This window comes from Gossypium arboreum, chromosome 2, assembly GCF_025698485.1.
Source record: "Gossypium arboreum isolate Shixiya-1 chromosome 2, ASM2569848v2, whole genome shotgun sequence".
NCBI lineage: Eukaryota > Viridiplantae > Streptophyta > Magnoliopsida > Malvales > Malvaceae > Gossypium > Gossypium arboreum.
The window spans coordinates 5298674-5442852 of NC_069071.1; the positions used below are offsets into that span (position 1 = coordinate 5298674).

Sequence of the window (144179 nt, forward strand, 5' to 3'; positions counted from 1 at the left end):
AACTTTTGCCAAAACCGTGAAGTAAATCTCGAATCTCTATCCGAAATGATTGACAAAGGTATTCCATGAAGTCGAACAATGTCACGGATATACAATTCAACCAACTTATTAAGAGAATAATCCATACGTACTGGAATAAAATGAGCCGATTTAGTCAGTCTGTCAACTATTACCCAGATGACATTTTTCTTCCCTGGAGTTAATGGCAACCCTGATATAAAATCCATAGTAATCCGATCCCATTTCCATTCAGGAACCATGATAGGCTGGAGTAATCCCGAAGGTACTTGGTGTTCAGCTTTCACTTGTTGACAAACTAAGCACTTTGATACAAACTTGGAAATATCTCTTTTCATTCCACTCCACTAGTACATTTTCTTCAAGTCATTATACATTTTCGTACTGCCCGGATGAACCGCCAAACAACCATTATGTGCTTCATGCAAAATCTTTTGAATCAACTCATCATTTTTCGGTACACAAATCTGATTTTTAAACATCAAGCAACCATCAGAACCGATTCTGAAATCTGATCCCGTATCAGCTTCACATTGCTTTCTCTTGTCTTGCAAATCTTGATCATTTTTCTGAGCTTCAGAAATCTCTTGTAAAAACATCGGTCTTGCTCTTAACTCTGCTAGAATTGAACCATCATTTGATATCTTTAACCTAGTGTTCATAGTTCTCAAAGCAAATAGCAATTTTCTGTTTAAAGCATCGGCAACCACATTCACTTTTCCCGGATGGTAATCAATAACAAGCTCATAATCTTTCAATAACTCCAACCATCTTCGCTGTCTCAAATTCAAGTCTTTTTGTGACATCAAGTACTTAAGACTTTTGTGGTCGGTATATACTTGGCACTTTTCACCATACAAATAATGTCGCCAAATCTTCAAGGCAAACACTATAGCAGCCAATTCCAAATCATGAGTCGGATAATTTCTTTCATGAGATTTTAACTGCCTCGAAGCATAAGCCACCACTTTTGCTTCTTGCATAAGTACACATCCTAAGCCATTTCAAGAAGCATCACTATACACCACAAATTCTTTACCTGATTCAGGTTGTACCAACACTGATGCTTCAGTTAATAACTTTTTCAATTCTTCAAAACTCTGTTGACATTCTTCCGTCCATTCAAATTTAACATTCTTTCGGAGTAGTCTAGTCATAGGAGCATCAATTATAGAAAATCCATTTACAAACCGCCGATAATACCCAGCTAGCCCCAAGAAACTTCTAACCTCAGTTACATTTTTCGGTGGTTTCCAATCAACAATGGCTGAAATGTTACTAGGATCAACCCGTATACCATCACCTGAAACAATATAACCCAAAAATCCAACTTCCCGGAGCCAAAATTCACTTTTACTAAACTTAGCATACAGCTGCTTATCTTTCAAAGTTTGAAAAACTATCATCAAATGCTCAGCATGCTCTGTCTCATCTTTTGAATAAATTAAAATATCATCTATAAACACCACAACAAATTTGTCCAAGTATGGCCGAAATATGCGATTCATTAAATCCATAAACACAGCAGGAGCATTTGTCAACCCGAATGGCATAACTAAAAATTCATAATGACCGTACCTTGTTCTAAAAGCAGTTATAGGCACATCCGACTCTTTTACTCGCAGCTGGTAATATCCAGATCTCAAGTCAATCTTTGAAAACCATGTCGCTCCTTTTAGCTGATCAAACAAATCATCAATCCTTGGCAACGGATACTTGTTTTTGATTGTCACCTTGTTTAACTGCCGGTAGTCAACACACAATCTCATAGAACCATCCTTCTTTTTCACAAATAACAGGGAGCACCCCAAGGTGAAAACTCGGTCTCACAAAGCCTTTATCACCAACTCTTGTAATCTGCGACTTTAATTCTTTCAACTCTCTGGTGCCATTCTATATGGAGCAATCGATATCGAGCTGTTCCGTTATCAAATCAATGCCAAATTCTACTTCCCTGACTGGAGGCAAACCCGACAATTCTTCTGGAAATACGTCCACAAATTCACACACAACCGGCACTGATTCAACTTTCTTTTTAATTTCTTTTGTATTAATTACATAAGCCAAATAAGCTTCATAACCCTTTCTCAAATATCTCTGAGCCGACATCGAAGAAATCATACTAGATAATGCCTCTGATTTGTCTGGTTCAACCCGCAGAATTTCACCACTTTCACACTTCCTTTTCTTTGCAATTTATTATAGCATCATGTAATGTCAACCAATCCATACCCAAAATAACATCAAATTCATCAAACGAAAACAACATCAAGTCGGCCGGAAAATAATGACCCCGAATCATTAAAGGGCATTTCTTACATACTTTATCAACTATCACACATTTGCCTAACGGATTCGACACTCTAATCATAAATTCTGTGTTCTCAATAGGCATATTCATACTAGACACCAGTTTCATGCATACATATGAATGAGTAGAACCGGGATCAATCAAAGCAATAACATTAACATCATAAAGAGAAAATATACCAGTAATCACATCGGGTGATGAAACATCTTCACGTGCCTTTATAGCATAAGTTATAGCTGGAGCCCTTGCTTCAGATTTAGCTGTTGAATCTCTGACTACATTTTTGTTGCTTGCTTCATTTCCATCTTTTCTCGAATATCTTCCCCTCGAGTCTGCACCACTAGCTTTTACATTCTGAAATTTTTCTTTCTCAGCTCTCTCTGGGTAGTCTCTAATAAAATGATCCGGAAAACCACACCGAAAACATTCATTAGCTCTACATGGGCCAAAATGATTTCTGCCACACCGCTGGCACTCGGGCTTAACAAATCTCGTATTTCCCACACTAGCCGCAGAAGTAGTCTGAGATTTAGGACCCACATTTTGCTTCTTAAAATTTCCATATGATTGTCCAGCCAAAACCTGTAAACGAGGATTCATATTTCTAGATTTTCTGGATTGCTGTGAGAATGAACTGCTCGTCGGTCTTTTCTTCCAATTTCTAGTCTCAGCCTCTACCTTTTTCTTCTCTTTAAGTAGTTCTTCAGCCTTGCAAGCTCGATCAACCAGTACTACCATTTCTTTTAATTCAAGAATCCCAACAATACTTTGATGTCTTCATTGAGTCCGTTTTCAAATCGTCTGCACATTTTAGCTTCTGTAGGAATATATTCTCTAGCATACTTACTCAACCTGACAAACTCCCTTTCATATTCAGTAACTGTCATGTTCCCCTGCTTTAATTCAAGAAACTCTTTACGCTTCGATCAATAAATCTTTCATCGATATATTTCTTCCGAAATTTTCTTGAAAGAACTCCCAAGTTACTTTCTCTTCGGTACTCATCAAGTCAATGTCTTCCACCAATGATAAGTGAATCCTCAACAATGATATAGCACATTTCAAGCATTCCTTAGGCGTACAAGACAATTCATCAAATACTCGAATAGAATTCTCGAGCCAAAACTCGCTTTCTCGGCATAATCATCAATATTTGCCTCAATTCTTCACCCCTTGTTTACGGATTACATCAACCTGGAGTTCGTGAAATTTCATCGATCTACACCTTGAGGCATCGGGGTGCAGGTTGAGGAATCGGGGAGGTAGAGGAGGTTGTGCATTCGGGTTCGTCTGAACGAACTCAAGATACTGTGCTCTCATCATCCGGAGAAAGGCTTCCGAGCCCTTCTCCTCCTCCTTGACCAACAATGGGAGGTGGATTTTCATTAGCACCGCCCTTCAAATGGAGCGGTGCATTACTCTCTACATCATCATTCGCAATGGATCGAGATCCATTTACTATAAAAAATCATTTAAAAGGTCAAGTCGTCACACTATTACAATATATATATATATATATATATGGCATGTATAGCAAAACCAGTACATACAACACATTAGTCCGAGAACTGACTAAACCTGCTCTGATACCACCAAATGTAACACCCCGTACTCGAGACCATCGCCGGAGTCAAACACGAGGTGTTAACAGACTTAATTCATTACTTAAACAGCTCAAACAATTTATTTTTAAAATTTCCAGTCAAGCTAGCAATCAGTGTCAAAGTCGCTTAAAAATTTATATCTCGAGTTTCGAAACTTGAAATCTAATTCTGTAAATTTTCCCTAAAACTAGACTCATATATATATTTACTAATTTTTTATAGAATTTTTGGTCAAGCCAATTAGTACAGTTTATTAGTTAAAGTCTCCCTGCTTCGTGGTTCGACTACTCGACCTCAGATATTACTTAATCGATATCTCTCAGATAGAATTTCAATGACTATGAAATTTGTTTCTATTAAAACTAGACTAAATAAGGAATCTGTACATATAAAGAAAGAGGGTTTAAAAGGCAAATAGACCCAAGGTCTATTTGGGCTGGACGGCAAGAGCATGAAATCACCAAGAAAATAAGGGTAAAATTGGAAAATTGCAAAATTTACTTAATAAAGCTAGGACTAAAGTGGAATTATCTAGATTTCTCTTTATTTTTCTGCATTCTCATCAGCAAAAACACCATGGAAGAGTTCCCTTAAGATGGGTTTTCATATATTTACTGCAAGTAAGTTCAATTCTTGATTATTTCTTGAAATTTTTGTGTTTTTGTGACTTTTACAACTAGGTCCATTTGTTGAATTCATTAGTTCTTGATTCTATGATAGAAATTGAAAGTTTCTATGAATATGTGCTGGAAGTATATGATGATTTGATATAGAATTAGAGCTTTAAATTGTTTATATGTTGATTTTATTGAAAGAATTGAATAGAAAGTGAATGTTTGGGACCTAAATTGTAAAAGAGTTTGAAGTTAGAGTTTTATGTGGAAATTCTGAATTTCAATAGTTATGAAATAACTTATAGTGTCTAGGAAAAGTATTAATTGAGAAAATTAGTTTAATTGAGGGGTTAATTAAGTAAGGACTGAATTGTATGAACTATGAAATTTGGGGCAAAATGAAAATCAACATTTTGCACTAAAACAATTTTGGACAGCAGCAATAGTCTAATTTTGAAAAATCTCCAAAAATTTTATAAATATAATTATAGGATGAATAAAATATGAAATTAAAGCTTATTGAGTCTAGTTTCTTATAGAAGAAACGGTGTAAGCAATGGAATTATAAATCATGAGATATAATAAGTTTTGTGAGACAATGTCAGAATGATTTCGGGTTCCCCTGTTCTGACTTTGGAAAATCATAAAAAATTGGAGAAAAATAATTAAGGGATTAAATTTATATTTTTAAAATCCTTAAAGAGTCTATTTTCAATATAAATAAGCGGGAACATCATTCGAATCTCGTATGATGAGATAATTAATTCTTAGTGAAGAAGGGTTGGAACTGTCAGACAGCAGAACAGGGGAAACTTTAAAGAATAAACTGTACTTGTTGGCTAAACCAAAAATTCTGAAAATTTCATGGTAATAAGATAAGTAAGTATAGTTTCAGGGAAAATTAGCGGATCTTAATTTCGAGTTCTGTAGCTTAATATATAAATAATTTAGTGACTATGATGCAAATGGATAGTTTTGAATATACATAAGTAAGTAGTGAAATTATTGATAATGTTACTTGTTGCATGTTATATAAATTAAGGATGTGGAATGGAGAGGAGGAGGAGGAAAATATGTATGAATATTCAGCTAGCATAGCTAATTTGTATGTTTTAGGCTCATAGACTAAATTGAATAAAAGTAAAATTTATGGGCAATTTGTAAAAAAATGTTAGAAATGACCAATTTAAATGAAATGGATTATTTTATTATTTAAATTACAAAATTGAATGAAATTATTAATTTAGCTCAAGATCAGGAAAAACATGTTTTAAGGATTAAATTGAAAAGTGTTGAAATTATGGAAAATTCTGACATTTTATAGAATTCATAGGTTGTTATCAATTTGTGTGAGAATAACGGTTGGAAATAAGGATTAAATTGCAATTATTTTATTTTATTTTAACCTAAGGATGAAATCGTCATTAATTAAAAGTTTAGGGGTAAAATGATAATTTTTTTAGAGCATTAGTTGAATGTATTATAACATGAAATAAATGAAAACGACGATCAAATTTCTTTATAAAGATCCGGATGACTTGAATACTAGACTTGAACGTGGAAAAGAAAAGATATCGGATTAATAAAATATCTGATACATGAATCGGTAACTCCGTAATGCTCCGTAACTCTATTCCGGTGACGGATTCGGGTTAGGGGCATTACATAGTGAGGGTGCTAATCCTTCCTCATATGTAACTGACTCCCGAACCCGTAGGCAAAAATTGGTTTAAATAGAATAAAATACATTATTAGGTGATCTAATCACACCTAAACAAAAAGGATTGGTGGCGACTCCATGTTTTGTTTTCAATAAGTCGATCCCCATTTTTATTCAAATAAAAAAATGGTTTCGACACGGTTATATAGATATAAGGCTCATTTCCTATTTTATCTTGTGAAATTTTTGGTGATTTTTCAAAGTCACTGATAAATCTATTTTATAAGAATTCTGCTGCCAGAATTTTATGTCCTCTCAACACTAAAAAAATCATAACTTTTAAAATACAAATCAAAATCAATCTCTGTTTATTCTAAACAAAACTAGACTGTCTTACGGTTACAACGATGGATAGATCACTTCTTAATGACTTTTACAAAATTTATGGAGAACTTTCAAACTTACTATTCATGTAATAATTTGTTTCTAACAGATTTCACAACTAAGTTTTTAGCTTCATTTTAAATCATCCAAACATGATTTCCACCCAAAGACATATAACATGCATGCATTATCACACAAGCATCATATATATTACTTATCAAGAAGCATAGGAAAGTTAGAGGGTACCACATTGATAGAAGAGCACCACCAAAGTTTCTTGCCTAGCTCTTCACCACTTTGCCTTTACCCTTAACTTTAGAAGATTCACCACTCTCTTAAACTAATAATCATGTAACACACAAGATTTCCCACAAAAAAAAAAAAAGAGAGTAGATAGAATGCAAAAATACATGTTTTAAATAAATAAATAAAATATGACAAGATCGGTAGAGACTTCCTCAAACTCAAACCCTCCCAAACACCCAATAACCTCCACCTTCATCTTTGAAGAACATAGATTTTTTTTTCCATAGAACTTTAAAAAAAAGCTTGATCAAGACCCTTACATTCTTTGAGATTTGAAAGATGAAAAATGATGAGAACCCACTCAAATCTCTCTCCCTGTACACTACTTGCTAAGGAAAATAGATGGAGAAAAAAAGAAAAAAATAAAGAAATGTAGAAAGAAAAAAATAGGGTGATTATAGTATAGGAAAAAAAATAGGGACAAATCTTTATTCCATACCTCAATCTGCCAAACCATCTTTTCCCATTAATTGGGAGATGACTTCTATTCAAAAATGGTAAAATCACCATTTAGCGATCCATATTCTCCCTACTTCACACAAGTTTCCTAGCATCCTTAATTTCTTATAAAATGGTCTAAAATTCACCCAAATTAATTCCAACAAAACACAACCCCAAAATAAATTTATCCATTGTCAACCTAGGTCAACGCTTGAACGTTGACTTGAGATATTACAAGGATGTATTTAGACAGAAGGAACAAATTTCAACAGCCTATGTATCGAAAAGTCGGATCAGTCTTTATACTGATGGGGTGGTTCAGATTATTTCTAAAAATGCTATAGTGGGAGGAGTCATATGAAATGGAAATTAAGAGTTAATTATGGGATATAACAGATATTTAAGCGAATGCTCAGTTGTTGATGTTGAATTGTAAGGTATTCTTGATGGATTGGCTCTTATCTAAAACAGGAAATATGATGGTGTGATGATTCAATCAATAGCTTGGAGGTGGTTAAGGCCATTCAAGATTCCTCTCTGACAAGTTCGAACTCTGCCCTCATTAGATGTATTCATCATCTACTGTTAAACGTAAGATTTTGTGTCATTCAACATTTTCCTTGGGACCGTAATAAAACAACTGATTGCTTGTCCAAAATGGCTTTTGATACAAACCAAGGATGGAAGATTTTTTAGGAGATTCCAAAGGAAGTGCTAGCTCTTTCTCCTATTGCTCAAGCAAATATTAGTCTTGTTCAGAGCATTATTGTGTAGTTAATTTTATTTTGTCTATTTTATTTTACCAAAAAAGATAATAGGAAACTTTAAAGCTTCACCCAAGTTAAGCCGGATCACCAATCTTGCCTTTCTAAGGTTTACTACCATCGAGATTAAAAATGAGTTTCAATCTTATTTTATATGTTGCCGCGTCCTTTGTAATCATTTTTTTTATCTCATTATAAGAGTATGATCTTGATAGATAAGAGCACAACTAATCAGGAGGGGACCATGCATTCTAATGCAAGATGATATAGTTCACAAATAACTTAAGGTCCGAAGGCCAACATCAATTATAAAGGAAACGTTTTGGGGACTCATTCTTTACTATTTGATCATTTCCCTATTTCTTTTAAATCTTCCATTTCCTCTTTTATCCTTATTGATTTAAGTGACGTTCCAAAAAGGTGTAAACAAATATCATGGGTTAATTATATTAGATGTTTTTAAATTATGGTCCAAATTTTAAACTAGCGCTTAAGCTATCAGTTAGGTTTTTCTATTAGTTTAGTCGTCAACTTAGGTGTTAAATGTTAATTTGAATTCGACATGGAATAAATTTAAAATGCATGAATCAAATTTTAAATACATTTGTATTTATCACTCATTACTTGGATCTGACGTGTTACAGAAAAGTAGTTTTAATGTTAATGAAACTCTATTTTTTAGTGTGTCGGGTCCAAATTGTCTATGTAATAAGTATACAAGTGTTGAAAGTTTGATCCACATGTTTTGAATATACCCCACGTTAAATCCAGGCTGAAATTTAATGCTCAAGTTGATGTTAGGCTATAATAGAAAGACCTAATTGACACTTTGGTACCCAAGTTAATGCTTAAAGCTGGTATTAATATTTTGCAGGTTTAATTAAAATGTTATAAAAATTAGAGACAATTAAAAACTTAAATCATAGCTTGACAACGTTTGGTGCAATTAACCCTAATATAATATTATAATAGTACTTTTAACCTTTTTATATAAGTCCTAAACTATTTATACCCCTCCTAAATCCATTAAACGGACAATATTATGCGCTTATTGTTGTATTTGATGCACTAAGCGTAGTATTTTTGTCAATATACACTTGTAATTTTTCAAAAAGATTGGTTGATAAAACAAATTTATTGATTACATTAATATACTTTATATAATTGTCCTCACATGGTTTTTGCACGCAAAGCAAAATAGGAAGTAAATGTTGCTTATTGATTGTCTAGTGTTTAACTACAACTAAACGGTATTACCTGGTCAGATCGTAGTACAAAAAGACAACTTGTATTAGTAAACAAACCTAAACATGTCCTTAGTCTAATCGAAAATGAGTAAACCGATTAAAACTAATATGTCATCTATTAAGTCCAATTGGGGAGATGTCTTGTCTTGGGCATCGAAGCGGATGACTCCTAAAAGATAGAGACATGGATGTGACTAATTGGACAGAAAATACATCGTTGATAAACTGTAATTTATACAAATTTTTATCCCATGCTTGGCATAATTATGAATGATTTTTCCTTGGTTTTAGTGAATTTGATGCTCCTAATCTTTTAATTTCATGTTTTATACTTAGGAGAGCTTAGGATAGCAAAAAGAGCGAGAAACGGGCCAAAAACGGACAAATTAGGGCTTAAAACAGTGTTTCACACGGCCTAGGCACTTCTACACGGGTGATCCACATGCCCGTGTGTGACACACGGGTAGACCACACGCCCGTGTGTTATGGCCATGTCGACTAAGAACCAACTCAGTATTGCACACGGCCTAAACACCTGCACACGGGCGTAGCACACAGCCGTGTCCCTACCGAGCCCAAGCCTAGTTCTATTCAGAAAAGGGCACTTTTGAGGGTTTTGAAGCATTCTAAAGCCTATATAAACACCCTAGAAGAGGATTAGAGACACATATAGAGTTGGAGGCAGAAAATACTCGCGACTAGCCATCGGAATCACCTCGGAGTCAGGATCTACATCAAGACTGAAGATTTCCATCCAATTTCCTAGAAGTTCTTGGGTTTCTTTATGTTTTGTTGTTTTCTAAACTTTGAGATGTTTTCCATTATTATTATGAACTAAATTCCCTAAATACCTAAGGGAGATGAACCCTATGATGAATCTTATTATGCTTTGATTTATATGATTAATAATTGTTCTTATTCTTAATTATGAGTTTTAATTCTTGCTTTAATATTCCAAGATATTAATCCAGGTTTTTGATGTGCTTATTCAGTGGAGTAAAAGTTCTTGTTTAAGAGTAGATCATTCATAATTAAGCGAAGTTGAATGCAATCCTAGAGATAGGACGACATAAATCTGCCGGATTAGAGTCAAATCTAATAAGGGAATCCATAGATCGAGTTAATGCGACAATAGGGGTTTTAATTAGAAAGAGATTTCAATTAATCAACCTAAAGTCAGTTGTTCTTAGTCTCGAGAGAGATATTAACATAAATTAGGGATTTCTACGGAATAAGTCAAGTGAATAAATCGTCTAAGTCAAAGAAAATAAGTGAAATCTAGGGGATTCTTTCTTGGGTATTGTCTTCTCAATTGGTTTTCCTAAAGTATTTTCTAACTTTCGCCTCTGTCGTGATCTTAGATAAATTAGAAAATTAGTTTAGTTTAAAAACACCCTTAAATTCTTAGGCTAGATAATAAAAAGAGAGTAACTAGTAACTATTAGTTAGTTTCACGACCATCAATCATACATGACCCAAGCAGAATAGATCCTGAATCATTTATGGATTTATTCACTTTTAATGTTCATAATGTGGCACACCTAAATCTTATATGGATGGCAGACTATGTATGCATGACTTATACACTTTGATGTAAGTAAAAGCCTGAGTTCAAACAGATAAGGAATCAAAAGCTGGTGCATTAGATGTACAACTTCTGTAGTATGTAGCATCATTCACAATAGTAGAATTCATAGCCCAAAACGTGGGTAAATGATATCCTTTCATTGACATTACATGGTTGATAAAAATTAAACGTAGCCAAGGGTCATTTGTCTTTGTGATGGATGATGACTTGATCACTATTTGATAGTGTTTGACTTTTCATGAAAGAAGATGTAACGGTTGGCATGAGATAAAATATGATCATTTTGGGAGAGTGGATATTATCTCAAAGAGATCAAAGATATCTTATGAGGCTAACACACTTATGACAAGGTCATTGGATGAGTGCTAAATTGTTACTTTCGTAATGGTATATTGTTGGGAAAGCTCAGTCACGATACTATAGTGGAATGAATTCGTGATTAAATAAGCTTATAATTAATAGGTGAAAAGCCGAAACTTAATTATAAATTATTTGAGCCTCAACTACATATGTCCAATTGATCGCTCTGCTAGCTCGTTGAAACCATAAATGAATTGCATGTTTGAATAGAAATGAACGAAATGAATAAAAAATAAGAAATGAGAAACATTCAAGAATGATTATGATTTTCTCCGAAGTGGAGAAATGAAATCATTTGCAAATAAATGTAGGTTTCTAGAAATGGGAATGGAAATGAAAATGAAAATGAAAATGAAAATGAAAATGGAAATGAAAATTTGCAATCTTATATAGGATTATTTAAAAAATGTTGGATGAATGAGCTCATATTTTTGGACTGTTTTGAAGCTCGAAAGTGAAAATAAACCATTCGGTCATAGTGAACATGTTGAGTTGTGACATATTGAACGAATTTTCTCGAAATTTTATTAGGGGTAAAATTGAGATGAGAGAGTTATTTAATATGTAAATATTAAAGTTTATTTTGGGTAAAAAAAAGGCCTAGGAAGTGCTCATAATTGGACCCAATGTGAGAAAGGCCCAAAACCCCTTATATAACATGAAAGGGGGCGACAACCTTAGTAGAAATACAAGGGTGAGTCATTCACCCCTCTCCTACTTTAAGTAGGATGTTGTTTTTCTATTTAAATAAAACATTTACAACTCTATAAGGGTTCTACATTTTCTTCTTATAAATAGATGACACTGGTAAAGCTATTAACATAACTTTTGAGAGTTTGGTATTTTGCCAAAAAATAGAGAGAGTTTATTCTCAATTTTAAATATATTTTTCCAGAATAATAATTTTACTGGTTTCTATTAAAGAAGAGAGTTCCATTTTCACTCTAAAACGAAAACTTTTTCTAATTCTGTGTTTTCGTTCAATTGGTTCGAGCCCAACTCGAAGCAATTCGTGGTACGAGAATAGCGAAAATGATTGTTTGGTTGAAAGCAAAAAAAAATCAAGGATCTGCTTATTCGAAAACACAAGTACATATTCAGTTAAGTTTTATGCTATAAATATCATAAATTGAGTTAGATTTTAAAAATTTTAATACTGTACAAGAAAACCTTTTCAAATCGAAAATTTTCCAACACTTATACACATTCAAACCCACAATTTTCAAGTTGCTACAATAACAACAACTATGAATTTTGCTAATACTTTGTTGGTCAATACTTTTACCACTTAAATCCTAGTGGATTCAAGAGATAAATAATTATTAATATAAAAGAACTTTCATAAAAAACATTTGACCTAAAGGCATGTACAGTATATACCTTTCGCTTACCTCATTAGTTACGTCAAGCAAAGGAGCAAATAATAATCTCTAACATATGTATAATAAGTACGCAAAGTTAACACTTGGATTGGAGAGTCGATCAAATTATAAATTTTCAGCAATCAGTTTGCATGCATTTCATGTTGAATTCCCTTACATTCACAGATCCTTGGTCAATATTTTCTTTGTTCAGAATTGTCCAGTAGCCAATTAAGTACGTCGAATACGTTGGTCAAAACGTACAATATCACGAGAATGTTACCTCGTTTTATGAATTGTAATAATATTAATATACTCTTGAAATTTATCCCTTTTTTCTTTTCCTCCTTCGAGATAGAAACCTCAACTTGATTATAGTGTTACTAATTGTCGTCTATAAATACAAGGTTTCCTGGTCATTGTATCTAAAACATTTTTTGCTACATATAAAATACTTCCACTTAAATATCATGTCAGTCTCAATTGAAGCTTTAGCAATGGCGGGGGTTGATTATATGGAATGGGGTATGGATGTTGAAGAGTGGGAACACGACGACGAGCTCCCTCCGCCACATTTACTGGCAGACGGCGACAATGAAGAAGAAAAAGAAGAATTCATGGAAAGGCAACTTGAACAAAACATAGGTTGTAATAATAAACCAGAAGATGATAGTGGCAGTGGAAGAGTTGATGATGATGGTGAAGTTGGATAACCAGAAATGATGCAATGAAGAAGAAGAAGAATTGGCAGTGTTTTTTTCCCTTTTTCTTTTGTGCAATTCGTTCATTTGTTTATTCTTTTCTATATTCATTTAATTGTTTTAGATTTGGAAATTTGATGAATATTGATGTATTTATACTAAAATTGAATGTAAATTAACACTTTATTTCTTTTACTAGCTCTTTTCTAATTGAGTTTCTAATATTTTTTCTTCATGTATAGATCGAGAGAGTGCCATCTAATGAGTTATAATTTATTAATATTTTCAAATAAATCCCTAATTTCTTATTTCTTTAGAAAACATTGACTAAAAAATTTCGTGCAAATACATATCTACGTACTTGATAACAAATGGCATGTTAAATTGTTATAAAAATATGAAGAACCTCTCTATGGGTCGAGAGGTCGGTTCAAACTAGGCCAAATTTCATTGAGAGGTTATTGTTGATCTGGTTAGTTCGATTAGGCCCGAGTTGAACTTAATTAATAAATGAATATTTATTTTAAATTTGTTTCCGTTTCAATCTTTAGGACTCAATTTCATTTTGATTTACATAATCAACATGTTTCCCTCTATCCCAATTCATATGTATATATATATTTGGTTCAATAGTATCATATATCACCATATTCATATTATTTATTAAACTTACAATTTGCAATCTTTATTAATTTGACTTGAACTTGAATAGATATACAGATCATCCAACCAATACATCAAGTTAACATCAAAATATATCATTGGATAAACTGAAGTAGAGTAACTTATCACACCCAAAATTTTGAGCCCTTAATTTTGGGAGATATAAAACTTAAACCAATTGGTTAAAATGAGTATTTGTAGGTTGTTTTTTTTTTTTTAAAAAGAATTGAATTAACATTGCAAATAATTTTATTATTGTATAGACTTTGGTAAAATGTGAACTAATTTTTTTTAGAGGCATGTAATGGGCCGGTCAACCAACTTGGTTGAAATCCAACCATTTTTCATGATTCTCCTTGCATGGTTTCTAAATTTTTGCACATGAATGGATTAGTTACATATGAATGGATAGTTGCATGTTAAGTAAATTGTAATAATATGAATAAATAAACAAATAAAAGGTAATGATGAGAGTTATTGGGTATTGGGTTTTGCATGTCTTGGGGTTGGGGGAACCGGCGGCCTAGGGGAGGAGGTTTGTGGAAAAAAATAAATAAAAACAATAGTAATACAGAAAAAAAAATGGGGGCAGCTTCATCTTTCTCCATATTCACGTTAGTTTGAAAGAAAAAGGGAAGAGTAACTCCACAACATTTCCTTTCTTTTTTTTTTTTCTTCCATTGCAATGACTATCGTATCCAGAATTAGGGAGCTGATCGACTGCATGTTCTGCTACCGTAGGAGTGTTCTAAGTGAAGCTATTCTCTTCTTCTTTCACATATGCGGTAATCCTCCTTAAACTCTCTAAGCGAAAGGTTTTATGGTAGGGAGGAGAGTGGTTCTAGCTGACTTTTTAGTACATGCATGCTTATTTTTGGGTAGAAAAGATGAATTAATAGTGTTCCATCTTGTTATTATGCTGATATGTTAGCTAAAGGAGAGGGAGAAGAACTCGGTGGCAAGGGTAAAGGAAAGGCTTGAAGAGGTAGGAATCGTTTTGGGAAGTTTGGTAAGCTCTCTTGAACTTTTTTTTTTTTAACTTGTTAAATGAACAAATTTGACAACGAAGATTCAACAACTTTGACAAGGAAGATTCAGCATATTTAAAATGTGTTCATTTACGCTCTATTAAAAAGCTTAATGTGCTGCTGTAAAGGGCTGATTTGTAGTCTTTAAAATGTGTTCATTTGCGTTCGATTTAAATGCTTAATGTGCTGCTGTAAAGGGATCATATTTTGATGTCATGAAGAAATGCGATTATATTGTTTTGTGAATTGTTAAATTTAATGATTTATTTTTTGGGAAATGTATTTCTTAATTAAAGATTATTGAGGTACACGAATGAAGTTTCTTTTATGCTGATTGAAGTAGGTCAATGGATTGATTAAAGTTGCATGTGTTAGTAAATGAAGGTTGAAGAATAATTTGGGTGTCCGAATGCACTATTAATGTGTTTGTAGTTTTATCTTAACAATGCATTAGAGTCATTGATGTACTGTTCGATGCTTGAATAATTTGGGTGTCCGGAGGTTAAGATGCTTGAGGCTGTATTATGGTAATGCCTATTTTTTGTAATTACGCATCTCTGACATGAAATAGATGTTGAACCTTTGCTTGATAAATTAAACAAAGTCAGGATTTTAATATCATCTTTTGGACTAAACCACCCCATTTAGTTACATGTGATGTCGATTTAAATTTGTTTAACCTACCCGAATTGGCAGACGAATGAAGTCCCACTTGCATTCTTTAATTATTGGGTGTTTTCCCTTTTCATACTCGGGTTGCCAGTCGTTGAGTTTACTTCGAGGTTGTTACATAACCGGCACATAACATGCATACTGGCGTACAAAATGCATCTTGTTGCACGAAGTGCATCTTGGCGCATTAGCATATAATCTTGTACATAAACTAATATTATGACATGTCAATTATATTCGACACAGCCCGAACAGCTAATAGGATACCATATTCAACTCTTTTACAATTTAGTACAATTACCATTCATCAAACATATTCACTATCACAATCCATTCTATTAACATATCACATATACTCCATGTCATTCAATACATTTTCATTCAATCTCATAGCAAATATCATATTTTGAAAATTTCATGCTATTTTACATTTTCTCCATTTTAGTCCTCTATTTTGGCAATCACAATCAATTAATATGACCCTAAATCATAAATGCACAAATTATGGTCTTGTGTTACTCGTCGACAACTTTCGCTTTTCCTTTCCCTCTCGAAGGTTCCACGTCGACTTTAATTACAAATGGTCACAAAACATAAAACATTATCAATTTCTAACCCATTCATAATCAAATATAAATTTACATATATTTCAAATTTATTCAATTTAGTCTCTAAAATTGGGACATTCGTAACTTTCAATTTAAGGCTTCAGATTAAAATATGATTTCACCAAAATTCATTAGGGACTTTCGATTTTCTATTCTTATCAACATTTCATAATATTTTTGCATTTTATTAATTTTGGTCTCTATTGTACAAAACTAACAATTAAACTTTACAATTTAATCCTTTTATAAACTAAGATTAATTTCTAACAATTTCACACTAATTTCATCTAATTCTCAACAATGAAGACTTCTTAAAACTTTAACAGTTAATGAACTAGCTAAATCAAACTTCTTCAAGACTTCAAATTTATAAAAATTATAAGAAAAAGACTAAATTTTCATACCTAATTTGTCGAATGCTTGCAAAACCTTAACCCTTCTTCTCTTTTTTTTTTTTCTCTCTCTTCTTTGGTTACTATAATTTTGGGTAAGAAGATGTCAACATTTCATCTCCCTTCCCATTTCGTTTTCTATTTATACTATGATTTAATTGTAATTAAACTAGTTTAATTAATTTAACCTTAATTACTTAAGCTTTAATTACCAATTAACTTAATTAAAAGACACCATTCATCACCGTCCACTAACATCAATCTAGAATTGGTTTATTTTTCATTTTAACTCTTTGGATAGCTGCTATTTAAGTCCCTAAGTTTTTTCCTAATTAAAATCTATAGTGATTAAATATTTATAATTTAGTCCCTGGGCTTTAATTAACCATAATTTTGACTAAATTACTTAACCAAATTTTAGTTCATCAATATAATAACTCCGTAAATATCTCTAATTACTATTTACAGACTCGACTTACGAAAATGGATCCTGAAACTATATTTTTTGACACCACTAAAAATTAGATTGTTACAATATGAATAATAAGAAGGTTGTTGTTCAAAATGAAGGAGATAACTGTGGTAGAGATAAAGATGATGAACAAAGTGTTAATGGAATTTTAACTTGTACTTATATGGTTGATCATTTCTTTCTTATTAGATTCAACAAATATGGAAATTTTTTTAATAATAAGAAACTAAATATTATAAAGTCTGTTATATGTGGAATTTCTTGTTTCCTTTTGTATGAGATAATGTAGAGAGCATCAATTGGTGGAGCTATCAAGCTTGCATTTATGGCTTCCCTCAATGAAGCTGACTTTTCCATGTGTATCAGTTGAGGGGAAGCAAGATCTGGGTCAACGTTTCCATGATCAAAATATTGTATGGTAAGATTATTTGCAATAAATATCTTCATTAAACCCCATTTTCCACTTGATGTTGGTTTATGATTATACCAAAATATCATCAAAAGATCACGTCATCATTAGACTTTAATCAGTTCACTGGAGGCGAATAAATGCATCAGCTAAAAGCTTGCGTCATGGCTATAAATCACGAGACTATTGCTTTTTTTTTTTAAATTATCTGGTAATTGCATTTATTTTGTATGAAATCCGTGAATTTTTTTTGACAAGACTGAATCAAAATATAATAAATTGTGGAAAATAAACATGAATATTCATATTATAAATAAGCTTTTATCTGGTTCTTGTTGCAAAGAGCAAATATTGAAACAGCAGGAAAAAAAACACAACATATCTTGATTAAAAAAAAAAAAGTGATGTCCGTTTCAATAGAAGCATTGGCAATGGCAGGAACTGATTATCTAGAATGGGAAGAGGAGGAATTGGAGTTTCCTCCACCTCATTTACTTGCTGATCATGAAGAAGAAGGATCAGAGGAGAAGAAGATCATGATAAAAAGCATTGATTGTGGCTCTTCTTCTTCAACCTCCCACTATGATCATCTGCAAAGCCAGATAAAGGTGTTGATGATCATATTACTGGGGTTGAACTTTTCTGACAAGAGAATTATGGACAAGAAACTATGCCCTAATAATGCTTTTAATTTATGATGTCTGTGACTCTGTGGAGGTTTTCTTTTTACTTTTGTTTCTGAATCAAATTCTTGTCGAATTTCCTGTAATAATTTCAATCTCTATTACTATGAGAGTATGGAAATATTATAGAGTTCAACAGCTGTTCTTCCATTTTTTTTTACTAATTTAGTGGTTAACTTAATTTTCCTTCTTCTCCCTGTGGTTTCAACTCAGAGCTAAGATAAGAATATTAAAACAGAGACAAGGTACTGTTATATTATATTTAGTTTTAATTACTATAGAGACAACTGTCTAATATAAATATGTATTATATTCTTTTACTTAATTGGTATTGTTGTTGCTTGTAACAATGAGGAAGGTATAAATTCAAACACACGAATATGGGTACAAATATTTACATTTATATTTTGACATACTTATATGAAATTTGTAAATATTTTTTAACGAAGTGGTTGGGGGTATGAGTACAACTTTATACATTTATATTTTCGCCTACTAATATGAAATTGCTAAATACTTTTTAACGAAAGTAATTATTTGTTTTCAAAACAAGTGGTAAGTATAGGGTAAATTTTTATTTTTATGTTTTGAAAAAAGATAGTTACTCAAATGAAGAAGAAGTGGGTCGCTTTTAAATCTCTAACGAGTTGAAAAAGTGAAAGTGAACTTCTTTTCTAAATATTTGAATTAAGTTCAAATTTTGGAATCATTATTATTGGACGATTTTACTTGAATATTATCGTAAGCATGAATAAGATTAGACTCGAACTGTAAAATAATGGGTACACTTATAGTTATATTAAAAAAAAATGCAAAAGAAAAAAGAAAGAAATCTATCTAATTCATCGCCCCGAAATCCTCACACCCTCCCTTCCTGCCATTGGAGCCACTTCTACCTAATAGGTACTGTTCTCCACTTTTAAACCATCTTTTTTTAGCTACTGTATTATCTGATTTGTGAACATGCATGATCCTACAATTTTGAAATGTTTGATTAGAATTTTTCCCATTTTCAATGTAGCCACTGATTAATGATCTATCACCTTCTTCTATGTTAGGCTTTTATTGTTATTATTATAGAGATAGAATCCCCTTCAAATTTGATCTAATGAAATCCCAATTAAAATGCAAATCATAAAGCCTGATTGCATGCCAATGCCTCCACTGCAAAAGCATTAGGCATGTCTTTATTGTTTTGAACACATGCTGCCATAATTAGTCCCTCATGGTTTCTTATAATGACTTCTGCAATTACTTGGTTCGATGTTTGCAAAATTTCCGCATCGAGATTGACTTTTACGTAAGGGGCAATAGGTAAGATTAATCATTAATGAAGCGGTCATAGAAATCAAATTCAGCTCCTAGAGAAAGGAGACAATAAAGATACGAGTCTCTTGAGCATTTTTTTTGTACACCTTCATGAATAAATATGTTTCTAGAATACCAAATAACCCAAATTGCCACAATTATTTTGGTACGTTAGCCACTATCAAAATTTGCAAATATGTGCTCTAATTATTCTACCATGTTACTTTCTGTGTGAGTTGGAGACCAAGTCAGCCCCATTTTGTCCCAAACTACCTTTGCAAAACTACAGTCACAAGCAACATGCACCGCAAACTTAGTGTGGAGGAAACATCTCACACATGTCATAGAATTACAATTCTCTTAGAACATAGGTTCTGTAGGGTACACAGTTGTGAAAGAATTTCCAAAATGTAATTTTGATTTTGTTTGGCACTTTCAATGACGTGACTTCTTGTAAAAGTTTCTTGTAATAGGGGCTAGATTAGGATAAGTAGCGCAATTAACATCAGAAGTGCCTGAAATATGCATTTTGTAGCCATTTGGACTAAGTATGCCGAAGTTCTCACCCTTCAAAACCAAGGTAGCTTCCAATGATGATGTGAGTGCGAGATACACAAGATCCTTTGGGCCTCCTCCAGGGAGAATAAGGAGTGAATTAGCCCCTCTTTCCACATTTGATTATTACCATTAATAAGTTCAGCCACTATGTCAATTGTCATAAACATTTAGGGACTATATTTTGCAGGAGTTCTCTGGCAGCCACCATTGTTCCATACTGAAATATTGAGCTCAGTGCTAACTTTCCAGTGCACACAGATTCTAGTAAACCTTTCGCACTTCAAATACTCCTCCAAACGAGGGATGGGTTTGTCCCTAAACCTGATCTTATAAACTCTACATTTTGATAATATTTAAACTTTAAGACTCGAGCTATCAAAGAAGTAGGGTCGGACAGAAGCCTTCGTCCTTGCTTTGCTAGTAAGGTAATATTGAATTTGGCCATATCCTAAAATCCAAGCCCACCACTAGCTTTAGATTCGCATAAAACAAACCATTTAAAGTAATGAATTCCATGTTTAGACTATGATTTTTGCGACCAATAACTACTAATTATCGAATCAAACTCACAACATAAAGAATTTGGTAAAAGAAAACATGACATAGTATAAAGTAGGGATGCTTTGCATTATTGTTTGAATAAAACCACTCTTTGGAAAGGAGCCGCCAACTCCAACTAGCAACTGGATCACGCAATTTATCCTTTAAATTCCTAAAGCAGCCCTTTTGTTTCTTCACACCATATTAGGTAAACTGATATACTTTTCTTGTTCAATAGTGCTTCTAACACCAAGTACTCAAGTAACCTCATCTCTATTAGCTGCAGAAGTGTTTGTGTTAAAGAACACTAAAGAGTTTTCAAAATTGCCGCATTGACCTAAGCAAGCTGTATATTCTTTGATAATATATTTAATAATAGTTGCCTTTCTCATAGTAGCTCCTCTGAAGATCACACTGCTTTCGGCAATGAATAAATGCGTAATGGTACAGAAACCCTCAAACAAATAATGGTTCAAAGGGTCATCCTGTCTGTCAGGAACACTAGAACCACTATAATGCCCATTTAAAACCACTGGATAAGAGACCGATCTAACACAAAGCATTATAAGGTTCACCCACCATGCATCAAAGCCTAGTTGAATCATCATTTGTCAATAAAATGCCACTTCACATAATTGTATGATTTACTCTTTTAAAGCAAATGACCTCTTCTCACACCTATTCTTTAAAGAATGCATAATTTCATAAGCAACCCAAAAACACTCTGTATTTCATCAATACAATACCCAAGTACACCGTTGAATATGTTTACTAAAACTTTGGCAGTTATATTGAAAATTATATTACATAGACTGATAAGTCTAAAATGTGACATATTCATAAGGTTAGGAACTTTTGGAATAAGCGTAATATTATTATGATTAATATGATGTAGAGAAATATTCTCGTTTAAAACCGCAGTACACTATTATGCAACTTCTTTGCCAATTATGTGTCAATTTTTTTATCATTACCAAAAGCTTTTGTAAGGTGCACATCTTTTACAGCTTCCACAATTTCCTCTTCTCAAAAATACGAAAAGAGTTCTAGATTCATTTCATGTGTGATGCAGTTAGGATCCCTTGATAGTAAATTTTACGAATCTCCCTATCCTTGCGACATAAATAGATTAGGAATGTAACCACATGCTACTTGCTCAATACCCTTTGCGTGTTCCATTCATTGCCATTCGAGCCTTCAATCTTATTAACTATGCTCAGGTAGAGTAAATATAGAGAAAATATTTGTTAAATCATTGTATTGCTGAAAAACTTATTCTTTACAATAACCGTAAGTGAGAATATATAATATTATAAGAATGTCCTTTGTAACAGAATGGAGAACAGAGACAAAAGATGGTGCAATAGATTTGCGATATATCATACAGCTAATAGGCTTGCAACGTGGTTGTGTTATACAGCTAACATTCGCCATGTTTTCTGTCTTTTTCTTTGTTAAGCAGCGTGGTAGCATCATCGTATGAGATGACACACAACTTCTCTCGTGATTCTTGAAATGCCTTGGTCAGGATAGGTTTAGTGAAAACATCAGCAGCTTGATGTTTTGTTGGAACATAACCAACGTGAATTTGATTGTTGAGCACCTTTTCGCGAACAAAGTGGAGATCCAAATCAACATGCTTTTCTTTCGAATGAATAACAGGGTTGGCAGCCATGACAACAGTGCTTGAGTTGTCACACCAAATCTTGGGTGGTTCAGTTAAATTGATTTGGAAATCTAATAACAGGGACTGTAACCATATGATTTCTGAGGTCGTATCAGCAAGGCTTCTGTATTCTGCTTCCGCACGGTTGAGAGACAAACCTTTGTTTCTTGGAACTCTATGAAATGATGTTGGGTCCTAGAAAAATGCACTGACTGGATGTTGATCTTCGATCATCAGCATCGCTTCCCCAGTTCACATCGGTGTATGCTATGAGGTTTACCATTGTACCAAAGGTGAACATCAATCCATAATCTAGAGTACCTCTCAAGTAGCGAAGAATTCGCTTGACAGCAACCCAGTGAGAATCTCTAGGATTTTGCATATGCTGAGCCACCTTGTTGACACTATACGATATGTCTGGCCTTGTGTGGCAGAGATACTGCAGTGACCCTACTATGCTTCTATAGTGTTGAGGATTGCTAAGAGCATTACCATCATCTTTAGTTAGTTTCTTGCCAACTTCCATTGGTGTTGTTGTGGGTTGATAATTCATTATGTCAGTTTGAGCAAGCAAGTCCAAGGTGTATTTCTTTTGATTGATGAAGAAACCATTATCAATATATTGAACTCCAATCCCCAGAAAATACTTAGGACTACCTAGATCCTTAAAAGAAATTTGTTTGTGAAGTTGATCAACTGTATTTCGATTGTCTCTTGTGAGCTTCCGGTTACCAATATATCATCAACATACACAATCATGTAGGTAATATTTCCCCCATCTTTAAGAATAAATACTGAGGGGTCTGCTTTAGAAGGAGTGAAACCAATAGTAAGCAGAAATTATTGTAGCTTGTAAAACTTATTTATTGGTGCTTGACGCAAGCCATATAAGACTTTATGAAGTTTGCAAACCAAAGCCTTGCCGTCATCACAATATTGCTCAAAACCAGGGGGTTGATTCATATAGATATCCTCGAATAAATCTCCCTTTAGGATTGCGTTGTTGATATCAATGTGTCTCAAATTCCAGCAACTATATGTTGTCAAAGCAAGAAACATGTTAACAATAGCAAATTTAACTACTGGACTATAGGTTTCACGAAAATCATGCATGTGACTTGAGAGAAGCCTTTACAAGTCTTGACTTATACCGTGCTACTGTACCATCCAATTTTTTCTTCAACTTGAAAAGCCATTTGCACCCTCTAGGTTTGTGATCAAGTGGCAATTCAACTAAAGACCATTTGTTGTTTGCAATGAGAGCGTTGTATTCTGTCATGACTGCTTCTCTCCATTTTAAATCTATCAAAGCTTTTTTGATGTTCACTGGTTCATGGTTCTCAAGAATGGCAGAATAAAGCTTGGGTTTGTAGATATTGTTTTTGCTGCGTGTAATCATGGGGTGCACATTGGTGGTGGGACAATTATTAGTGGTGTTAGTATCTTCAAGAGTATCATCATGTGTGAGGGGTGAATCAAAGGGTGCCTCATATGGAGAAGATGGACTTTGAATGTTAGCATCAGAAGAGTCTTCTCGAGCATTGGAGTGACTCATAGCTGTAGAAGGGGAAGCAGGCATCATTGGCAAGGGAGATGGTGGTAAGAACCCAAATTGTATAGTAAAAGAGCTTGACTGAGGGGAGGAAACCACAAAAAGAGAAGGGGATTCAAACTCGGTATGAGCATTGGGCACCAAGGATGATTGGCTAGCTGCAAATGGGAAAACATGTTCATTAAATAGTACATGTCTAGAGATGTAAACCTTACCAGAGTCTTTGCCAAAACACTTATATCCATGATGCATTGGACTATATCCTAGAAAAACGCAGGCTTTGGAACGAAAATTCAACTTGTGCGGCATAAATGGACAAATGTGAGGGAAGCATTGAGATCTAAGGACGCGTAAGAACTCATAATTTGGTGGTCGTCCATAAAGTTTCTCATGCAGTGAGATTCCACCAAGAATATTGGTTGGAAGCCTATTTATGAGATAGATAGCACTAAGAAATGCATCTGTCCAAAATCGGAATGGTAGATTTGCTTGAGCTAATAAAGTAATACCCGTCTCAATGATGTGCCTATGTTTCCGCTTGACAACCCTATTCTGTTGAGATGTATGAGGGCAAGTAACACGATGATGGATACCAAAGTTAGCCAAATATAAAGTAAAATTTTGAAATTCACCTCCCCAATCAGTTTGAACGGCCGTAATAATAGTAGAAAATTGATTATAGACGAGTTTCTTAAAAAGACCAAAGGAAAAGATGGCTTAATCTTTTGATTTAAGTAAATATAACCAACAGATCCTTAAAAGGCATCAATACAGGACAAGTAGTAACAATAACCCGATGAAGGTTCATGAGCTGGTCCCTATAAGTCAAGCTCGACTAAATCAAAAGGCTCGGTGTAAGTGGTGATTGAGTTGACAAAAGGTATGTAGAGCCCAAATTTTGCCCGGGCCCAACAAGCAGAGCCCAGAACACCAACCATCCAATTAACACACCACTAAACCGACCACTAACTCCATCACCCCACTAACTCCATCACCTTATTTGCCACTAACTCCATCACCCCACTAAATCACCCCACTAACCCCATTACCCCACTTGCCTAGGAAAAGAGAAAGAGGCAATCAGTTGTAAAATTTGGCTATAAAAACCATTCAAAACTATTGTAAAGAGGGAGAGTTTTTGGAGAAAAGGAGAGGAGATGCTGAATACGAACACAAAAAACAACGATTGAATAACGGTTTTTATTTCGAAGGATTTGCGCATCGTTTCAATTTGCTCCTCATTTAAATACTGCCTTTTGTGAGTTGGAATATTTGTATTTCAAATCCCTATTCATTTGGGCACATTTCATTCTAGTCCTTATCTACGCTTTAGGAATTCTCTTTGTTTGCAAATTTTCCCCTTAATTTTGTTTTTATTTCCATTGAGTTCTTTTAAAATTCATGTTTTATATTCTTTATAATTTATTTTGTTAATTGATTCCACCTTATTTTAATTTTTTCTTGTTGTATTTTCTTTTGTATATTTTCATTCATTTTATTATATTTTATTTTTTTCTCTTTTATGAACATTTTTTAAATATTATATTATTATTTTTATATATATTATTTATATTAAGCTATTTGTATTTTGTGTATATTATTTATTCGTATATATATATATATATATATATATATATATATATTATTTTGTATATCATTTATCTTGTTTACATTACAAAATTATTTCTTACACTTGTATATATGTAAATGTTTCCTATATCATCACTTTGAATTGTTGTACATTATTTTTTCTTTTATTTATATTGTTGATTTTATATTATTTTATGTATTTTCTTTTAAATCTATTTGTGATTATACATTTCCTTTTAAATATATATATATATATATATATATATAATTTATGCCTTTTAAAGTTATTTTATGATGTATTTTTGTTTATTTCAAATGTTTTATATTATTATTTACGTACATATATTTATAACAAGTTTTTCATTATATGTATATTATTAATTTAGATAGATCAATATTTTGTATTTTATGCATTAATTATTTTTATTTATTTTATAATTAATTTTCAAGTTTTGCATGTATTGTTTGTCTGTATACATATAGTTTATTTTATGTATTGTTCGTTATTTACATATCGCACATTTGTAATATCGTTGATAAATGGTGTAATATATTAACTATGTACATTTTCCATATTAGTTACTTTGCTTTTGGATTTACGTATATTGATTTATGATCGAGCTTACTTACTTTGTCATCTTAAATTGTTCAATTCATTTTTTTATATAAACTGAATAAATGTACTTCACCGCTTTTATAATCACCGTCATTAAAAAAAATCTCTTAAAACGAGGCAATATTTCGTGTTTGGAAGTTTGAGAGATCGTGCCCAATCATGCTGGGTCTCGATTTTTCATTCGACTAAAATACAGAATATACTTTTAAAATTCCATCTATGTTTTCTTAAATTAAAATGAGGCAATATTTCGTATTTGGAAATTCGATAAATCGTGCCCAATCATGCTGGGTTTCGGTTTACCGTTTGGGCCGAATAGTCAAATATCCTTTTTAAAAGTTTTAAGTGCATATGTCTCGGAAATCCTGAGATAATCTTGTGTCGATGGTTCGAAATATTGTATCCAATCGTGCTGGACATAATATTTTATTCCTTCTAAGCAAGAGAATCTCAATATCCAATTCAAGTTATCCAAACGTTTTAAAGGAATTGTATTTTAAAATCTTTTTCAAAGCTTCAACATTAGGACGTAAATTGATCAATACGGTACCAATTTTGGGCGTTGCGAGGGTACTAATCCTTCCTCGCGCGTAACTAACTCCCGAATCCATTTTCTAGTTTTTCGTAGACCAAAAACGTTGTTTTAATAAACCGAAATACTTTATTAAAATGATCGATCACAAGGTGACCCGATCACACCTAAACAAAAAGGATTGGTGGCGATTCCATTTTCGTTTTAAAGTCGATCCCCGTTTTCCAAAATAAAAATGGTTTCGACAGCTTGGCGACTCCACTGGGGACAACAAGAGAGTCAAGCCGTAAAATTGATCATTTTCTGTCCTTTTGTTGAAAATTTAAAATTTGGTTTTTTAACATACGATCCTTTTATTGCATCTCGTGGGTTTTATGGTTTTCATCATGTTATTCATATTTTTTGAGTTCTAAGTTTTTATGTCCCCTCGCATTGCATATCGCATGACCGTTGTGGTCACACCTTTTAAGTGGGAGTGAGAAGCTATGCCTTCGTGAGGTTTTCACCTCCGCATGGGCTAGTGGACTGCTTTCGAGATACATCCGTACCTATGTCTTCGTGAGGTTTTCACCTCCGCATGGCCATAGGGAAATGTATTCCCCTGAACTGAACTCGATCCGTATGAGCCTATAATGGGTGAGGATTGAGGAATCTGCTGGTTTGGGTACCCTTTCTCTAGAACTGAGCCACATATAGTGAACCTTGAGGGTCCACTTAGGTAGAACCGTGCCCAAATTTAGTGGTCACCCAAATAGGTACTTTCTCTGTTATTTATTTCTTCTGTACTGACAAGTTTTGTTTTTTTTTTGTCTATGACTGCATTGCATTACCTCATCATAAAAAGGAGGTGTTAATTCATATTTGATTTCTAAATAGAACAGTTTGTCATAAGAAAACGAATTTCTTGATAAAGTGGATTAAAATACGGTTGTCTGAATATGGTCCAAGTAAACACAACCGAAGAAGGCTGATAGTTCGCAGAGGAAAACAAGACTTTACCTGAGGATTCAAGTCAATAAAGATTATCGAAAAGACGTCACGTCTCAACTTTCTTAAAGGATCTAACGAACATTGCGAGGATAGGTAAGTATTAAGTCGTGGCCTGAATCAAGTAAAAGGAGCTAGTAGGGGCATCTATTGGAAGCTTGCGAGATTTGGCTTTTACAAAGAAAAGAAATCGGTGTCCTCGCCTGGAACATGAGGGCAAAGCCGCATATGTAATCCGTTTTATGTAAAGGAATTTTCTTTCTAGAAAAGTTGTTCTAATAGAATTGAATTCAGAATCAACGCCTTACTTTCTTTTGCATTCATTTCATGCATTTGCATTGCATTGCATCATGTGCATTAAACTTCACAAGAGAACCCTAATTAATTAGAAATCGTATGTAGTTACCCTGGAACATTATTACTACACGCGGAGAAAAGCCAAGTTATGGATCAAAGGTTGGAAAAACTAGAGCAAATGCAAAAGGAAATGCAGGATCGGCTGCAAGAACAGGGAGTAACTAACCAAGATTCAGCAGGATATGAAGGATCAGATACTAGAATCGCAAAAGAACATAATGAATCAGTTAACCCAGTTACTGCTTGGAGGGCAAGGAAAAGGAAAGAGCCCTATGATCAATCTCGGGGATGAAAGTGAGGATCTTGTCTATCTGTGACAACACGAATTAGGGCCTAATCGGAATAGTGGTTTCGTGACCACAAATCTGAGATAGAAATAATTGTTTTATAATTATTTTTGTGTTTATGATATGATTTCATGATTTTGTGAAAATTTCGTGATGAAATTCTATGCATTGAGCGCTTAAGTTGAGATTAGGGACTAAACCGAATAAATTATAAAACTCATGTTTTAGAAGTTTTTAGTATGAAATTGCTTTGGGATATTAACTAGGAGGTCTTAAATAGCAATTTGACCAATTCCTAAGTTATGGACAAAAGTTAGACATGGAGGGAATTTTTGGCAAGTTTAGTAGTAAGGGCATTTTGGTCATTTGTATATTAAATGAAATAAAATGGGAAAAATAACACAAAATTGGTCATCATCTTCACTAGTTGCTGCCGAAATTTGCTCTCCTCCATAGCTAGGGTTTCTTCAACTTTCAAGCTTCATAGTAAGTGATTTCAAGCCCCGTTTTTAATGTTCTTCACATTTTTGAAATCCTCGTAGCTCGGTTTACCTATTTCTACCATTATTTCGAGTTAGAGTTTATGTTTAAAAATTTACCCATGAATGATAGGCATGTATTTTGTTGTTTGATGGTAGAATATGAATGTTTGAAGTTAGGAGAACGATCTTTTCTAAGCGATTTTTAGCGAAAACGAGCAAAATGGCATAATCGATAAAAATACCTATTGTTCATAACTATGTGTTAGAGTGAGAATTTGATGTTGCCATAGAAGAGAAAAATGATCAGTAGGTCATTAAACATAAGAATAAGGGCTGAAATTAAATTTCCGAGCCTTGGGGAAAAATCGTAATTTTGTAAAAGTTAGGGGGCAAAAATGTAATTTTTGTATAATGTGATTTTTGGATTAAAATAAATAGTTCGAGTGTTAAATGAGCTAAATATGTTGTTATAAATCAAGAAAGGCGTGGAATCGACCTCGAACGGGGGAAGGAGAAAGTTTTGGACTAAATTGCAAAATTCTCATATTTTGCACCGAGGTAAGTTTGTATGTAAATAACACATTAATTTCATTTACATTCTTATATTTCAGCCTATTATATATATATATATATATATATATATATATATACTAGCAGATGTTGAAGTATAAATCGACTATTGGAAGAATAGAAATAAGAAATAGAGAGAGAGATCCCGATTGAACATTCGGAAAGATCGAATAAAATAAAGGGAGCGTAGCTAGGTCACATGTATGGTGCTGAGTGCACATCATGTGTACAAGAAAGCTACGAGATAATATGTAGTAGCTAGGTCACATGTGTGATACGGGATGTATCCCATGTAGACAAGAGAGCTACAGGAGAGATAAATGTAGCTAGGTAACATGCGTGATTCCAAGTGAAGAACACCATGTAGACAAGAGAGCTACGAAACAAATTGGCTAGGTCGCATAAGTGGTACTAAGTGTTCACCATGTGTACAAGAGAGCCGAATTAAATGAAATATGATGGTGGGGCTGTGTGCTGAGACCATCAAGTATCGAGGATTAATCTGAATTGTTCAACGGGATGGCTTTGTGGTGACATTGTAATAATGGGCCTATACTCGCGATGTGTGAAATATGGTGTGAATGATTTGTGATATATATATAAGTTAAAATGAGGTTAGTACAAAGAATGTGTGAAAGAGTGAAATTAGCACTAAAACTGTTTTAGACAGTAGCAGTGATGTGAATTTGAAAAATCACCAAAAATAGAGGGAATTTAATTAGAGGTTGAATGAGATGTGAAATTAAATCTTAATGAGTCTATTTTCATATAAAAGAAACAGAGCAAGAAAAGGAATTCTATATTTTGAGATATTTACAATTGTGTGTGACTTGTTTAGGATGACTATGTGATCTCCTGTTCCAACTTTGAAAAATCATTAAAAATTGTACAAAACACAATAAGAAATATAGTTTATATTCCTAAATTCCTTATTTAGTATAGTTTTAAATGAAATAGGTTTCATGGTTATTTGAATTGTGTAATGAGAGAAATTCAATTCGTAGTGAACAGAGGTCAGATCAGTTGAGCTGTGTAACAGGGGAAACTTAAACTAATAAAATGTACTAATTGGCTGAACAAAAAATTCTAAAAAAAATTTAGTAAGAATATTTATGAGTCTATATTCAGGAAAATTTTACGAATTTGAATTTCGAGTTTCGTAACTCGAGTTATGATTTATTTAGTGATCATGATGCAGGAGGGATAGCTTGATCAAACCGGAGTAAATAGTAAAATTAAAAATATGATATAATTGAGTTATGTTGTAAACATATTAGATTCCTTATTTGTTATTTATATACTTACTTACTAAGCTATAAGCTTACTTTCTTTTCTCTCCTTTGTCTTATAGTGTCATCCAGCTAGCACAGGAGTTAGAGATCGTTGAAAATCCGCCCGCACTATCAATACTCTTGGTATTTGAACTCAACATTTTGAAATATGGCATGTATAGCAGACTTAGTTATTTTGTTACGTGTCATAATTGTCTAGGTTTAAAATACTAATTATAGTATCAAACTAATCATTTTGTACGAAGCCTTTGAAATTGGTTTGTATTGTTAATGGCATATGTTATAATGATTCATGATCAAATTGCACGCCATATTTTTCTCTGGGTTCTATTTAATAGTATATACTATAATTTGTTAACACCTCGTACCCTGTTCCGGCGACGAATACAGGTAAGGGGTGTTACATTTAGTGGTATCAGAGCTATGATTTAGTCGGTTCTCGAACTAATAAAGTGTGTGTAAAAGTCTAGCTATACATGCCATAAAAATATTGTGATAGTGTGGTGACTCCTGATTATTCTAAACTGTGTTTTGTTTTAATATAGTAATGGATCCTGAAGGAACTGCGGCTGATGATGCTGCTAGTAATGCGCCGGCTCCCGCACAAGGGACCGCGCCTGTGGAAAGTAGACTTGAGACATTGAGATAGGGAGATGAGGCTCAGGATGCCTTTCTTCAAATAATGAACAATTGGCATACTGAGTTTATTCGAGCAAATCCAAATGCTCAACCTCTTCCACCCCCTCCCATACCTCAGACGATTCGTGTAGCTACTCAAGGCATAGATTTGGTAAGAATGAACAAGCCTCCGATTGACAAGATTCGAAAACAAGGGGCCGAAGAGTTTAGAGCAAAGATCGATGATGATCCCGAGAAAGCGGAGTTCTGGCTTGAAAATTCTACCCGTGTATTTGATGAGCTCTTATGTACACCCGAGGAGTGCTTAAAGTGTGCTGTATCACTTTTGAGAGATTCGGCCTACCACTGGTGGAAGACTTTGGTAGCAATGGTGCCAAAAGAAAGAGTTACTTGGGATTTCTTCCAGGAAGAATTCAGAAAGAAATACATAAGTCAGCGATTTATTGATCAAAAACGGAAGGTGTTCCTTGAATTGAAGCAGAGCAAGATGTCTGTGGTAGAGTATGAACGTGAATTTGTAAGACTCAACAAGTATGCCCAGGAATGTGTGTCCACCGAGGCCATTATGTGCAAAAGGTTTGAGGATGGGCTAAATGAGGACATTAAAGTGCTTGTGGGAATTTTGGAGTTGAAAGAATTTGTAGTATTGGTTGACCGAGCTCTTAAAGCCGAAGAATTGAACAAAGAAAGAAGAAAAGCTGCTATTGAGGCTCGAGATGCCAGAAAAAGGCCGATAAGAAAGTCATTTCAATCTCAATCAAAGAGGTCCAAAGAGACAAACCCTCGAATGACAGTTTCAACTGGGGATTCACACAGAGATCGTGGTAGAGCATATTCGGGGTCTAAAGCTCAAGCTACTTCGGTGGCAAGTGTGGGTAATGTGCGACCTAGAAAGCCCGAGTGTCAGCTGTAACACCCCAAACCCGTGACCGTCACCGGATTTGACCACGAGGTGTTACCGGGCTTACTTTACTTATTCCTCTCTTGGAAAATTTTTTTGTTTTCCTTTTTCATTCCAGCGAGGCTAGTTAACGTGTCACTGCCACCTTAAAATCATATCTCGAGTTCCAGAACTCGAAAACCAAATCCGTAAATTTTCCCCAAATTTAGACTCATATATCCATCCATGGATTTATTTCTAGAATTTTTGGTCAGGCCAATTGGTACATTTTATTAGTTAAAGTCACCCCTGTTTCAGGGTTTGACTACACTGACCTTTGCACATTATGACCTGGATATCATCTCGTACAGAGCTCTAATGCTCATGCCGTTTGTTTCTAATGAAACTAGACTCAAAGGGGAATCTATGAATATAAGGCATGACTTCTAATTGTTTCTGGATAATTTATGGTAAATTTTCAAAGTCGAAATAGAGGATCCAGAAACTGTTCTGGCCCTGTCTCACGAAATCTTGAATATCTCTCAAAATACAGCTCATATGGTCGTTTCGTTTCATCCATATGAAAATATACCCATCAAGATTCAAGTAAATGATTTTCTTAGAAATTAATTCCACTTCTACTATTTTTGGTGATTTTTTGATCTCATATCACTGCTGCTGTCCGCAACAGTTACTGCAGTAGACTATGCCAATTTCATGAATCCTTCCTTGGCCTTACTAATCATTCATCATACATGGCACAGCTATGGCAACTTATCAAAATTAAGGTTTCTAAGACCCGTGGCTATAGGTTCTAGCATCCCACTCAAACGACCACATAGGCCATTTTCACATGGCTTAAAGTTTACAACCCAAAATTCAACAAAACAAAATAGCCCATACATGCCAAATGTTCTCCTAGGTTGACTAAGAAGACAATACCAAAATTGCTCGCCGGTGTGATGACTTCGTTGACGGCTCCGAGCACACAAAATAGACGATTCCAAGAGACCTAAAATGGGTGACAAGAAAAACACCAAGTGAGTTTATAACTCAGTAAGTCATAAGCATTCGACAACCATCCATTAATAAAATTATCACAACATGAAACAATAAACGAGGTTAGGTACTCCATCCATGTCGAAACTATACCATAATTCCTCGGACCTTTCGGTTCAATCTCATACCAAGTCATACATCCACATTTCATATTCTATTCAATAAGATATTTGAGGCATTTTTACACACCAACTCATTTTCACCACAATCATACAATTGCAATCATCACATAGATTTAAAGCTTACCAAGCTCATCCCCGAACATGAACATAGTGCCTATTCGCCATGAGCTCAAGGTACTTACCCAATCTGCTGTCCGTGATCAACTCGATAATATCGCACACTCAGTGCCAATAGTGATGCAAAAGCATATAGTGAGTCCGCACACTTAGTGCTATATAATCAGCTCGCACACATAGTGCTATATAATCAAATTCGCACACTTAGTGCTGTACAAATTTTAAACCCGTACACTTAGTGCCAATCTTGTCACCGTGTCCATTTATACCCGCACACTTAGTGCCAATCTTGTCACCGTGTCCATTTATACCCGCACACTTAGTGCCGAGACCAATACTTTATGCATTTTACTACCTTTATACATTCAACGATGGCATCATTCCATACACATACATTTCCATTTACACATCAATTCATTAAACACAATTGCATATATATTATGATCATTTAAATTAATACCAAATATATGCTTAATGACTTACCTTGTGTTGGGCAAGGAATTTCCAAGTCGGCTACTCGATGACCTTCGTCTTTCCTTGCTTGATTCTCCTTCTTTAACTCCTTGAGCTTGATTTAACAAATAAATTGATTCAATCATTTGAGTATCGAAAAGAGGAACTCAAGGCACTTAGCCCACATATGTTCACTAGACATTAAAGTCACATAAGTACGAATTCATGAATCAACTCAACACACAAAGCCTTCAACATGCTTACTCATGGCGAACAACACAACCCCTTAGGTACTCATTCATGGGCCGATTATGCATGTTGATGTTGAGGCCAATTACATGTTTAATACCACACATGAATGGCACACATTTTACTAGCTAATGCTTTACATATTGTAGCTCAATACACATCTATCATTTAGTTCATAACCAAAACATAATCACAAGAAAATACATACTTTGAGATAGTATATATGTCATACCAATACATCATGTGCAAACATATGTACACATATAGGTGCAAGGCCGAACTCAAGGTGCTCATAACCATCCAAAACACAAATTTTTACCAATCATATAACAAGCATAAATCATGCTCATGAATGCACCATGGCCGAATACATCACAACCATACCCCTTTCAACTTCGGTCATGGCTAAACAAAGAATTCAATGTCTTACTCAAGAATGCTAAAAGAAATTTCAAGAGTAGTCAATCCATCATTGCATGCATCATCAACAAGCTTCACATTTAGCATGCAATGGCTTTAACACAATATCAACCTTGGCCAAATACCATTTCCATGGCATAACAAGGATTTGAACCATGGGCTAACATGAACATCAAGTTAGCAACTAAAACATGCATGAATCTCATGACACAACCTCATACATACCTTAATCTTGGTACAAGTATGGCCAAATCTCCTTCTAGTTCTCTTCTAAACCAAAAATAGAGCAAAAATCCTTTCTTCCTCCTTATGATTTTCGGCCAAAAGATGAGAAAGGATGAACACAACAATTTTTTTTTCTTCCTTCTTTCTCAACTCACGGCAAGGGGGGGAATACCACACTCACACACATTTTTTTTCATTCTTTTATCACCCATACACCTTTGTTTATTATTTCACCCTAATGCACCAACAAAACATGTTTCATGACATGTTTAGCCCATACTCCCTTGTCATGGCCGGCCACTTCATGTAAGGGGGGGAATTTGACATGCAAATCCCTTATTTTTGCATGCATTATCAACTAGTCATCACACATTTCCCCATCATACTTTCAAAGTTTACTACTAGGTCCTTTCTAGTGAAATTCACATTTATAACTCTAAATCGAAACATCAAAAATGTCACACATGAATTAACACATATTATAGGCATCAAAATAAATTATAAATTATTTTTATGCCTCGGTTTTGTGGTCCCGAAACCACATCCCGACTAGGGTCAATTTTGGGCTATCACATCAGCAATGTGGCAGGCAACATTATGGTGAGTGTTGGGGAAACGAGCGAGCTTGTTTCAGGTGCGGTTCTCGCGAGCATTTTATTAGAGACTGTCCGGAGAAAGTTAAAGAAGAAAGATTTCAGAGTGCTAGACAGAATACCACCTCTAGCAGAGGTAGACCACCGAGAAATACTAGAGGTGGGACTAGCAGTAAAACTGCGATGAAAGATTCAGCGGCGAGATCAGAAGCTAGAGCGTCTGCTAGAGCTTATGCCATACGTACCCGAGAGGATGCATCATCTCCCGACGTCATTACTGGTACATTTTCTCTCTATGATACTATTGTTATTGCATTGATTGATCTCGGGTCCACTGATTCCTATATTTGCATGAATTTAGTATCTAATAAAAAGTTGCCTGTTGAGTTTACTGAGTTTACGATTAAAGTGTCGAACCCCTTAGGCCAATATGTGCTAGTTGACAAGGTTTGCAAGAATTGCCCATTAATGATTCAAGGTCACTGTTTTTCGGCTAATCTGATGCTGTTACCATTTGATGAGTTCGACGTTATTTTGGGAATGGACTGGTTGACATTGTATGATGCCAAGGTAGATTGTAAACAAAAAACACTAGAGTTGAAATGTGAAAATGGAGAAATTCTGTGGGTTGAAACAGATGAATCAAATAAATTGCCTATGGTGATTTCGCACATGTTTGCACAGAAATACATGAGGAAAGGGTGTGAAGCTTATCTGGCTTATGTAATGAATGTGACATCCCTAATTAGACCCTAGTCGGAATGTGGTTTCGGGACCACAAAACCGAGTCACAAAAATTCATTTTAATTTTTGTTGCATATATTTATGTGTGATAGTGTACGTAGGAAAAATTAAAAGTTTCAATTTAGTCTTAGGAATGTAAATTTTTCTTGAAAGGACTTAGTTGAAAAATTTAGAAAAGATGGTAGGTAATTTGTAAGGATCCAAAAACAATGAAGTGAGAAAGCTTGGGTTTGCATGTCAATTTACCCTTAAAGCATGTAGTGGCTGGCCATGAAATGATGCTATTCCACTAAGTCAAATTAAAAAACAATTTTAATTGGCAAATGATGTAATAAATTTATAAGAAAAAGATGAATAAAATAAGAAATAAAGGTAAGAGTGTGTTCATCTTCCTTACCTTCTTGCAAAGCCGAAACAAAAGAGAAAGAGGAAGAAATTTGTCTAGGGCATTCGGCTATCTTGGAGGTTAAATAAGGTAGGAGTTCATGTTATTTCTATTGATTTTTATGAGAATCTAGTTAGTAGTCAAGCTCTTATTGTAACCCATATGTTGATTTTTCTTTAGTTTTGGTGACAAATTGTGCATACGGTATTATTGGATAAATGCTAAAAGGATAGTGTTTTGATGTTTTCGATAGAAATATTAGAAAGGGGAAAATATGAGCTACCTAAATAGATATATGTGAATTTAAAAGATGGTATGAACAAATGTGGAGTTTTGCTAGTTTAGGATTATTTGGCCAAGTGTTTATGTGGTGGAAATTAAGTGTTAAATGAAATGAAAATGATATTATATGGGGGTATGTATACTCGGCCATATGAGTAAATATATAGATGATGTTAAATTTGATTATGTATAATGGGCCATATAGGGTACACATTGTGATATTAACTTTAATTCTCTATAATTGATCAAGTGGGTGATATTGGTTTATATGGTTAAATTTGATTTATGAATATGTACCTTGAAATAAAATATATCATAAACTATGTTACTTTGGAAGTAAGAATGCATTCGGCCTTGAGACAATCTATAAGTTTTAGTTAAGGTTCTAATGTTTTGAACAAGAATGGTTGTAAGATGAAACGAAAATTATTAAAATATATATGAGTAATTAACAAGGGTGGTTGCCGTGTATATAATATTTATGTGTGTTTTATTGAAATATTTATTGGGTTAATTATAGTAATTGGATCTTAGGTGATCAATAGCAGAATGGCTTAAAGTTAGTAAAAGCATAAGGTGAATAAAAATCAAATGTTGCCGTATGATTCTTTTGATATGAAACTATTAATGTTATGGGATATAAATAACTAGCAAGGTAATTAAACTAGTTAATTTATTTATTTAAGCTCAAGAACCCAAAGGAGGAGAATCAAGCAAGGGCAAAACAAAGTGTATTGAGTAGCCGTTTGGAACCGTTTCATCCGACTTAAGGTAAGCCTTTGAGTAATGGAACTTAGCTTAAGATTTGATAAACGATAATATATATTTATATGAACATAATAAATAAAATGTGACCTAATGGTTCTACTTGAATTACATATTGAAATAAATAAGTTTCTAGCATATAAGTTTAGTTATAATGAAGAATGATATGGAATACGGGTAAAGATGGGACTATGAATTGGTGTAATTACCTATAGCAAAATGATAAGGAATAAGTTACTTCTATGAGCCTTAGCCGATTGGTTATTAGAAAAGTGATATTTAAATTATGATTTGTATGTGATAATAAGAAGTACTTATATATGATGATATGTTTTAAACTCAAATGGTAAGTTCTTAAGTGTTTGGACTTGGAAATTTAAGAGCAGATTGTAATAATCTGCTTAGGACAGCAGCAGTAGCGTGATTTTTGAAAATCACCATAAATTTTTGCAGTGGAATTAGAGACTAAATAAAATCTGTAATCAAAGATCAATGAGTCTAGTTTCTTATAAAATAAACAGTGCAAGCAAAGGAATTTCCTATAGAGATATTTAAAGTTGTGTGTAACAGTTGTCGAATGAATCAAAATCCCTGTTATGTTTTTAGAAAATCATTATAAATAGTACAAAAATTTTATAAGATAAAATTTATATTTTTAGACTCCTTAACAAGTCTAGTTTCAAATGAAATAAACAAGAACATATTTTGAAATCTGTACAATGAGAAAATTGATTCGTAGTGAAGAGTGGTCAGTATAGTCAAACAGTGAAATAGGGGAAACTTTAAGAAAATTCTGGTTTTTATTGGCCAAACCAAAAATCCTAAAAATTTTATGGATAGAAGATATATGAGTCTATTTTCGGGGAAAATTTACGGCACTTCATTTGGAGTTTCGTAGCTCCAGTTACAAATAATTTAATGATTGTTGCTCAAGAAAACAGCTTGTAGTGAATCTATGATTTTGTTGTAAACATTGATGAAACTAATTGAGTTGCTTATAAGCTATTGCTGAATTGATGTACAAGATAAATATATAGGTGGTGAGGCCAAAATGGCTAAAATTTAAATGTGTGCAAGTTATCCGAATGGCTATTTTATAAACGTAAGCAATGTATATGTAATATGTGTTGATAGTTTTATAAATTGAAGGTGTGGTGACTTATATGTTGTTTAGCCGAATGGTTGTCATGAGAAGAATGTGAGTCATGTGTGTATTTTCTTATTTAGTTGGAAGTTTATTGAAAGGGATATATATATATATATATATAAATATGTGTTAAAGTCGAATGATATTATGACATGAAGATAAGGTACATGCTATATGCTTATATTCGAATGAGATTAATGAATTACAATGATTATAGTTTGTGTGAAATGTGGTAACATGTGATTAAATATACATGGAATTTGGAAAGTATCTGGGTCAAGACTCGCTGACTACGTGATGTGGCCTAATGGCTCTTGTGAAATGAGACTAGCTATATTGAGATACGAATAAGTTCGAATGAAGTGATACCTTATTAATGTGTTTCCGTGTTGGAAAAATCGAAGGTATGTGAATCGATGTGTATACAACTTTGTGAATTAACTCGATGATATATCCGGCTTAAAGTCCCGAGCTTAATCTTGTAACTGGATTCGGATTTTTTAAAACCTAGCGAGGCTATGGCTAAGTGCCTTGAATTATTTCAAACCAAGACCATTTGTATATCTTTAAGATAAGGATTTAATTAGTTTCATAAAATTTACTAATTTGAGTTGTATTCGCAGGATGTGCAAATACAAGGTATGGATTATGTTTGGTCATTTATGTATATGTGATAAGGAATATGTTTGGTCCTTTATATACGTATCTGAAACTTTAATACTTGTCATGATTTGATTATTTGAAATATTAATGTGAATATGAACTAAAGAACTAAGCTCCTAAATACATATATACAATTATGTATGTGCACCAAATGAGTGCATATGATTAAGTGGTTAGAGGTATTGAAAGATTGAATTGGTAATTGGTAACTATGGAAACGGTAAGTGTACAAAGGTTAAGTATATGGTAAGTGATACTTACTTGCTATGTGAACTCGATTTCGTTTGTATTACAAATGTACTTGGGGAATCACTTATGAGATGGTTATAAGTTATATTCAACGAGTATTGACTCTATCAAATTGTTTATGTAAGATGAAAACATGAATATGTGCTTCCAAATATGGAAACCGAATGTGATTATAGTGTTATGTTTTAGTTCGACTAATTAAACTAAAAGTAGCATGGATGTTTTTAAATGCGAAGGGGTATATACTCTTAAATTTGGATGAAATAGATGAATTACATGTGCATACATAGGGTTTAATCTATTTGACCGAATGGTGATATATCTTGACATTTCAAAACGTGATTTGTGTAAGGCCTAATCTTAAGCGACTTAGTAATAAATCAACAATTACGGATGATCAGCACATTAAGTTGGCCAGGTATGTATTATGTACTTGTGTAGGCTTATTAAGCCCATCGAGACTTCACTTGGATTTTGTGTAAGTTATAAATGAATTTAATCCAGCAAAGTTAATTGTTTTACTTAAGACTTACTAAGCCTTGAAAGCTTACTCTTTTGTTACGTTTCTCTGTTTTATAGATTATCAAATTTGGCCTTTGCTTGGGGATCGTCAACAACTCGTCTCACTATCACTATCCACTGTTTGGTACTGCTATATTTTGGATTATTTTATGGCATGTATAGAATAAACTAGTAGCAGAATAATATTCTGGTTAATGTATATAAGCCATGCAAAAATGGCATCTTTTGAATGTGTACTTATAGAAGTTAAATTTTATCCCTGGCTGTATTTAGAATTTATCTAGATGAATGATCTTTATTTCAAGAAAAAGTTAAAAATTTTACTGTTCCGACATGAGTTACAAGTCTGGTACTACCCCTTTCCTATTCCGACAACGGTTACGGGATAGGGGTGTTACAATGAATACTGAGTTGCCTCAACTGAAGTTTGAATCAGTACCGCTAGTCTGTACGTTTCCAGATGTATTTCCAGAGGAATTGTCTGGGTTGCCTCCGAATAGAGAGATAGAGTTTGCCATTGATTTGATGCCGGGTACTGCACCGATCTCGATTGCTCCATATAGAATGGCTCCAACTGAATTAAAAGAATTGAAGGCTCAGTTGCAAGAGTTAACAGATAAGGGATTTGTGAGACCGAGTTTCTCTCCCTGGGGTGCTCCTGTATTGTTCGTAAAGAAGAAGGATCGTTCAATGAGACTTTGATTGATTACCGTCAGCTTAATAAGGTGACTATAAAGAATAAGTACCCATTGCCGAGGATTGATGATTTATTCGATCAGTTAAAGGGGGTCACAGTGTTTTCAAAGATCGATTTGAGGTTTGGTTACTACCAGTTGAGAGTTAAGGAGTCGGATGTGCCGAAAACTGCCTTTAGGACAGGTATGGACATTATGAGTTTCTTGTGATGCCTTTTGGGTTAACAAATGCTCCAGTTATATTTATGGACTTGATGAACCAGATCTTTCGGCCATATTTGGATAAGTTTGTAGTAGTGTTTATAGATGACATTCTAATTTATTCTCGGGATGAGTCTGAACATGCCGAACACTTAAGAACCATATTGTAGATCTTGAGAGAAAAGAAACTATTTGCTAAGTTTAGTAAAAGTGAGTTCTGGCTTCGTGAAGTCGGATTTTTGGGACATATAGTCTCAGGTGATGGTATTCAAGTGGATCCAAGCAAGATTTCTGCGATCGTTGATTGGAAACCGCCAAAGAATGTATCCGAGGTTAGAAGCTTTTTAGGCTTGGTCGGGTATTATAGACGTTTTGTTGAGGGATTTTCGATGATTGCCCCTCCTATGACTAAGTTGTTGCAAAAGAATGTTAAGTTTGAATGGACTGATAAATGTCAGCAGAGTTTTGAAAAGTTGAAAGCACGATTGACTGAAGCACCAATTTTAGTACAGCCCGAGCCAAGGAAGGAGTTCGTAATTTATAGTGATGCATCATTGACAGGCCTTGGATGTATGTTGATGCAAGAGGGTAAAGTGGTAGCTTATGCTTTGAGACAGTTAAAACCGCATGAGAAGAACTATCCTACACATGATTTGGAATTGGCCGCTATTGTCTTTGCCTTGAAGATTTGGCAACATTATTTGTATGGTGAAAAATGCCGAATTTTTACTGATCACAAAAGTTTGAAGTATTTGATGAATCAAAAGGATTTGAATCTGCGACAGCGGAGATGGCTTGAATTATTAAAGGATTATGAGCTAGTGATTGATTATCATCCGGGAAAAGCAAATGGAGTTGCTGATGCCTTGAGCAGGAAATTTCTTTTTACTTTGAGAGCCATGAATACGGGGTTAGCATTGTCTGATGATGGGTCAATCTTAGCAGAGATGAGGGCTAAACGATTATTTCTCCAGTTGATTTGTGATGCTCAAAAGAACGATAGTGAGTTGCGAACCAAGAGAACTCAATGCGAATCAGGTTACGACTCAGATTTTTGAGTTGGACCAGACGACTGTTTGATGTTTGAGACATGATATGTGTACCAAAAAGCGATGAATTGATTCGAAAAATATTACATGAGGCGCATGGTGGTCATTTATCGATTCACCCCGGTAGCACAAAAATGTATAATGATTTAAAGAAGTTGTATTGGTGGCGGTATGAAAAGGACATTTCGAATTTGTAACCAAGTGTTTGATCTATCAACAAGTAAAAGTGAACATCAAGTGCCTTCAGGACTCCTTCAACCGGTAATGGTGCCTGAATGGAAATGGGACAAGATTACCATGGATTTTATAACCGGTTTGCCTTTGACTCCTAAAAAGAAGGATGCTATCTGGGTAGTGGTTGATAGGTTAACAAAGTCAGCCCACTTTATACCAGTACGTACCGATTACTCACTTGATAAATTAGTGAATTATATATTCTTTGAAATTGTGAGGTTGCACGAGTACCTATGTCTATAATATCGATAGAGATCCGAGGTTTACCTCGAGATTTTGGAAAAAGTTACAAGAAGCTTTGGGTACAAAATTGAACTTTAGTACCACGTTTCATCCACAAACAGATGGTCAGTCGGAAAGAGTAATCCAGGTACTTGAGGATATGCTTAGATGCTGTGTCTTAGAATTTGGAGGTAGTTGGGAGAAATATCTATCTTTGATTGAATTTGCCTACAATAACAGTTATCAGTCAAGTATACAAATGGCACCGTATGAAGCCTTGTATGGTCGCAAGTGTCGGACTCCTTTATATTGGACCGAACTTAGTGAGAAACAGATTCACGGAGTTGATCTAGGTAAAGAAACCGAAGAGAAAGTAAAAGTAATTTGAGATTGCTTGAAAGCTGCTTTAGACGACAAAAGTCATATGCAGATTTAAAAAGAAAAGAAATTGAATTTCAGGTGGGTGATAAAGTGTTCTTGAAGGTATCACCATGGAAAAAGATTCTGAAATTTAACCGAAAAGGCAAGTTGAGTTCGCGTTTTATTGGGCCGTACGAGATTACTAAAAGGATTGGACCAGTGGCATATCGGTTGCCTTACCGGCAGAGTTAGAAAGAATTCATAACGTGTTTCATGTATCAATGTTACGACGTTATCGTTCTGATCCTTCACATGTGATTTCTCCAACAGAAATTGAAATTTGACCGGATATGACCTATGAGGAGGAACCAATAAAGATTTTGGCTCGGGAAATTAAACAATTAAGAAATAAAAGTATAGCCTTAGTGAAAATATTGTGGCACAGACATGGGATAGAAGAGGCTACATGGGAACTTGAGGAAGCTATGAGGAAACAGTACCCGAACCTCTTTACCGGTAAGATTTTCGGGGACGAAAATCTCTAAAGGGGGGAGAATTGTGACAACCCGAATTAAGGCCTAATCGGAATAGTGGTTTTGTGACCACAAATCCGAGATAGAAATAATTATTTTATAATTATTTTGCGGTTTATGATATGATTTCATGATTTCGTGAAAATTTCATGATGAAATTCTATGCATTGAGCGCTTAAGTTGAGATTAGGGACTAAACTGAATAAATTGTAAAACTCGTGTTTTAGAAGTTTTTAGTATGAAATTGCTTTGGGATATTAACTAGGAGGTCTTAAATAGAAATTTGACCAATTCCTAAGTTATGGACAAAAGTTGGACATGGAGGGAATTTTTGGAAAGTTTAGTAGTAACGCATTTTTTTCATTTGTATATTAAATGAAATAAAATGGAAAAAATAACACAAAATTGGTCATCATCTTCACTAGTTGCTGCCGAAATTTTCTCTCCTCCATAGCTAGGGTTTCTTCAACTTTCAAGCTTCATAGTAAGTGATTTCAAGCCCGTTTTAATGTTCTTCACATTTTGAAATCCTCGTAGCTTCGGTTTACCTATTTCTACCATTATTTTGAGTTAGGGTTTATGTTTAAAAATTTACCCATGAATGATAGGCATGTATTTTGTTGTTTGATGGTAGAATATGAATGTTTGAAGTTAGGAGAACGATCTTTTCTAAGTGATTTTTAGCGAAAACGAGCAAAACAAAGATAATCGATAAAAATACCTATTGTTCATAACTATGTGTTAGAGTGAGAATTTGATGTTGCCATAAAAGAGAAAAATGATCAGTAGGTCATTAAACATAAGAATAAGGGCTGAAATTAAATTTCCGAGCCTTGGGGAAAAATCGTAATTTTGTAAAAGTTAGGGGGCAAAAATGTAATTTTTGTATAATGTGATTTTGGATTAAAATAAATAGTTCGAGTGTTAAATGAGCTAAATATGTTGTTATAAATCAAGAAAGGCGTGGAATCGACCTCGAACGGGGGAAGGAGAAAGTTTTGGACTAAATTGCAAAATTCTCATATTTTGCACCGAGGTAAGTTTGTATGTAAATAACACATTAATTTCATTTACATTCTTATATTTCAGCCTATTATATATATATACTAGCTGATGTTGAAGTATAAATCGACTATTGGAAGAATGGAAATAAGAAATAGAGAGAGAGATCCCGGTTGAACATTCGGAAAGATCGAATAAAATAGAGGGAGCGTAGCTAGGTCACATGTATGGTGCTGAGTGCACATCATGTGTACAAGAAAGCTACGAGATACTATGTAGTAGCTAGGTCACATGTGTGATACGGGATGTATCCCATGTAGACAAGAGAGCTACGGGAGAGATAAATGTAGCTAGGTCGCATGCGTGATTCCAAGTGAAGAACACCATGTAGACAAGAGAGCTACGGGACAAATTGGCTAGGTCACATGAGTGGTACTAAGTGTTCACCAAGTGTACAAGAGAGCCGAATTAAATGAAATATGATGGTGGGGCTGTGTGCTGAAACCATCAAGTATCGAGGATTAATCCGAATTGTTCAACGGGATGGCTTTGTGGTGAAATTGTAATCATGGGCCTATACTCGCGATGTGTGAAATGTGGTAAAAATGATTTGTAATATATATATAAGTTAAAATGAGGTTAGTACAAAGAATGTGTGAAAGAGTGAAATTAGCACTAAAACTGTTTTGGATAGTAGCAATGATGTGAATTTGAAAAATCACCAAAAATAGAAGGAATTTAATTAGAGGTTGAATGAGATGTGAAATTAAATCATAATGAGTCTATTTTCATATAAAAGAAACATAGCAAGCAAAGGAATTCTATATTTTTAGATATTTACAATTGTGTGTGACTTGTTCAGGATGACTATGTGATCCCCTGTTCCAACTTTAAAAAATCATTAAAAATTGTACAAAACACAATAAGAAATATAGTTTATATGTATAAATTCCTTATTGAGTCTAGTTTTAAATGAAAGAAGTTTCATGGTTATTTGAATTGTGTACTGAGATAAATTCAATTCATAGTGAACAGAGGTCAGATCAGTTGAGCTGTGTAACAGGGGAAACTTAAACTAATAAACTGTACTAATTGGCTGAACAAAAAATTCTAAAAAAACTTTAGTAAGAATATTTATGAGTCTAGATTCAGGGAAATTTTACGAATTTGAATTTTGAGTTTCGTAACTCGAGTTATGATTTATTTAGTGATCATGACACAGGAGAGACAGCTTGATCAAACCGGAGTAAATAGTAAAATTAAAAATATGATATAATTGAGTTATGTTGTAAACATATTAGATTCCTTATTTGTTATTTATATACTTACTTACTAAGCTATAAGCTTACTTTCTTTTCTCTCCTTTGTCTTATAGTGTCATCCATTAGCACGGAGTTAGAGATCGTTGAAGATCCGCCCGCACTATCAATACTCTTGGTATTTGAACTCAACATTTTGAAATATGGCATGTATAGCAGACTTAGTTATTTTGTTACGTGTCATAATTGTCTAGGTTTAAAATACTAATTATAGTATCAAACTAATCATTTTGTACGAAGCCTTTGAAATCGGTTTGTATTGTTAATGGCATATGTTATAATGATTCATGATCAAATTGCACGCCATATTTTTCTTTGGGTTCTATTTAATCGTATATACTATAATTTGTTAATACCTCGTACCCTGTTCCGGCGACGGATACGGGTAAGGGGTGTTACACAATCTACCAGGTTTTGCCCCAACAAATACCCCTGCACAACCTAATGCATATCCACCCTGGGTGTCCGTCAACATTGGTCCTCAGCATCAAGCTGAAGTTTCAACATTAACACACTTCCGACAGGCTCAGGCTCCGGAGACAATCCAGTGAATCCCGGTGTCCCTGATCTGGATAACATGACAGAGGTAGAAATGACAAAAGGAGAGCTCCCAAAGCAGCTGGAAGACCGATATAAATGGTTGGAAGAGAAGTTCAAAGCACTGGAAAGCGCTGATTATCAGTGTGGAATAGATGCAAAGGAGTTCAGCTTGGTTCCGGATTTAGTGCTCCCTCGAAAGTTCAAAATGCCGGAGTTTGAAAAATACAATGGAACTAGCTGCCCTGAAGCTCACATCACGATGTTTTATCGAAGGATGACTGGTCATGTTAATAATGATCAGTTGTTAATTCACTTTTTTGTGACGGTTTGATGAAATTGCTGACCAAATGGTACAATCAGCTGAATCGCACCCAAGTCAAATCATGGAGGGATTTAGCACAGACTTTCATGAAGTAGTATGGCCATGTGACGGACATAGCACCTGATAGGATCACGTTACAGAATCTGGAGAAAAAGTTGAGTGAAAGTTTCAGGCAATATGCTCAGAGGTAGAGGGAAATTGCTACACAAGTCCAACCACCACTGCTAGAAAAAGAAACAACCATGCTCTTCATTAATACCTTGAAAGCCCCCTTCACTAATCACATGCTGGGCAGCGCAACTAAGAGTTTCGTGGACATAGTGATGTCCGGTGAAATGATAGAGAATGCAATAAGATGCGGAAAGATAGAGGCTGGGGAAAGCACCAGGAAGTCAGCCCCGAAGAAAAGAGAAAATGAGGTCAGCAATGTGAGTATAGGCTATGTAAAACCGATTACGGTTAATCAACCGAGAGCGATGGCCACGGGCCAGCAAGCTTCGCCAAGACAGGAGCCCAGTACAAAACAAAGCACGGAGAAGCTCCGGTTCACTCCAATTCTCATAACATACCGGGAGTTGTACAAAATTCTATTCAATGCGCACGTTGTATCCCCGTTCTACTTAAAACCGTTGCTACCCCCTACCCCAAGTGGCATGATGCAAGTGTCTAATGTGAATATCATGCAGGCATTGCAGGACACTCGATAGAGAACTGCACCTCATTCAAAAGAGTAGTCAAAAGGCTCATCAACATGGGAATTGTGAAGTTCGATGACTCCTCAATCGCTCTGACAATGGAGTAAATGTAATATTTGAAAGAGGGAGCAAAAAGGTTGCGATGCCTTAAACAAGTTAAAAGAGGAAGGAATATTGGGGAATCTGAATGACATATCTAAAGAGAGAATCGGGAAATAAAGGTTTCCATATCCTTGTATACTTGGGAATGTTTTGAACAATGAGACTGTGGAAGAGATCACTATATTTTTAGAGCTAATCTAGAGTAATATTCAAAACACGTTTGTTGCTTTAAGCCTAGAAGCAATAAGAATCCTTTTGTGACATAGGCTTGTGTCCAAAATTTTTTATTTCAATAAAATGCATCTTGTCGAGCAAATATTCTTTCATTTTTTCCATTTCATAATATATATTCTTTTGTTCTTTGGACTATCTTCTAAATATTTTTTTTTTATTCTTCATCCATGATCATATCATATAAATAATCATCCTTAAAATCATTTATTCTTTGGAAATATGCCTTTGTACTTACAATAGGTCCCCAGATATCAAGGATAGGAGCAACGCTGTAACTGACTCCCTTTTAGTGTGAGATATGTGTTTAAGCGGATCTCAAAACTTTGAAGATGCCAGAGATTGTAGCTTATCTCCTGATTTGTTAAGTATTGTAGAACAATATGAAAAACAGATCCTACTCTAGAAAGGGTCAGTGGACATTATAAGCAAGAGGTAAAGATTGGTACCTGCATTACCACGAAGACAAAACGAATTGTCATTGAGTTATTCCAAGAAATCAAAGAGGTTTTTACGTGATCATGTTAAGATATACCCGAGATATTAAGACTTGTAGATGATAAAAATATCTATACGGTGTTAGACGGACATATGTTAATAGCTTCACGGTAGCCACGCTAATTATGAGGTTTGGATACTGTTGATCCACTATGGAAAGGGATTGCATTAGCTATTTAGTGAGACAAAATTCATGTGCCTCATTCATTTTTTCACAGACTTTCTCTATGTGGGGCATGGATGTTATCAGGTCATTCTCAACTAATATACATTGATTCATCTTGGCAGTTGTCAATTACTTTAAGAGGAGGGTGAAGGTCACTTCATATGCCAATATTACAAAGTCATCAAACCCAAAAAAAAAAAAACAAAGATCATAGTGAAAGGCGATCGAGACTTCTAAAGATTGACATAAAGAAGTTACAACTTACCCTCTATGCTTATCGAACGTCGACCATGACTCGTTGGGGTAACACATTGCTCGTTGGTTTATGGGATAAAAACGATATTAAAATCGAGATTCCTTCTCTCCAAGCTTCGATTGAGTCAAGAATTGGATGAAACAGAATGATTCAATGAACTTAATTGAAGAAAAGAGGTTGAAAGTTACCCGTCATGGTCAAAACATACCAAAAATGAAGGATGCGAGTTTACGATAGAAAGGTTCGTCCTAGAGAATTCCACAAGGAGGACCTGGCATTGAAGATTTCTATATAAAAAGGACTTTAGAGGAAAGTGGATCCCAAATTGGGAAGGACCTTATGTAGTAAAGAAAGCATTCCTAGAGGAGCATTGATATTGACCGAGACAGATGGCAAGAACCTGCCCAATCTGGTGAATTCAGATTTAATCACAGTTAGCATTTTCAAAAAAAGGGAAAAACACAAAAAAAAAGAAAAGAAAAAGAAATAGGAGAGGCCAAGGAGAAAACCCGCAAAGGGCGCCTTGAGACCAAAAGGGATTTAAGTTGAAAACCTTAAAAGGGCAGCTTAAATTTAGATCAAAGTAGGGTATACAGTAGTCTTGCTATGCCTAAATTAACAATGAAGAAGTATTCTACGTCTGGGGGCATCGAAAAAGTGCTCCAGATCCCCTAAATACAGATTGAGCTCAAAGTGGTCCTCAAGAAGTTGGTACAAAGAAGCTCTAGCTGCGATATCTGGGGCACCTAGTTTTCTATTTTACCTATTTTGGATTTGATATCTTTAATTATCTTATTATTTTCAAGATACATCCCAATAAATTTCCTTCTTAACTGCATTTGCTATCATTGGTTAACTTACTTTCTTCGAGCTATGTTTCTGGTCCGTTGTTATGATCTTTTTCAAGTATTTTGCATTGAATTAATGATTAGTGGACTAATAATACTTTCATAAAAGAAGTTTCGCATATTACTCTGGAAGCTTCTAAATAATACAAGAACCTGAAACGGGACTATTGTTTAAAATTTATCAAGTTTAAGGGTTTGAAATATTTAAGCCAAATTGAAATTATCTCATTGGGTTTTCTGTCAAAGATATTGGTTGAGCAAAAAAAAAATTACGTTGGTGTTATAATCCCGGCAAAGAACGAGCAATAAGATTATTCTCGAGAAAAGAAAAATGGTATGCTGTATTCAGGCAGATATCAGGCATATACATCTGTTCATTACACCCGAAGAATGGTGTAATAGCCCGAATTGATGAAAGAATCAGGTCTTATACTCCTGAGTTGCAGGGAAGAATTTGAAGATGATACAAACCTTGGGTCCCAAAAGTACAGTGAAATGGACCCTGAAATTACAATGGGATAAACCAGTTGAGCAAAATAGGTTGTTTCTACAAGTTTTGGTTGGAAATGCTAGCCGAGCAGGAAGGCAGCATAATACGATAGTGATAAAACTCTGATGAATAACGAGTGGTGACACTTTAAGCTTTTAAAAAAAAGGGAATCATTCTCATGACATTTTTACATTCATATCATTCATAACGCATCTAGTTAGGAGCATTTTGGTTCATTTTGATCATAGCATCCTAATTGTTTGACATAAGGATCGCATCTAGTTAGGAGCGTTTGATTCATTTCGATCATAGCATCCTAACTATTCGGCATAAGCATACATACATGAAATCGATTTTACAGAATATGTTCCTCAGAGAACTGTGCAGTGTATCATTAAAGATACAGGTTTTATCTTCCTGAAGTGGCAGGAAGCAGACTGAAAATTACAGATCTTATCTCCATGTATCGGCTATGGAGCAGATCAAAAATTGCGAGTTTTATCTCTATGTATCGGCTATGGAGCAGATTTTAGCCACCAGTTTTATCTTCCTAAAGTTGTAAGAAGCAGACTAAAAATTACAGATCTTATTTCCATGTATCGACTATGGAGCAGATCAGAAATGGTGAGTCTTATCTCCATGTATTGGCTATGGAGCAGATTTTAGCCACCAGCCTTATCTTCCTGAAGTTGCAAGAAGCAGACTGAAAATTATATATCTTATCTCCATGTATTGGCTATGGAGCATATCAGAAATGGCGAGTCTTATCTCCATGTATCGGCTATAGAGCAGATTTTAGCCACCACTCTTATCTTCCTGAAGTTGCTGTGGAGCAGACTAAAGATACAGGTCTTATCTTCCTGAAGTTACAGGAACAGACTGAAAATTACAGATATTATCTCCATGTATCGGCTATGGAGCAGATCAGAAATGGGAAGTCTTATCTCCATGTATCGACTATGGAGCAGATTTTAGCCACCAGCCTTATCTTCCTGAAGTTGCAGGAAGCAGACTGAAAATTACAGATCTTATCTCCATGTATCGGCTATGGAGTAGATCAGAAATGGCGAGTCTTATCTCCATGTATCGGCTATGGAGTTGATTTTAGCCACCAGCCTTATCTTCCTGAAGTTACAGGAAGCAGACTGAAAATTACAGATCTTATCTCCATGTATCGGCTCTAGAGTAGATCAGAAATGGCGAGTCTTATCTCCATGTATCGGCTATGGAGTAGATTTTAGCCACCAGTCTTATCTCCCTGAAGTTGCAGCGGAACAAACTGAAGATACAGGTCTTATCTTCCTGAAGTTGTAGGAAACAGACTGAAAATTACAGATCTTATCTCCATGTATCGGCTATGGAGTAGATCAAAAATGGCGAGTCTTATCTTCATGTATCTACTATGGAGCAGATTTTAGCCACCAGCCTTATCTTCCTGAAGTTGCAGGAAGCAGACTGAAAATTACAGATCTTATCTTCATGTATCGGCTATGGAGCAGATCAGAAATGGCGAGTCTTATCTCCATGTATCGGCTATGGAGCAGATCAAAGATGGCGAGTCTTATCTCCATGTATCAGCTATGGAGCAGATTTTAGCCACCAGTCTTATCTCCCTGAAGTTACAAATCAGAAATAGCGAGTCTTATCTCCATGTATCGGCTATGGAGCAGATTTTAACCACCAGTCTTATCTCCCTGAAGTTGCAGTGGAGCAGACTGAAGATACAGGTCTTATCTTCTGAAGTTGCAAAAAACAGACTGAAAATTACAGATCTTATCTCCATGTATCGACTATGGAGCAGATCAGAAATGGCGAGTCTTATCTCCATGTATCGGCTATCTCCATGTATCGGCTATGGAGCAAATCAAAGATGGCGAGTCTTATCTCCATGTATTGGCTATGGAGAAGATTTTAGCCACCAGCCTTATCTCTCTGAAGTTGCAGTGGGGCAAGTTGAAGTTACAAGCATTATCTTCTTAAAGATATAGTAGGACTACTTAAAGAAGAGGAGCATCAAAGAAGTCGAGGATTTGGCAAGACCGGGCAAAATTGGCTCTATTTGAAGTCTTTGCTCTATTCTCGTTACAAGACAACGAGCAAAGAGGGGCAGCTGTAGAGCCCAAACCCGAGCCCTACAAGCAGAGCCCAAAACACCAACCATCCAATTAACACACCACTAAACCGACCACTAACTCCATCACCCCACTAACTCCATCACCCTACTTGCCACTAACTCCATCACCCCACTAAATCACCCTACTAAACTTGCCACTAACTCCATCATCCCACTAAATCACCCCACTAACCCCATTACCCCACTTGCCTAGGAAAAGAGAAAGAGGCAATCAGTTGTAAAATTTGGCTATAAAAGCCATTCAAAACTATTGTAAAGAGGGGGAGTTTTTGGAGAAAAGGATAGGAGATGCTGAATACGAACACAAAAAACAACGATTGAATAACGGTTTTTATTTCGAAGGATTTGCGCATCGTTTCAATTTGCTCCTCATTTAAATACTGCCTTTTGTGAGTTGGAATATTTGCATTTCAAATCCCTATTCATTTGGGCACATTTCATTCTAGTCCTTGTCTACGCTTTAGGAATTCTCTTTGTTTGCAAATTATCCCCTTAATTTTGTTTTTATTTCCATTGAGTTCTTTTAAAATTCATGTTTTTATATTCTTTATAATTCATTCATTCTTTTCCCCTTTTCATCTTATCTTAACATTTTGTTAATTGATTCCACCTTATTTTAATTTTTTCTTGTTGTATTTTCTTTTGTATATTTTTATTCATTTTATTATATTTTATTTTTTTCTCTTTTATGAACATTTTTTAATATTATATTATTATTTTTATATATCTTATTTATATTAAGCTATTTGTATTTTGTGTATATTATTTATTTGTATATATATTGTTTTGTATATCATTTATCTTGTTTAGTTACAAAATTATTTCTTACACTTGTATATATGTAAATGTTTCCTATATCATCACTTTGAATTGTTGTACATTATTTTTTCTTTTATATATATTGTTGATTTTATATTATTTTATGTATTTTATTTTAAATCTATTTGTGATTATACATTTCCTTTTAAATCTATATATATATATATATATAATTTATGCCTTTTAAAGTTATTTTATGATGTATTTTTGTTTATTTCAAATGTTTTATATTATTATTTCTATACATATATTTATAATAAGTTTTTCATTATATGTATATTATTAATTTAGATAGATCAATATTTTGTATTTTATGCATTAATTATTTTTATTTATTTTATAATTAATTTTAAAGTTTTGAATGTATTGTTTGTTTGTATACATATAGTTTATTTTATGTATTGTTCGTTTGTTTATTGTTTGTTTTTGTGTGTTTTAATTTGCATATCTGCACCTTTGTAATATCGTTGATAAATGGTGTAATATATTAACTATGTAAATGTTCCATATTAGTTACTTTGCTTTTGGATTTCTGTGTATTGATTTATGATCGAGCTTGCTTACTTTGTCATCTTAAATTGTTCAATTCATTTTTTTATATAAACCAAATAAATGTACTTCACCGCTTTTATAATTACCGTCATTAAAAAAAAATCCTCTTAAAACGAGGCAATATTTCGTGTTTGGAAGTTTGAGAGATCGTGCCCAATCGTGTTGGGTTTCGATTTTTCATTCGACTAAAATACAGAATATCCTTTTAAAATTCCATCCATATTTTCTTAAATTAAAATGAGGCAATGTTTCGTATTTATAAATTCGATAAATCGTGCCCAATCGTGCTGGGTTTCGGTTTACCGTTTGGGCCGAATAGTCAAATATCCTTTTTAAAAGTTTTAAGTGCATGTGTTTTGGAAATCCTGAGATGATCTTGTGTCGATGGTTCAAAATATTGTATCCAATCGTGCTGGACGTAATATTTTATTCCTTCTAAGCAATAGAATCTCAATATCCAATTCAAGTTATCCAAACGTTTTAAAGGAATTGTATTTTAAAATCTTTTTCAAAGCTTCAACATTAGGACGTAAATTGATCAATACGGTACCAATTTTGGGCGTTGCGAGGGTGCTAATCCTTCCTCGCGCGTAACTGACTCCCGAATCCATTTTCTAGTTTTTCGTAGACCAAAAACGTTGTTTTAATAAACCGAAATACTTTATTAAAATGATCAATCACAAGGTGACCCGATCACACCTAAATAAAAAGGATTGGTGGCGACTCCATTTTCGTTTTAAAGCCGATCCCCGTTTTCCAAAATAAAAATGGTTTCAACAAGGTAGATGATGGCTCTTCCCCATGCAGCAAGCCTCACTCCAGGGAATTTGTTGTCATACAAACCAAGATTTTTTTCATTTCTTCATGACTATATTCAGCACCTCAACTGAGGGATGGCCAAGATGTCTGTGCCATAACCAAAATTCAACAGGCAAGGAAGGTAAAGCAGAATGAGCAACATCCATTACAGTAGTTTGCATTAATTGAGGATGAGTTGGTGTAGTGAGATCTTGGGTGGTTTAATTAAAGGACGATGCAATAGACTTGCGATGTGGCTGTATAATACAGCTAATAGGCTTGCAACATGGTTGTGTTATACAGCTAATAAATCCCAACTATGCGATTAATTTTTCATCAATGTGATGTAAAATTATGAAAATAAGTAGGGTTTTGTCACATCACAAAAACCTGGTTAGTAGAAATTGGGTTAATGAAACTAAGAGTGGTTTCGTCTTGTTTTTTAGTTAAGATTGTGGAAATTATGTCAAGTGAATTAATCTGATTCAATGGTTAAGTGTTGTGTTTGTGTGCGAGAGGTTCTGGGTTTGAATCTTTTCCCTTGAAATTTTGTTATTTTTGCCAACCCCTATCCTTGAATGTTTGGTTTATAAATTATCTTCGCTCAATTGGTGACAAGAATGAGCTTGTTGGTTTAGTAGTTAGGCTTCAACTTACTAGAGGTCTGGTGTTTGAATCTTGTGTGTGTAAAGTGAAAATTATTTTGTTTTAAACTCTAGGGAAAATATGGTGAGGACTACTAATCAAATTTAGTGCGGATATCACTCTTTTTTTAAAAAAAAAAACTATTATCAATTTTTCCTAAAATTCCTTTTTCATAATTGCCCATATTTTTTCCACTCTCTCTCACGTCCCCATTTTTCTTTTTCCCATTTATGTTCTTCTTCTTCTTCTTCTTCTTCTTCTTCTTTTTCTTCTTCTTCTTCTTCTTCTTCTTCTTCTTCTTCTTCTTCTTCTTCTTCTTTTTCTTTCTTTCTATTTTGTTTTTCTTTCATTTCTTTTCATTTGTTGCCATATTCTTCTGTTGTCGTCTCTTGTTACTGTTTCTTCATTGCTGACCTATCTTTTGTTGTACCGCCATTTAGACTGTACATGTGTTATTAAAATCTTCAAGTAAGTATAATTCGTTAGTTTCATTTTAGGGTGGTTGTTTTGATATCTTTGGAAGGTCTTTTTGTTTCATTAGTTGTGATTCTGCTAGGGTGGTTCGTGAGGCGTTTACTCTTCTGGCGGTTGAGGATTTCAGTAATTTCTTTTCTCTTCAAGGGTAAGTTTTCACAACGTCTGGAAGGGGCTGGTTTGCGATAATTCATTTTTCAAGGATCAAATGTTTTATGATTTTGGGTCGAATGTTTTGGGAAGCCAGAGTTATTTTTTGTTTTGTTTGTTAATTCGTTAAATTGAATGTCATTTTTAGGTATTGGATTTATGACTGTGGTGAGGGCATGGGAAAATGATCAAGTGTGTAATGAAAAACTCGAAAAACAGCGAACAACGCGAAGTCTAAAAGTGGTAACACCATACGACCATATGCTAGGCTGTGTGCAAGACCGTGTGGACCATATGGGCATGTGTTAGGCCATGTGGGTCACATGGTCGTGTGGGCCCATTTTCTGTAAATATCACTTAGGGTCATATTTTTATGTGATGCATATTTAGCCACTCTGTAAGGTCCATATTGTACAAATTAGACTTGAAAACATGATATCTGATAAAATGATACTGTAAGTAATGTGGAAAAGGTATGTGAAATATATTTGTATGATCTATTTTCTGATAGTTTTGATGGCATGTTTCTGATTTGTTATGTCTGTATATGAGTGTATAATGTCTGATTATGTTAATTTGTATATTTCTGAATCTGCTATATGACCATGCATGTGACTTTATGGCAAAATTGATTTGCTTTTGTTGAGTTTGTGACACATCTGTATGGAAAACGTGGAATTTCATGCCTTCTGATTTTTGTTATTGTACAACTGCATGTCTTACTTGCTTTTCATTCAGATTCTATATTTGCATGCCATGTCGCATTACATGGGGTTGGGATAAAATGGTAAGGAGGAAGTTCTGGCAGTTCAATGATCTGTACTATATGGTGATTTAACCACGTTTCTGTTCTCGTAGCTTGACTGCAAATATAGTAGCTTGACCACATATATCTGATCTGGCAGTTTTAACTGCATCTCTGTTGGCATTGTCCACAATTATCTATTGGTGTGCTTTTGGATGGATGAGTTCTAGGGAACTCTTTTTGGTGTGTAGCGGAGTTGGGTAAGAAGTCTTTTGAAAATATGCATTATGTTTTCCGAAAATATTGCATTGTCATAACCATTCATGCACAATTTTTCCATTTGAATTTGATAAATTTCTGTGTGATGTTTTGGCCCGTTTAATATGTTACTTGTGTTTCTGTTTGAATTTAGTTACACACTAAACTTTATAACTCACCTTCCTGTATGTGACTATTTCAGATAATCAGCAAATTTAGGATAGAACGGCGTGCGAGAGCTCGGATCGTTTTCTCGATTAGTTTGATATTATGGTTTGAATTATTTTATTTAAGTTTTCTGGACTTTTAATTTTTTGACTAAATTTAGGATTTGGTTATGGTTTTGGGTTTTTGTTTTTTTGGCTTAAGTCTTCTGCATAGATTTCTGTTAAGTTAAAGGATGGCTTGAATTTTAAAATTAATTAAATATGGGTTTTCTATTGCAAAGTCGAAATAAGTTTTACGTAAATTAACAACATTCGTTTTAGAATATGCACAATCGATAAACATACATTTTCTCCGATCTAAATTCTGGTTTCTGAATCAACTACTTTGAAATTTCTACTACAAATCTAATTATCAAATTAAGCGTTTTTCCGTGTAATAAATAAACTCTGCGCTTGATTTCATAAATAACTTGTAAGTGTTTTGTCGAAAATAATATTTTCAGAACTCATGATTTCTAAAGTTGAATTTAGATTTCTAGATTTTTAAACAAACAAATATAATTCCTCCAGATTCGACCATAACATCTAGGTCAAATTTGGGGTATTATAGTTTCAATCCCTACCCTTGCCCTTTGCTCCCAACATAGCTTGTTTTTGTGAGTTAATCATTATTTCAAATCCAATTTTTAATTAGAAGATAGCACACCTATTCCTTAATTTTGGTAATATAATCTTCTTCTCTGCTTCTCTGCTACTTAATTAAGGTTAGAGGTGAAATCTAACAAGTGGAAAGCCATCATATATATACATGCAATAGCCATCAAGTTTGCGTCATTGCTTAAATCAACAATAAAGTTGGTCACGAGACTACTGCCACCCTATGGTTCATTTCTTAGGAATAAACCCACTATTTCCCAATATAGACTACTGCAACAATGGTATCGTCCCTGGGATTGAGCCAATGTTCATCAGTAATTAAACATTTTTCCAAATATAATAACTGCTCTTCCCCAACTTCACACTTCTCACACGCATGCACCTTTATGGTTCCAAGCATGTGATGTGATGCCCCTCTATTCCAAGTAAATACTTTAATTTCGATGGTTAAATTTTCATATATAATTTCATCATTTTTAGTTTCTTTTTATTAATGAAAATAATTATTGCATAATTAATTTTATTAATCTACAGGAGCAGCAGGTACCGTTGGTTTGATGAACTATCGGTGAAATACATTTTCCAAAAATGCTTACAATCAGCTACCAACAGTTTTCCGTTTTGTATAATATATATTCTTGTATTTGCATAAGAGTTAACCAAATTGTAAAGTGAACAACACAAATACAATGGGCATTATGCAAAACAAATATTAGTATTAGCTGCCACCATCGTAAAACTATGGTCCAGTTTATGATTCACGGATTAAATGGCACGCATTCACGGATAAAATTGCCATACACTTGCATGCAATCGCTATCAACAACTACAACAAAAAAGTGAAAGTGCTTCTCCTATATAAACTAATGCTTCAATACACTGCAAGTTACCTTGAACAGTACTTAACAGTGTAGATACAGTTCAGAACATATACTGTACATCTCGAGCAAACACTAGTTAAATTGTGAGAGAAACATGATGTCGATTGAAGCATTGGCAATGGCTGGGGTGGATTACACAGTTTGCGGTATCGAATTCGAAGTTTGGGAGCGTCAAGAATTGGAGCAACTGCCGCCTTATTTATTAGCAGAGCCGAACACTGGTCGTGAAGTCATGAAAAAGACGAGTAGCAGCGGAAGCAGCAAGTTTTGGGTTGATGAACTATCGGTGAAAGCTAAAATGGCAACGAACCAGATGACTTCCAAAGGGAGTAATGTACTTGGTTAACAAAGTCCGTAACCAAGATGATTGCATACATGCACAAATCAGGATAATGCACAAACCGGGATATTTCCGGGTTGTGCTTTGATTACATATATATATAGAGATTTTATATATGTGAAATGTGAATATATATGACCAGCCTCATTTATGAGCATGTTATAAGGTTAATTGATGTATTTAATAAATTGTTTGTTGACAAATTGGATGAGACTTACTAAAGTACCTTCATTATTCTTGTTGTTACACGTTATAAATAACGGTAAATTTCAAAATAGTCACTTTTGTTTGTTTCAGGTTACATTTTAGTTACTTATGTTTAAAATGTTATGTTTTAGCCACATATGTTATTGTGTTGTAATATTTTAGTCACTAAGCCGTTAACGATATAACGGTAAGCTAATGTGGCACATTAAATCATCATTTCAAACAAAAATTTTAGGTTAAATTCTACACTTGGTCCTTATATTTTTTCATCTTAAGCAATTTATTTTTTTTCTTTTATGTTCTTTTAACTTTTCTTTTCTTTTCTTTTTTTCTTTTTTATTTCATTCTCTTATGCTTCTCCCTCTGTTTTCCTCCATTCTTCATTTCTTTTAACGTAATTTTTCTATATTTTCTATTTGTTAATACTAGTCCACAAGTTTACCTCACTCGAAAAAATTAAATTGTTCAAAAAAAATAAAAGTATAGGACTAGTTTTAACAAATAAAAACATAGAAAAATATGTTAAAAGAAATGAAGAAGGGGGGAAAACAGAGGGAGAAGTAGAAGAGAATGGAAAAAAAAAGGAAAAGTTAAAAGAACATAAAAAAAATTAAATTGCTCAAAATAAAAAAAATATGGAGACTGATCGATTGTATAAATTAGCCTAAAATTTTTGTTTGAAATGATAATTTAACATGCTACGTCAGCTTACCGTTACACTGTTAACGGCTTAGTGACTAAAATGTTACAACGCGATAATGTAAGTGATTAAAACGTAACATTTCAAACATAAGTGACTAAAATATAACATAAGGTAAACAAAAGTGACTATTTTGATAGCTTACCCTATAAATAATAAATAATAAAAGATATTTTGTCAATTTAATTTTTTTAATCTTGTGCTTATATTTATTATAGATAAAATTATATATGATAGTTGATCTATACATTGTCATTTATAAGGATACTTATTATCTATAATATATATATATATATATAAAAGCACGAGTTGGAAAAACTTTTGAACTGACGAGAATACCATTTATTTTCTACCTTATTACTAATTACTTCACATTTAAAAATAATTATAATATTTAATTAAGAAATATTAGTTAAAAAGTTGAAATAAAATAAAAGTTGTGATAATTACACATTTAAAAATAACTATAATTTAAGTCGATTGAGTCTTAATTTGATTGACATAGGCATTGTTGTCAATGCAGAAGGATGTGAGTTCGAGTGCGCTGAAGCACATTATCCTCCTATTTATGGGTTGAGGACGGGCTATAAGAGTTCCAGAGATTATAACAAAAAAAGGACAAATATGACTAGAACCTGTAATGAAATTGTTCAAAAAAATAACTATTATTTTTTTAGAAATTGTTTACATTACTTGGAGATCTACATTGCTTATCTAAAAAAAGTTGGTTGATGATTGAATTTAACTTATGTGGGGTGTGCATCGCATTTATCAAACACGTTGCATGTACCTTAGATGAGAATCGACGAGCAATCGAAAAAGGGCCAAAACAGGCCTGACGTTGGACGAGGAGTGTCGGCTCGTCGGGACTACATTGTGACGATGCGGATGGGGACGTTGGTCACGACGTATTCTCCTATTCAACAATCACATTTTAGACTTCAAGCAGGACTTTTTCTCCTAATTAGACTTTGATTATTCTAAGGATATTTTAGTATGATTAGAACTCTAATCCTAGCCTATTTAAAGGGGCCTTGCATACATGTTTTGATATACCGATCACGGAAGGGCTTTTCTCTGGGGGTGACAAGATGTAGTCGCATGTGAGTTTGGTGAGAGTTTCGTGGTAATTATGAAAAGTATTTGATACCCCTTTTGTGAGTGGCGCCCTATGAGATTTAAGGTTTTGATTACCAGTTTACTCTTTGAGATTTTGAGCTTTGTATTTAGGATTTTGGGTAATGTACAAGTTGTACATTTAGGTTATTTTATCCATATTGTACACTCGTTTATTTACTCATTTAGTGAAAAACTGAAACATCAATTACCCGTGGTTTTTCTTCTCTAATTTTTTTTCTCTTCAGATGAATTTTTCACATAAAATATTTGTGCCCAATTTTCTTTATTTTACTTATCTATTGTTTATACCAATCAATCTCCAAACAACTTAAATCACTTTTTAGTGTTAATATATAATAAATTAATGTGTATAAGAAAGATTTCCTAAAAATTTTGACATTTATGTCACAATTGAGAAGCAACAGAAACACTTTCACACTCCTATTCTTGTATGCTTAGGTGACATCACAGCGTTTAGTTCCTGAGCTAATACATGAATACGTCAGCTACGAAAATAGCAGATTGGCTCTACGATCACGAGATTGTCATTCTTTAATCTTGGCTAACCTCGAAACACAACATTAATGCCTTAGCTTCTCACCAACCTACCTCATTTTCACCTCATCAATTTGTTATATTGTCAGTGAGAAGATAATATGGAAATGGCCAACAAAACCCTAATTTATTCAACCAATCATTAATGATGTGAAAAAGGAAGTGATTTTTTTCATTTATTTTTATCATTTTACCCTCATTATTATTTTTAATCTCACCACATATTTAAATACAACTCTTAATTTTAATATGAATGTTTTGAAGAAATAATACGTTCTCTTATTCTTAATTCATATATTATGTCAATAATTTTTTGGCCCAATAACAAAAGTATTATATTATAGGTGCGAAAATTTAAATTCAATTTTAAATAATTTTATTCCTCTCCTCAATTATAAAAATACACATAATTTTTATATTCATTTATGCAAAATAAAGATAAAATATATATGCCAAGATATATTGGTAAAGTGAAGTATATTTAACTGTCAAGCACAATAATAACTATCAAGTAAGATGTCGCATTCATCGACAGATATATATATCTAGGGGCGGATCTAGGGGGCTAGCAGGGATTTTGGTCCTCCTAAAATAGAAATTTTTATTTAAATACTATATAATTTATAAAATTTTGATTTAATCTTCTAAAAATTATAAAGATATATGCTATTAAAATGACGAAATTATATTTTACTATCATAAAATTATATAATTTAATTCGACTCCAAAAAAAAATTTGATTTCACCCTTGCTTCCGTAAGTCATATTTTAAATCTACCACTATTAATTTATCCTAAAAACTCCAAAATATTCATATTCATTTCATCTTCTTTGAACACTTTATTTTATTTTATATAATATTAGATTTTGTCGATGTAGATGAAAGAAAAAAAAGTTTTGTTAGTAAACTCTCTTTAAGCTTAAGTTTTTTTTTTTTCTAAAAGTTCAAATATGAGACATATTATTTAAATATTCATATAAAATGGTATAAAAATGATAAAAGATCATCATTTTATTAATACTCAATGAATTTTTAAATAAATTTCCTAATTGAATTAATGGCTTACTAATTTATTATATCAACTTAATAAGCTTATTAGTGTTAATAAAATATGTTTGTTATCTTTATTTCTAAGTATGTAGTTGCTACACATCAGAGATTTAGTAGTTGTAGATCATGGGTTTATTTAGTTTAAAATTTTCCTTAATTATTAAAAGTTATATTGTGAGCCTTATTCTGTTAGTGCCTAATTTTTTTATTTTTTCATTATGTAATTGCCTATATAATAGGTTCTTGAGGTTATGAATAAATTATTTAATCATCTTATTTTTCTTTTCTTTTATTGTTTTCATTCTATTGTTATCTCTCTTAGGGTGAGTTTTGATGAAGAATGCATTTAATTACAATTAGAGTAAAAACAGCGATGACATTAAGATTAGATAATATAACGAGAGACAAAAAATAAGTTAAACGGGACAAATCACACAGCATATCCAAACCAATTAGTATCCTCGTATTTGCAAAAAGGTAAAACTGAAGTACCAAAAATGCAAAAGTGTAGAACACAAATACAATGGGCAGTAGGCTGAACAATTAATTGTATTAGCTTCCACCATCATAAAACCATACTCCAATTTATGATTCACGGATTAAAGGGCAACCATTCACGGATAAAACTGTGATATTCATATACATACATGCAATCGCTATCACAAAAAAAAAAAAGTGAAACTGCTTCTCCTATAGAAATCAATGCTTCGATATCTTCAACATTTCTTATTTATCCTATTTTATGGAGATTGGAACGGATGCCTTGAAAAATATCTATAAATTTAATGATGTAAATAATTACATTTGGATTTGAATTTTTAAATTGAAAAAAAAAGACTAAATTTCTAAAAATAAAAATACTAATACTAAGTGTCAATTATACAAGAGACTTGAATTATATTTTAATATCCAAATATTTATTCTATAATTCAACCCAAAAATAAGTAATAATTTTATTTTTTTTGAAAAATAAACGGGACTCGTTTAACCTACATAAATTGGCCTGTTTCGTAGAACCTATAAAGGAGTTTATCTACTTGAAACCTTGGCGGCATAGTAAAACACTCCAGTGAAACTAGAGTTATCAGGTAAATAGTGTAAATCCTAAATGGGTAAGATTGTATAGAGTTTATATTCCTTAAGACTCTCAATTGTAGATAGGCTCTAATCTCGACTGTCAATATAACTCGATCTCTACTGTTGGTTTTGGAGAAGCTCAACTATAAATAGAGGTATTTACCCTCATTTGCAATCATTTCATTGATAGTTAAAGAATATATTGAGAGCATTTACTCAAACATTTGGTGTCTATTGCTTTCTTATAACTTTTCAACTCTTCTGTTGTTCTTTTCGTTTCAAGTTGCTTCTGCTATATTTTTTGATGTCTTAAAGAATTTTTGAAAGAATTTTCACTTTTTGAGAGTTAGGCTGACTTAAACAAATTTGAAGAAAAGAAATTATCTAAAGCCGCATGGTTTGCCAGACTAAAATTCTAGCACCATGACATTAGCACAAAGATCTGTTGTTTCTAATTCTTCCTATTTATATGAATTATTGTTACTATCATATTTTGTTTAGCATATAGGATTTCGCTTATATCCATGAATGCATGTTTTCTTGTTTCATTGGTATATAACAACATTTTTAATTGTCAATTCGAGTTGAGTGTTTCTTTAGGTCACATTTGCATTAGTTTCATGCTTGAGGACAAGCATAGTTTAAGTGTGGGGAATTTGGTAAGTGCTTAATGTCTCAATTATTTGTGATATTTTTCTCCTTGAATTATGCTATTTATATTCTTAATTATATTATTTATACTTATATTTAATTTACTATGTATTTAGGGAATAATTGGAGAAAAGTAAGCTTAAAATTTATTTTTGAAAAGTTTTTGCGGTTTGGACTTTCAACACAGCATAGCTTCAGTATTTTGACCCTAACTTGAGCTATAGGCATCTCTTTTGGGCCCATAATATACCGATTCGAAGGGGATATCTAAAGTTATTTCATGAAAGAAGCCCAAAAATATTAAAAAGACGTCCAAAAACAATATAGAAGTTGATGCGAAAATTGTGAAAATATCTTTAAATTTTTTTACTTATGTAATTAATGGTACTTTTGTATTTTCTCCATTATATTATTTTTTCTCTATAAATAGAAATTATTAAGTTAAAATTAATAGGGACTTAGACCTCGTTGTTTTTAATGTTATATTGAAGTTTTATTTAATAAATTCGTGAGACTTATGTGTGCTTTAATTTTTCTTTGTTCTTTAGTATTCATACATCTTCTATTTTAATTACAACTGCTTAGATTTATTGAATGTCCTACCGTATTTGATAGCTTAGAATGGTTGCTAAGTCAATTAGAATAGTTGAATCTGTAATTGTTTAATTCATTCCAATATTAGTGGGAAATTGCATAACTCGTTTATGTCATAGTTTACGTTTATGTGGTGTGGACGTGTGATCTAACTTAAATGAACCCCGCTGAGGTGAGTTTGTTGGTTAGAATTAAGTCTTTCTTGCTCCTAATGTTGCCAATAAGTTAAATCTTGCATGTTGAGTTACAAGGTTATTTAGTGGTTAGAGAAGTATTTCAAATGAGTTATGTCTTGGTTACCGAACAGGTAAAGAGAGATTGATTGACTGGCTCTGAGTCAACAAATAGAACTAATTTATTAAAGGCATAGAAATTATATTTGTGTCGATAATCGAATTCATAAATCAAACGGAAATTTTTCCTTTAGCTAGAACTTTTTCCCATCAATTTTTCTAGAACTTTTAATTATTGCTTTCTTCGATTTTAAGTTTTCAATTTAAATTTAATTTTAGCTTTCAATTTTATAAAACCCCCTTCTAATTTACTTTTATTTTTTTTTTACTTGAAGAAATAAAGTTATTACCCATCTTTGTGGATACAACTCTACTTGTTTCTACTAATTACTCTTTTTCAAGTAAGTTTTATTTTTGTAAGTCTCGACAGCCTAACATATACGAAGTGTATAAAAACTTAAAACATATTTTAACTTTTAATTTTTTACTCTATAATTTGATACAAATAGATAATTAGCTCAATGTGAAGCATGAGATACATACTAATCAATAATAAATGGTGGGGTAGCCTTAGAACCAAATAATACTCCCTTAGACGCAGGGCCAATGACAAAAAAAAAAGATTAAGAGCCAAAATTAAATTATAAATTTTTAAAAGGGTTAAAAAGAAATGTTTTACCATTATATTAATTTTTCAAATTACTTAAATAGCAATTTAGAGCAAGGTCACTGCTTACTCGTTAGATTCGGCCCTACTTTTGTGGTCTCCTTGAAATCTTATATCTTCTCTATTAAATTAAGCTCTTTGCTTTCTTCATGAAAATACATCCTTTGTTGACTTAAACATCGAACCCCAAGCTAACAAAGTTTCTTACAAAAATTTGAGAGTATTCGAATTCATTTCATCTTTTTTGAACAGTATTTCTCAATTCAGTCTATCACAAAAAAATTCATAAATAAAGTAAGTCTAATTGCTTTAAAAAAATTTAGATAGCCGATTGAGTCTCAGCTCAATTGGTACAGGCATTGTTGTCAATGCAGGAAGACGTAAGTTCGAGTGTGGTGAAGCACATTATCCTCTTATTTATGGGTTGAGAGGGGGCCATGAGTAGTTCTAAACACTCTATCAAAAAAATATAATCAGAACTTATAGTAAAATTATTAAAAAAAATTACATAAAACATGTGAGTCACATGATATAATTAATTTAGTTAAAAAGAATATATTTATTTTAAGACAATATTAATAAGTTTAGGGATAAATGTATATTTACGTTGATATATTTTCTTTACTAGATTATTAAAAATGTTAGAGAAATAATATTATTAATAAAGATAATCATCAATTTTAATGTAAAATATGTATGAAAAATATTTAAAAAAACACTAAACAACCAAAGAAGCATGTGTAGAACACAAATACAATGGGCAGGAAGCAAAACAAATTAATTGTAGTAGCTTCCGCCATCATAAAACCATGGGCCAGTTTATGATTCACGGATTAAATGGCACTCATTCACGGATTAAATTGCCATACACTTACATGCAATCACTATCAACGATCAACAAAAAGTGAGACTGCCTCTCCTATATAAATCGATGCTTCAATAGACTGAAAGGGGCAATAAACAGGACTTAAACAGTGCAGATACAGATACATCTTGAGCAAACACTAGTTTAAATTCTGAGAGAAACAATATGTCAATTGAAGCTTTGGCAATGGCTGGGGTGGATTATGAAGTTTGCGGTATCGAATTCCAAGTGTGGGAGCATGAAGAACTGGAGCAACCCCCACCATATTTATTAGCAGAGCTGAACACCGGCCGTGACGTCGAGAAAACATCGAGCGGAAGCAGCAAGTTTTGGGTTGATGAACTATTGGTGAAAGCTAAAATGGTTGAATCGGTTCCAGTGAATCAGATAGCTTTTAAAAGTACTAACAATTGCTTGAATGAAGGAATTGGGATCATCCCGGTTTCTTAGTTACCAAGCTTTAATATTATATTTTTAGAGATAGTATGTGAAGTATGGATATTTCATTAGGACAAGATCTGTAACAGATATTTGTTCTCCTTTGCAATGTATCGTAATTAACATTGATTGACGTGATATGCCTACATATTTCAATTCAACCTTTAGAAGTCTTCAATATCTACCAAATATTTGAATTTATAAAAATTTTATTTTAAAACTCAGCCTCTTTGGATCCATAAATATTGGGTATAAATGTACAACACGTTGTACTTTTAAAAAAATTTAAATTCAGATTTAAAAATTATATTATTAAGAGGAACAACCATAAATTTAAAAATAATTAATTTTCATAAATTGTCAAAACGATCTTAAGTACAAATAAACTCAAACTTAAAATTTAATGTTCAATAAAGTTCAAGTTAAATATTGAACCTCGATTTTCAAATCAAACTCAAGCTTATTACTACACATGTTCGACTCGACTTGATTCTATCTAAGAATAATAATACTATATTTACATGGTTTCCGTATCTACAAAATGAGTCAATCTATTCAAGTGTTAATTTGAAGAATGAAGATTATGACATGGTTAACAAGTAATTAGATAATAACATATCATAATTTATGAAAATCGTCTCAATTCAGTTCACTTACGTAAGCACACATTAGACATATATGTTTATTATTGAAATTATCTAATGAATTAGCCGATTGAGTCTTAGTTTGATCGACATAAGTATTGTTGTCAATACAGAAGAACGTGAGTTCGAGTGCACTGAAACACATTATCCTCCTATTTATGAGTTGAGGAGAGGTCATAAGTAGTTTTAGACATTGTCCTAAAAAAAAACTTATATGATCAGAATTTATCTGAATTGAGTTAATCTCAAAAATTAATGCTATGATCTAAAATAATAATAAAAATATCTTTAAATTAATAATTAATTTATATAAAATTAATCATTTATTGATTAAATATAATTCAAACCAAGGTGACTCCATCTTGAAATATAATTCAACTGAACTTTTTAATCACTCACATCTAGCTTTTGAAATATAATTTAACTGAGATTTTTTTTATTTTGAAGATTTAGTGACAAATTTGGTCACTAACGTTTACATGTTTAGATGTAAGTCATTACTTAAGTAACCCAATAAAATAATTACATGTGAAAAATAATAAAATAAATAAATAATACATTAAATTTAAAAATAACTCTTAATTTTTAAAACAAATAAACATAATTATTTAAAAAGTTAAATCAGAAAACACATGAAACTTTTTGAAAAAACAATTGAAACCTTAAATTTATTTATTAAATCTGTTAGAAAAACAGTTTGAAAAAATAAAAATTGATAATCAAAATAATACAATTAGAGTTATTTTGAAAAATATTAAATGTTAGTGGCCAACCTTGTTAATTTAACAGAGTTGAAGCCATTTGAGTTGAATCATATTTCAAGCTTTGAGTTGAGCAATTTTGTAATGTTATTTTATGGTAAAATCAAAATGTATCGAGCTTGAACTCGAATTAATGGACTTGAGTTTTCAAATTCGGGTCAAGATTGACAAGTCTACTAATATCATTAAACAGTCCTTTCACCTTCATCTTAACACAAAAAAGGTCTTTCAACAGGATTGGTAGAATTCCAGAAAATCTTCAAATATTCATGTGGAAATATACAAGATCATGCTTTTCATTTTCGAGTTTGCGTTGTTCAATGCAATAAACACATACAACATCTCCTGTATAAAACATGTAAAAAAGGGAGAGCTATGACAAACAAATGCAATCGTATATAAAACCATACGACGGCATTTTCTTTCCACTGTCCCTATATCAATTGCACAATCAGCTATCCTAACTAAAAGAAACTAAGATGTTACATGCTTTTCTAACAAGCGGGGGATTCTTTACCTCATCTTCCACCAGATAACTCGATAGCGACCTGGTTGTGTAGTGAGTCTTCCCCCCAGTCAAATCTCCTTTGCAGTCTTTCGTACTCTTGCCTACGTGTAACTTCAATGTGCTGCCATTCTTCCCACCTCTCTGCTAGCCCCTCTCCTTCCAGCATCCTCACCACCTCCAACATTGCCGGACGGTCCTCTGGTGAGGCTTGGGTGCAAAGCAATGCAACTTGGATCATTGCCTCTACGTCCTCCATGTTGTAATTTTTATTAAGATTATGATCTACGATAGCATCCAGGTTTTTCTCCCTTTCCAGCTTCTTGACCTTCACAAACAACAAACAAGGAGTACCCCAGAAAGTGAGCAAAAGGCCAAAATGGTTTGAAACTTGAATATTATCATTCCATCGTCACAGATCAAATGCAGGATTTTCAACGGTAAAACATTGGGTAAAGATATTTCCTTCATTGTTCAAAGATCGATGTGACAGGCAATACATGCCCTTCTCCAACATTGCACCAAGCACATATGACCATTAACAGAAGTAAAAGATAAAATTAAAGTTCCATTCTCATAAGAGTTTCGAGTAAAGATGATCATATGGAAAAATAAGGCATCTACAGCTCCAGATAAACAATACAAAGATGCTCACTGGAGGAAATTAAGAGAACCCAACATTCAGCACCAATATAGGTAAAATGATGCAAAACTTATATAGGTTTAACATTGACAACAAATAAACATATGGGGCAATATGTTTATATTGACAACAAATAAACATATGGGGCAATATGTTATTCAAATTTTAGATATGTTTGTAATTATGCTGTTTAAAATACTTGGTAATTTAATTTTTCCCTTGGAAAACGGTTTTTTGGGTGCCTTATATGTACGTGTTCTTTTAGAGAGTTGAAAGACCCTTTAAGAGAGAGCTCTCAAGTGCCTATATGTATGGTTTTTGGGTGACTTTGGCCTTGAGAAGTTTGTTAGTCAATTGATTTTTATTTTCTTTTTTGCATTGGCTTGGTTGATTAACTACATTTTCGAATGCACACCCTTGCACAAGCAGCCAAAGAACTAGGAGGAAAGGCAAAAGACATACATGCAAAAGCCAACATAGTATGCGATAGGAGCCATCTTACATAATCAAGAAGCAGAACATCATCTTCATCTTCCAAGCGTGAGAAATCAATTGCACGTTGACCTGTCACAAGCTCTAGAAGCATAATCCCATAACCAAAGACATCCGTTCTTTCTGATGACTTCCCAGTGGACAAGTACTCGGGTGCTATGTGTCCCATTGTCCCACGAACTTGAGTTGTCACATCTGTCCGCCTCACATCCACCAACTTCGCAAGGCCAAAGTCACCGACAACTGCTTCAAAATCTTCATCCAATAATACATTTGCAGCCTTCACATCTCGATGAATGATCTTTGGATTGCAATGTCCATGAAGGTACTCCAGCCCACGTGCTGCACCTAGGGCTATTCTTTTTCTTTGAGGCCAATCTAAAACAGGTTCACCAGGTTTGACTTCTGCAGCAGTTCCAGATGTTAGTCAAACATTATATGAAGGTCCCTGGAAAACAGGATACTTCAAAAATAATAATAAAATCAATACAAGTAGTCCAATAGATTGTATAAATTTCCAAGAATGACATTTAGACATGTTAAGCAGATTGACATATTCCATCATTGATTCGTACTAAAGTTCCAACACCACCTAATAGCGTCCTGCCACAAAAGCAGCTGATACAGCAAGAAAACATTTTGAGTGAATCCAAATATGCTCAACATAGATGAGTTCATTTTTGCAACCACCACATGCAGTAAATATACGGCATGTTTCTTTTGAAACTCAAGATAAAGATTTAAAATATGTAACAAAATCCATGCTGAACAAAATTCTCAAAGTAGTACCCCGAAGACGATATGCCACACTTAAATTCGGCATGTAGGGATAGACCAAAAGGCGTTCAGTTGGTGTTGTGCAAAAGCCAATGAGCCGTAAGAGATTCCTGTGAACGGCTACACTTATCATCTCGACTTCACGTTGAAAAGCTGCATCTCCTCCAGGACTTTCGAAATCAATTAATCTCTTAACTGCAACTTTTGTGTTATCGAGAAGCACACCTTTATACACCTTTCCAAAACCTCCCTGTCCAAGGACATTCTTTTCACTGAAGCTATCCGTAGCCAACTGTAATTCCCTCCATGCAAACCTTGTCAATTGACCAAAAGCAATTCTTTGGTCAACTTCACCTGACCATGCAAATTTAAAGAGTTTGAAAACAAATATATGAACATATTATGCTCAATTTATCCTTTAATTACAATGAAATTCGATCCATAAGCACAGTAGTCTTAGCAATGTAATATCTGTCAACAAAATGTAACGTCCTCAAAAATAGCAAACCTTATTCAGATTAAGATTTGTGAAAGCCAACCGGTATATGATTAGTTTTAATGGAAAGAAATTTTCCAAAGGAAACACAAAATTCCGCCAACTAGATAGCTAAGAGTATCATTGTTCAGTTAGAAATCAACCCTTTGTGATAAAATTTTACTGGCCTGAAACCATAATAGCAGATTAAGGAAACCTTGATCTGTGGACAAATCACCTTATAGATGGAGAAACTATTTGGTTGCCTAGCGAGGAGAAAGACCAAGAAATTAAATAAACATGTGAAAAACTTTAAACTAGACAAGAAATAATTAGTCATTGCTTTTCATTCACAAATGATCGTAATTAAAAGGTAGTAGTAACCTTCAACGTCTACAAAGACATCGCCCTTGTAGCCTTTCTGTCTACGTTTGTACAGGAAAAGCAGCAAGCCACCAAAAAGAAGAACTACTAAAATTCCCCCAACAACTCCAACAATAATACCAACCTTTGACTTCTTCGTAGTTCCTGCAAGCAAAGAGAAATCTCAGAGATAGCTGGTCAAATTATGGTGCATATTTAACAGGAGTATCTTTGAAACCTTTGAACCAGTTTTGTCAAGGGCGCAAAAAACACACACTACGCATAGAACATCTACATTCCCTGAGGAACAAAGCGCAAAAATAACCACTTGCCTAAATGAAGGCGCAATATGTATATATATATGTGTATGAATATATAATATCTAATACGCTTAGGATATATGATTATGATAATATACTCTAAAGAATAGTCATTCTATCTACAAAACATGCAAATATTTTTTTTCTTTTTTCTTGGTCAATACGTATGGCTTTCTTTGTGGTACCAGGTATGTTGTTTTTTAATTTTTTGGCCATCAAAATGCATGTTGTTGGATACCCAAATATTAAGATGCATAGAGTTTGATATTATCACCTTTCCTACTAGAAAAGGTACAAACAATGCAAAATGGTTAAAATAAAATAAATTAAAAAGAACTTCAATCAAAAGGGCTTTTTTTGCACCAAGGAAAAGCGAGCACCTAAGCACACCTAGCTTGTGCTTTGCTCCAATGCACCTCATCCAAAAGGATTTAAGGTGCTTTTGTGAAGGCACACTCCTTGGCAACACTGCTTTGAACTTCTTAAAAAAAAATGTTATTCAGTCAAAATAGTTACTGAAATCACCTGAATCATTTCCATTTGACACACATGGGTAAGGAAAATTTTCACCACAATTTAACCTGTTTCCTGCAAAACTGAATAAACAAAGTTAAGTGATTAAGTTCCCAGCTGATGAATATGTGTCTGGTGTGTAAAGGATGTAGTAAAAACACAGATACCAAAAATAAATTAATCATATAAAAAGTATTACTTCAATACAAATAGGAAACTAAACAAACTAATAAAAAATAATCATACTTATAAATTGGAATGTTAAACAAAAGATCTGGAACTTCACCACTAAGATCATTCGAATCAAGAAAACTGCAAAAACAATTCAACCATTTCATCAGTAAATTTAAAAAAGTATAAAAAGAAATAATTCATCATGCATTTATGTTCAAACTTTACAAACTAGGAAAGAATGGACTGACTCATTCAAACTTACAGATTGATCAACTTTGGAAGACCTGAAATCGACTGAGGAACAGATCCACTAAGGTTGTTCTTACTAAGCGTCCTGCTTGAATGAAAGAAAGAATGTCATCCCATGAATGAGTTACAGGATAATGCACAATACATAAAAACAAATAAAACTCTCAATATAATATACAGAATAGTACTTACAAGAACTGCAGATTTTTAAGGTTACCGAGGGAAGAAGGTATTTCTCCAGTTAAACGATTACTTTCCAAATCCAAGCTAGTCAAGCTTGACAAGTTTCCAAACTCTTTTGGTATCTCACCAGTTATACCATTTCCTTTCAATGTACTGCACGCAGAACACAAAAAGTATATAAATGTATAATCACAAAAGATCCATCCCACAGCTAGAACAAACAAACACAGAAATAAGCAGTTCAATAAAGTTGTTCACACTAACAGCAAACCAAACATGAAACTGGAAATAGAAGAAACTCGTATTTTCAGTCTATGCTTATTTCATGAGGGAAAGAGATTTTTCAGCCCTATGTAAGAACGTCGAGCCTGGTAATACCTAATGACATAACTCTATACAGTATGAAACAAGAGATAATGATAATTGTAAACAGGAAAGGTTCATGCACTGTTTGATAGCAAGGAGATTTTTTTGGTCAACCCCAAGAATATGATATAAAAGGGCTTTAAAGTTAACTTCAGCTGAGTGCTTTTGCAGCCTTAGCAGAAAAAGGGATTTTAATGTGGAGTTCAGCAGAAATCTCTGAGATTTTTTCCAATTCCAATACAATAATCATAGTTTCAATCTGCGTAGGCATCTTGAAGGTTTATGATCTGAATCCTATCTACATAGGCAGCTTGAGGATTTCTCATCACTATAGATAAGATCATTATTTGGAAGTCAGGCCAAATGGTCTCAGCAAAAGTCAACACATCGAGAAACAATACAAAATACATTGATTGCTCAAATATACATTCTATACGTACAGTGATGTAAGATTGCTCAGAACTCCTATTTTAGGGGACAATGTGCCAGAAAAGTTCATGGATGACAAAGTCCTGAAAGCAAATTCACAAAATAGGGATAAATATTAATTTATGTTTCAGAAAATTTCATGAACAATGAAATTATGTATGCATACGTTTGCAACTATGCATCATAGTCAAGGTTAAAAAGAAATAAAGTAAGCCAATTACTTACACGGAAATGACATTATTATTAGGATCACACCTAACATTTGACCAAGTGCATGGGCTAATCAGATTTTGACTCCAATCTCTCAACTGATCGGCTGAAGCATGGAGTGAATTCTTTAATGCAACTAAAGCCTCTCCTGGAACAGATAATAGATATTCATAATACAATCAAGCAAACAAATAACCCCTCTGGCCAGCCAAAGCCTAAAGAATCAGTATCTAAAACCAACAAAGGGGAGAAAAGGAAATGATGAACATCATCTCACAGTACGACATGTATATGCACTCGTGCATGCAACTCTACATGCCTCTCTACAGAGTACGATATCTTATCTCGCTATTATTTAGAATATCAGGCACAAATCATCCCAAGTTTCTCAAAAACTCAACTCAGAATATTTAAGTAAAGGAAATGAAGAGCCATACAGTTTGATGATGATGATGACAACAACAACAACAACAAAGGCAACCAACTCTAGAGGCCTCAGTAATTCATCAGATTGATAATAATTGATAGCCCGCAGGAAGCTAAATCTCATGAGCATGAAGAAAAGCTCCAGGCATCTTATTCTGGTTCCATTTAAGCCTATTGGCTGAGTAACATCATCCCTTTACATCTAACCACTTCAGCACATGTAAGGCCAGAAACTTCAAAGACCATTGCTATGAGGATCTTGAACTTAAGTAGATTTCAAGTTAAAAAAATAAAGGACAAGCCCACACATGCCTATTCTGAATTATATCTTTCGTCAAATTTACCAGTAAAGTGGAATCCTGAGAAAAATTTTCCTACAGGTGCACTTATACATGTTAGGAGAATAAAAGTCAAACAAGAATAACCTTGTGAATCAGCAGATACAAATGAGAGCAAGCAAGCTGATAGAAGAACACCAAGAAATAATTCCATCTTCAGCAAAGTCGACCCCAATGACCAATGCAATGAAATACAAAATCTCTTACAAGTGTAAAAGTTACTTCCATCTCTGCAAAAATATCTAGTCATCAAATTGTAAATATAAAGGCATATTGCGAATGAGAACTAGTGAATCTAGGCAGCTATATTTCTCCAACCCTTCTTTTTTTGTAGTAGCCATTGCCAAGGCAGGCACATGTCCAACACATAAAAGAAAACACCCTCACATCTGAATCCAACCGAGATTGACAGTAAGATCAAGACTGTCACAGAACAACATACTTGCTAAAGAAAAAAAAAAAAAAAAAAAAGAGTTCCCATATGCACAAGTTTCAGTTAGGACAATCAATCAAACAATAATAAAAACTAGCAACTCTCAAGCACTGCCTCTTCGGTTCTTGACCCACATCAGGAATTTTTTAGCATTACTAGTGCTTCAATAAAACTTAGGGGTAGGAGGACACGGCAAGGAATTCAATTCATTTTATTTTACAACTTTCATATCAGTGACAATTTCCATAAAACTTCACAATCATCATTTCCAGTAAGTTTTAGGTTGGTAAATGAAAACTTTATAATATATATTTATGTAATAAATATAGATATCCCGGTACTTAGTGTCACAGAAAACTTCATCTTAGCAAAATCATTCTTTTCTATTCATGTGCGTGCGTGTGTGTGTGTCTATTTTGGCATAAATGAGGAAGCACACAAAAAAGGAAAATAAACAGAGCAAATAAAACTGTGACTTCAGTTATAATATGAATTATAAGAATTAATAAACGTAATAAGGCAATAAAAAATAACAATTGCCCTATCAAATCTTACTTTTTTATATAGAGACAAAGAATGTCAAACAAAATCCCAATAAGCTCCCAAAACGACCCTTTTCAGGTTGCAGAATAGTAAGTGCAGTTTTTAACATTCAGTACCAGGCAAATTAATGCTTTGGAATTAAAAAGGAAAATGTGAACTCAGTTCATAGGACTGAAACAAGTCTCAAGCCAGTAAGTAAAAGGAGTAACATGAAAAGAAAAAGTCAAATCAATTTTCTCCAAAAATTTTCCTTCGATAAAGAAAGAAAAGTTAAAACTTTCAAAACCCTAAACCAATAACAATGAATTCAATCAAACCCCAGAGAGTAAAGCAATAAGAGAGTTAACTGAACAAAACCCAAACCATAGAGTCTCAACAAATACATAAAAACAAAAACTTAAGACTTGGTTTTAGGAAGAAAGTAGCTTACCTTTGAAAAAGGATTCACTTGGAGAGAAGGAAAAAAAAAATGAAGGATAGGTGTTTTGCTTCTTCTTTTTTATAATTTGAGATGGGTCGGAAGACTTGATGGAATTACGTATTGATTCTCCTTTAATCCGTATATTATTAAGAATTAAAGAGCTCTGTTTAGTGAAGGAACACGGCATATTTGTTTGGATGGGAAGTATGGTTAATTATAGTTAACTGTATTAATGAAATTAAATACTATAATAATATTATAACGTGATATAAAAAAAGTAATTTTACCGTAGATTTTTAAACATAAGCACAAATCTAATGAGAAGCTTCTGTCTTCCTCTTCATTTATTAGGGAATTTTCAAAAAAAAAAAAAAAAACTCAAGAAATGAGACGATAGACTATTATTTTTCACTTGATAATTTCTTCAATCTTTATTAGAGTTAGTTGAACAGAATCAGTAATATTGTTGAGGATTATGTTATGTTGTTAGGAGCAGTATATCATGTATTTAGTTGTGTATAAATTCATTGTTCTGTATCAAGTTATTTGCTCAATTTATTAATAAGAAATCAGAGTATATTGTTTCAAAGTTATTGTGTTTGTTTGTGAGATTCTTTGAATTTTAAAATCTAAAGAGCTTTGGGATTAGCTCCTTCCTTGTATGCTCTATGTGATGAATTAGCTATGTCAATTTTTGGTCTATTTGTTATTAGTCGTGTTGTCAAATATTTGTTAATAGTTTTATTAGTATGATATAACAAATTAATTAGAAAATGATTGATGAAATAATGAAGTGTAAATATTTTTATATATTAATAAAAGGTTAGTGGATTGGATACAACTCCATCAAAGTTAACTTCCCACCAAAATCAGTCTAATATGCTTCGGAAAAGTCGTTAAGGTTCCATTCTAGAATCGAGAGTGTGATTAAAAAGAGTTTCAATGAAATATCAACTTTTCAGAGTTAAATCAAAAAATGTATTTATCAAATTAATTTCCCTTTTACTAACTATTCTTTTCCAACTGCTTTTTAAGTCTACGTTAATTAATTTAGGGTGGTCCAATGATAATTACATCAACTTTATACTATGGGTTTGGCTTAGGAAAAAAATTCAAAAGTAGGAGCAGCCAGCCAACATAGACTTTTTTTTGCAAGTGCTTCCATGTCGATAGGTTGATTTGAAAATTTACCTATATATTGTTTCTTTTCTTATAAATAATATATAACATTGTTTAAAATTTATAATCCGATTGAGTTTTAGTTTAATTGATATTGATATTGATATTGATATTGATATTGATATTGATATATTGTTGTTAGTGCAAGTGCGCTTACGCGCATTATCCTTCTATTTAAGAATTGGAGAGAGGCTATGAATAATTTTAAACATTGTATGAAAAAAAGCAAATTTATATCAGAAAAGAGGAAATTTAACATTAAATATGAGGTATCTTTTATTTGATATTAGAATATACTTTCACATTGTATCAAGAAAATAAATTAAAATTTTAAATATAATATTTATATTAATATATAATAAATATAAATCGATTGAATTTTAGTTTGATTAGCATTATTAATGTTATAACTTGGAGGATATAAGTTCAAGCACCCTTAAATGTTTATGCTTTATTTAAGCATTGTATCAAAAACATATGATAAGTGTTATGATGTAAATTTTAAATAAATGAATTTAAAATTAAAATTAAATTATTATGAAAGACTATAAGAAATATGATATGGTTTAGTACATAATAAAAGAATGTAAAATAATTGAAACATGTGTTCATGCTTAGAATTGATCATGGGCGAGCTTGGTTGGGTTCAAGTTAGATTAATGCAGAATTTTACGCCTATTTTTTAGTCTTAAGCCTGACTTAATTCAAAAAATGGACCTAAAATTCTTCTCAAGCCCGAACTAGAGTAAAATGCTAAACTCAACCCAGCCTGTCCGTATTAAACTTTTTTATAATTTTTATATAAAAATAAATTTAAAAGTGCAATACATCAAATACACTAAAAACATTAAAATAAATGTTTCCCAACAAATTAAAAATACATTAAAATATTTATACTTAAATAACACTAAGACAATTGTAACTTAGTAAGTAAAAATCTTTAAAATAGTAACAAAATTAACAATAAAACAAGAGTTATATAATATCCAAATAATAGTGACAAAAATAGTAGCAATATAATAACGAAACGGTAACAAAATAACAGCAGAAAATAAAGTATAGGCTGATTCGGGCCAAACCAGGCCTAGGCAAAAAAATCCTACCCAAAGTTGTTCAAGCCCATTTTTTGGGTTTATATTTTATCCAAATCCTCCCACATTTCGGACAAGTGACTCAGCCCATGATCATGTCTATTCATAATGTTATAAAAATTTATATGTACATTGTCGTAACCATTTTTTTGAAAAAAACAGGAATCGACTTGGATTTGAAAACAAAAATGAAAAATGGGAGTCGCCACCAATCCTTTTTGATGAGGTGTGATTAGGTCACCTTTAAATTAACCATTTTAATAAAAGTTAAGATTTACTAAAATGATAATTTTGGTCTCTAAAATCGAGAAAATGAGTTCGAGTCGGTTACATACGAGGAAGGATTAGCACCCTCGTCGCCCAAAATTGGTACCTAGTTGATTAATTAATGTCTTAAGATCGAAGATTGAAAACTTTGAAGACTTTTGAAATCGATCCTTCTTTATGAAAATGCTCTAGTGTTAAAGACCTTCTCGTCTCAAAATATAAAATGTCACATCCAGTGAGTTAGGACACGACATCTTGAATTTTCGAGAGCGAGCTTGCCTTTTATTTAAAATTAACGTGTTTTAAAGGATATTCGGTTAGTTAGGGTGAACGAGGAAAATCGAAACCCAGTAAGTTAGGGCACGCTTCCTCGGATTTCTGAACACCGAATATTGCCTTTATTTGCGAAAAATCTTATTTCAAGGTAACAAAATGTCATACCCGGTAAGTTAGGGCACAACATCTCATATCTCCGGGAATAAGCATTTTTCAAAACTTGTATTGTGATTTAAAAGAGTATTCCGTATTTAGGTTAAATGAGAAAAATCGAAACCCGGTAAGTTAGGGCACGATTGTCTCGAATTACCAAATACGGGATATTTACTTTTATGAAAGAATTATCATTGGGTTGGATAAAACCTAAATTCATGATGGAACGAGATAATAAAGAATGCATAACAAATAAAAATCGATAACCATAACAAGATAAACATAAACACAAATGTGAATGATAACGATAAAAACAAAAATAAAATAAATGGGTCAAACGAAAAATAAGAAAGGAAATAATAAATAAGCTAAATGTTTGAAAATAAAAACTTAGTCGTAAATAATGAAGATTATGAGAGTATTTAATAAAGTAGTAATAGTGATGATAATGATAAGAAAAATATAATGATAGTAAAATATAATATTAGTACCTAAATATTAATATAGACATAATGCCTAAAAGCGTAATAATAGCGAAAATATGTATGAATAAGAAATAGAAAATAAATAAATAGAAAAATAATAATAATGACAGTAAGAAAGAAAAATTAGTGATAACAATAATATGTCAAATAATAAAAATTAATAATAATAATAATAATAGTAACAATAAATTTGAAAAATAGTAAGGTAATAAGATGGTAATAATAAAAAGGAATAACAATATGTTAGATAGAAAGTAATAAAAATAATAACAATAATAAAAATGATAATAGTGAAATACCTATAATAATATATACTAATAATAGCAATAATATGAAGAATGAGAAATAACGATTACACGAACAGTAATGGATTGCTATGATAATGGTAAATATTGATAATAATAATAATAATAATAATAATAATAATAATACGTTAATAAAAATAATAAGAATATGTTAGTAATAATAAATTAATGGACTAATAATAAAATGAATAAATAAATAAACACAAAAATAAAGTATAATTATAATAGCAATATTAACAAAAAGAATCATAATAATAATAACAATAATAATAATAATAATAATAATAATAATAATATTGATAATAAGTAATAATAAAAATAATAGAAATAATAGTGATAACAACAATCTAAACAATATATATATGAAAAATACTGATAATAGTACAAATGATAACAAGAATAATAAAATTAACTAATTTAATAGTAAAATAGCTAAACAATTAAAAAGGGATTAAATTGAATTTAAAGCAAAAATTTTGGGGCGAATTCAAAATAAAAAAGACAAGGGAGGACCAAATTGTAACACACGCGTGATATGAAGGGACGGAAAAAGAAAATATCCCCGTCCCCCTAAACACAACATTTTACGCAGGACCAAAAGCGGAAGGACTTGTAGAGCAATTACCCCCAAAGACAAAAACACGCGGATCTTCCTAGCGGGTCGGGTCAACACGCGGATCCTAGGCTTAAAACGACGTTGTTTTGACGTCTGAACCTCAAACCCAAAACTACGTCGTTTTAAAAGGGTATAAAAGCTAATTTTTTTTAAAATTTCCATTCCTCCTCATTCTTCAAAATAAAACAAAAGGGAGAGCTCTCTTTTTCTCTGTAGCAGAGCATCATCGGCCTAGATTTTCGAGCATCTGCCGTCGCGTCGACCATGGATTACGCTGCTGTCGGCGTCGCCAGTATCTTGACAATGAGGAAGGCCAAAAAAATCGCGTTTTCGGGCAAAAAAGATAAGTTTTCTTCTTCTCTCCCTTTTTAATATATTTTTATATAGATAAATAGTTTTAAAAAGAGAAATATAGGTATATATTTAGTTTTGAAAAGAAAGAAAAAATAATAAAAAGGGAAGAAAAGAAATAAAAAAACAATAAACCTTAAGTTGTTTGGGACTTGTTTTTCTTTTTCTCTTCAACTGCTCGTTGTTTCTTTATTATTTGAATGCTAAAATCGATCTCTTTGTATTCAATCCAATCCCCCTTTTCAAAAATACAATCGGTTCCCCTCATTACATTGAGATTGTGGCTTCATATATCCTTTTACAACTTGTTCTTTTTTAATTTATTTGTCTTTTCCGTTGTAAGCAAGTGGGGCAAGTGGAGGTGCTGCCATGGCAGCTAATGGCAGAGGTTAGGGGTGGCACTAGGGTCATGGGGCTAGGGTTTTTTGTTTAAATTTGTTTGGGCTTAATTTTTGGTTGTTGGGCCTAGACGGGTTTGGCCCATTACATACATGACACAAATATTATGTGTTACATAAAATAAACCATTAACATTAAAAATTATTTAAATTGATAAAACTTTGAAGACAAAAAAAGGTAACATGAATACAATATCGACATTTTTTTACTAATTGAATTTGTATGATAAATTATGTAAAATATGATATAAACGATATATAATAGCAACAAAATATAATTTCTCTTAATTAAATAATTAAGAAAAAACTATATACTTAAACATAACATACACGTGTCACAAATTTAGACTTTTCTCATGCAATTGGTGTGGCCTTAGGTAGTTTTTTTGCTCAAAAAACGTCTAAATTAGCTTAACTCCCAACAATTGAAGATTCAACATAAAATTATTTTTAATGTAACACGAGACTAAAATTCTAACCCCATAACATATGTACAATGTGTCAAATTATATATAGTGTAAAAATTATATATATACATTTAAAAAAATATGGACATGAGAAAGTTATGATAAATATGGATGAATAAGGCATAACATACGCCATTAAAAATAATTAAAACAAATAACGTAAACACAACAACAAATATACAAATGCATGAAAATATATATAAAATTAAATAATAACATACAAAAAATATAAAAATTATGAAACATACATATAATTAATTAATAAAGTTAAATATGTTTGAATAAGTTTTATCCTTTTGGGCTTTTTCTTATGCTTGTATCTAAGAATAGAAAGACAAAGCAACATATCAAAAAGATAAGTTGGGCAACCAATGAAGCAGAAGAGCAGGGATAAAAGCCCATGTACTTTGTTCTTTTTTCTCTCTTCTAAACGTTCGACTCCAATCCACCACCTCAACAGAGGATCATCAATCATCCATGCAACTTTTTCATGGTGATCATAAAGAACTCGAGGCATGGCAACATAAAGAAAACCTTAAAGACTAAACGAAAGCACTTGTGACATAGATTAAACATGCTTCTAGCATTTACATTTTATTTATGCCTCAACTCTCAACCTCAAATGCATTTTTTAGGAGCTTTTTTAGTATTAATCTTGATCTATTTTTTTCATGTTGGTCTCTTTCTTCAATACTAGTTTTGCAATTTGCAACTTTAATATTATAGATTTGGCTACTCACTGTCTCATCAAATAAAATCTTTTGATACATTGGATCAACGGATGTAGAAATAAATGGGAGATAATTCTGGTCCAGAAGTAGAGAAAAAGAAGATCCCCTTTTAAGATGTCTGTCGCCTTTTATTATATAAGGTCGAATCCTGAGTCTAGTTGTTTTTATTATAAGTATATATGTACATATATTATAAAGATGATTGATATAATATGATTAATATAACATAATAATTACATATACTATTATAATATATAATTAGTTTTATTCATGGATTTGGTTGAATGTACTAATTAAAATCTATTATATTTATTTTTTACGATTTGATGCAAAATTTATAATATTTTAGAAATATTATGATTGAAAAAGTAAAAAGAAAATAATATAAATGTTTAATTATATTTAATTATTTTATAAAAGTTTTAAAATTTTATAAGGTTTCGTTAATAAAAGGATTACAAAATTCAAATATAAAAATATGTAAGTAAAACATTATATTTGATATTAGAATAAACTTTAAAAATTAAATTAAATATTCTAAAAAATTATTTTTCATTGAACTTGTAATTTGTATTTTAAGTAAAATTTAAGATTAAATATTTTAAACAATTATTAAGTAATATCCATTATAAAAGTTTGCCACAATTTTTAAATCTGTTTTTGATTCAATTTCAAAAGATAAGTTTCTCTATATAGAAATTAAAAGTAATTTTAAAATAATTAGAAATTTTAAACATTTTGTTTTTAAATTAAATATAAAAGAATAAATCAAATAATGTTTGTTAAAAGTTTACATAAATTAAAATTTTTAAAATTTTAACAATATCTCATACTTATTTCTAATAGTACAAACTGAGTTACTATTAAAATTAAATATATTTTTGCAAAAGAAGGTTTTCAAATTAAATTAAAGAATATAATATCTTATTTTTAAAATTAACTTTATCGAGTATTGTTGTCAATGCGAGAAGGATATGAGTTTGAGTGCAATAAAGTACATTATTCTTCTACTTATGGGTTGGGGAGGGTTATGGGTAGTTCTAAGCATTATGTAAAAATAAACTTTTTTATTATTACTAAAAATAATTTGAAAGATGTAAATAAACTATGAGGACTTATAGACATCCTATAAAAACCATCTTTTATATAATTTATAAATAAATTTACATGTATTATATATTTACTTTATAATTATATTAAATAACTATTAATTATAAATAAATTTAAATATAATAAATTAAAAATTAAAACCATATAAAATAAACATTTAAATTTAAATCTACATAAAGAAACAAAATAACAGTGATAAAATTAAATGCAATTAAAATAATAAAAAAATCAAACTAAATTAATTAAAATTGAATTAGGGACCAAATCGCACAAGGGGTAAACTTAAATGGACCAAAAATGGAGTTAGACCATCACTAAAGAAAGTGGCGGATTTGGAGGCAAAAACTGGTTGAATCGCGAACCCAAGTTTTGATGTTTATGGTACAATATTTAATCTTACTGTTACAATTATTTTTTATATTAATTATATGTTTTTCCCTATTCAAACTCACAAAAACCAATTATTTTTATTTTTCATTATTCCCTTAACCTTTTTACAAAAAATATTTTTACACTAAGACTTTCAATAATTTTTAATTTCAATATTCCAACCAACTATTTTTTAAAAACGTGATCAATTTAGAAGGACTATCAGAGACGTGGGCAGAGTTGCAGACAATACTGGAAGGCCAAATGGTTGCTTGGAATAAAGGCTTTAGACGAGTAATCTAGGAGACTGATGAATGCTGGCATGAACAATGAAGGCAATGTTGTTCGCCACATACCAGAGGTGTTAAAAGAGACAATGGGGCGTGGCATTCGAGTGAATTGTACAATAAAGAATAGAAACTACAAAATTTTAATAAAATGATTGGTGAGGGACTTGATATCTTAATTTTATATTTTTTTTTCTTCTAGATGATTGCAGATCAAAAACTAAAAAATTATCTTAATGCAATAAAAATATATTTGTTATGAATATCTTATTAAGTGAATGTTCATCCTGATCAAGATAAAATTTTAATGTACTTTAAATTCTAATAGTTATTAGAATTAGATCTATACTTCTTTTATACTTCTTTTATACTTCTTATGCATATAAATAGAGACTCGATGAAGCATTATAATCACCCTTTGATTAATAAAGCACATTCTATGTTGCTTTCATATTTTCTTTGTTCTTTATTGTAACGATCCAAATTTTAAAGTCACTGGAAAAGTGAGTTATCCGGTCTTCGATTCTTAAAATTTGATTTGTAAATATTTATTAGAAATATTTACGAAGTTAAGTGAGAGATTAGTTAGATTTTAGTTAAGTGAATTAGTTTGAATTAAGGTTTATTTAGTGTAAGGACTAAACTGAATAAAGTGTAAAAGTTTAATTATAAACTATAGAAAAGTCAAGGGACTAAATTAGCAAATAAACCTTATGTGAGTGGTAAGTATAAAAACATGTGTATTATTTTAATTGGTACAAAGGTATGTATATATATGTATTTACTTATATTTTAAGTATAAGATATTTAATATATATAAGATATTATTATAATAATTTAATAATTTAATAAGATATAATATAATAAGTAAAATAAATAAAAGAAAATAAAGAACAAAATAGAGAATAAGAACAGAGAAAGAAACGAAATAGGAAAGAAAGAAAAAGGAAAGAAAAAGAAAAGGAGAAATTAGGGTTTTGAAGTTTGAAGCTTAATTGGTAAGTTAATTTAGTTCATTTTCTTGCAGTTTTGATGTTTTTGGAATTCTAGAACCAAGCTCTACTTGAATTATGTTAAAATTTAGAAAATTAGTGAATTTTTAGATGTTAAATAAATAGATGAATTGTGATATTAAGTGATAGAAATTCAAGTTAGAAGTGGGAGAATGATTGAATTGTAAAGAGAGATATAAGTTTTGTTATAGTAGGGACTAAATCTTTTCAATTATAGAATTGATGTTTTATATTGAAAATGAAGAGTTGAAACTTGTTTAAAGTAGATATTAAATGAAAATATGAGATTTATTTGAAGAAAAAGAATGGTTATGGTGGGAGGACTAAATTGGAATTTATGCAAAAGTTACATGGAAAATAGAAGAGTGTGTTATTAAAAAACATACATTAATAATGATAAATGTAACGGCCTAATTTTCAGTGGTGTTGGAAATGGTGATTTGAGATCACTAAATTCGAGAAATAAGATTGAACAAGATAGTAATTTAATATTTATGAGTCAAGTAAGAATTTAGAAGAATTTGTGAAATGGTGAAATTAGTGAATTAAAAGAATTTATTAGGTCAAACGGGTCAAAAATGAGGTATCGAGATCTCAAAGTTGAAAATCGAGCTATAAATATTTTTATAAATATTTATGGAGTGTCATTGAGTTAGTATTAAAGTTTCGTTAGAAAATTTTAACGTTTGGATGGCTAATTAATTAAAAGGACTAAATTGAAAATAGCGCAAAATTTGTTAAATTGTGAGTAAATAGCTTAAGTATTTAAAAGATGGATTTAAAGAGCAATTAGACCCAAAGGTTAATGGCTGGACGGTTTGGGTATGAAATAAGCAAGAAAACAATGTGAACAAGGGCAAAATTGAAAATAGCATAAAAGTTAATAGTTAAATAATGATGTAATTGAAAAATCTAGACATTTTCTTCATATTTTCTCAGCTAAAATGCCATAGAAGGTCTGGAGAAAGCTGGTTTTCATATTTTACATCATGTGAGTTTAATTCTTACTTTTCTTGATAATTTTATGTTTTATGACTTTTACAATTAGGTCCACTTGTAGAATTCATTAGTTTTTGATTTTATGGGTGAAATTGAAAGTTACCCTGGATGGATAAGGGAATTTTATGATGAATTATTATGAAATTTAAGTTCTAATTTTATATTAAGGTGGTTTTATTAAGTGATTTTGATAGGAAATGATATTTAGGACCTAATTGTGAAAAAGTTGTGAATTGAAGGTTTCTGTTGAAATTAAGAATATAAAAGGTTTTGAAATAGTTTATAATGATAAAATAAAGTGTTAATTGAGAAAAATTAGTTCAATTGATGGGTGAATTGAGAAGGATTAAATTGTGAAAATTGTAAATTTTGGGGTAAAAGTGCAATTTCGAAATTTGAACAGCATAAATTGTGAAGTGAAATAGAATTGAAATGGATGCTAATGAAGGAATGATTTTATAATTATAGATCAAGAAAACGAATGAATCGTGGAAAGGAGAAAATTCAAGAATAGTCCCCGAATTTCTCGACTTTTACAAATTAGTCCGAGTAAGTTCATATGGCAAAGTTCAATGTTTTGATATGAAAATATTATGATTGTTAAAGTATTTTATTGTTGATGAATACTATCAATTTGCATTAACTAATGAATAATGTGTAACTAAAAGTACAAATTAGTAGGAATAATGGATTTGAGTGCTTCTATTCGTGACCTCGATGAGTTGATGAAACATATGTGACAAGTGTGCCCGTTTAAGACCATAGCTGGGCTATGGAATCGGTGCAATGTGATAATGTGACTCAGTATAAGACCATAGTGGGCTATGGCATCGGTATAATGTGATAATGTGATTCAGTATAAGACCATGTGCAGGATATGGCTTCGGTATGATATGTGAACCGTGTAAGACCATGGCAAGGCTATGGCTTCGGTGTGTGATGCGTATCAATGTGAAAGTCCATGGTTTACTATGGCAATGTGATAATGAAGCACTCAATTCCCTTATTGTTCCCTAATTTGACAATGAAGTAAATGAGAAATGGGCCTAAGGGAGTTAAATTGTGAGTTGCCATATGGAAATTATTCCAATGAGTTATTAATGAAATTGTGATTTGGAGGATGAAATAGTTAAACTAATAGATATATGATTGTGTACGATATTTGATATGATTTGTGTTTATATGCCTATGAGCTTACTAAGCTTCAATAAGCTTACTTGTGTGTGTTTAATATTTTTATGTAGATTGACTTGAAGTGAAGTGGGTAGATCGGATCAACACAACAAGGCACACTATTCAGATCAATTCCGGTAGTTTTTGTTTTATGTTTAAAGATTTATATGGCATGTATAGAGTTTGAATGAATTGAAGTAAAGATGTTATAAACTAGTTAACAATATTTGTACTAAAACAGTTTTCGGTAAGTAGCAGTAGTTTGACTTTGAAAAATCACTAAAAATAGTAGAAATGGAATTAAATAATGAATAAATTATGGAATCGAATCTTGATGAGTCTATTTTCATATGGAAGAAGCAAAACAGGTATATGAGCTATATTTTATGAGATGTTTAAATTTTTGTGAAACAGGGCCAGAGCGATTTCTGGATCCCCTGTTCTGACTTTGGAAATTCACCATAAATTTTACAAAGATAATTAGAAGTCATACTTTATATGTACAGATTCCTTATTGAGTCTAGTTTTATTAGAAACAAACGGAATAGTCATTGAAGCTCTGTACAGAGAGATATCTGATTCGTAATACACAAAGGTCAGAGTAGTCAAACCCTGAAACAGGGGAGATTTTAAATAATAAACTGTACTAATTGGCTTGACCAAAAATTCTAGAAAAAAATTGGTAAGTATATATATGAGTATAAATTTAGAGAAAATTTACATATTTGGATTTCGAGTTTTATAACTCGAGATATGAATTATTTAGCAACTATGACACAGTTAGACAGCTTGTCTGAAAAGTATTATATAAATTATCTAAATTTGGTTAAGTGCTCAAATAAGTTTAGTAGTGCCTTGTGCTCGACTCCGGCAACGGTCTCGGGTAAGGGGCGTTACAATAAATGTTAAATTTTATGTAGCTAACGTAGCACCATGAAACGTCATCGAAAAAGGGAAAGGAGGAAGTGAACGAGAATATCGAGTAAACTCGAGAATTACGGTTTGTATTTCTATAAACTATGCTTAATAATTTAATAAATGTAATTGTTATTTTTAATTGGTTGGTATGTATGATAAATAATGTGATGGAAATTTTTATGGTTTCAGTATCAAAATGAAATGATTTGAATACCCTATTAACAGTGTCGGGCTAGTCGGATATAGTTGGCATGCCATAGGATTGGAAGTGTTTAGGGATATTCCGACTGTGTGTCGATGAGACACAATATGTGTCAACTACTGTTACTGTTCCGAATTCGTTCCGAAGAAGTACTCTATACTTGATTGTTACTGTTACTGTTACCCTTACGGTGTATTCCAGCTTCGGTGTATTCCGACTTCGGCCGATGGAACACTGTATGATATCCCGATGTGTGGGTTGGATCCGTGTATTCGTCCAGGTCTGAGTTATGTTAATAAGGGTAAATGATGTAACACCCCTAACCCGTATCCATCGCCGGACTAGGGTTGCGAGGCATTACCGAACATATTGGAACATTTCGTAATCACTTTACAATCAAAGTCAAACATAAGCATAAAAACCTTTACTTAGGTTAATGAGACCATAAACATGCATTAAGATGAGGTAGGGACTAAACCGAACACACTCGTAAAATTTCAGAACTTAGAAAATTTTCAATTCTATTGAGGTCACAAGCTCGTGCGTCCGGGCCGTGTACCTCACACTGGCATCAAACACACCCATGTAAACCAGCCGTGCCAAATCAGAGTAACCATACTGACTTTCTCCCACGGCCAATAGGCACGCCCGTGTTCTATGGCCATGTGATACTTAGCTAGCTACTGACTTTAGCCCACGGCCATATGACACTCCCGTGTGTCAAGGCCGTGTGATTCTTAATAGAATACTGTTTTTTTTACACGACTACAAGGCACGCCCGTGTCCCCTGACTGTATGGCACAATGCAGGCTTGGTTTAAGCCAACTTGCCACCTCATTATGGGTCAACCTATAAACAAGGAATCAAGCATATGTGTACAACCCAATCAACCATTCTTTATGCTAAAACATACATCATTCATTCTCATACCATGTACTCATCAAACTTACCTTCTCCTTTATCCAATTAAGACATGCCATAATTACAAATTAACATCACATATCATAAGCCATTATCAAATATGAGTTCAAACACAAATTAGCCAAATCTCATGGCTAACTATATGCATCACAAAACATACTTTACAACTACTAGCCTATACATGCCATACTTCAAATATTTACATTTTCAAAAGTACCAAAATGAGATCGATAGTGTGGTGATGATCCTCGACTATCCCCGAGCCTTCAGTAGCTATGATAACTGTAAAACAGACAGAAATTACACGGAGTAAGCTTTCAAAAGCTTAGTAAGCTCGTACTCAAAACATTCATAGTATATGAACATAAAATGATAACCTATGAGTATTTGCACAATTTCAATCCATATACATAACATCATCTACCACTTAGGCATTATACATACCTGAAGCTTCCCGTACTTATTCACTTTTGTACTTACCTCAAGTTGAATGTTATAAGACTTTTCATAAGTTATTCGTATTTTATACATCAGCACACTTAGTGCTATAAGGTTTGCCGAAGCTAAATATTTTTGCATACTTAGTGCCATATCAAATAACCGAGACTAAGTCGGTATTGCACACTTAGTGCCTCAAGTAGCCGAAGTTAGTTAAATCGCACACTCAGTGCCAAAGCTAGTTTAAATCGCACACTTAGTGCCAAAACTTCCGTTTCATCACCATATTATCCAATTCAATTATATACAACCCATGTATAATAAAGATATCAAAACATACTTAACATCACATTTTAAGTACGAACTTACCTCGTACTCAGAATTTGTCGACTCGGACTATCTACTCGATAACCTTTGACTTTCCTCGATCTAAGTCCGAATTCCTCCTTTCTTGATCTATAGGTTTTCAAAATTAACCCTTTTATTCACCAATTAATTCAATTCAATCTATAAACACATATTTAGGGAATTTTACAATTTAACCCTCATGTTTTCACATTTTGACACTTTAGTCCCTAATTCACAAAATCACAAAATACACATAATTTGCATATATTTATGCTTGGCTGAATTCTCCTAGTACTCATACTAGTCCACACATTTCATTTATTTCACATTTTAGTCCCTCAAAATAACATTTTCACAAATTAGCCCAAATTTGCTCAAATTCAACTAAAATCCAAAGACAAAACATGTAAACTCAACATCAATCTTTCATATTTCACCATTTAACAACACAAAACTCATGAATTCATCCATGACACATTTTCAAATCATCAACAAAATCAGAAATTGAGACATGGGCTTTATAGTACACTTAGCAACGATCACAAAAACGTAGAAATTATCAAAAACCGAAGTAAAAACGTACCCAAATTAAGCTTCCAATGTGCTGAAACCTAAAAGCCTTTATTCTTTCTTTTTGTTCTTCAATTTCGGTGGATGAACACATATATGACATGATTTTCTAATTTGTTTTCATATAAATTACTTTAATAAACATTTTCCCATTTTGCCCAATTATAAACAATTATAAATTCACCTCACATGCCCTTATATGTCCATTCAAACTTCCAATAGTCTAATAACCACATAAGGACCTTTCAAATATAAAGCCAACTCCAATAGGCACTTTAACATCTAGCACACAGCTTTTACATTTTATGCGATTAGGTCCTTTTTACAAATTAAGCACCCAAACAGTTAAATTTTTGCACGAAACTTTCACACATATCAATTTACGTATCATAGACACAGAAAATAATATTAAAATATTTTTCAGACTTGAATTTGTGGTCCCAAAACCACTATTCTGACTAGGGTCAAAACCAGACTGTTACAAATGAGGTATTAAAGACTGACTGCTATTGATTATGTAACTATGACTGATGTACGATTGATGAAAGATGTCAAATGATATGAAATATGTAAAAAAATTGTTTAACTACATTTAAAGAGCTAAGAGTTACAGTTGAGTAAACAAACCGTAAAGATCATGAAAGTAAAGACTTAGGATTTAAATGTATGAATTATTTATTAACGTTTTATGTGCTAGTTTATAGAAATACCACTGAGTATATACTCAGTATACAGTTTGTTTCCGTGCACAAGTTAGGTGCAAAGTAGCTAGTGTCTCAGCATTCGAGCCAACTCCCGAACTCAAATACTTGGTGAAATTTCTTGTCTTAAAAAATGACATGTACCTAGGTTGTTTTTGATGTTAGTGAAGAATGTTAATAGATAGTTAATAAATGTAATGTGAGTGCTATAATATAATCCACTATGAATTGCTTTGAATGGTAATTAAGTGCAAATTTTGAAGTTGTTTTGTTAACGAATATTGAATATATGTGCTAGATTATTGTGTGATGGTTTTAATGAGTATTAAGTATGTTTTTATCATACTTTGGATTGGTTAAAAGATTGAATCTTAAATTGCTTGATATTTAAGGTTTGCAGGGTTGGTAAATTTGAATTATAAGGTTCATTTTGAGTCCACACGACTTGTCAGACGGGTGTATGACCAAACCGTGTGAGATACGCGGCTTGCACACGGGCATGTTGTTAGGCCGTGTGTCCCCTGCACCTAAAATGTTACAAACAGATTGCCACACGGGCTGAGCACACGGGCGTGTGCCTTGGCCGTGTGAAATTAAACTGTTTTTAGGCAAAAGTCAGAGAGCTCCACGAGTTGATGACACGGGCGTGTCACATAAGCCACACGGGCGTGTCACATAAGCCACACGGGCGTGTCGTACTATTCAAAGGAAGAAATTTTGAAATTTCACAAAAAAAATTTCTAAGCTTCCGATCGCGCCCCGGTTTGTTTTAAATATACTTATTAAGTACTGAGGGCCCATTAAAGGTATATTAAGACGTACATTATTGCATTTATTCCTGTTTTATGTGTAAATGTACTATAATAACCAGTAATATTCTGTAGTCCTATTCCGGCAACGGGGCGGGGTTAGGGGTGTTACATTTATTCTCCCTATCTCTCTTTATTTTATAACACGTTATCAGCAAGATCTTAATCAAAGTGATAGTTCCTTTATCAACGATCAAATTTATCCTTTATGATTTTCAATATCTTTGACCGCAAGATGCAAAGTTTTTACAGGAAGTTTCTTTTATTTAATGTTTCATATCTGATTACTATTTTTCATTCTTCTTTCATTATATGTTATCATTATTTTGATTAACTTATTTTACTTTTTGTTCTTAAGGATGGTGAAAGATGATACATGATATTCGTGACAAGTTTTAAAAATTTATAATTAATTATTCTTGAAACTAACTATTATCACGATGAAGGCAAGTGTACCTATCGAACAGTAGTATAGCTTTAGCAAGACCGGATTGTCAAACCCAAAGGAACCAAGAGTACTAGTAATTACTTTTTTTTATTATCTAGCCTAAAAAAAATTAAGGGATTTGTTTATCTAAACTAATTAATTAAACTAAGGGTACACAGAGAGAAGATTGGGAAAACTTTTAGGAAAACTCGATTGATTAAGACAATACCCAAGGAAAAATCCACCCAGACTTCACTTATTATTTAACTCTGAATCAGACGATTTATTCATTTGACTTGATCCGTAGAAATCCCTAAGTTATATTATTATCTCTCTCAAGAATAATAACGTCTAACCCTAGGTTAATTAATTGAAATCTCTTTCTAATTAACACTCTAGTGTTGCATTAACTCGATCTATGGACTCCCTTATTAGGTTTTACCCTAATCCAGCAAAATCTTGTCACCCTATCTTTAGGCGTGCAATCAACTCCGCTTAATTACGACAAATTTACTCTTAGACAGGGACTTTTGCTCCGCTGAATAAGCGCATTAACTTGAATCAATATCCTGGAATATTAAAACAAGAATTAAAAACACATAATTAAGAACAAGTCAAATATTTATCATACAATTCAGATAATAATAACAAGATCCGTCTCAGGTTTCATTCCCCTTAGGTATTTAGGGGGTTTAGTTCATAATTATGAAAGAAAACATCTCAAAAGAGTAAAGATAACAAAACAAAAAGAAAACCCAAAACTCTTGAAGGAAATTGAAGGGAGATCTTCAGTCTTGACGATGAATCTGGCTTCTGAGATGGATCAATCAGCTTTCATTTAGTAATTCATTGCCTCCTACTTCGTGTCCCCCTTCTAATGCCTCATCAGGTGTTTAAATAGGCTTTAGAATGCCTAAGAGCCCTCAAAAGTGGCCTTTTCCGAATAGGACTATACTTGGGCTCGACAGGGACATGCTCGTGTGTGATTGCTTCAGACAGTGGTCAAGGCTGTTAAATAGGCACGGACGTGTGGTCTACACGTGTAAGTTGTGCTTCGATTCTTCCAAATGGACACGACCGTGTGGACTACCCGTGTGAGGAAGTCCAGGTCGTGTTAATTTCTCATGTTGGTCCATTTTCTCCGTTTTCAGCCCGTTTCTCACTCTTTTTATTCTCCTATGCTCACCTAAGTATAAAAAATGAAATTAAAGGATTAGGAGCATTGAATTCACCAAATCTAAGGAGAAATCATCCATAAATGTGCTAAGCATGGGATAAAAATATCTATAAATTACGGTTTATCAAATACCCCCACACTTAAGCGTTTGCTTGTCCTCATGCAAAATTCTCAACTCACAATCAAAATAAACTTTACTCAACTTATAATCCCTATCGATAATATCTCAAAATAAACCATAAGTAGTCATACATTAAGAATTCAACTAGAAGAACATGAAAGTTTCAAACATTCCAAGTTGAGCATTTTATCACGAAAGCATAGGTGTCTCCCCTTATTTAAGTGATTACCTTTGATTCAAAATATCACAAAGTTTAACATCCTCACTAAAGATTCATTCAAATCACTCAAGGTGTTTAAGGACAATAAATGAAGCACTCATTAGTCAATATGAAACGTTATTACCATAGGCTTGCATGAAAATCAAATCTCTACCACTATATATTGAGATGATATGTCAACCAAAAGGTCTTTAGAGGGTTATAACATGGCTTTGGTTAGGGGGTGTGGTCAAAACTAAAAGAAAAGGTTAGAATCGAGATTGAATTGAAAAATTACCTAACTAGAAAAATAACTAATCATTAATTAAATACAAGTGAGCTTCAATTAACACTTAAGCTAAAAAAAAAATGATGAATAACTACTAATATATATGTATGTATTGTATTTTTTTTAAGACAAGTCAAATAACATAGGCAATCTATAAAAATAAAACATAGCTAAGCAATTTATTCAAATCAAATCTCGACAAAAATAGGGATCAAATTAATTTAGGGGATTTCAACAATAATGGGTTAAGGGTTAATGTTGAGGGTAAATCAATGATTGGGTTGTTAGGCTCAAGGGGGTTCACTAAGGGTTAATTGTGAAGGTAGGCTTTTATGGAGTGAGTGGGTTAAACCTAAGTGTCTTTATCATCTCGACATATCAAATCAAATGGTGTGGTCTTGACATGCATAATCAAACAAGTTCTAGAATGACAATTCAATATTGACGCACTCAAAGCAACAATAAAAGTGAGCATGAAAGAAATAATAAATGCTCTACAGGTTCAAGATCTCACAAAAGTTATTACTTTTTGATGTTTAAACCTGTGAATTTTAACTCAAGATAATACCAAAACTTGGGGAAACAACCTAAAAATTTTTAATTCTCAAAAATCAACTTTATCATGCTTGATTCTCTAATTCCTTAAAGTTTGAATAGTCAATACATAAATGCCTATGTTTTAATTCAAGACATATTAATAGAAAATCATAAATCAATCAAAATTCATTCTAATAATGATATGAGAAGATCAAATGAGAATAAGACAAAATTTAGGGATTTATTTTTCTGATAATGATATAAGAGACCCCCCCACACTTAAGATGTACATTGCCCTCAATGTACAAAGTTAGATTTACGACGGTATAGATATAAGATCATAAGATATGGAGAGAATTGAAACTTCCTGAATGATGAATGGACTCATTGATTTGGAGTTATGAAGAATAATCGGCCAAGGCAATGATGAGATTGGAGGAGGATACTCCGGTGGTGGTAGAGGTTGGTTCCATAACCACAATGTCCAGCGAAGAAGTTATCGTGGTAGTCGGGCAGGACATGGTAGTCGTGGAGAACCTTTTCCAGCTTTGGAGCTTTTTATAACTGTGATAGAATCAGGAACTTCTCTTAGGAAATATAAAGAAACATAATTACTCGTAAAGAAATAGCCAAATAAAAATTATAAAATCTTAAGATAAAATAAAAATAGTATTAAAGGAAAATAAAAAATAATTTCAACATATAAATAATGATAAAAATAAAAAAATAAAAAAATAGGTGTTTATAAAGAAATTGGGGTACACGGTCGTAGGGCACGCCCTTGTACCTTCATTTTAGCCCTGTATTTCATGGTTTTCGAAATTGGGCGCATTGGTGCACACGGCCATGTTGCACGGCCGCGTCATTCTTCGTTCGCTACTCTCACGCTCGTGTTTAAATGTGTACGCCCGTGTTGTTTTATCAATCTTGAGCATGGGTGGTGGGCACGGACGTGTCGCACGCTAGTGTTGTTTTCTCAGTTTCAACCGCGGTTTCTAGACACGGGTGTGTCGCATACCCGTGTTGTTTTAACATGCTCACCCACGGCAACATCGCACGGCCATGGCAACTTATCGCATCCTGTGTTGGGTAAAAATTTTGCCCTATTTGCACACGGCCGTATCGCACGGCCATGTCTCCTCCCGTGGTGTGAACACGGCATAAGGCACACCCGTGTGCCTGGCTGTGTGGATTAGAACACCCAGTGTTTCAATGACTCAATTAGTGATTAGAGGTTAAAAACTAAAATTTTAAAGAAATCAATACTGTTAGTGCTCGTGTTGCCTCTCGAGAAGCGCTTATTTATAGTCTAAGCTCGACTTACTTCTATCTCGCATAGTCATGGTGGTTCGAGGAGTTTACACTCCTTATCCTTGCTATCAATTTTATCAAAATAAGGTTTTAGACGAGTATTATTTACCTTGAAAGTGCCGAATTTAGGATGAATTACCTCGACTGTACCGTATGAAAAATATTGAATACTGTGAGAGGAATTTCTCCATTAGATTCAGAAGTGGCAATATGAGGATCTGCTGCATCCAGTATTACTTTGTCTCCAACCTTAAGTTGATTTGGGAAAACTTTTGGGAAAACTCGATTTATTAAGACAATACCCAAGGAAAAATCCACTTAAACTTCACTTGTTATTTAACTCTGAATCAGACGATTTATTCATTTGACTTGATCCGTAGAAATCCCTAAGTTATATTATTATCTCTCACGAGACTAATGACGTCTAACTCTAAGTTAATTAATTGAAATCTCTTTCTAATTAACACCCTAGTGTTGCATTAACTCAATCTATGGACTCCCTTATTAGGTTTTACCCTAATCCGGTAAAATCTTGTCACCCTATCTCTAGGCATGCAATCAACTCCGCTTAATTATGAAAAATTTACTTTTAGACATGGACTTTTACTCCCTGAATAAGCGCATTAACTTGAATCAGTATCCTGGAATATTAAAACAAGAATTAAAAACATATAATTAAAAACAAGTCAAATGTTTATCATACAATTCAGATAATAATAACAAGATCCGTCTTAAGTTTCATTCCCCTTAGGTATTTAGGGGGTTTAGTTCATAATTATGAAAGAAAACATCCCAAAAGAGTAAATATAACAAAACATAAAGAAAACCCAAAACTCCTGAAGGAAATTGAAGGGAGAACTTCAGTCTTGACGATGAATTCGGCTTCTGAGATGGATCAATCTGCTTTCCTTCAGTAATTCCTTACCTCCTACTTCGTGTCCCCCTTCTAGTGCCTCATCAGATGTTTAAATAGGCTTTAGAATGCCTAAGAGCCCTTAAAAGTGGCATTTTTCGAATAGGATTATACTTGGGCTCGACAGGGACACGCACGTGTGACACGCCCGTGTGTGATTGCTTCAGACCGTGGTCAAGGCTGTTAAATAGGCACAAGCGTGTGGTCTACCCGTGTAAGTCGTGCTTTGATTCTGCCAAATGGACATGGCCGTGTGAACTACTCGTGTGAGGAAGCCTAGGCCTGTTAATTTCTCATGTTGGTCCATTTTCTCGTTTTCGGCCCGTTTCTCACTCTTTTCATTCTCCTATGTTCACCTAAGTATAAAACATGAAATTAAAGGATTAGAAGCATCGAATTCACCAAATCTAAGGAGAAATCATCCATAAATGTGCTAAGCATAGGATAAAAATATGTATAAATTACGATTTATCAAAAGATTTGATATCGTTATCTATATGAAATCAAGAATATTTTGGAACTATCTCATACTTTCTAGTTATGACGATGATGTTAAAGATCTTCAAGTATATTTTACTATGTTTTATTTATTGTTTATTATAATTGGAGACTAATCATGACAACATGCATAGATAGATTTTAATTTGAAAAATCACGCATGTTTGCAATGATAATAATGAAATAAAGAATCTATTGGGATGCTTATAAGTCTGTCCTACTAGATTTGTTGCATTCCCCGAAGTGAATGTAAACATTTAAAAAGTAAAACATATACTCATGGACCACTAAAACCGGGAACATAGTAATGAATAAGAGAACAATGAGAGTTCTCAAGATAACTTTTTAAAGGGTAAAGATAACTTATGTTATTAATATAATACGAAAAATTATTGGCCACATATGTGGCGTATGCCCAAATATTTGTTTCTGTTAATATTTTTTGAGGAATGATATGAGAATGTAGTAATGAATTTTATTATTACAGATAGAAAATATTTATCTTATTTGGTACTGAAACAAATAAATATTATTCCAATATTTGATAATACAAAATTAGTTGAAAGCTCTAGAAGAGCTAACATATCACTATCTAAAAAGCACAAAATTTGTGATGGTTAATGCATTACTTTTGAAAGTTATTTGTAATGGATCTCATATTGAGATTGTGAATGAGGAAAAGATTATATTTCATATGAATAAAAAAAGGATTGAATTATTAATTTATAATATTTACGATATTCTTCTGTCATCATCCCTATTAAATGGTTGAAAACAAAATATTTGACTATGAAAAATCTACTCATGAGTAATAGAATATGGTAATACTATCTAAAGCTTATTATGGTTGGATGCATCTAAAGTTGCAAGTATTTTTTTAAAACTGTGAATATAACTTTATAGTATTCAGAATAAGTTCTCAATTAAAATTACATGGCAAAATATTACTGATGAGAACTTGCAAGAGAGAAAACTTATGTATGAAAAGTCATTGGTTATGTACATGTTATACATATGGAAAATAAGATTCACTCTCAAAGTTTGCTATTAATAGATTTTTGAACATTTTAAGATTTTGGCATATTCCCTCAAGCGAATATTGCATATAATTATTTGGAAATTATATTTATTGACTTAGTGGCATTATAGATTTCACATTGATTTAGACATTTCCAGTAGTAAGTGTAATATCCTGAATTAGGGCTTAATCGGAATAGTGGTTTCGTGACCACAAATCCGAGATAGAAATAATTATTTTATAATTATTTTGATGATTATGATATGATTGCATGATTGTGTGAAAATTTCGTGATGAAATTCTATGCCTAAAGTGCTTAAATTGAAAGTAGGGACTAAATCGAATAAGTTGCAAAACTTGCATTCTAGAAGTTTTTAGTATGAAAATGTTTTGGAATATTAATGAGGAGGTCTTAAATAGCAATTTGACCAATTTTAAGTTCATGGACAAAATTAGGACATGGAAGGAATTTTGGAAAGTTTAGTAGTAAGGGTATTTTGGTCATTTAGTTATTAAAATGAATTAAAACAAAATTAAAAGCCAATTTTGTCCATCTTCTTCATTAGGCCGAAATTTCAAGGGTTCTCCATAGCTAGGGTTTGTTTCAAGCTTCCAAGCTCCATAGTAAGTGATTCCAAGCCCGCTTTTAATGTTCTTTACGTTTTTGGAATCCTTAGCTCGATTAAGCTTATGTTAGCAATAATTCAACCTAGGGTTTATATTTGGAAAAATACCCATAGGTGAAACTTGTGTATTTTTATGTTTTATGATAGAATATGAGGTTTTAAATTATGTTAGACAGTTTGTGCTACTCGGTTTTGAGTGAAAACGAGTAAAAGGGCTTAATCGGCAAAAAATACCTAATAGTCACAAGTATATGTTAGAGAGAGAATTTGATGTTGCCATAGAAGGGAAAAGTGATCAGCATGTTATAAAACATAAGAATAAGGAATAAAGTTTAATTCCCGAGCCTAGGGGCAAAAGTGTAATTATGCAAAAGTTTAGGGGCAAAAGTGTAATTTTTCCAAAGTTCGTATTAAATGCTATTTTGATGAATGTATGTATTAAATAAGATTAATTTGGCATTATAGATCAAGAGAAACGAGATTCAAGTCGCGATCGAGGAAAAGAAAAGATTGTGGACTAAATTGCAAAATCTTTATATTTTGGTACCAAGGTAAGTTCATGTGTAAATAATGTAGCATAATTGTTATTTTTAAGTTATTGATGTTAATTATATGATATGCTGATTTTTAATCGTGAAATATTATGCTTTGTGGTTAATGTTGAGTAATATGCAAATTATGTTTACTACTTGATAAATATGAATTGCTACCAAGTATCGGCCCGATATTCCATGGAAGACGACAAATATGAGATCGAGGAAAAAGCCCGTTTGAACCTTAGGAATAGATTAGGATACAAGTGACATGTCACTAGGATGGTTGAGCATCCGAACTCGTTGAGTTGAGTCCGAGTTCACCTATGGATGCGAATGTCCGAACTCGTTGAGTTGAGTCCGAGTTCGTGAGATGTAACTAGGCATCCGAACTCGTTGAGTTGAGTCCGAGTTCACTTATGGATGCGAACGCCCGAGCTCGTTGAGTTGAGTCCGAGTTCATTTAGGGGCAGGTTACTTGATTTCTTGATTACATATGAAGCACTTATGTGCAAATTATCCGTGTATCCGAGTTGTATTTCGATGTGTTCAACGGGTGAAATTTCTAGTGAAATGGAAGAACACTTAAGATGCAATCGACGTTTTGGTAAGTGTTGTGAAATGGACACTTTGGACAGGTATGTTCTTAACCCTCGGGTTGAAAATAGATACAACAACGATAAGGTGGTAAGATGATGAATGATGTTTAGAAATGTGATATATGTTTTGGTGATACCATGCTAAAGTTGTTTGGTATATTTGTATTGTTATGTTACTTGTTATTTACATATGAACTTACTAAGCATTTATGCTTACTCCTTCCTTTTCATTCACTGTAGTTTTGAACAAGCCGGCTCAAGAATCGAGACAGGTCGAAAGTTCGATCACACTATCCAAAGGACTTTTATCTTGGTAAATGGCTTGTACAACTACTTAAGTATGGCATGTATAGCAATATACATATTTTGTGTAAATAATTTTATGATATGGCCATGTTTGGTTGAGAAAATGTTTGATATTGATAAGTCATGGTGATGGCTAATTTAGATCATGTTTGATATTATGGAAGTTTAATAGGTTATCTAGTTCATAAAAATACATGGAAAGATGAAACTTGCCTTAAAATAGAATATTGCTGCAGCAATGACATGAATCTGAAAAATCACTAAAAATAGTATAAATGGAACTAAATAATGAGAAAGTTATTAAATTGAAGCTTAATGAGTCTATTTTCATGTGGATTGAACAAAACAGGCATATAAATTATATTTTATGAGATATTTAAACTTTTGTGAAACAGGGCCAGAGTGATTTCTGGATCCCCTGTTTTGACTTTAAAAATTCATAATAAATTTTAAAAAAATAATTAGAAGTTTTTATTTATATGTACAGATTCCTTATTGAGTCTAGTTTTAAGAAAAACAAACCTTATAGTCATTAAAATTATGTATAGAGAGATATCTGATTCGTAATACACATATGTCGAGCAAATTGAACCACGAAGCAGGGAGACTTTAACTAATAAATTGTACTAATTGGCCCAACCAAAAATTCTAGAAAATAATTAGTAAATAGATATATGATTCTAGATTTAGGGAAAATTTACGGATCTTGATTTCGAGTTTCATAACTCGACATATGATTTTTCTTATAACTGTGACGCGAGTAGCTAGAAAGCTGTGAATGTAGAAACAAATGATTTGAAGTTCTTAAATTAATAAATTATGTTCGGTAACCCCTCAAGCTCGACTCTGGTGATGGTCTCGGGCGTGGGGGCGTTACATTTGGTGGTATCAGAGCAGGTTTAGTCGTTTCTCGGACTACGTGTTGTATGTACGGATTTTGCTATACATGCCATATGTATGAATTGTGATAGTGTGACGACTTCTGACCTTTCTAAATGAATTTTTATATAGTAAATGGATCCCGATCCAGCTGTGGAAAATGAAGTAGAGAGTAATGCACCAGCTCCGGCTGAAGGGGCAGCGTCGACTGAAAACCCACCTGCTACTGTTGGTCAGGGAGGAGGAGAAAGGGATCGGGAAGCCTTTCTCCAAATTATGAGTGCATGGTACACTGAGTTCGTTCGTACGAACCCAAATGTACGACCTCCCGCACCTCCCCCAATTCCTCAACCTATGCCTCCAATGCCTCAAGGAGTGGATATGATAAAATTTCACAGAACCCCCATTGATAGAATTCGTAAACAAGGGGCTGAAGAATTTAGAGAAAATATTGATGATGATGCAAAGAAAGCAAAGTTCTGGCTTGAAAATTCTATCCGGGTATTTGATGAATTATCTTGTACACTTGAAGAATGTTTGAAATATGCTACATCTTTGTTGAGAGATTCAGCCTATAATTGGTGGAAGACTTTGATTTCAGTGGTACCGAAAGAGAGGGTAACCTGGGAATTCTTTCAAGAAGAGTTTCGAAAGAAATATATTAGTGAAAGATTTATTGATCGAAATGTAAAGAGTTTTTGAGTGAAGCAAGGTAATATGACAGTCTCGAATATGAAAGAGAGTTTGTTCTATTAAGTAAGTATGCGGGGAATATGTTCCTCTGAAGCCAAGATGTGCCGACGATTTGAAGACGGGCTTAACGAAGACATTAAGGTATTTGTTGGGATCCTTGAACTAAAAGAAATGGTGGTACTTGTCGATTGAGCTTGCAAGGTGAAGAATTCTTGAAGGAAAAGAAAAGGTAGAATCAAACACGAAATTGGAAGAAAAGACCAATGAGTAATGCACCCTCACAAAGAAACCGGAAAGTCAAGAAATATGAATCCTCGTTCCCAAGTTTCAATTTGGGCAATCATATGGAAATTTTAAGAAGCGAAATGTGGGTCCTAAATCTCGGACTATACTGCGGCTAGTGTGGGAAATACGAGATTTGTTAAACCCAAGTGCCGGTGGTGTGGTAGAAATCATTTTGGTTAGTGCAAAGCAAATGAATGTTTTCGATGTGGTTCTCCGGATCATTTTATTAGAGACGCCCAGAGAGTGAGAAAAAAATTTTGAATGTAAAATCTAGTGGTGCGGACTCGAGAGGAAGGTATCCGAGAAAAGCTAGAAGTGAAACAAGCGAGTAAGAATGTAGCGGAGATGCGTGATTAGTTACGAAGGAAGAGCTCGGCTAGAACCTATGCTATTAAAGCGTGAAGATGCTTCCTTACCCGATGTGATTACCGTACATTTTCTCTTTATGATACTAATGTTATTGCTTTGATTGATCCGGTTCTACTCATTCATATGTATGCATGAAACTGGTGTCTAGTATGAATATACCTGTTGAGAACACAGAATTTATGATTAGAGTGTCGAACCCGTTAGGCAAATGCATGATAGTTGATAAAGTATGCAAGAAACGCCCTTTAATGATTCGGGGTCATTACTTTCCGGCTGACTTGATGTTGTTGCCGTTTGATGAATTTGATGTTATTTTGGGTATGGATTGGTTGACATTGCATGATGCTATAGTAAATTATAAAAAAAAGGTTATAGAATTAAAATGTGAAAATGGTGAAATCTTGCGGGTTGAACCAGACAAATCAGAGGCAATATTTAGTATGATTTCTTGATGTCGGCTCGTAGATATTTGAGAAAGGGTTATGAAGCTTATTTGGCGTATGAAATTAATACAAAAGAAGTTGAAAAGAAAGTTGAATCGGTCTTGGTTGTGTGTGAATTTGCGGACGTATTTCGGAAGAATTGCGGGTTTGCCTCCGGTCGGGAAGTAGAATTTGGTATAGATTTGATACCGGGAACAGCTCCGATCTCGATTGCTCCATATAGAATGACACCAACAGAGTTGAAAGAATTAAAGTCGTAGTTGCAAGAGTTGACTGATAAAGGCTTTGTGAGACCAAGTTTTTCACCTTGGGGTGCTCCCGTGTTATTTGTGAAAAAGAAGGATGGTTCTATGAGATTATGTGTTGATTATCGGCAGTTAAACAAGGTGACAATCAAAAACAAGTATCCATTACCGAGAATTTGAATGGACGGAAGAAAGTCAACAGAGTTTCGAAGAATTGAAAAAGTTATTAACTGAAGCACTAGTGTTGATACAACCCGAATCAGGTAAAGAATTTGTGGTGTATAGTGATGCTTCTCTAAATGGTTTGGGGTGTGTACTCATGCAAGAAGGAAAAGTGGTGGCTTATGCTTGAGGCGCTTAAAACCTCATGAGAGGAATTATCCTACTCACGATTTGGAATTGGTCTGCGATGGTGTTTGCTTTGAAGATTTGGCGACATTATTTGTATGGTGAAAAGTGCCGAGTATATACCGATCACAAAAGTCTTAAATACTTGATGTCACAAAAGACTTGAATTTGAGACAATGAAGATGGTTAGAGTTATTGAAAGATTACGAGCTTGTTATTGATTATCATCCGGAAAAGCGAATGTGGTTGCCGATGCTTTAAGCGAAAGTTGTTGTTTGCTTTGAGAGTTATGAACGCTCGGTTGAAAATTTCAGGATGACGGTTCGATTCTAGCGAGTTAAGAGCAAGACCGATGTTTTACAAGAGATTTCGAAGCTCAAAAAAATGATCAAGATTTGCTAGCCAAAAGAAAAGCAAAGTGTGAAGTCGACACGGGATCGATTTGAATCGGTTCGATGGTTGTTTGATGTTTAAAATCAGATTTGTGTCTTAGAAAAATGATGAGTTGATTCAAAAGATTTTGCATGAAGCACATAATAGTTGTTTGGCGGTTCATCCGGCGATCGAAGATGTATAATGACTTAAAGAAAATGTCTTGGTGGAGTGGAATGAAAAGAGATATTTCGAGTTTGTATCAAAGTGCTTAGTTTGTCAACAAGTGAAAGTGAACACGGTACCTTCGGATTACTTGACCTATTATGGTTCTGAATGGAAATGGGATAGGATTACTATGGATTTTATATCGGGGTTGCCGTTAACTCGGGGAAGAAAATGCCATCTGGGCAATAGTTGATGATGACTAAATCGGCTCATTTTATTCCTAAGTGCGTCATGATTATTCTCTTAATAAGTTGGCTAAATTGTATATCCAGAGATTGTTAGACTTCATGGGATACCCTTGTCAATCATTTCGGATAGAGATCCGAGGTTTACCTCACGGTTTTGGCAAAAGTTGTAAGAGGCATTAGGTACAAAGTTAAATTTCAAGACTTGCTTTCATCCATAAACGATGGACAATCGAGAGTAATTGATTCTTGAAGACATGCTCGGATGTTGCGTATTGGAATTTCAAGATAGTTGGGAAAGGTACTTACCATTGGAGAATTTGCTTATAATAATAGTTATCGACAAGTTTGAAGATGGCACCTTATGAAGCATTATATGGTCGTAAATGTCGGACGCCATTGTATTGGGTGAACTCAAGGAAAATCGATTTATGGAGTTGATTTAATAAAAGAAACCGAAGAAAAGGTGAAAGTGATTCGAGATTGTTTGAAAGCTGCTTCAAATAGACAGAAATCTTATGCGGATTTGAAACGAAAAGAAATGGAGTTTCAAATTAGTGATAAGGTATTTTTGAAAGTGTCTCCATGGAAGAAAGTCCTTAGATTTGGACGAAAGGGCAAGTTAAGTCCGCGTTTTATTGGACCGTATAAAATAATTGAAAAAGTTGGACCGGTAGCATATCGGCTAGCGTTACCACCCGAATTAGAGAAGATTCATGATGTGTTTCACGTATCTATGTTACGCCGGTATCATTCGGATCCTTCACATATAATTTCACCAACAGAAATTGAACTGCGACCGGATATGACTTATGAAGAAGAACCGATTAAGATTTTAGCTCGAGAAGTCAAACAACTAAGAAATAAAAGTGTTGCACTTGTGAAAGTGTTGTGGCAAAAGCATGGGGTAGAAGAGACTACATGGGAACCTGAAGAAACTATGAGAAACCAATATCCACACTGCTCTACGGTAAGATTTTGAGGACGAAAATCCTTAAAAGGGGGGAGAGTTGTAATATCCTGAATTAGGGCTTAATCGGAATAGTGGTTTCATGACCACAAATCTGAGATAGAAATAATTATTTTATAATTATTTTGATGATTATGATATGATTGCATGATTGTGTGAAAATTTCGTGATGAAATTCTATGCCTAAAGTGCTTAAATTGAAAGTAGGGACTAAATCGAATAAGTTGCAAAGCTTGCATTCTAGAAGTTTTTAGTATGAAATTGTTTTGGAATATTAATGAGGAGGTCTTAAATAGAAATTTGACCAATTTTAAGTTCATGGACAAAATTAGGACATGGAAGGAATTTTTGGAAAGTTTAGTAGTAAGGGTATTTTGGTCATTTAGTTATTAAAATGAATTAAAAACAAAATTAAAAGCCAATTTTGTCCATCTTCTTCATTAGGCCGAAATTTCAAGGGTTCTCCATAGCTAGGGTTTGTTTCAAGCTTCCAAGCTCCATAGTAAGTGATTCCAAGCCCGTTTTTAATGTTCTTTACGTTTTAGAATCCGGTAGCTCGATTAAGCTTATGTTAGCAATAATTCAACCTAGGGTTTATATTTGGAAAAATACCCATAGGTGAAATTTGTGTATTTTGATGTTTTATGATAGAATATGAGGTTTTAAATTATGTTAGACAACTTGTGCTACTCGGTTTTGAGTGAAAACGAGTAAAAGGGCTTAATCGGCAAAAAATACCTAATAGTCACAAGTATATGTTAGAGAGAGAATTTGATGTTGCCATAGAAGGAAAAGTGATCAGCATGTTATAAAACATAAGAATAAGGAATAAAGTTTAATTCCGAGCCTAGGGGCAAAAGTGTAATTATGCAAAAGTTTAGGGCAAAAGTGTAATTTTTCCAAAGTTCATATTAAATGCTGTTTTGATGAATGTATGTATTAAATAAGATTAATTTGGCATTATAGATCAAGAGAAACGAGATTCAAGTCGCGATCGAGGAAAAGAAAAGATTGTGGACTAAATTGCAAAATCTTTATATTTTGGTACCAAGGTAAGTTCATGTGTAAATAATGTAGCATAATTGTTATTTTAAAGTTATTGATGTTAATTATATGATATGCTGATTTTTAATCGTGAAATATTATGCTTTGTGGTTAATGTTGAGTAATATGCAAATTATGTTTACTACTTGATAAATATGAATTGCTACCAAGTATCGGTTCCGATATTCCATGGAAGACGACAAATATGAGATCGAGGGAAAAAGCCCGTTTGAACCTTAGGAATAGATTAGGATACAAGTGACATGTCACTAGGATGGTTGAGCATCCGAACTCGTTGAGTTGAGTCCGAGTTCACCTATGGATGCGAATGTCCGAACTCGTTGAGTTGAGTCCGGAGTTCGTGAGATGTAACTAGGCATCCGAACTTGTTGAGTTGAGTCCGAGTTCACTTATGGATGCGAACGCCTGAGCTCGTTGAGTTGAGTCCGAGTTCATTTAGGGGGGGTTACATGATTTCTTGATTACATATGAGGCACTTATGTGCAAATTATCCGTGTATCCGAGTTGTATTCGATGTGTTCAACGGGTGAAATTTCTAGTGAAATGGAAGAACACTTAAGATGCAATCGACGTTTTGGTAAGTGTTGTGAAATGGACACTTTGGACAGGTATGTTCTTAACCCTCGGGTTGAAAATAGATACAACAACGATAAGGTGGTAAGATGATGAATGATGTTTAGAAATGTGATATATGTTTTGGTGATACCATGCTAAAGTTGTTTGGTATATTTGTATTGTTATGTTACTTGTTATTTACATATGAACTTACTAAGCATTTATGCTTACTCCTTCCTTTTCATTCACTGTAGTTTTGAACAAGCCGGCTCAGGAATCGGGACAGGTAGAAAGTTCGATCACACTATCCAAAGGACTTTTATCTTGGTAAATGGCTTGTACAACTACTTAAATATGGCATGTATAGCAATATACCTATTTTGTGTAAAGAATTTTATGATATGGCCATGTTTGGTTGAGAAAATGTTTGATATTGATAAGTCATGGTGATGGCTAATTTAGATCATGTTTGATATTATGGAAGTTTAATAGGTTATCTAGTTCATAAAAATTCATGGAAAGATGAAACTTGCCTTAAAACAGAATATTACTGCAGCAATGACATGAATTTGAAAAATCACTAAAAATAGTATAAATGGAACTAAATAATGAGAAAGTTATTAAATTGAAGCTTAATGAGTCTATTTTCATGTGGATTGAACAAAACAGGCATATAAATTATATTTTATGAGATATTTAAAATTTTGTGAAACAGGGCCAGAGTGATTTCTGGATCCCTGTTCGACTTTAAAAATTCATAATAAATTTTAAAAAATAATTAGAAGTTGTTGTTTATATGTATAGATTCCTTATTGAGTTTAGTTTTAAGAAAAACAAACCTTATAGTCATTGAAATTCTGTAGAGAGATATCTGATTCGTAATACACATATGTCGAAAGCGGTGAACCTCAAAGCAGGGAGACTTTAACTAATAAACTGTACTAATTGGCCCAACCAAAAATTCTAGAAAAAAATTAGTAAATATGAGTCTAGATTTATGGAAAATTTACGGATCTTGATTTTGAGTTTCATAACTCGAGATATGATTTTTCTTATAACTGTGACGCGAGTAGCTAGAAAGCTGTGAATGTAGAAACAAATGATTTGAAGTTCTTAAATTAATAAATTATGTTCGGTAACCCCTCAAGCTCGACTCCGGTGATGGTCTCGGGCATGGGGGCGTTACAGTAAGTGTCACAATAGTACTTATATGTGGATACAAATTAAAAGGAATAATAATAAAATTATCAATTTGTTACAATTTAGTACAATTAAAACACATGCCAGAAGTTTACTAATACAAATGTGTTTACTATTTGGCGTGATCAGTTAGACTATCATGGATCGTATATGATGTGAAAATTAATTGAGAATTGATATGGACATTCAATTAAAAAACCAAAAGATTCTTTAATTTAAAGAATTCTCATTTGTTGTTTATTCTCAATAAAAATTGATTATTAGAAACTCACTAGTTAAAATTGAGATTTAATGTTTTGCATTTCTAAAATGAATATGGGCCCATTTATCCGCTATGTGGATGGTTTTGATATTATATGATTTTGGTAGATGCATCTATAAAATAATCACATGTGTTATCAACTCGCAACCTGTCGCTTGCGAGATTACTTGTTTAAATGATTAATTTTAGATTATGCAATTAAAACAATTCATCTTGCTAATGTTGGTGAGTTTACATCCCAAGTTTTCAATGATTATTCATGTCAATTGGGATAAAAGTTGAACATCATGTAGCTCATGTTCACAGACAAAATAATTTAGCTGAATTATTTATCAAATGCCTCCAACTAATAACTAAACCATTACTTATGAGAACAAAACATTCTATTTTAGCATGAGATTCATGCTTGTATTGATTTACATGTTGTACACATCAAGCCAATAAATTATAAATACTCCCCATTAAAATTGATTTTTGGTTAAGAGCCAAATATTTCCCATCTTACAATTTTTGGATGTACGATATATGTTCCAACTGCTCCATCACAACGCACAGGTCATAATAAGAGATTGAGAATGTATATTTATATGAGTCTCCTTGTAATATTTTTGAGCAATTAATTTTAGATTTAATTGTGACATGAGTTGTCAGTTTTTCCAACATTAGGGGGAGAGAAATAATAACTTGTAATGAGTTAGGGGGAGAGTAATTGAACCAGAAGTTCAATAAGGATAACTCATTACAAGTTAATTGCTAAATATATTTACAAACTTAATGCGAATAACCAAGTGTTATATAGATTGATTAGTTCCAAAGATGAAAAAAATTCTTCTAGATGGTTATATAGTGGAGGCGGGTGCTCCAGAAGAGACCCAAGACATAACTAATAAGTAAAAATTCAGAAGAGATTCAGTTACCTGAAATTGAATTTTAAAATATTGAACTTGAGAGATCTCGATAAGTTATGTCAATTCGAGAAAATATGGAACCGAACAATAAAAGTGGTCGACAATGATTTTGCATGCAATATTATTATTATTGAAATAGTTAAATAAAAGGAGGATCTTGAATAAATCTATTGAAAAATATAGATATGGAATAAACTAATCAAAATAGAAAGACGCAACTCAAGTATAATTAAATTTGTGGAGTTTTTGGACCAGTAGTCCAAATATCTAAAGGTATAAAGCCAGTGAGGGTGCAAATGAAGTAGTTTTGCAAAAGAGGAATAAAAATATGAAGTTTTTTGCTAAGTCTTGGCATTGATTATGAAAAGATATAATATACTTTTGTTGTGGATGTAATAAACCTTTAGATATATTATTAAATTGACAATTTATAAAATATTTAACTTGCATCTAATGGTTATTTTTACAACCTTTTATGAAACACTATATAGTAAAGTTTGTATTAAAATCCTTGAAGGATTTAGGATGCTAGAAGCATATTGAAATTCTCGGGAAATTATTTATTTATATGAATTGAAATAATTGAACATATGTGGTAAATTCGTCTTAGTGAATAATAGTTGCAGGAGGATTATAAAATGATCCAAAATACCTATTTGTATTTTTATAAAAGAATCATGATTAAAGCTTGTTATGATTATTGTTGAATCTCTTGAAGAGATCAAAATACATTTTCCCAAATTTCCCTCACTCATGACTTTTAAAAGAATAGTGATATAAATGGTTAGCAATACATTCTAATAGTCATTTGAAAAACTAGTATTCAAGATTGAATACGTAGAATCTGAGAAAGTATGTAATGTTTTCATGAGGGGGAGTAAATATGCGTTGTACTCTTTTTCCCTTAACCGAGTTTTTGTCTGATTGGGTTTTCCTGGTAAGGCTTTTAATGAGGCAATATATTATGCGTATTATAGATTGTGTACTCTTTTTCCTTCATTAGGTTTTTATCCCACAGGGTTTTTCCTAATAAGGTTTTAACGAGGCACATTATCTACCAATGGACATCCAAGGGGGAGTATTATGAATATCTTATTAAGTGGATGTCTATCATGATAAAGTTTTAATGTACTTTAAATCTCTACTTCTTTTACACTTCTTATACCTATAAATAAAGACTCTAATGAAGCATTGTAATCACCCTTTTGATTAATAAAGTACATTCTCTGTTGCTTTCATATTTTCTTTATTCTTTATTCTTCCCATCTCTCTTTATTTTAGAACAATATTTTAATAAAATGATACTAAAAGTTTGAGAAATTATTTTAGTCAAAAGCAGACTTAATTTATGATTAACCCTAAATTATATATTCTTTTCAACTTCAGTATTAGAGGTTAAATCATAATTTTTTTGGGGTCAAAATTAAATTTTATATTTTTATGATAATAAAATATAATTTTACTATTCAATGGTCTATATCTTTATAATTTTAAAGGATAAAAACAAATTTTATTATTTTAAAGACCAAAATATATTTTTACCATTATTAATTTAAAATTATATAAATTATAAAAAGGTCTAAGTAGAAAATTTTCCTTGGGAGCTAGACCCTATTAACCCCTGATTTCACCATTGTTTGATACAAAATTTTGTTATCCCTAGACTATCATTATAGTACAAGTTCACTTAAAAGAAAAAAATTGACAATGAAAACATGACACATTTCATATTCTTATTGGCTGTAAGTAATTTTGATTAAAATGGAATAAAAATAATAATAAATAATTCAGGTAAAAGAATTTGAGTACTAAAGTTAGAAAATATATATGCTTTAAGGACCAAATTGTGAATAAATCCAAACAAAAGTATAATTACTTTATCGAATTGGACGAAAAGAAGTAGCAAGACTTAGAAAATTTTCAATTTCAGATCAATCCAACGGCGGAAAATGTAGGTTGCAAGTTGAGAACAACCTACCAAGAAAATCAGGGAATAAGAACTCTCTATTTAGAGGCGCTAAGCTAACCTCATCCTTTGTTCCTTCTCAGTGAGAGCAAATCGCTTTGGAGCCAAACAAGGTTCGCTCTTCTTTTCTTTGCCCTAATTTTGTATTTAATTTCTCCATTTTTATTAAAATAAATATAGGCCGCTTTCCTTTATCTCTAGAAATATGGCATACATGTCGAAAATCTTAATCTTGTATCAAGTTTCTGGTTGCTACTTACTGTAATTTCATATGTGTGTGTTTGTTAGATTGATTATTACTTTTCTTTTTTTTTTTTTTTGAAAAAATATGGTTTCTGGGTGGTGGATAGTTAACCCTAGTGGATAGAGAATTTTGGAGTTTTTGGCTTAGCTTTAGATGAGTATTCTTTTTGGAAACATTTTCTTTTTAAAAGAGCCCTCCTTTTTGCTACAAAAGGAAGAAAAATGGGTTTTGGATTAGCTAACTGGAATAACTTGGCAAGAAATGTGTTTCAGAAAGGGTTGGTAGTTGAAATCCATAAGGAAAGGAAGGTTATGCATAAATGAAAATCAACTCTTGAAGGCATGAAAGTTGGTAGTCGAACCTTTGTTTCTAGGGTCAGAACATGGCCAGTAAAGTTTCGCCTAAGCTAGTTACCAGTTTATTTTATCTTATTTGCTTTTATCACATTTAGTCATGTATGATAATTATTTGAGTTGGTGGCATTATTTTGATTGGAATACTTTTTGTATTAAATCATTGATGTATGAAATGGTAGTCATAATTTTTTTCTTTTTGTTTACTTTTTGGAATTCCCTTTTATAAATTAGTTAATTTTATGGTGTTGTCAATCAGTTTTGAGTGTGTATATTTTTCACTTATGTTTTATATGTTTCAGCGTGCTAAAGGCCATTCAGCATAAAGTTATAATTCAGGTTCTCTACCCTCATATTGGATGGCCATTATACCATGTGGAAGTACATTTGTTGCCCAGTGGCATATTCGTCCTCAGTTGACTACACGATCTTATGTCCCAAACCGAATAATGACAGCCAGATTGGGGTAAGTTTTCCACTTAACTCTTGTATATAGGAAGAGTATTGTTGAATTTGGTTATCAACAATTATTTTCTTCTACAGCTTTGTATAGATTTAGAGTTGCTGATTTTGCAATGTCATTGCTACTTGCTAGTTATGGTTTCTGCATGAGCATTCATTGCATTTGTGAATTTGACGCATTGGTGAACATAATGATTAGATGCACAAAATTTTCCCCTTTGTAGTCACGCTTTTGTAAGGCTATATTTCTTCTGGTTGATTAAGAGAGAGACCGATGGAAAAATGTCTTATGTATTACCTCTAATCATGATAGTCTATTTATTGGTAATTATGGAAGAATAATTTAGGTATTTATTGCCATTATGCAGAGTCACAAGTACAATGAGTTATTTGAGAGCCTCAAATTCAGGCTTATTTGCACGTGATTCCTTACCGTTATTATCCTTTGTGAGGCCATCTCAAACATCACATCATTGTAGGGGAGCACGGTTCATTGTTAGAGCTGAAACTGTGAGTATAAACTACTTCCACTTTCTTTTGATTTTCTTTTGTTTTGTCTTATGTTTTTTTGGTAAAAAAGGAGGCTTTAATGGTTGTTTAATCATTTAATCATATAATTTGAAAATTCGAGTATGCATTTCATATGTTTATTGCTGTATTTTGGCATTTGGATCGCTGTTCCAATCTGAATCTAACCTGATGATGTTGTATAATGGGCAGGATTATTATACTGTCCTTGGGGTGTCAAGAAATGCAAGTAAATCTGAAATTAAAAGTGGTATGCTGACTTACAAAACCTTGTTCGGCAACTATTCTATTTATTCCTTATATGATTGTTTACTGCATTTATGTGCTTATTTTGTTTGCTAATCTACTTTTTTATTTATGAATTTTCAACTTATTGACAGTAAGTTTACCCAGCTTTAATGGCTTCTATCTGGAAAGTTCTAGAACACTGATGCACAAACTTCAATTTTAAGGGAGGGTAGGTGTTGATAACATAAATCAAAGAGAATCTAGAGAGGATGGAAATAACATAAATCAAATAGAATCTAGAGAGGATGGATTAATCTGAAGTGAGGTTAATACTCATTCAAGGATAATAGGTAGACACAGTGAGCATGTATAAAAGTTGAAAAAGTCACTCCATAGCAAAATCAAGGTACCTTCTTGCAAGATTTAGAGAGAAATGTAAGAAAGTGTGGTGTTATGCACATTTAAGGTCCCTGCCAATGAAAAGGAAGTTTCTTTTAGTTGTTTCAACTATTTGAAGGAAAGTCTATGGTTATCCTACTTTTCTTGGAGATTCAAAATTGCAGAGCTGTACTTATGTACATGTAGAAGTGATTGATCATTATGTAAATTAGATTCTTTTGTTGTTATGAGTTCCACAAAAGGAAACTTATTTTGTTTTATTCTTTAGTGGCTACTTTCTGCTTTTATCTTTCATAATATTATCTTACTGATTTTAAATCTGTTGTTTTTTTCAGCTTATCGTAAGCTTGCTCGAAGTTATCATCCAGATGTGAACAAGTCAGTTGATAACCTTGTACCTCTTGCCTTTTAGTTATGGTTGTGTCTTCTAGTAAATTAGTTTCATGTGGTACCTTCGTCCAAAATGAGATCTTAAATAATGTTTAGAATGAGAATGTTGTTGCTGAAAGAACGAGAAAATGGAATAGTAGTCATAGATTTCCCAAGTCAGGTGTTTGTTGAGTTTTTTTCATATGTTTCATGTATTTATAAATGTAATTGCTTAAAGGGAGAGAATATAGAACAGTATTTTGAAGATTTCTGATTCTCACTGAATATTTTCTCTGAAAAGTTTGATGTTTTCAGTGTATGTTGCTAGTTAAAATATCTTCTTTAACCCACATATCTTTGAATTGTATTGCCTTTTCCCCCGCCCCCTCTGATCATATATTATTCTGCAGAGATCCTGGGGCAGAGACGAAGTTCAAGGAAATTAGCAATGCATATGAGGTAAGAGTTCTACATTGTGCTTACTATGGTTTTCATTTATATGTCTGAAATGCATCAGTCCCTAGTTCCCATGGTTATATCTGATCTTTGAGGTGCTTTATGTTGCTTAGGTCTTGTCAGATGATGAGAAGCGATCTCTGTATGACAAATATGGGGAGGCTGGACTTAAAGGCGCTGGTATGGGAATGGGGGTAAGTTAATTCTACTGATGCTGAATAAGATCATTCATTTCAAAATTGTTTTCCCTATATTTTCTCAACATTTCATTTTGACATTGATGGCATGGTTGCTTTGCCAGGATTTTAGCAATCCTTTTGATCTGTTTGAGTCGCTATTCGAGGGCATGGGGAGTATGGGCGGCATGGGCGGCATGGGCATGGGTGGACGAAGTTCCAGGAATAGAGCTGTTGATGGGCAGGATGAATATTACAGTCTTGTATTGAATTTCAAGGAAGCAGTTTTTGGAGTTGAGAAAGAAATTGAGATAACCCGACTAGAAAGCTGTGGAACATGCAATGGTTCAGGTGCAAAACCTGGAACAACACCATCCAAATGTACCACATGTGGTGGCCAAGGACAGGTTATCTCATCTGCAAGGACTCCATTGGGTGTCTTCCAGCAGGTAATGACATGTTCTTCTTGTGGGGGGACGGGGGAAATTTCTACCCCATGCAATACTTGTTCTGGTGATGGGCGGGTAAGGAGAACGAAGAGGATTAGTTTGAAAGTGCCAGCTGGTGTGGATTCCGGTAGTCGTTTAAGGGTCCGGTCTGAAGGAAATGCAGGAAGGAGAGGTGGGTCTGCTGGTGATCTCTTTGTCGTCATTGAAGTTATCCCAGACCCTGTCCTCAAACGTGATGATACCAACATATTGTACACCTGCAAGGTGTCGTATATAGACGCAATTCTGGGAACAACAATCAAGGTTCCGACTGTTGATGGTATGGTTGATTTGAAGATTCCAGCCGGAACCCAGCCAAACACCACCCTAGTAATGGCCAAGAAAGGTGTTCCTGTTCTAAATAAAACCAACATGAGGGGAGATCAGTTGGTCCGCGTCCAAGTTGAAATTCCGAAAAGATTGAGCAGTGAAGAGAAGAAGCTTATTGAGGAGCTTGCAGACTTGAGCAAGGGCAAGACAGCAAGCAGTAGGAGATAGTTTTTGGGTCTTTTGTATGTATAGGACCAATATAGCACACTGTTAGCCCCAGAAACTATATTCACTGTCTAGTGTGTGCAGCTTCTGAAGTTGGAACTACTACACTGCATGCGAAAACAAATTTTGCAGTTCTGAAATTGTTGAACTACGAAATCTGAAAGTGGCTAAAATTTGGAGTCGTAGGTAAGGTAAAGATTAAATTGTGATAGCTTTGTCCCATATAAATGAATTTTCGATGGAAGAGGAGATGGATGTTATAAAATCCCTCTTTGATTGCAGCCATTCTTTTGAGATTGAACTATAATTTGGGCAACAATGTTACCCTTCAGTTTTGCGTTTGCTTTTATTATTATGAGTGAATGATGATTCAACTGCATGCTAAAACTTCTCAAATTCATTTGTGGATTAGCTCTTCCGAAATTGAATTTTTTATTATAAAAAATAGGGATGAATATCAAATTTATGTATGGATTTTGGTCAAATGTGTAATTGAATTCATGAATTTTGAAACTTGAATTGCACATATTTATATATTTAAAGAAATGAATATATATATTTATTCTTAAAATTATTTTTAAATTAATAATTTAGAGAGTGCATTTGGATGGGTTATAAGATTGATTTGATGAGATTAAAAATAACAGTAGTAGTGTTATTAACTATTGTAACATTAATATTAGTTATTATAATGGTGATGATATATAAGTTTGGATTTAATCATAATGGTGAAAGTGGGGTAAAATATAATAAGAAGAAAAATGATTATTAAAGACATAATATTAAAATTTATATATAATGGAAATTCTGAAACAATTTGATATTTGTAAAGTTAATAATTATTAATTATTAAGTTTTTATATAAATATTTTAATGAATAAAAATATTAAGATAGATGGTATTGTTTCAAATAATATTTTTCATCATTTTTATATAGTTATTTAATTTAATTAACTTATATTAATTATATAATAAATACAGTTTTGTTAATCTATCTTATAAAAGTAAATTTGTTTATGCATTGTTAAATGTTTACTTATTAAATAATTATTAACTAAAATAAAGTAATGAAAAAAATTAATATTACAGGATATATAAATACTAGATCGAATTATGGGTTGGGCCACTTGGCTTTGACCAAGGCCTACTCAAAATGTGGGAGGGTTTGGGCAAAAATATAGGCTCGAAAAATGGGCTTAGACAAAAAATAAGGTCTGTTTAAAAAACGGGCCGATCCTCGAGTATGGTATTTTTGGTTCAGGCCCGGCAGCTAAAAGACAAAAAAATATCTGCTCTTTTTTTTTTGAATGTTATTTTCTTGTTGTTTTCTCCTATTTTGCTACTATTTTACTATTATGTTGCTACTATTTTATTGTTATTATTTGGATATTATATAAAACTTATTTTATTATTAATTTTGTTATTATTTTAAAGGCATTAGTTAATTTTGTTATTATTTTAGAAACATTTGCTTGTTAAGTTGTATTTATCTTAGTGTTATTTAAGTTTACATATTTTTTAAAATTTATTTTCAATTTGTTGGGAAATATTTATTTTGATATTTTAATATTTTGATGTATTATATATATTTAAAATTATATAAAAATTAATACAGGTGGGCGAGTTGGGCCCGAATTTTAGCATTTTTACCCGGGTCAAGTTTGGGTAAAATTATAGACCTATTTTCGGGCCAGGCCAGAACATAGAAAATGGGCATGCATTTTTAGTTAAGTCCAGCCCGGCCCATCTTTTGTCTTAAAATAATTTCTTAAAAAAATAAAAATTATAAAATGATAAAAAACTGAAAGGACGTGATTGGCAAACGGAGGCTGAAATGGAGATGAAAATTTTAATCGGACGGAGGATGGGCAAATGAAAATTTTTAATCTTAGCTCACTAGTGATCCCAAGGAGCCTAAATTAATTTTAGGTAAATTATTCATATAGTCACTCTAAAACTATTCTATTTTTTTTGTTTATTTTAAAAATTTTGTCAATTAATTTTTTATCAACGAAAGTTAATTAAGATGTCATGTATTGTTGATTGTTCTACCAATTATGTATATAATTAAATATTTCAAAAATTAATTATAAATCCCATTATCATTCTTGAATTTGAAATCAATCCTTAACCCTCAAATTCATTGAACTCTGAACTCTATTACCATCACTGACTTCGAAATCAAATTCTAAATCTCAAAATCATTAAACCCTAAACCCCATTTATCATCACTTACTAACGACAACGTTATATTTGACAAAAAAAAAAATAGAGTGATCAAAATAGGAATAAAATAATTTTAGAGTGACAATTTGAATAATTTACCGTTAATTTTACAGTGTCATGAAATCACTGAATCTTAGGTAACAACAAAGAAGTAGCCATAATAGCTGTAAGAGGCCCATTTTGCTCGGCCCATTAGTAACCCAAGATAAAATACAAAATATAAATAAATTAAATTAAACCAAACCAATACAACAGTCCAGTTTTATAACAGACCCAAACCCAGCTACATAACCCAAGCCCAATAACTAAACCTAGACCCAAATTTAAAACCAAGACCCAAATACAGGCCCGATGGCCCAAAAAATTTTAGAACAAACGGAACCCTAGGGTTCTCTCTCTTTCTCTCTCTCGCGCCGCAGCCAAGCCTCGGCCCTGGCCTCCGTACCCTCCAGCAGCCACGCACACGCGCCTCCGTACGCCAGCCCAGACCCGTACCCGAGCGCCAACGCACCTGTACCTGCGAAAGAGAACAAGAAAAGAATAGCAGAATAGCAGCCAATAGGAGAACAAAAATTGTTGTTTTTTTTGTGTTATTCGGCTATAAAGCCTTTTATTTTCGATTGTAAATTCTTCTTCTTTACGAATGCAATATACACACGTATATTACACACTCGAACGCCACATAAACACATAAATACGCATACAAAAACAGAAGCAATAAAAAACAACCGATTCTTAAAGGTGATTTTCCGACTGAAATCTCGGGGCGTTCTTTTTTTTTCGGCTTGATCTTTTGTTTATTTGTTGTTTTTACTCGAAGGCATGGATAAAAAAGGGAAAAGTGGGAGTTTACCTTGAAAGCACGCCGTGGATCTCCTCTTGCTTAGTTAAAATCGAAGTTAAGAGGAGATTGAAAGGCTGAAAGGTGTTCTCTCCAGTCTAAATCTGTTGGCTGCTGCTAGGGGAAGGAGAATCGGCATTTTCAAAGGGGATTTAGGGTTTGGAAAAGAAGAAAATGGATGGGGGTTCAGCTGAACGGGGTGTTTTGTTGGGGATTTTAAGGGAGTAAGAAACGGCACCGTTTAGACCAATGATAATGGTCTCAAACGACACCGTCTAGGCCAGCGCGCGCCTTTGCAGTGAAGGGTTATTTTCCATATCAGTCCTTCCCTTTTGCGCAGTATTCAAATAAGCCCGTATTCTTGTTTCGTTTTTTTTATTAATTTAGCTTTGTGATTTACACTCGTTTGCAAATGGATCGGCGCTTAAACGTAGCATTTGGGATCTGGTATATTGCCAGTTTTAGTCCCTAGCTGTTTTCGTGCATTGATTATTGGTCCTCTTATTGTTATTGTTTTATTTTCGAATTGTCCCTGTTGTTTTAGTTTAATTCCAGTTAAGTTTTCCTTATTTTTTTTGTACCCTTTTATTCTTGACTCTTTATTCGTGCATTTTTAAATAACTTTGGTGATTGTTACCATATCATTGTAAATTTGTTTTGGTAATGTCATCTTCACGCTTTGTATATTCCATAAAAGTTTCTTATATACATTAATACATATATGTACATATCTACTTCATATCAAAGTTGGTTTTATTTCATATATATGTATATACTACTATCAACCTTATATTATTTTTATACATGTGACTCCTTAAATTATTTTCTTCTTGTATTTTATTATATAATCCTCTGAAATACATCTTTTAAATTATTATTATATATGTATATATATCCATCGATACTGTATTTGATCTATATTATTAAACCCATGTATTCTAATATATATTTTGTTATTCAAACATGCTTTGCATATCGTTTTACATAAAATTTGAGTTATTTTATATCCATTTATATTCGTACATATTTTGATTTACATGCATTATTAAACTTGCATTTTATATACATAGTTTCCTTTGTACATAAGCATGCTTTTAGGTCCATAATAGTTTTAATAAAATCAATTCAATTTTGAGTACGTTTCTATGGTAATTTTTTAAAAGCAATCATTTCTAGTTTATTTATATGCATATATATATATTTTATGATAAAATCAATCTATTTTTTTATATTTTAATTCCATTTTATTTTTATATATAATTTCTTTAAAATTCACTCACACGTGTATATGTACATATAGCTACATGCTTTATACCCATTATCTTTTCACATCTTATGTATTATATAGATTTTTCTTATTGTAGGATATTACCAACTTTAAATAAATTTTTATGGCTAAATATCTAGTATTTTGGTTGATCCAAATGTTTTTGAAACACCTATTAAATTTTTATTTTTGTATGTATATACTCTTAATTTTTCTTTTATAAGTTATTTCAAACCCTAGCATATATTATTTGATTATTAGTCCATCTGTTTTAGTCCATTATTCTTGTATCTTGTTGATCCTATATCGTTTGATATCTCATGTGTTATTTATCTTCCCGATATTTATTGTATATTTGCTACATCATGCTTGCTCATTTTATACGTTACCACATCAATTATTCTCCAGGCGTTATTGTAATCGAGTTACTTTTTTAGATTAGCCCTGCTTAATTATTAGTTTATTAATGGATCGTATCTCATACATCTCCGTTATCCCATGTCATCATTTTTCACTTGGTTTGCGAATTTTTTTATTATAAAATTCAAATATTTATGATTAATTTATCTGGTTTCAAAACGCATTAATACGTTTTAAGCTAGTTTTATAACTATTCATTTAAAAATTCTTTAAAACAAAGACGAGATTTGATATTTGGCAATTCGCGGAATCGTGCCCTAACGTGTTGGGTTGCAATTTCGCGTTTGCTCAAAGTAATCGAATATCCCTTCAAAATTTCACTTATGTCTTCTAAAAATCCTTTAAAACGAGGGCGATGTTCGATATTTGACAATTCGCAGAATCATGCCCTAACGTGTTGGGTTGCAATTTCTCGTTTGCTCAAAGTAATCGAAGATCCCTTTAGAGTTTCACCCATGTCTTTTAAAAATTCTTTAAACAAAGGCGATGATCGATATTGGGCAATTCGCAGAATCGTGCCCTATCATGTTGGGTTGCAATTTCTCGTTTGTTCAAAATAATCGAAGGTCCCTTTTGAATTTCACTCATGTTTTCTAAAAACTCTTCGAAACAAAGGAAATATTCGATGTTTGGCAATTCGGGGAAACGTACCCTATCGTGCTGGGTTGCGATTTCCTGTTTGTCCAAAATGATCGAAGATTCCTTTAGAATTTCACTCATACTTTCTAAATTCTAAAATAAGGCAATGTCTGATATCTAGAAATTCGAGGAGTTGTGCCCTACTGTGCTGGGTTTCGATTTTCTTGTTGGACTAAAAAATTGGGCATCCTTTTGCGGTTTTCAACGTATAAATTTTTGGAAGTCAAAATTTGTCATGTTTTCGAGGGTATAAAGGATCATGTCCTATCGTGCTGGATGTGGTACTCTATTCCTCTTAAGCAAGAGAACTTTAATAACCAACTCGGGTTATTCAAATATTATCAAAAGGGAACCACATTTCAAAAACATTTTTAAATCTTAGACATAAGGACAGTATTTAATCAATTTGGTACCAATTTTGGGCGTAGTGAGGGTGCTAATCTTTCCTCACGCGTAACCGATTCCCGAACCCGTTTTCTCAAAAATTCGTAGACCAAAATCGTTGTTTTAGTAAACCAAAAATGCTTTATTAAAATAACCTCATCCTTAGGTGATCCGATCACACCAAAATAAAAGGATTGGTGGCAACTCCATATTTTTGTTTTTCAAAAAGTCAATTCCCCATTTTTCTTTAAATTTGAAAGATGGTTTCGACAATAGTCATTGTTTGGACCCACAATATGTGGGTACCCATTAAATGAATACTTAGGATGAGTTATTTTTAAATTTGAATGCAGTTCAAGATATAATCAAACTATTTGAACTTGAACTCGATTAAACTAAACATATTCAAGCTTGACTTGACAATGACTTTGGGGAATTAATAATATATATATTAAGGGTAATAATATAATTTAATAATATACAAATATTTAAAACTTATCAAAAATAAAAAGCTCAACAAGGTTTGTGGGCTATTAGACCAAAATATTATTAAGCTTAAATTCGATTCGACTGATAGTTCAAGTTGTTCAAACTCGAACTTGACTCAATAATTATTAAATCGAGTTTGTATTTTTTTTTGAATCGAGCTAAAATAACTTGTGAGCACTAATACCCTAAACTTATTTTAGGCCACTATAATCTCCAACCCCAATTTTAACGTTACTAAATCTTCATTTCTTCACAAACTACTATAATCTAGTTTCTATTAATATGGCTCTAATAATCTCTGAAATCAAAGACCAAGCTTATTTATACAAGCAAGTGTTAGAATCAGTAAAGAGCAATTGGTCTAATAATATATAATAACCAGCTCTCTTTTTAACTGTTCCAACTCACCAAAGCAAAATACAAAAGTAATACTAATATGAGCTTCACATGCATACCTCACACAACTGCATTCACTTATAAAGGAAAAAAAACAGAAATAGAGACATTGAATGATCCCCATTCATTATTTAAGTAATTCCCCTCTGACAATAGTATTTCCAGTTAACCATGTTTGAGAGCTTCCTTAACAAATCTGTCGAAATCAATATAAGATGATCCCCCAACTTCAACTGCTTCTTCGGCTTTCTTCTTCCATTCCAATGCCTTCTCTTTCTTTTTCTTTCCTTCCTCACCTTCCATCATTTCCTTGACTAAAAACTCTATGTTCTCTCGCTTCACATCATGATCCACCTCCATGCCAATGCCCCAATGAGTGCAAGCATATCGACAATTGGTTTGTTGATCAGCAAAAAATGGCCAACAAATTACTGGCACACCTCCTGATATGGTTTCCACGGTAGAATTCCACCCACAGTGTGTCAAAAAAACACCGACTGAAGGATGTGAAAGGACCTCATATTGGTTGCACCAGCTTATTATCAGCCCTCTTTCCTTAATCTCCTTAAGGAACTCTAGATCCAGAATTGCAGAATCACCCATCACGACATCTGGTCTAACGATCCATAAAAATGGGTGCTTAGAGTTAGCCAACCCCCATGCAAATTCTTTGAGATGCTTCTCCGACATGACAGTAATGCTTCCATAGTTCACATACACAACTGAATTGGGTTCCCTTTTGTTAAGCCATACAATGCAGCTTGTATCTTCCTTCCATAGGCTTGAGTTCATTGACTGGGAGGGATCGACATGTAGGTGCCTGGCAAGCAAATGAAGTGGTCCTATTGTATAAATTTGAGGAAATTTGGCAGCGATGGCTTCGAACACTTCATGTTCGAAATCTTCAAATGCGTTGAAGATTATTGCTGAAGCTTTTAGGCAATTTTGAGCTTCGGATCCGAAATAATCAAACAAAATATCATTCGGATCGTTGGCTTTGACGAAGCTTGGAAAGTCTCTGAGGCGAATGTTACTCATTCCAGGGACCCAGTCAATAGGTTCATTGAGAAATGTTTCACCTGACACAACAAAGAGTCAAGCTTGAGTTCTTTTTAGATAATTTTATTAGCTATGAAGTTATAAAGTTGAAATAAGAAAGTACTTACTTTGGAATGGAATAATGCCTCGTTTAACCAGTTCACTGAAGTGAAGATATCCCATGAAACTACATGCTGAGGCAGTCCAAAACTGAACTTCTGGTATGCCAAGTTGTTCAGCAGCCTTAATAGCAAAGCTCATAAGTCCATCAGAAATTATGCAAGTAACAGTGGGCACTTGGGGCGAGGAGTTTAACTTAGCTAGTAGCTCTACAAATGGTGCCAAGCAATGCTTTCGTATCGAATCACACAGAACTCGAAGATCCTGTGTTGCATTTCGATCGGACGATGGCAGCCCTTCCGGAATTGTTTTGAACTGGAAATCAGGCAGACCTTTAACGAAGTCAGGGCCTTTGGACCTGATCAAACGCCTATGGTTGAACTCAGTGTTAACAAAGGTTATGAAGAAGCCTCTAGAGTGTAAGAGCTTAGCAAGTAGCATCATGGGGTTAACATGACCTTGTGCTGGAAATGGGACGATTACAATGTGAGGTTTATTGGTTTCAAGTGAACCCATCTTTGAAAAGCAATAACAAAGTTGTAAAATTAAGTTGTTTGCAGAGAAGCTTTCCTTGCTTTCTAGCTTCTCTAAAGCTTGACGAGTAACAACATGCAATATATAGGAAAAGGATTGTATGAAAGATTCATCCCAGTGATTTGTATCCTTTTTCAATAGCGAAATTGTGGAAAAAAAAATTCCTTATTCTTAAATTTTTGTTTTATTTTTAAATTTTAGATTTTACTTTCAATTTAAACCATATATTAATAAATAATTTTATATTTTATTCTCAAATCAATATATATCTATTCGAGAATTTTATTTATTTTTGTATATATTTTATTTTTAAATGAGATATTTAAAAGACTCGTTTTACTCAAGTTTTTTAAAAGGTATTAGTTTTAATGTCACATGCGATGCATATAATTTTACGCATTTAATGTTTAATTAATATTTTTAAATATTGTACTTAATTGCAACAATTAGCATAAAATAATATTTCTTATATGAATTATTGAATATAGCTAAAATATATTAACTTATCAATTCATATATTATAATAGAAAATTGTCGATTATAATTAAAGTATTTTAAAGTGATAATTAATATAATTAACTCTATTATTGATTAAGTGATAATTAATATGTTTAGAATTCTATTCAAATAATAACTCTATTTTACATTAAGAAAATTAGCACAATTTTAAAAAATAATATTAGCATATTTATAATTACCTCAACTTTTTGCGCTATATTTTATGCTTAGACTTATTTTCAAGTAACTATTTTTATTAAATTATAATTATTTTTAAATGTATAATTATTAAAATTTATATTTTATTTCAAATTTTAACAAATAATTCTAAATTAAATATTATTTATTTTTAAATATGAATTTAGTAATATAATGAAAAAATAAAAGATATCCATTAGTTCAACAATTTTTTAAACTATACTTTTATATATATTATATATATGATAGATGTAATCTAACTGCTATAATAAAAAATAAATATTTTTAAAATTTAAATTATTATTTTATCATTTATGGACTGTCAAAAGTACATTAGTCTTAGAGTTTGAATCTTTTGGACAACCTCTATCCGTTTTAAAAAGAAAAGAAGGATAATCTTTTAATTGTTTTGATAAAGTGTGGACTTTTACACAAAATCTCTATTCAGGAATAAAAATATGTTGAATTTCACGTTTTTATTAATTATTTCAATAATAATAGTATCAATTGAATTAAGATTAAATTGATAAAATTTTTAATTTTAAATAATATATTTAATGGGTGGTTCCTAAGTTTAACATATATTAGTTTTTAAAAAGTGTACAACTTGCTTAATGATTTAGTATTCATACCCATCCCTCTTGGAAGAAAGTTTTATTAATATAAATAGAGAAAATATTTGGTATACTGTCATTAATGAAGCTTCTAGACTCTACAATAAAATTATGGAGTCGACAAGTGTTTTATAAAAGTATCGTAAAATATTAAAAAAAACATGACAAATTTTTAAGGTTGCTTGTGGAATAAAAAAAAACACTACCATTATACCAAATACTAGCACATATAAATAAATAATTATCACAATTTTTTATCTTATACAATAATATATAATTCCAAATTAGTTAGTATTAATTAAATAATTTGGGGTTTTGGGGGGGGGGGAGGGGATTAATGAAAAACAGAGGTTTTACCCTTTTAAGTAGGTACTAAGATTATTTCTTCTTTTTTTTTTTATGGCAAAAATGTTAAAAAAAGATAACTTCTTTTTGGTATTAAGATTATTTGTTTAGTTATTTCTTTATTTGAGAATGATAACATTGACCTGCCTTCAATGTAATCTCTGTCGTGGATTCATTTGATAAATGGTAGAAATATTCATTCCATTGAAAATGATAAATACACAATAGTTACTTATTAATAGAAAATTTATTGAATTACTTTTATTTTATTCTTTTAAGATTATACCGAAAGGCTCTGTCCTTAAAATGGAAAAAAAATATTTAGCCTCTTTATAATTGATAAAAATTAAATTAGTAATGGTAAAATTGTACTTTAGCCCTCTTAAAAATGATAAAAATTGATAAATTCTTTAAAAATTATAAAGATATAGACTATTAAAATGATGAAATTACATTTTACTATAATAAAATATACAATTTAATTCCATCCCAAAATTTTTTTTAATTCCGTCACTGCTTTAAAGACTTCATATTTAAATTAAGCTTGAACTAGAATGTCACATTATTCTCCATATAAAATTTTTTAATTTTAGATTTATAATATTTTACACTAAATAGTATATCTTATTTCAAATATTTCATATTTATACTCAAAATCATTTAAATTTTGGGTTTTTTCATAAAATGTTTAAGGAAAAATAAAAATAAAAATAAAAATATAAAACATAAAATTTTTGTAATTTAAAATTTACATATATCAAACAATCTATTTATTTTAATAATTAATTTTAAGCAATATATCAAATAAATTTTATAATTTAAATTCAATATATGTAATTTTTTATTTTTTATACAAACTTTTCAACTTTTTAACAAACATTTTAATTTTTTCCATTATTGTGGGAGATTCATTACCACTTTTGAATATTCAAATATTATTGTTATTATATAATAGTTTATAATTAAACTGTTGTTGATATAATAAATTTATGTATTGATATTCCAACTCCATTATATATTTGAAGTTATTGTTTAAATTTAAGATTTTAATTTTAAAAATAGTTTAATAAATCTTAATATTTCCAAGAATTAATTGATGAATTATTTTATTTTTAATTGGAATTAAAAAGAAAGAAAGAAAAAGCTATAATATCTTCTTTCTTAGCTAATTTTTGTACCTATTTTTATTATAGAATTTACAATTATTTATACTAAATTAAGTCAGGTGAAAACTATTATATAATAAATTTATTAAAATTGATATGAAAATACAATATTGGTTGGAGTAAATTTTATGAGAATTTGAGTTCAAATCCCATCATATATATTTTCTTAGATTCTATAGGAAAAAGCTAAAATCTTTAAAATATTATTTATTATTTTGTTAAAATAATGATTTTTAGTAATTTGGTAATTGAATTGAGACGCAATTAAAAGTTACACCAACTTAAATAAATTTTTATAAATAATATAAATATAAAATCTAATTAATATACATAAAGATTTTTATTTCCATTTATGAAATTTAAAATGATATAAAAAGCATACTCAATTATTGAAGCTCAATGAATTTGGTGTGAATAAGGTAGCAAGGGGCATCCATATGCATGTGAGTTAGAGCAAATAAAACGTTTCTGCCAATTTGGTTGGCTTCCAACATGACACGTGCCAGTTAGGAAATACGTACGTAAACGGAAGATAGAAAACAACAGGTTGCGACTCTTTACCATTACATCAGACCATTACCACTATGTTATGTCTTTTTAATTTATCAATTTGAATATAAATCATAATTATTCAGAAGTTATGATGGTTAAATAATGATGGTATTTGTCATCACAGAGTGATTTTTTTTTTTTGAAAATGGGTTGATAGTAGATACTTAATTAGTGGTTTTTTATTGACTTTTTAATCTGTTTTTATTTTAAGAGTTTTGCAAAATAATAAATAATTTCACAAGTCGAATTAGACTTTGTTATCTTTTAAGTCTTTACTTTTGAAAGTTTTTGTCTTGTCTTGTACAAGCTTTTTAATCTTGCTTTTGCAAGTAATTTTAGGAATGATTTTTTCGTCATCCTCTCCTATTTGGTGGATGCTCGGTTTTTTTGTTGGTTTTGCACCTCGCTTTGGATTATTGGGGGTTGATTTTCTTATCTTGATAGTTGCTTGCAATCATTTCAAATATGCCATGCTTGAGTTGTGACAAAACCGGCTGTTAGTGTGTTGTAATGTTCTATTAATGTTGAGGCTGAAGCCTCTATCGTATTGATGGAGCTTGTCCTTCATTGTCGACAATAGATTTTTTCCCCCAAATTGTATGGTCCCTTTTATGGAATAAATTAATGAATTTTTTCTTTCAAATAATAATAAGTAAATGTAGAGGTAGTTGCATCGAGTATCCCGAACTATAATTCACATTTTAAATTGGTTTCTAAACTTCAAAACGCTTCTAATTACATATTTAAACTATTAATGTTATATCAATCATGCCCTTATATTATTAAAATCATTAATTTAATCGTTAAATGACACATCAAATCTTATGTGACATAATTTAAAATGAAAGTTTTAAAGAAAAGTAAAACATTATCACATAACTTTTAAAAGTTAAAACTAAAAACAAAGTAAACCGGAAAAAGAGATAGTGAACAATAAAGCTTTGATAAAAGTTTCAAAAACTTCAAAATCAAGATTTTTACAATATCCATTTTACAATATTCATTTTCTTTAAAATTTCAATTTAATCTATGCCATATAATATTTGATAATTGATTTAATGGTTAAATTAACAATTTTAGTAAAAGGACCTTATTGATATAACCACAATAGTTTGAAGATGTATTGGATGCTTTAAAGTTTGGGGACCAATTTAGAACAAAGGTTCTAGTTTGAGAATATATGGTAAAATTAACTCTTAAATGTATTAACCTTCTAAAACAATTGAAGTATATTTAATTATTTAATTTTTTACTCAAGATTTAAACTATTTTTATTTTAATTTCGTAGATATTACATATGGGGTATTATTATTAGTTTCAAAACTTACGTTTAATATTCTTAATATGATGTAATTACCTATTTAAATTTTCTTTTACTTTCAATTTAAACTATTTTTATTTTAACTTTGTACATGTTGCTATTAGGTTTAAATATTGCATTTCATTATTTATTATACATTATTTTTTAACACATACACGTGTTCTAAATACATAGTTTCTATGCACATACGTGTTCTAGTATATTATAATCGTATTTAAATATATTGTGTCTTATTTATTATATTTTAAAGTTTATTAAATGTATTTTATTTATAATTTTATATTATGTTTAAAATTGGGTGAAAGTACCTTTGAAGTCCCTATATTATAGAGTATGGATCAAATTAAGCCTTTTTATGATTAAATGGATCAATTCAATTATTGTACTATTAAAAAGAATCAAATAAGGCCAAATTGGAACAAATTTATAATTTATTGTTTAAAATTGACATAAAAATAAAATTTTTTCATTTATAGTTCATCTTCAAACAAAAATATTTATCTATAAAATCATAAAAATCTTTCAAAATATAACTTTGTTAAATAGCAAATGACATCTTTTAAACAATAAATGTTAATTATGTTCCAATTTGGCCTTATTCGATTTTTTTAATAGTACAAAGACTAAATTGATCCATTTAATAGTAGGGGGACTAATTCGATACAACCCCTATAATAGAGGGACCTGCTAGATACATTTAGCTTTAAAGTTGTGACTTAGCAAGACCATTTTGAAAACTAATATCCTTTAAAATAATATTTCTATTCCACGATCTAACTTGATTAATTAGTTATCATGACCCGTCAACTGACAAGATACTAGTGTCACAGGACGTGCAAATAAGCTAGCGACCAAGGCACACTCTAATGTTCCCTCTTGTTCATTGGGGGTCATTTGGCCTGATAAGACTGACCCGTTGCTTGGAAGAAACTTTGTAACAGCCCGTTTTTAGTGGTGTCAGTAACAGTAGTTTTGGGACCACAATTCTGACGAGTGAGTTATTATTTTAATATTTATTTAATGTCTATAGTATTATATTAAGGTCGTATTAAAATTTCGTTAAGAAATTTTGATGTTTAAATGGTTAATTAGGTGAAATAGACTAAATTGTAAAAGGTGTAAAAGTTAAGTTCTATTAGTTAAAGGGGCCCAATGGCTATGAAATTTTAAACTAAGGGACTTGAATGGTAAATATACCATTAAAGTGCTAGTGGATATGCATGGGCAAGGCTTTATTGAAAATTTGATAGTTTTTAAAGGTTAAAATAGTAATTTGGTAAAAAAAAGCTAAAATGACTAAAGAAATAATGTTCATCTTCTTCACCATTTCAAAATTCAACCAAAAATCACCATTGAAATAGGCTAGAGCATTTGGTCAAGCTTCCAATCTTGCATGTAAGTGATTTCATGCCTCGTTTTTAATAATTTTTATGTTTTTGAATTCGTTTTAGCTTAATTTAGCTAGCCTCGGGGTTAATTTGAATTTTTTTTAAAGATTGAGGGACTTTTCATGGATGATTTTGAATAGGTTTTGATGTTAGTTGATGGATTATTTATCTTTGTTATATAATAAACATATTTTGTTAAGTGATTTTTGTTGAATTTTGAAAAAAAAGGATTAAATTGTTAAAAGTATAAATCAAGGTCCCTTGTAACCTTGGTTAATATGGATTTAGGTTAAAATGTGTTATATTCAAGTTATAAGCTTAGGGACTAAATTGTAAAAAGTTAAAATGTTAGGGGCAAATTCATAATTTTACATAAATATGAATTATGGATTAAATTGAATTCTAGAAGTACTTAATTGAATGAAATTATTTATTTAGATCAAGATAAATTACAATAGGACCTAAATCAAATAAAAGCTAAAGCTTCGAATTAATTCGACTATACTTATACGCCCTAGTTATCGAGGTAAGTTTGTAAGAATTGTGATTGTATTAATGTTATCCAGATTGAATGTTTACTAAGTTGTTTTAATATAAATGAATCAAAATATGAATGCATTTATGCTATGATGAATTGACGGATATCGAGCCTCTTAGAAGACAAATGACACCTCATTAGGGATTTCATGTTTCGGGTGCTGGTCTTGAATGTCCTACCGATGGCTGAGGTCCTGCATTTGTTGCAGATTTTTCATAGCTCGTGTGAGCAGCATCGTGTAGCTTACATTCTGACCCACAGCTCGTGTGAGCAGGCTCATTTCACAGCTCGTGTGAGCATTGATGTAAAAGAAATGTTAAGGTTATATGTAAAGGCACACTATGTGTAAGCTTTATTAAATATCCGATGTGATTCTAGATGGTTTAACGGGTAAGAAAAGGAATTGAAATGGTAAGTACACAAATGGATTGAATCATTATCTTATGAAATTATTTATGAATTAAATGATATTTCATATGGAAATTTACATATCTTATGGTTGATTTCATTTGTATCATGGAAAAGTATACTAACTTGTGAGTTGGTAATGTTGTATAGGCTTTTACTAAGCTTATGAAATTGGTGATGGTTTATGTTTAATCTTTGAATTGTATGAATGAAATGGTAAGTTATGTTTTGGTTTATACGAGCTTACTAAGCATTAATTGCTTATGTAGTTTCTTTCTTTTGTTTTATAGATTATCAGAAGCTCGATCGGTTGGAAGCTCGTCAGAGACCTATCACACTATCCAACAGGAATTTTGGTAGTTGTGTGTTTTTGCCAAAGTTAATAATGGTATGTATAGGTCATTTTGAATGGTATTTAGTAAATATGTAAATGGTAATTTGGTATGTTTGTGCTTTGAAGTTTATGTATGGTTGATGGACTTGTAATGCTTGTTAAGTTAGGTCCTCTTGATCACCTTTAGGTAATTGAAGTGCATAGTCTTTTGGTATTTTTTTGATGAGAAAAATGGTCTTGTGTGACATGTTTTGGTAGATATTCGAAGTAGGTTTTATGCTTGGAATGTGGTAAAGTTAACTTGATTTGGTAAATGATGTTTTAAGACAATTGTGGTACTTTTGAATGACATATTGATTAGATGGATTAAGTTGTTTAAAATGGCATGTTTATGTGTGTATGGATGACGTTTAAGTCCCTTGGATGTATGCCCAAATGGTATGAATGGTTAGGTATGAATTAGTTTTGAAATGGCTTGATTTTAGGTAAATTTTGGGTTTACACGGCCTGGGACACGGGCTGTCACACGGTCTAGCGAAATGATTGTGTGTCATTTGAGATTTCTTTGTGTTCCAAGTCAATGAGTTATATGGCCTAGCACATGGCTTGACACACGGGCGTGTATGGCAACTTAAATAGTTACACGACCTGGCACATGGGCATTTGTGGCAACTTAAAGAGTTACACGGCCTCGCACATGGGCGTTTGGGCGATCTTAATGAGTTACACGAGTGAGGAAACGAGCTGAGACACGGTCGTGTGTTCCTTGTTTGAATGTTACTCGGCCTGGCCATACGGCCGTGTGACCCTTATTTTCTAAATTTTACAGATTTTTCTTGAAACTTCTGTTTTGTTTCAAATTTGTCTCGAATTGGCTCAAAGCTTTTTTTAGGGCCTTGAAGGCTCGATTTAAGGACAAAATGCTTATGTTTGATATGTTTTGAATGTGATTTATTTATTTAAAGTTATATTGATAAATGTTTTTCGATTGTACGGTAATGCTTTATAACCCTAATCTGACGATAGAGATGGGTTAGGGGTGTTATATTTTGTGGTATCAGAGCTATAGTTTAGTCGGTTCTCAGACTAAACGTAGCATGATGGAGTTTAAAAATACATGCCATTATATAACCTATGATAGTGTGATATTTGATATCTCCTGACTCAAATTGAGTTATGTTTTTATATAGATAAAATGTCATCCAACTGAGTTGATTTCGATGAGGTTAAGAGTAATGTGCAAGCCTCCGTACACCGAGTAGCTAGTAGTGTGCCTGTAGCTGAGGGCTGGGGAAGTGAGACGAAAGAAGCCTTTTTTCAAATGATGTCTGAGTGGTTATTTGAATTCTTGAGAACAAACCCGGTGGGTCAACAACCTCCACGCCCTCCCATACCCTAACCTGTCCTTATTATCCCTTAGGTTTTGGAACAAGTACATACAAGTAAGCCTCCGGTTGATAAAATTTGTGAATATGAGGCTAAAAAGTTTCACGGTATAGTTGAAGACGATCCTGAAAAAGTCGAATTTTGGTTGGAAAACATTGTGAGGGTATTCGATGAATTGTCTTATACACCTATTGAATGTTTAAAGCATGCAATGTATCTGTTGAAAGATTTAGCGTATCAGTGGTTGAATACCTTGATTACGGTAGTACTTAAAGATCGTGTAAACTGGGATTTCTTTCAGATAGAATTCAGGAAGAAATATGTTAGTCAGCGGTTTCTCAACAAGAAACGGAAAGAATTTCTTGAATTGAAATAGGACCGTCTGACTGTAGCCAAGTACGAAAGAGAATTTGTGTGACTCAGCAAATATGCTCGGTAATGTATACCATCAGAGGCTATTGTGTGTACCTCGTTTGAAGACAGTCTAAATAAAGATATTAAGTTGCTAGTTAGGATTCTAGAATTGAAAGAATTTATGGTTCCAGTGGATCGAGCACATAAAGCTGAAGAACTCAATAAAGCGAAAAGAAAAGCAGATTTCGAGGCTCGTAACATCGGTAAATGACTTACGGAAAAGTTATTTTATTCTTCTTCGAAGAAATTAAAAGAATTTCACAGTCGTACATCAGCTTTAGTGGGATTCTTGGGAAGAGATAAAGGAAAGCAACATTTGAGTTTGAGATCTCAGGCTACATCTATAGCGAGTGTGGGTAGCATAATAAATATCAAACCTGGATGTCAACAATGCAATAGACGACATTTCGGGGAGTGCAGATTGAGAGTCGGATCGTGCGTCAAGTATGGTTCTTATGATAATTTCCTTAGAGACTACCTTGAAAGATTGAATAAAGAGAAAGCTTAGAACACTCGATCCAATAATACTACTGCGAGAGGGAGACTACCCTAAAATAGTGGAAATGCTGGTAACAGTCGAAGTGGAATGAAATATTCTACTGTTGAATTTGAGAGATGAGGACTAGCTAGGGCTTATGTGATTCGTGCTCAAGAGGAAGCTTTAGCTCCTGATGTGATTACTGGTACATTTTCTATCTTTGATACTAATGTTAATGCTTTGATTGACCTTGGGTCAATGCACTCATATGTATGCACAACTTTAGTGTCGGATAAGAAAATAAATTTTGAGTCAACTAAATTTGTGGTTAAAGTAATGAATAAGAAAATAACTTTTGTGTTAATTGATAAAGTCTGTAAAGCTGTCATTTGATGATTTGAGATTGCAACTTTCTGACTGATTTGATGTTGTTACCATTTGATAAATTCGATGTAATTCTGGGTATGGATTGGTTAACTCTGCATGATGCTATTGTAAACTGTAGACGAAATAATATTGTGTTGAAATGTTAGAATAGTGAAATGATCTGAGTTAAGTCAGTTAGAAATGATGGTACGACTAATGTGATTTCAGCTATGTTGGCACAGAAGGGCTGTGAGGCGTTTTTGGCTTATATATTTGATTTAAGGGTTTAGAATTGAAATTAGAGTCAGTTTCAACTGTTTTTGAATTCTCGGATGTGTTTCAAGAAGATTTACCAGAGTTACTGCTGGTTAGAAAAGTTGAATTTGCTATTGAGTTAATACCGAGAACTTCTTCGATATCAATAGCTCCGTATAGAATCGCATCTACCGAATTGAAAGAGTTGAAAGCATAATTGTAGGATTTGAAAGACAAAGGCTTGGTTCGGCTTAGTTTTTCTCCCTAGGGTGCTCCTGTATTGTTTGTTAGAAAAAGGACGGGTCAATGCAGTTATGTATCAACTATCGACAGCTTAACAAAGTCATGATCAAGAACAAATATCCTCTACCAAGTATCGATGGTTTGTTTGATCAGCTAAAAGGCGTAATAGTATTTTCAAAGATCGATCTCCGCTCTGGATATCATCAGTTACAAGTTAAAGATTTAGACGTGCCAAAAATTACTTTTAAAACTAGGTAACGGACATTACGAATTCTTAGTTATGCCATTTGGTGTAACCAATGCACCTGCTGTGTTTATAAATTTGATGAATAGAATATTCAGGTTGTATTTAGATAGATTTTTTATTGTGTTCATTGATGACATTCTGAACTATTCTCGAGATGAAACAGAGTATGCCCAGCATTTAAAAATAATTTTGCAGACTTTGCACGGAAAATAGTTGTTTGCTAACTTTAGCAAATGTGAGTTTTGGCTTCGAGAAGTTGGATTTCTAGGACACGTTGTATCTGCAGATGGTATTAGGGTTGACCCGAGCAAAATATCGGCCATGGTGGATTGGAAGGCTCCGAGGAATGTTTTAGGTATCATAAGTTTTCTGGGTTTAGCCAGATATTATCAGAGATTTGTTAAGGGATTTTCAATGTTTCCTACAACATTGATGAAACTGCTCTAGAAAGATGTCAAGTTCAAATGGTCCGAAAAGTGTCAGCAAAGCTTTGATTAGTTGAAAACGTTGTTGACCGAAGCCCCTTTATTGGTTCAGCCAGAGCCCGGTAAGGAATTCATGATTTATAGTGATGTTTCATTAAATGGTTTGGGTTGTGTTTTGATGCAAGATGGCAAGGTAGTAGCTTATACGTCCTGACAGTTGAAACCACATAAGAAAAACTATTTAACTCATGATTTAGAGCTTTGGTTTAAAGATTTGATGACACCATTTATACGGAGAAAAATGTCATATCTTTACGGAACACAAAAGCCTAAAGTATTTGATGTCATAGAAATAATTGAATTTGAGACAACGTAGATGGTTGGAACTGTTAAAAGATTACAATTTGATCATCAACTATCATTAGGGAAAAGGAAATGTTTTTGTTGATGCTTTAGGAAGAAAATCTTGTGTCTTTGAGAGCTTTGAACACTCAGTCGACTTTGATTGATGATGGTTCTATTGTAGCAGAATTAAAAGTTAGACCAACATTTCTGCAATAGATTTGCGAGGCTCAGAAAAGTGATTTCGAGTTGATTGCCAAACAGAAACATGTTGAGTCGGTACCTAGTTCAGAATTCCATGTTAATTCAAATGGTAGTTTGTATTTTCTCAACAATATTTGTGTTTTGAGAAATTTTGATGTCATTTAGAAGATTTTACAGGAAGCTCATAGCAGTAGCTTATCGATACATCCTTATAATAATAAATGTATGGTGATTTGAAACAAATGTATTAATGGCCAGGTATGAAACAAAAGATTTCAAAGTTTGTATCGAAATATTTGATCTGTCAACAAGTTAAAGTCGAGCATCATGTGTCTTCTAGTTTGCTACAACCTGTGATGATTCCAAAATGGAAATGAGAACGGGTTACGAAGGATTTTGTATCGAGATTGCCTTTATCTCCACAAAAGAAAGATGTTATTTGGATTATTGTGGATCGTTTGACTAAGTCCACACATTTCATTCTAGTACGTATGGATTACTCACCTGAGAAGTTGACAGAATTGTACGTTTCTGAGATTGTTAGATTTCATGGTATATTAGTGTCTATTATCTCTGATAAGGATCCACGGTGTAGAAGCCCAAATTGCCTGGGCCCGATTATATCAAAACCCAACCAAACCTCTAAACCCACTAAAACCCTTAACCCATGATCCATTTACATCTACCCAAACCCATTACAAAACCCAAATATTAAACCCAATTCAAAAGCCCATTAAGTCCCCCCCAAAAAAAAACCTAACCCAAAAAAAAAAGAAAAGAAAAACCTAACCCCCCCAAAAAAAAACCAAGAAACCCTAGCCACCTAGCCACTTTCCCACTTGCCCCATTTTTCCTCCCATTTTTTATATCCATTGTCTACCACCACCACCTACAAAATAGAAAAAGAAATAATAGAAAATCATGTAAAAGATGGCTATAAAAAGCCATTCAAAAATCATGTAAGGGAGGGGGAATTTTGATCAATACAAAGAATTTATCTTCAAAAATACCTAAAAGTGATTTTATCTTCTTTATTATTTTACTCTTATTTTTATTTTTATTTTTTCCTTTTTTGAATCTATTAATCTATATATATACATCATAATAAAAAATATAATAAAATATATATACAAAACAAATATAAAAAAAATTACATTTTTAAATACCATGCATGTGTGGCAGAACCTGCCATGACAGACGACGACGATCGACGATCGACCAATGACCCCCCCCTTGGTGGATTTCCTTTCCCCCTCCTTCTCTCTTCTTTCCCCTTCTTTTTTTTAGGTATTTTATATATATTATGTATATGTTTTTAATGCCATTAGTTATATATTTCTTATGTATATATTCTTAAATACTATTATATATACATATATATATATATATTTGAAACACCATATTGTGTATATATTATTATTACAAATTATTACTAATGCTAGTATTATTATAACTATTATTATATCAGTGTATATTTTATGTACATATGTATATATATATATATATATTTTGTACATATCATTATTTTATATTATTGTTGTAAATTTTTATGTATATATTTTTTATGTACGTTTCCTAACATTTTCTTTTATTGTAGATATTATTATTATTATTATTACATACTTTTATTATATGCATATATATATATGTATTTTTATGTACATATTATTATTTTATATTATTATTACCAAATATATCATTTTTCCTATTTTATTATTAGTACATGATTTGTTTTTATTTTGTAAATATCATTATTATTGTTATTCTAATATTCTAGTATTCCATGTTAATATTTTTCATTAATGATATCATTTTTTCGTCCTTTATCTATTTTAATTTCTCACTTTAGGAATATTTTTCTCATGTTTTAATTAATTTCAAAAATAAGGCAATGTACCGATTTAATATTAAGCCATCGATTTCATCGCTATGTTGGGTGAAATTTGTCGGCTTGTGTTAAAAAACGGGACACCCTTTCTAAAAAAAACATCGAAAACTAAAAATTCTCATTTTTCAATCGGATCACGATTAAATATTATATTGAAATCGTATTTTTGAAAATCAAGTCAACACATGTTTAATAAGATACCAATTTTGGGCGTCGCGAGGGTGCTAATACCTTCCTCGCCCGTAACCGACTCTCGAACCCAACTTTACTTTGGCTTTTGACGTAGACCTAAATTCGGCCTTCATTTTTGTGCAAGAATAAGTTTTCTTTTCTAAAAAATGATGATTTATTAGGTGTCCGATCACACCTAGAAAAAAGATCGGTGGCGACTCCTTTTTTTAATAAAATCGAAAGTCGATTTTTAAATTTTCAAATAATCACCTCAATTAGTGACCGAAAGAGAATTTTTTACGTCGGTACACCTGGCGACTCCACTGGGGACTCTTTTTGAGAGTCGAGTCGAATTAAACTTGCGTTGTCAAAATTTTCAAAGTTCCTTGTTGAAATTAACATTTAGTCGTGATCCTCAAATTTTTTGTTTTCAAAAAAATCATGCATTTGCATCGTGTTGTATATATTCTAACTTGTTTTATCTTGTTGTTTTTCAGCTTTAAATTTTTGTGATTTTAGTTTTGGTTTAGTTTTTTTAAATAAAACGTAAAGGTTTGCAAGTTTCTCCCCACACACCGTGGACGTGCATTTTTGTTGCATAACATGAGCTCTATACCCGGGCTCCGTCCCTGTTAAGTGAAAGTAAACGCTATGCCTTCGTGAGTTAACTCGTTCCTCCGCACAGGCTAGTGAATACTTTCGGGTTACATATGACTTATGCTTTCGTGAGTTAACTTGTCCCTCCGCATAGGCATAAGTAAATGTAATCCCTCGAATTGATCTCGTAAGCCTATGATGGGCCATGACCGAGGCTCTGTACTAATCTTAGTAGATGACAGTGCAGACGATTCGAGTACCCATCTAGAACCAAAACCGCATATAGTGAACCATACGAGCCACCTAACTAGAGCCATGCCGAACCTCCGCTCGTTTAGTAGTCACCGAAATAAGTACACGGGAAAAGCACATCTTACCTTCTATTTCTTTTACATTTGTGCTTTCTAAGCAAGGGAATCGAGTCCACTGGACCAAGTAGCTTAATTTGTTAGATTTTCCACAGTTTTTCTCTGTTTATATGTGTTGCGCTAACCAAGGTCGTTTGTCTGTATTTCTATTTTTTATCATGCATCGAAGGCATCTTGTTAGGAAGGTGTTGATTAGAGATTGGTTGCCAAAAACGAGTTTCTAATGGAGGAGTCAATTATGCGAGTGACCGAAACGTTGTGTAATAGACTCCTTTGATTAAGGAAATGCCTAAATAGGGGCTATCTTGAAATCAACACCAATTTTTTGCATTCCTTGCATAACTAACATTTTGACATTCATGCATCCATTCATACATTCATTCATACATTGCATATCCCATACTCGGTCGCTGAAGATAAAATATATAATTCGCAGTTGTAATACCACAAGACTGGAATCACGTCATTCGTATAAAACGCGAAGGCAAGCTAGAGTAATGGAGGCCGAATTCAACGAAAGGATCGAAAGGATGGAAAGGATTTAAAAGGAATTACAAGAGCAACTGGCCAAATCGCAACAAGAGACGAGAGATCTAATGGTGAGATCTCGAGAGGAATCACTCGAGCAAAGAGATCAGATGGCCAAAATGATGGAGATGATGACAACTTTGGTCAAAGGAAAAGGACCCGTGCAGAACCCCGATGTTATAGAACCTCAGTCAAGAATTCACCATGATCAGGATCCACTCTATCCCCCGGGATTCACTCCACCACCCGTATATACAACACAAAGAGGGTATACTCAAGGGGAACCCACAGTCTTGGAACAACGACCTATGCCACCGCTCCACCCACTAATCTGGGCAAGGAATATTCGTGTCGAACCGGGGCAAGCCCTCTTGATCCATTAGTTCCAGATCCGGACGACCCAAACAGAGGTAGCCAAGTTGAAATTGGATAATCATGATGCAAAATATAGAAGTCTAGAGGAAAGACTCAAAGCAATAGAAGGCACTGAAGTCTTCTTCGCACTAGGTGCCAAAGAACTCAGTTTGGTACCTGATCTAATCTTGCCTCCGAAATTCAAGGCGTATGATTTTGAAAAGTATGATGGGACAAGGTGCCCAAAAGCATATCTCATCATGTTCTGTTAAAAAATGACCGGTTATGTGAACGAGGATAAGCTACTCATACATTGCTTTCAAGATAGTCTAACAGGGTCAGCTCTTCGGTGGTACAACCAACTTAGTAGAGAAAAGATTCGATCCTGGAAGGACTTGGCGTCTGCATTCTGCGAGCAGTACAAGCATGTATCGACATGGTGCCGCACGGATGACCTTGCAAATGATGGAGAAAAAGCCATCAGAGACCTTCAGACAGTATGCGCAGAGATGGAGAGACGTCTCGGCCCAAGTGGAACCCCCATTAACAAAAACGGAGATAACCGTTCTCTTTATCAACACCTTAAAGGCGTAGTTTTATGACAAACTAGTGGGAAGTGCCACGAAGGAGTTTGCGGATATTGTAATATCTGGTGAGCTCATGGAGAATGCCGTCAAGAGCAGTAGAATGGAAGGTTCAGAAGGTTCAAAAAGGGCAGCACCTATGAAGAAGAAAGAACCAGAAGCCCACATGGTGGGAATGGGAAACCGTTATGCCCCTAATCCATATCCAAATCAACCCCGACCTCGAAATTATCCACCTCCAAATTTCTATTATCCTCCTCAAACCCTTTACTACCAAACACTACCTCCCTCCTACCCCGTATACGCCATGAACAACCAAATACCCGTCACCACTTTTTCACAAAACACTGCACCAGTTCAAAACCAACCCAGAAACGAACCAAGACCAACAAGGCCCAACCCCGAGAAGCCACAATTTACTCCTATCCCTGTGTCGTATGGGGAATTGTACCCAAAACTCTTGGAGAAACAATTGATATCTCCCCATTACATGGCCCCTCTTAAACCTCCATACCCGAAATGGTACGATCCAAACGCTAGTTGTGCATACCATGCGGGGAACCAGGGGCATTCTACTGAGAACTGTCTTGCTTTCAAAAGGAGAGTTCAAGGGCTCATCGATGCGGGCATTTTGCGATTTGATGGTCTTGGCGATCGACCGGAATCTATTCCCAAACCACACCGAAGGAATGTGGCGCAGAGAGAGAGGAGGATAAATGACAAAGTAGAAGATGGGTTTCTGAAGTAAGAACACCTCTGCAGAGAATCTGGGAGGTACTAAGTGAGAAAAGGGTTGCTCTGTCATTTTAATGGAGTATCCAAAGGAAAAGATGCAAAAGGTCACAGTTTTTGCGAGCTCCATGGTATTAGGGAGCATAACATTCAGTCCTGCGAGGAATTCAGAAGTTTACTGCAAAGTATGATGGATAATAAGGAGATTGGGATTTTTTGTAAAGCCAAAGAGGCCAATAGTGGAGAAATATGTGCCTCTGACAATCAATCATCAGGTTTCCCATATAGCGCCGACTGACCGTTAATAATCTATTATGACGCGAAGAAGGAGCCGGTGAAACCAAAAATGATAATTGAAGTACCATCTCCTTTCCCTTATAAGGACAATAAAACAGTACCATAGAAGTACGATGTCAACATTGTTACACCTGAAGGTGAAAAGCTTGAAGCCACAACTAAAGACATTGTGAAAGTAGGTCATTTTACCCGCAGTGGATGGTGCTATTCTAAAGAAGTTGAACCGGTAAAGAAAAGTAGCGACTTGAAGCAAAAAGTGTAATACCCTGAAAATCTTTACAGTAATATATTATCCTTAATATAATAAAATAAGGAAATAAAGTGATAAAAAAGGGAAGTTTTGAGTTATGGCAACATTGGGAAGTAAATTATGATATCTTGATTCAGGAAAGGACTAAATTGTAAAAGTTAGAAAAGTTTTGTTGCCTAAGAGTAAATACTCAAGACTTAAAGGGTTAAAGTGTAAATATGAAAAAGTTGAAGGACCAATAGTGTAAATATTTTAAGGGTAGAATGATCTAGAAACTAAGGAAAATGGATGAATTAGGACCAAATTGAATAAGTGAAGAACTATGAGGACTAAATTGCAATTTTACCAAATTAAATGATGACTCAAGGATGGAATTCTAAAAGATCATGAAGGGCAAAATGGTCAATTAGTAAGAGAGAATTCTAGAATGTAATGATTATGTTAATGATATTTTAAATTAATTAATTAGATAAATATTATTTTATTAATATTTTATGAGATATTTAATATTATTTTATTATTATTTATTTAGTATATAAGGAAAGAAAGATGAAGAATTTTCATCATCTTTCCTTTCCATGCAAACTAACGTGAGAGAAAGAGAGGAAGAAAGAAAGTTTTACTTTCTTTACAATTTGGTCCTTTTACCAAAAATTCACCATTTTCACCCAAAAATGAAATGAATTTCCATAGCTACCAAGAGAGAAAAATGTTAAGGAGAACATGGGGAGTTAGAATATCAAGTTGGATTCAAGAAATAGAAGCTGGAGGAGAGAAAATCAAGATAAAGATTGGTATCAAGAGAATAAGGTAAGTACATCAAGATTTCAATATGTTTTTAAGTTTGTTATTGTTGATAAATCATGGAAATAATGTTATAGTAGAGTTTTATTACATAAGGTCCTATGTTCTTGATATGTTAGTGAAGAGAAAATAAGAGAAAGTGATGAGAAATGGTGTAGAAAAAGAAAATAAGGGTGTTATAACATGGTAATTAATATCTTGCACTAAAACAGTTATGGACAGCAGCAGTAGTCTAACTTTGAAAAATCACCATAAATTTTATAAATTGAATTAGAAGATGAAAAAATATGGAATTAAATATTAATGAGTCTAGTTTCTCATAGAAGAAACAGTGTAAGCAATGAATTTTAAATTTTGATATATAATGAATTTTGTGAGACAAGGTCAGAATGAATTCAGGTTCCCTGTTCAGACTTTGAAAAATAATAAAAAATGAATAAAAATAATTAGAGGCTTAAATTTATATTTATAGAATCCTGAATGAGTCTAGTTTTATTAGAAACAAACTAGAACATCATTTGAATTCTGTAAAAGGAGATAACTAATTTTAGTGAAGAAGGGTCAGAACTGTCAGACAGCAGAATAGGGGTGACTTTAATGAATAAACTGTACTAATTGGCTAAACCAAAAATTCTGAAAATTTTATGATAAGAATACATGTGAGTCTAGTTTCAGGAAAAATTAACGGATCTTAATTTCGAGTTCTGTATCTTAATATATAAATAATTTAGTGACTATGACGCAAATGGACAGTTTTGAATGTACATATAAGTAAATAGTGAAATTATTGATAATGTTACTTGTTGTATGTTATATAAATTAAGGATGTGGAATGGAGAGGAGGAGGAGGAAAATATGTATGAATATTCATCTAGCATGGCTAATTTGCATGTTTTAGGCTCAGAACTAAATTGAATAAAAGTAAAATTTTATGGGCAATTTTGTAAAAATGTCGAAATGACTAAATTGCATGAAATAGATTATTTTATTATTTAAATTACAAAAATTTAACGAAATTATCAATTTAGTTCAAGATCGGGGAAACATGTTTTAGGGATTAAATTGAAAAGTGTTGAAATTATGGAAAATTTTGATATTTTATAGAATTCATGGACTGTTATCAATATATATGAGAATAATAGTTGGAAATAAGGATTAAATTGCAAGAATTTTACTTTCCTGTCCCTAAGGATGAAATCGTCATTAATTAAAGTTTAGGGGCAAAATGGTAATTTTGCCTAGAGCATTAATTAAATGTATTAGAATATGAAATGAATGAAAATGATGATCAAATTTATTTATAAAGATCCGGACGACACAAATACGAGACTTGATCATGGAAAGAAAATATATCAAAATAATGAAATAATAAACACGAGCAATCAATGAGGTAAGTTCGTGTAACTTAAATTATATTCTGAAATGCTTGAGATTGTATGTTATTGATGTGAATATGATTTGAATGTTCATTGTATGAAAATTTATAAAACATTGATATATTTGATAAAATGGGAAGAAATCCGGTTGAATGAAAGGAAAATTCGATGGATCTCGAAAAGGAATTGACGGTAAAAGGATCTAGCCGGACGGGTGATCCTATCTGATATAGCCCTCCAGAAGAATATGTGTAAAATGGATTTAGCCCGGACGGGTAATCCGAATTAGGGTCTGAATTTAGCTTTGACT

At 32.7% G+C, this 144179-nt stretch overlaps 3 protein-coding genes and 2 long non-coding RNA genes across 8 annotated transcripts; 2 read left to right on the top strand and 3 right to left on the bottom strand.

Moving 5' to 3' along the window:
- Positions 1-14554: 14554 nt before the first annotated feature.
- LOC128285377 (uncharacterized) lies at positions 14555-14986 on the top strand. The gene is made up of 2 exons (XR_008275888.1): positions 14555-14807; positions 14954-14986. It is a non-coding gene; the product is annotated as an uncharacterized LOC128285377 (long non-coding RNA).
- A 19958-nt stretch (positions 14987-34944) lies between these two features.
- Positions 34945-116109, top strand: LOC108466949 (chaperone protein dnaJ A6, chloroplastic-like). Of its 4 annotated transcripts, none has more exons than XM_053023908.1 (9): positions 34945-34954; positions 111718-111759; positions 112546-112709; positions 113074-113215; positions 113426-113483; positions 114196-114238; positions 114640-114688; positions 114799-114879; positions 114987-116109. In XM_053023908.1, the coding sequence occupies exons 3-9, from the start codon at positions 112603-112605 to the stop codon at positions 115845-115847; spliced, it is 1341 nt and encodes a 446-aa protein (XP_052879868.1). In that variant the 5' UTR covers positions 34945-34954; positions 111718-111759; positions 112546-112602; the 3' UTR covers positions 115848-116109. The 4 variants fall into 4 exon arrangements, with proteins under 4 accessions (XP_052879868.1, XP_052879870.1, XP_052879860.1 ...); XM_053023910.1 differs by lacking the exon at positions 34945-34954 and adding an exon at positions 35094-35103; XM_053023900.1 differs by lacking the exon at positions 34945-34954 and adding an exon at positions 59262-59272.
- On the bottom strand, positions 68307-76151 carry LOC108467175 (probable LRR receptor-like serine/threonine-protein kinase At5g10290). Its single transcript, XM_017767728.2, has 12 exons — positions 75952-76151; positions 74633-74775; positions 73797-73929; positions 73583-73654; positions 72786-72929; positions 72607-72678; positions 72417-72482; positions 72183-72253; positions 71359-71502; positions 70512-70853; positions 69733-70127; positions 68307-68915 (listed from the first exon to the last, which is right to left on the bottom strand). The coding sequence occupies exons 2-12, from the start codon at positions 74697-74699 to the stop codon at positions 68601-68603; spliced, it is 1821 nt and encodes a 606-aa protein (XP_017623217.1). The 5' UTR covers positions 74700-74775; positions 75952-76151; the 3' UTR covers positions 68307-68600.
- A 2032-nt stretch (positions 116110-118141) lies between the features above and the next one.
- Positions 118142-119273, bottom strand: LOC108466950 (uncharacterized). The gene is made up of 2 exons (XR_001868727.2): positions 118924-119273; positions 118142-118587 (listed from the first exon to the last, which is right to left on the bottom strand). It is a non-coding gene; the product is annotated as an uncharacterized LOC108466950 (long non-coding RNA).
- Positions 119274-122355: 3082 nt separating this feature from the next.
- On the bottom strand, positions 122356-124290 carry LOC108466948 (linamarin synthase 2-like). Its single transcript, XM_017767338.2, has 2 exons — positions 123673-124290; positions 122356-123585 (listed from the first exon to the last, which is right to left on the bottom strand). Exons 1-2 carry the CDS (start codon positions 124178-124180, stop codon positions 122672-122674), a joined length of 1422 nt encoding a protein of 473 aa, XP_017622827.1. The 5' UTR covers positions 124181-124290; the 3' UTR covers positions 122356-122671.
- Positions 124291-144179: the final 19889 nt, after the last annotated feature.

Bases quoted from the DNA above. Each gene is read 5' to 3' on its own strand.
- LOC108467175 (XM_017767728.2), bottom strand. From the start codon at position 74,699: ATGGAATTATTTCTTGGTGTTCTTCTATCAGCTTGCTTGCTCTCATTT. The intron at 72,930-73,582 runs GTACGTATAGAA...TTCTGCGTGCAG, and splicing joins CTGAGCAATCTTACATCACT to TACATTGAAAGGAAATGGTA. The intron at 70,128-70,511 runs GTACTACTTTGA...GAACTGCTGCAG, and splicing joins TGTGGCATATCGTCTTCGGG to AAGTCAAACCTGGTGAACCT.
- LOC108466949 (XM_053023908.1), top strand. From the start codon at position 112,603: ATGGCCATTATACCATGTGGAAGTACATTTGTTGCCCAGTGGCATATT. The intron at 112,710-113,073 runs GTAAGTTTTCCA...GCCATTATGCAG, and splicing joins ATAATGACAGCCAGATTGGG to AGTCACAAGTACAATGAGTT. The intron at 113,216-113,425 runs GTGAGTATAAAC...TATAATGGGCAG, and splicing joins TCATTGTTAGAGCTGAAACT to GATTATTATACTGTCCTTGG.
- LOC108466948 (XM_017767338.2), bottom strand. From the start codon at position 124,180: ATGGGTTCACTTGAAACCAATAAACCTCACATTGTAATCGTCCCATTT. The intron at 123,586-123,672 runs GTAAGTACTTTC...TTGTTGTGTCAG, and splicing joins AGGCATTATTCCATTCCAAA to GTGAAACATTTCTCAATGAA.